Source organism: Silene latifolia, chromosome 11 (assembly GCF_048544455.1).
Source record: "Silene latifolia isolate original U9 population chromosome 11, ASM4854445v1, whole genome shotgun sequence".
In the NCBI taxonomy this organism is placed as follows: domain Eukaryota; kingdom Viridiplantae; phylum Streptophyta; class Magnoliopsida; order Caryophyllales; family Caryophyllaceae; genus Silene; species Silene latifolia.
In genome coordinates, this window is record NC_133536.1 from 20,565,973 (window position 1) to 20,710,151 (window position 144,179).

The 144,179-nt window shown below is 39.4% G+C and overlaps 3 protein-coding genes across 7 annotated transcripts; all 3 read right to left on the reverse strand.

Annotated features, from left to right (window-relative positions):
* Window positions 1–29,899: 29,899 nt before the first annotated feature.
* On the reverse strand, window positions 29,900–39,811 carry LOC141611329 (putative late blight resistance protein homolog R1B-23). Of its 2 annotated transcripts, none has more exons than XM_074429846.1 (4): window positions 39,641–39,811; window positions 39,452–39,531; window positions 31,593–34,762; window positions 29,900–31,305 (listed from the first exon to the last, which is right to left on the reverse strand). In XM_074429846.1, exons 3-4 carry the CDS (start codon window positions 34,706–34,708, stop codon window positions 30,177–30,179), a joined length of 4,245 nt encoding a protein of 1,414 aa, XP_074285947.1. In that variant the 5' UTR covers window positions 34,709–34,762; window positions 39,452–39,531; window positions 39,641–39,811; the 3' UTR covers window positions 29,900–30,176. The 2 variants fall into 2 exon arrangements, with proteins under 2 accessions (XP_074285947.1, XP_074285946.1); XM_074429845.1 differs by having other exon boundaries at window positions 39,452–39,534.
* Window positions 39,812–49,184: 9,373 nt separating this feature from the next.
* Window positions 49,185–51,869, reverse strand: LOC141613066 (putative late blight resistance protein homolog R1B-16). Its single transcript, XM_074431802.1, has 2 exons — window positions 50,572–51,869; window positions 49,185–50,292 (listed from the first exon to the last, which is right to left on the reverse strand). Exons 1-2 carry the CDS (start codon window positions 51,867–51,869, stop codon window positions 49,185–49,187), a joined length of 2,406 nt encoding a protein of 801 aa, XP_074287903.1.
* Window positions 51,870–62,878: 11,009 nt separating this feature from the next.
* LOC141611331 (putative late blight resistance protein homolog R1B-23) lies at window positions 62,879–94,087 on the reverse strand. 4 transcript variants are annotated; one of them, XM_074429849.1, is made up of 5 exons: window positions 93,809–94,087; window positions 93,518–93,587; window positions 77,820–77,902; window positions 69,399–72,568; window positions 62,879–64,332 (listed from the first exon to the last, which is right to left on the reverse strand). In XM_074429849.1, the coding sequence occupies exons 4-5, from the start codon at window positions 72,512–72,514 to the stop codon at window positions 63,207–63,209; spliced, it is 4,242 nt and encodes a 1,413-aa protein (XP_074285950.1). In that variant the 5' UTR covers window positions 72,515–72,568; window positions 77,820–77,902; window positions 93,518–93,587; window positions 93,809–94,087; the 3' UTR covers window positions 62,879–63,206. The 4 variants fall into 4 exon arrangements, with proteins under 4 accessions (XP_074285950.1, XP_074285949.1, XP_074285948.1 ...); XM_074429848.1 differs by having other exon boundaries at window positions 93,518–93,603; XM_074429847.1 differs by having other exon boundaries at window positions 93,518–93,608.
* Between the last annotated feature and the right edge of the window lie 50,092 nt (window positions 94,088–144,179).

The following is a 144,179-nucleotide window of genomic DNA, read 5'->3' on the forward strand; positions in this document are numbered from 1 at the left end:
GGTCGGCTTTATGTAGTTTCAAGAACGTCATCCAAGAGATTAAGGTTCTACATAGATGATATATAGAGACCAAATGTATCAAGGTCACAAGGACGTTGTTTACAAACAAGTTTTCATAATTTACCAAATTAAGATATATTATTATATATTTTGCATGGATTTTTCAAGGATAAGTAGTCAAAGACTATTTTGGTAAAAAATAGATGGTGCTAAGAAAATAAGAACGGTAACTCTATAATCCAACTATATCTCTGAATGTTAGTATACAACTGATATAGTTAAATACCAAAATGCCAGAACGCTTTCATTGCGTTTTTGGTTATAGTAAATGATGATTAATCTGTCCTCATCTAAATCAACCCCCGAATTTTTGTTTGCTTCCGTTTTTAGCATAATTTTACTTTTGTTAAATTTAATAGTTTTCTATTACTCGACCATGGTAACGTAAAATAACGTTTTCAGCGGTGCCATAAAATATATACTACTAACTGACATTATTATACTAACTTGGTAACCCAACTATTTTGAAAAATGAGATAAACTACTAGCTGATATTGTCACAGATAATACTACTAGGTGCCCGTGCATTTTATGTAATATAATCAGAGATATTGCGAGATGTCTATAAGGTGCAAATACTCTTAATTGTAAATAGTCAAGGTAAAATTATGCTGTAAGAGATATAACATTTTCTCTCAACGCAATAAATATATATAATTATGATATCTGCTGTTTTTTGTAACATCATTCAGTTGTACGTAGTTCTAAAATAATTCAGAATTAGACTAGCTTTGTCTGGAATATACCCAAGCACTCTAATATCCTGGATTACTATGAATGGAGGGCTGAATGTCAAAGAAAAATTGTTCAAGATTGGTTGTTGTACTGATGATTTATGATGTCTTTGCAACATGACTACTCAGACCACTGATCATCTGTTTCTGTACTGTGACTGTGAGTATAGCCGCAGGGTCAGAAAGGAAGTTGAAAAATGGATTGGCGGGTCTATCCCTTCTGTCAGTGTACTACTAAATGGAACTAGGAAGTCTGCTCAGTGGAAAATATTGGTTGCTATTCTGAATGTTGTTTACTACAACATTTGGATGCAGAGAAATAGTGCTCGAATTAATGCCATGATGATGAGGCCTCAATTTGTAGTCAAGCAAATCGAAACTGAGGTCAGGAGGAGGATTAAGTTCAAGGCTGCCCAGAACATTGATCAATTTGCATTAGGGTGGATAAGAAATTTATGAGTGTAATGCTTTCCTTTTTTTTTCTCTCTTTGAAGTGTCTTGTTTGGCTCTTTGGTTGTAATTAACATTTTGTTTACCTGTTGATATATATTTGTACTCACATTTCACCAAAAAAAAAATCAAAACTGTGGACAGCGGGGGCCCAAGGGGGCGCGTGGGAGGAAGAGAACAAGCGTTTGCATTTGTTGGAGTCGCCACCAATTTTTATGAGAAATTGGAACCGTTCGAATACCTCGTGTCATGTCAAGACACAAAGTAGAGACATGAACACTAAGCAATCGTTACCCTTAGCATTCTATGTCTAGAATGACTCTCGTGGATGCCAATGAACACGGATGTTCACAGAGATCTGGAGTAAGGGGTGAGGGTATGTATTAGGAAGATCTTTTGATCGAACACCTAATCCCGCCCGCCTCGATAGCGGCCTCTACTAATGATTAGGGAAAATTGTCTATACTTGATATATCGTCGATTATATGCATGCAATGCAACATCCAAGTTTTAATCCTAGCATGTGAAGATTAGACTAAGTCGGCGAACACGCAATTTAGCATACAATTGGGTCGAAGTAGGATTTAATGCTCAATTACATATGAAGGCATGCAAATTAATCATACAAACGCAATAAACAATACAATAATAGAAAATTACAATAATTATAATGGGTTGAGCGATTTATGTCGAAAATACCTTTAAAACGGATAGTTTGAAAACAAAAGAATAAAAATGAATTAACGAACAGATCAGTAGGCGATAATACGGATAATAACTAATTATACGTAAGATAATTAAACTAGGTCAAGCAACAACGGAGTTTAGAGACATAAATCAACCTGGAAGAGGCGCAGCAGGACTGCGCCCTTTGGAAGAGGCGCAACAGATGCTGCGTCTGTTCCAAAGGTGAGTTTTGGCTGTGAAGCCGGAACTGCAAATCGTTAATGTTAATTGGTCAATTTAAAGATTGATTATGATATATTTACTCGGATAAAAGTGATTAATAAGTTATTTACATGTGATTTATGGTCATAAAAGCAACAAAACATGGATGAGACGGAATTAAACGGATTAATTAGATGAATGAATGATTGATTAGTGACATGGGTGAACAAAATAGGTTAAAGATGACGAATTAACGACAAATTAATGATGAAAACGAAAATAGACAGATGAAAATATATCAAAGGATCGAATTCCAGAAACCCGATATGAACATATCAAAGGTTTTGAACACAGTTTTAGAAATCGGTTTTAATGATGTTTTCGACATAAACCTTACATTAGTGATGATACGAAAATAAATAACAATAATAAAAAAGGAGATTTACACCCTCAGACTTACATGTTTGACGAAACGAGAAGAACTAAGTTATCGATTAGTGATGCTCGACTCGAATGTAGACGAAAGTGCCCTCGTAAGAGGAAAACGATTAGATTAATTAAGTTGATTGATATGGAGTTGGTCAAATTGGTCGGTCATGCAAACGAGGCTGTTACTCAGAAGGATCCGAGCTTACGTGGTCAAATGTTCAAGCACGTAGACGCCAAAAAGTAAGAAAAAAGGTCTAGAATGCAAAGGGAGAAGAGAAGGGCGGACACTCGCGTGAGAAATATGAGGAGCGAAGGCTCCTATTTATACTAATCACGTGGAGGAATTAGGGTTTCGGAGAGTCTTTGGAAGTGAATCTCGGAAAGATATAAAAAAGATACGAGAAATACGCAGAAAAGGACCTGGGAAGAGGTGCAGCAGTCACTGCATCTCTTGGAAGAGGCGCAGCACCTGCTGCATCTGTTCCCAAGTGGTTTCCTCCTGCGGAAGAAAGATTTCCGTGTGTAAGTTATGGTAGGACGGAATAATTTGGTTTTCCTTAATATCTTGTATGAATATTACGGGAAATTGTTTACCAAAGGATAAAGATTGTGAAATATTTGTAAAAATATGGAATAGAAATATCCGGAACATTCCAGAACATTCTGACTCGGGATTTAACGGTTATCGGAAAATGAAGACGGTTTTAGGCCCGGACTCCAAATGTACTCTAATTACTGCCAAAACGACCGTATCAGCACGTAGATGACAACTAAGAGGTAGACATCAGTGTTTGAGCAATCACTTGATGGTAAACTTACGAACTGTCATAAATCGTTCCGTGTACCAAACATGCGGCCCAATCATCATCGGGTGGTTTGCGGGAGGTGCAGAAATGAGATATCTACAGAGCCCCCACTTTGACTGAGGCTTGGACAAGGCGAAAGTCAAAAGTATAGCCATTAGGTCAATCGAAGATTACAACCTGACGACTATGGCGACGCGAGGCGGTTCAAGGGGTCTGAACCAAGGACCTGTCGTCGGGAACATTTTAGAGTCTGTCGACTATCGGGGAGGGTCGTTTAAAGTCCATTAGACTATGTAAGGAGGCTTGCCAGCCATAAGAAGAGATCATACCTGAGACTTCTTCTCGAGATGCTTCCGGAGGTACATAGGAGCTAAAGGTAAGCGTAAGAGCTAAGGGTAAGCGTAGGAGCTAAGGGTAAGACCTAAAAGATATATAAAGATTGGTGCTAGGGTGTGGGGCCCTAAAGGAAAGCATCTATGGGAAAGAGGCCCGAATATAAGTTCAAATTAAAGGGTAACTAAAGCTGGAGTGTAGGAACTCTATCGGTTTGGGAACTTCTGGAGAATGACACCTTTGTCGCACTCCGAGGGGAAACAAGAAATAATGTGAGTAGCAGGACACGGGCGGGAACTGCTGGGAGAAATCTGTTCGTGTTCAGCTTCAAACAAACTTCGGAAGAAATAGGGGCTGATGTTGATCTCCATGTCTCGAGAGGAAGTGACTGTCGGTCGTGAACTCTCGTTGGGGAACATAATCGGGAACAAATCTCCATGTCTCGAGAGGGAATGTCTATCCGCTTACTCTCGTTGGGGAAATATGATGAAGGCGTGTCGAAACACCTGTGAAGGAATATCTGCTCGTTGTGACAAGCAAAGTCTTGGAAGCGATAAATAACGTATAATAGTCTGTTGTTGGCTTAGAAATGCGGGCCGGAACAAAAGATAATCGTCAAACGGACCAAAAAGGATAAAATAGCATCGAGGAAGAGGCGCACCAAAGATGGGCCCACTAATAACGAACTCATAACGAATTTTTGAAAACTCGTAAGGAGGGAACACCAGGAAGAGGCGCAGCAAGAGCTGCGTCTCTTGGCAGAGGCGCAGCACCTGCTGCGTCTGTTCCTGAGTGTGGCTTTCTGCGTAAAAACGCGATAATCAGAGGGATTGTTTCATTTGTTTCGAAACATAAATCATAATACTCTCTCAAATCTTAACCATTTCCGCCAAAGTTTGATCCAAAAGCTTGCATTAATCATGACTAATCGAGGTATGTGTCTTATTCTTGCATTAATCTTCTGTATTTGCTCAATTTGGATCGAAAAAATTAGGGTTTTCAACCCAATTATCTCGAAAATTTGGGGATTTTCCCCCAAATGGATTTGCCTTGTAAAATTGGTCTTAGAAATGGATAATTAGTAGTATAAGGAACACAACCATGCATTTGTTTCGAGTTTTCGTTGAGTTTTGAGCATTTGAGTGAATTTGAGACGGTTTCACAACTAGACCGTAAATTGCTTCGAAAATAGCCTTAGGATTGCCCATTTGCGATGAAACCTTATATTTGGGATCCTTGGATGATGGGTAAACTTCCTACCATCTCGGAATTTTGGTTTGTGACGGCTTTTTCAGGACACTTTCTGGGGAATAATCGTCGTTATGACGAAATGCTGTCGAAATTTCGACTCGAACCCAGAACTAGGCTTCAAATTAGGCTTGACTTGACCCTAATTACCACATGAGTGATTGGGTTTATGAGAATATAGCCAAAGATGGTGAGAAAAGAGCGATTTCAGGGCTTCCGAAGGCTCGAAAATCCCTTAACCAAGGCTCGTCGTCACGTGACGCGGCCTAAATTACCCTAATGTTGCAGGTGATGAGGCTTCTACTTCTGGGAGAGCTCCAAGCTCCCATGGAGATAGACGCTGCTGTGATCGAGGAGGCTTTGGAGCAGGCTTTCACCGCCACGGTGATGGCTGCTGGGGACGAGGTCCATGAGGAGGAGGTTGTTGAGGAGGAGGAGGCCTCGAGGCGGGCCAACGTCGGATGAGGAGGTCGTCAGCTGAGGGGAGCACCCGCGTGGGCTGAGACCTGGGCGAGTAGGCACTTGCTTTGGGTTGTAGAGCGTCGCCTGTCCTACAGGACGGTGAAGAGTTTGGTAATCTTGAATTCATTACTCATCACCCACCTTTTCTCATTCATTTCATTTGCTCATGTCTTTTCCAATTTTCATTCAAAACTAAAGATATTTTTTGTTTCAAATCACAATAGGAGGCCGGGAACATCAGCTCATGTCCTTGGTGCAGGCCTGGAGGGATATCGCGAAGAGGAAGCTGCGGGCTAACCTTAGCCTGGTCCGCGCTTTCTTAGACCGATTCTGGGACACGACTTCCACGTTTCACATGCCTTTTGGTGAGGTGGGAGTCACTCTGGAGGACTACGGCATGATTTCTGGTCTGCCGTGTAGGGACTGAGGCTGTGGAGTGGCCGGAGACTGCCATGAGGGTGGACTCGGCCGAGGCTAGGAGGTTGATCGGCTGGAACTTGTCGCCGAAGGCTATTACAGTGCCGGGCTTGGTGCCCAGCTCCTACGTTCGAGACTACTTCGCGGGAAAGATCCCGGCACTGGTGACGATCGACGGGAGGGAGACGGCTTCTCCTCCTTGTACAGCTGAGCAGAGGGCTCGTTTGTGGCTTTGGTGGTTTCTGTCGTCGGTCTACCTCGGAGACAAGGGAGAGAGGCTGTCGACGAAGCTCCTTCCCTTCCTTTCTGACCTGAGCTCCCTAGGGCGTTGGGACTGGGTCTCTGGTGGTTTTGCGGTCCTCATCCGCTTCATGAGGGCCATGGTTCGTCCGGAGTTGATGGAGAAGGGGACTTCTCCTGGTGCTGTCGGACCTGGACTACTTCTGGAGGTATGAACCTTCATTTAGACTAAAATCAATTCCTTTCTTTATCAAATTACGGAAGACCGTTATTGACCATCTCGCTTTACAGGCGTGGGTGTACTCCTACTTTCCGAGCCTCTCGCCCAAGAGGACGGAGCCGCTGGAGAGAGTCTATCCCATGGTGAGGGATTGGGTGATGTGCAGGACGAGGAGCAAGCGTTCCTCTCACGGTGTCTACCGGCGGGACGTGAACGCCCTTCAGCTGGATAGCGTAAGCATCTCACTTATATTCATTTTGCTTCTATATTGCTTTTAATTGATCATAAGAATGATTCCTTGTTTGTCTTGTCCCAGTGGGTGCCCAGACCTTGGGTGGAGTACGCAGGAGCGCCTCCTTTTGTGGTTGAGGTCCTTCGTCCTAGGAGCTTGAGCCGGCTGCTGTTGAGGACGTCGATGGGTCCTGTGTGGTACTTGGGCGAGCGCTTGGCTCGTTAGTGCTCTTGGGACGTGTTGACGGTTCCCATCGATCCTCCTAGGACGATGTTCAGGGAGCCTTCTGAGGCAGAGAGGGAGGCTGACTTGGCTGGCGTCGGTGGTGACGCCCTCCTTCTTCCTGGCGAGGACTACTCGGCGTTCCTCTACGGGAGGTTGACGTACTGGCCGGTTGTGGTGAGCATTTTTTTACTCCTTCTTTACTTGATTTTGAGCATATGATGAAAGATCATCGGTTAATGGGAAACATTTGACTTTGCAGGAGGTTGAGGCGGCGGGCATCGAGCCCCCAGAGTACCCCGAGACCCTCGAGTACACTGACGCGACCGGGAGGACGACGATCTTCGAGCTGCGTGACTTTGACATGGCTGTGACGGATGCTGGCCTAGATGACTGGCAGCATCTGATTCGGAGGGTGAGCCTCTAATTTGCATATTTTTTGCGTAAGAACACATTTGGTTGAACTTATTCAATTGTTGAGAATTTCTCTTTGAAAATGCAGGTTGCGCCATCTCAGTTCGTGGCATTATGGAGGGTGGCCAACCGGCTGCGAGCCACTGTCGTCGAGGCACTTGTCGGCGGTCGAGGTCGTCAGGTATGAACCTTGTGCCTGTTTTATTTTTGAATTTTGATTTTCCATCTTTTCTCGTAATTGCTTGAAATAATTGACATGAGCCAATTTGTTGTTTACAGGGGGACCGTGAGCTGGAGCGAGAGTTGGCCCAGTCTCGGGAGGAGACAGCTTGCTTGTTGAGGGAGCTCGAGGTTCGTGACGCCGAGATTGCTGATCTCGCGGCAAGAGTTGCGGAGCTGGAGGGCGACCAGCAGTAGCTTTGTTTTGTTGTTGTTTGTTTCTTGCACATTTGTACATTTTGGACCTTCATTTTGAACGTTTTGGACTTTGTTTGGGGCTCGAGCCCCCAGTTTGTTGTACATTTCCCTTTTTGACTGTATATATGACGGCCTGAGTGCCTTTGCTGCTGGGTTGCGTTGCTTGTACCTGCAGGTTAGCTTTGAACAGGTTTGGTAGATGACGGTTTACGCCGTCATGCTGCCGAAATTTACATAGAAATCACGCAAAACATACATTTGTATATACACATGGCCTGGATTAGCGCTAGAGGTGGCAATCGGGTGGGTCGAGTCGGATTCGAATCGAGTTAAATCAGGTTCGGGTTATCGTGATGTCGGATTGATTCGAGTCGCGTACGTTTGTGAGTCGGATCGGGTTTAGTCGGATTATTTCGGGTTATGACTTACCTCGGGTATCGGGTCGGAATGTGGAACACTTGGTCGGGTAACGGTTGTTACGGATCGGGTCAGTTCGACTGAAAATCATGTAGCAGTTCATATCGAGTCAAAAAAATTCAATACTAAATCTTATCGGGTTATAACAGGTCACAACTTGTCCAATTTTAATTCATTCTTTAATACTAATTATACAATAGTATACATAGATAGTTACTTAGTATAAGACATTGTAGTCAAATTTTTAATTTAAGACTAATTAGCATTTGATGATTGATTATGAATTTATAAACTTAGCATCTCATTTATATAATATTTGAATGTGAAATACCAATAACAATAAATATTTAATTAATTTTATGTTACCAATTTTTGGACATACGACTTACGATAAAATTTGAACCAAATATATAAAAATCAAAAATAGGTAGGTAAAAAAAGAACGTATGAGAAATATATTTTGACTCGATTGTGAAATCACCGGAACATAAATTCACTCAAATTCGAATTAACCTAACTGTAATAAACCAAACTCGAATTGACCTGAACCTGAAAATGTAGTTTATAAGTTAGTTAAGTTTATTTAAGTTAACTTTTAAAAAATGAAGTTACTTTAGTTAACTTAAACATAATTAGCTTAAGTTAACTAAGTTTCCTATCTTAACTTAATTAAAGTAAAGTTTACATTTATGTCAAATTCAAGTTAAAATATGTTTAGTTAAGTTAAATGCAAATTTAAATTTACTTAAGTTAAATTAGTTCAATGTGGCTCAATTAAGTTTAGTTTAGTTTATTTCAGTTGAATTTAGATCAATTCAGTGCATTCCAACTATATTTAATTCAGTTTAAATCAATTAAGTTCAATTGAGCTACAATCAGTTCAATATAGTTCGATTTAGCTCAATTAAATTAAGTTAAGTTTAATTTAGCTCAATTAAGTTCAATTCAATTCAGTCCAACTACATTGAGTTCATTTTAGAACAATTAAGTCCACTTCAGCTACAATCAGATCAATTTAGCTCAAATTAAGTTCAGTCTAGTTCAATTTAGCTCAATCAAATTCAATTCAATTCAGCCCAATTACATTTAGTTAAGTTTAGCTCAATTAAGTTCAATTTAATCTGTTCAATTTAGCTCGATTTAGCTCAATTAAGTTCAATTCAGTTCAATTTAACTCAATTAAGTGCAATTTAATTCAGTCCATTTACATTTAGTTTGGTTTAACGCAATTAAGTTCAGTTCAGCTACAATCAGTTTAATTCAATTTTGCTCAATTAGCTTCAGGTAAATCTTGCTCAGCTCGGATTCGTTTCGGTCTATATGTATTAAAAGAACTCGTTTTAAAATAAATTTGTATAAAACCGTCTTACTCAAATATCTATGATTTTCGATCGCCCAATATTCTTACTAAAAACGTGGGAAATACCAAAAATTGTCACTTAAGAGTGGTTTATAATGGGTTTGTCACGTAAGAGTGGTGGCTTTGCTCCACAAAGACACGTTCTATGATAAGTTTTGTTTGCCATATATTTTTCATTTATGTTCATTTGAAAAATTTTGCCAACTCAAAAGTTTGCAGTTTTTGAATATGAAGAATAAATGGCTAAATTAACCTAATCTCAACTATGTTTTGGTAAATCGACAAAAAACTTACATTAATCTATCATATACAATAAAAAAAGTATATATGCACAATTAAAATAGAACGATAAATTTATTCAAACACATAGATTTAAGAGTTAAAATAAACTAAGGGTTAACACTTGTATAATTCTAGTGTACTCTTATATTTCACATTGACATTCGCATGACAAACTAAATAAAAGTACAAAAAAAAACTCTTAATTTATAAATTTAACATTAGTTGTAGTCTTATAGACAGAGTCTTATTCAGGTTTGCATCGGTTAGTCGAGTCTTACTCGGGTCGGGTTTTTTCATTGTCGGGTTTAACCGGCTTCGGTGTCATGAGGTTCGGGTTATATTGGTTATCGGATGATATTAAAAATCGGGTTATGTCAGATCGGACTGGGTCGGTTTCAGTATATGATTTTTTTTTGTATTTTCGGGTGCCGGACGGGTTCGATATCGGGCGGTTCGGATCGGTTTTGTCGAGTCGGGTCGGGTTTTGCCAGGTCTAATTAGCGCAAAACGAATTGACTCAAGAAAATGCAAAAATGCAAAAAATTTTGCCAGAAATGATCGGACGGTAGGGAGGGTTACCCCTTAAAAAAAGAAAAAAAATAGAAACCTATAAGTTAGAGATGAAAAGAGATGAAAGAAATGTATAAATTTTGAAATTAATTAAATTATAATGAAAATTATTTCCTACAAAAGAATTATATAAAAAAATGAAAATTATTTCCTAAAATGAAAATGTACAAGTGTGATAAAATGATGAAAATGTCGATATCGCCTCGAAATGCGTGCCCGCGGAATTAGGAAACACGAAATATGGTAACTTCCACGTTTTTACCAAAACAATAACCCGTAGGAATGGGAAATTATTCGTCAAGGGATTTAGGAAAGATCCAACGCGGAAAATCACAGAAACCTAGCTGAGGAAGAGGCGCAAAGATGAGTCGTCCTTTTGAAGAGGCGCGACAAGTCTTTGCTGTTCCCAGTGTTTTCCGTTACGACGGATTTTAGGAAACAGAATTTAGTATAAATAGAGACGTCGATAGAGCTTTTATTCACACAATTCTTCCGTCTCTTCTTCGTCTTATTACATAAAATTCTCAAAAGAATCACTCATCATGAATACTTTGGAGATTCGCCTAAAAGAATGGACCAACGAATTTTCCAACGTGGAGAAGTACGATATGGGCGCATATAATCTTGGATCTTTGTTGAGTTTGAAGCTCATCAAGGTTGTCAAACCGTTCTTGGATGCTTGTCTTGATTACTGGGACCCGAATTATCATGTTTTTGCTTTCCCTGGAGGCGACATTTGCCCATTTTCTGAAGAAATTGCTGCGATTGGTGGGTGGGATCCTGAACACTTGTCTGCTATTCCTTCTACTTCGCAAGGGTACAAGAGCAAATTTAGAGACTTGCTTGGATTAACTAGACTTGAGGTGGACCTTCTAGTGACCTCGAAAGGAGTGCGAATGTTGGACTTTATTGACCGATTCATTAATAGGGCCGACCCCACCGTTTCCTATGTTGCTAGGCGAAGGGCTTTTGTATTTTGCTTGTTGCATGTATATGTCTTCCAAGGGCATGTTGATGAAAACTTGAGAGGTGATCCCCGTCTTTTGGGCTTAGTTGAGCAAATGGAGCTGCGCAGAAGCCCAGCTTGTTTATGTCTAGGAGAGATCCTGTTGGGCTTGGATAATAGGAAAGCCAATCGCGACCTACCGTATTTGGGAAGTCCCGTCATTTTGCAGGTAAAAGAACATTTTCTTCTTCTTTTTTTTCGTTTTTTTTTTCGTTTTTTTTTCTTCTTTTTTTGATGTCTAATACCTGCTTTTGGTAGGTTTGGCTTATGGAACGGCTTCGATTGATCGAGCCCCCAGTTCATGTTCCTTCTTATCATGCTCGTTCGATTGCAATGAGGACCAGGTTGTACATGGTGGACTTCACTCGAGTCTGCGATTAATGGAAGAATAAACTGCAGAGTGATGATGGCCCCTTGATTAGGTGGATTGTACCATGGTGGCACCTCAAATCTGTCATTGGAATGTCTTTTTTGGATCCTACTCGATCTGTGCGCATTCCTGGCTTGGAATTCATGATGTGCATCTTCCCGGAAAGGCTGATGAGACAGGTTGGGCTAAAGCAGACGATCCCGAAGCTTGATACCGTCCCGCAGACCGCTGTGGCGGTTACTACAGAGAGCCGAAGGGAGTGGGCCATTAAATGGGCCCAAAGAAACGTGTGGTTCTTGAGCTCTTCTGCTAATGCCTTGTGGGTGTCGGATTCTTATCTGCGATGGAGGAAAGATACTACTCCGGAAGAGCGCGAGAGATTGAGGAAGCGCGAGCCCGTTGACTACAAGGTGCGCGAGGTGGAAAAGGAGAAAGAGAAGCATCTGACCGAGGGAGAGGAAGAAGCTGGGTTTCGAGTTTTCATCCTTCGAAGAAACCGAAGACTTCTCCTGTCGTAGAGATGGTGATGGGCAAGAACGGTAAGGCTAGGCCTCGAGAAAGACCATTGGTGATTAGGTCCGAAGTGGCGCAAGAGCGTCCGGCTCGAGGTCGTGACAAGAAGTATGACAAGAATGACAAGGGCAAAGGGAAGATGGAGGAATAGCCCAAGTCTTTATTATTAATTATTATTATTATTAAGGTGGGGTTTTTAGAATCCTAGCCTACTTTTATTTTTATTATGTAGCTTATTATTATTAGAAAATGAATGAAATAAAAAGGTTAAATGGTTATGAAACCGTTGTGATTTTCTATTTATTATTCTTGTCGAATTCCAGATGCAATGCAAATGTCCTTCTATTTACATTTAAAAATAATGGGTTGTATCCTGTGAAGGATTGCCTACGTATTCATTTTTAGAAAAATGAAATCAAACCCTTGCGCGTAGTTCGAATAAATGTAAAAGAATAATTGTTCTAAGCAAGAGCTTGTAATGAACTTAGAAAATAAGTATGAGCTTTTGCTTACTCTGAAGGTGCAGTTTAGTTTACTTGATGATATGAGGATGACAAAATTGTCAAAATGCAAGAGCAAAGTGACCTTAGTTTATTTCAGCTTGACCAGGGGCCGTTTATTTAGTGCCACAAGAGCGACACGTGAGGTTACATGAGGCGCGTTTTTGATCCTATTCTAGGCATAATACCGTTTTAGTTGGTCGAGGTTTATCGGGTTGGAAAACTCATTCCCATCTAGGTATGTGATTCTAACCGCACCCCCTGAAAGTATGGATTTGACTAGAAATGGCCCGGCCCAATTAGGTTTGAATTTTCCCCGTGGGTCAACAGGTAAAAGAGCTCTAACCGATTTGAGTACTAAGTCTCCTTCTTTGATGTTCCTTGGCCTAACCCTTTTGTTGAAAGCACGTTTGATACGTGCTTGATATGTTTGGACATTATGCAAGGCGCGTAGCCTACGTTCATCCATGAGGATGAGTTCTTCATATCTATCCCTCTTCCAATCGGCTTCTGGGATTTGACTTTCGAGTAAGATGCGCAAGAATGGTATCTCTAGCTCGACTGGTTGTACAGCTTCCATGCCGTAGGTCAAATAGAAAGGAGTAGCCCCAGTGGGCGTTCTAACAGATGTGCGATATCCCCACAAAGCGAAGGGTATCTTGTTTGGCCAATCTCGATAGTTGTCAATCATTTTCTTGAGAATTGTGACAACGTTCTTGTTTGCCGCCTCTACCGCGCCATTAGTCTGTGGTCTTTAAGGCGAAGAGTGGTGATGCCTAATTTTGTACTTGGCTAGCAGTTGTTCAGTCTCAGCTTGGAAATGTGATCCATTATCACTAATGATCTCATGTGGGCAACCGTATCGACAGATGATGTTGTTTTGTATGAACTTCGCCACGTTTTTAGCCGTGAGACTAGTGTAGGAAGCCGCTTCTACCCATTTGGTGAAATAGTCGATTGCCACTAGGATGAAATAGTGGCCTCCTGTTCCGGCTGGAGTTATCTTCCCAATGATGTCAATTCCCCAGGCAGAAAATGGCCAAGGAGATGTCATTGTGTAGAGCAATGAAGGGGGGACATGTTGTACATTCCCGAAGATTTGGCAATTGTGGCAATGTCGTACGTATTTGATGCAATCGGATTCTATTGTGGTCCAATAATACCCCAAACATGTGATTTTCTTTGCCATCACGGGCCCACTCATGTGAGGACCGCATTCTCCATCGTGGACTTCTTCCATCACTTTCCGTGCCTGTGAATGATCAAGGCAACGTAGGATTACACCAAGAGGTGTTATTTTGTACAACTCTCCTTGCATGAGAACGTATTGGGAAGCTAGCAGGCGTATAGCACGTTGTCCCCTTTTGTCCATATCCGGTGGATAGGTACCGTTGAGCTTGAAATTCAGGATTGCTTGGAACCAGGGTTCCTGTGCGATTTCCTCTTCATCGGTGATTTGATGGACATAAGCCGGCTCTGACCGTCGTTTGATACATAAATGCATTTCCACCACGTCATCTGGCATATTAATCAAAGATGCGAGTTTTGCAAGAGCATCCGCAAATTGATTTTCTTCCCGAGGTAGGTGTAGATAGGTCACATGATCAAAGAATTGGGCAACTTGGTCTATTCTGGCTTGATAAGGTGCTAAGCTTTCGCTTCGGATTTTCCAAGATCCCGTAACTTGATTGATGATGAGGGATGAGTCCCCATGTACTCGGAGGTTTTTAATGCCTAAGCTCACTGCCGCTTGTAGTCCAATGAGACAAGCTTCGTATTCTGCAGCGTTATTTGTCACCTCGAAGTCGAGTTTGACAGAGATTGGTGTATGTTCGCCTTCAGGAGAAATGAGCAACACTCATATTCCGAATCCTCTTAAGTTCGATGCCCCATCAAAGTAAAGGTCCCAGGAGTCTACGTCAGTTTGGAGTATATCCTCGTCTGGAAATGACCAAGTGTCTATGGTTTGTGCATCATTGATGGGATTCTCTGCGAAGAATTCGGCAACGGCGCGACCTTTTATAACTTTTAGAGGTACGTACTTGAGATCGAACTTCGAGAGCATCAAGGTCCATCTTGCTAGACGTCCGTTGAGGACGGGTTTCTCGAAGAGGTATTTGACTGGATCCATTTTGGAGTATATTTTGACGGAGTAGCTAAGCATGTAATGGCGTAGCTTCTTCGTCGCCCACACAAGAGCGAGGCATGTCTATTCGAGTTGTGAGTATTTGCACTCATACTCCAAGAACTTCTTACTAAGGTAGTAGATAGCCCTTTCTTCACTTCCCACGGTTTGAGCTAACATGGCACCCATGGCGGTTTCGGTTACTTTGAGATATAAACCAAGAGGTTGATCTCGTTGAGGTGGCATGAGCACTGGTGGTTTAGCTAATATCTCCTTGATTCGGTCAAATGCCTTTTGACAATCTTCATCCCACATGGTGTGATTCGTTTTCTTGAGCTTCTTGAAGATAGGCTCACAAATCATGGTGAGTTTCGATATGAATCGACTTATATATTGCACTTTCCCTAGGAATCCTCTGACTTCTTTTTCTGTTTGAGGTTGTGGCATTTCGATCAGAGCCTTGATCTTGGAAGGGTCTATTTCTATACCTCGTTGGCTAACGACGTATCCCAGGAGTTTACCAGATGTTACTCCGAATGCGCACTTCTGAGGATTGAGCCTCATGTTATACTTTCGTAGCCTTGCGAAAAATTTGCGAAGGTTCGCAATATGCCCTTCTCTATCTTTGGACTTGACAATCATGTCGTATACGTATACCTCAACTTCTTTGTGCATCATGTCATGTAAGAGTGTAGTTGCGGTGCGTTGATATGTAGCTCCGGCGTTGATTAACCCAAACGGCATTACCGTATAGCAATAGGTTCCCCATTGAGTGACAAAGGCGGTCTTATGCATGTCTTCTATGGCCATCTTGATTTGGTTATAACCCGCATACCCATCCATGAAGGATAGTAATGCGTGGTCTGCAGTATTGTCCACCAATATGTCGATATGTGGTAGAGGGAAGTCATCCTTGGGACTTGCTTTGTTTAAGTCCCTAAAATCCACACAAACACAGATTCTCCCATCCTTTTTGGGTACAGGTACTATGTTGGCTATCCAGTCAGAATACTCGGAAACTTTGATGAACCCGGCTTTGAATTGCTTATCGACTTCTTCCTTGATCTTGAGAGCCCATTCCGTTCTCATTCGACGAAGCTTCTGTTTTACAGGTTTGAAACCTGGCTTAATCAGAATTCTATGTTCGGCGATATCCCTGTCGATCCCTGGCATGTCTTTGTAGGACCAAGCGAAAACGTCTTTGAATTCGTGTAGGAGATCTATGAAGTCGGCCCTTTCGATAGAGCTCAAGGTAGTCCTTATCCTAAGTTAATGGGGTTCTAGTTCGATTCCTACATTGATGGGTTCGGTGTCCTCTATTACTGGTCCCCCTTCCCCTTCCTGTAGTATTTTTTTGGCTATGTAGGGAGGTATCTCGATTGAGTCTGGGTCTTGGTCATCCTCAGTATCATTGTAAACAGAATTGCACTTAAGATAACACGAAGAGTAAGCAGAACCAGATTTATTCATATTAAAGTTTGAGAAAAGTTGAAACAAAGAAGCCATCTGATCTGTGGTCAGTGGCGGCAAAGGGACAGTGGTTGGGACATTTCCCGAACTACTGTTACTACTCGAGGATAAGCTAGGAGAGACAAAGGGAATGGGGATGGCGACAGGAGGAGACTCCTTAGAGACTTCTCTAGACTCTGACTCTGACTCCGACTCCGACTCTGACTCGAACTCATCGTCTTCTGGTTCTCCTTTGAACATCTCTCCTTCTCCAGTGGTGAGCTTGAAGAGTCTTCCTTGATTGTTGGTCCACTTGATTGATTTTCTCCATCCTTTCTGCTGACTTGCGTTTGTTTCTGTGATTAACGCCGTAGGTTTGAAGCGATCGTCTTGAAATATCATGGTAATGATCTCATCCTGCGCGGCTCTAACAAATCGATCCTCTCCAAACAATAGACTAACAGCTTGTTCGTCTAAGTAAGGTGCTTGACGGGTTTTGACGGTAGGAACCGTTTCTGGAGGGATGAAGTAGCAATCGTGAAAGATCTCGATTCCTGCTAGCTTCCTCTCGAGATAATGCCAAGGTTCGGGAAAACCGTGAAAGCGTTCTAGGCTTCCTTCCTTAAAAAAGTACCCATTAAGGGTAGGGAGATAGGGTCGCATTTGGACTCCTACGTACTTACGGTTTTGAACTTGAGCAAGCATCTCGAGAACTTCCTCTTTAGAGGGTTTGTACCCTAGTCCAAGTGGTATCCTTTTTGAGTTGCCTTCCTTGTATGGAGCGAAGGTGTTTCTTCGGATAGGGTTTAAAGGCATTCCAGGGAAGTATCCCTGGGTTTTGAGTATGTGGTTGACCACCAAGTTGGAGTAGGGATCGTAGTATAAGGGTGCCAATTCACTTTCTATGACATTTATGCTTTGGAAGCCCCCAAGCTCATATACTGGATCTGCAAGGACTTGATTGTTTGACTTCTTTTCGATTATTGCCTTCATGGGTGACGAAGTGATCGTCACCACTTTGCCGTTTAGTGGGATCTTGATCTTTTGATGAAGGGTGGATGTCACCGCTTTTGAAGCGTGAATCCAAGGTCTTCCTAGGAGTATGTTGAAGGAAGCTTCAATGTCAACTATCTGGAAGTTAAACTTTCGCTCAATTGGCCCTGTGGCTATGGTTAGGTTAACGAGTCCTACTACCTTTCGTCATGTACCATCGTATGCGCGAACACCTTGATTGGTAGAGGTCCAATCCGATTCTTTCATGCCTAATTTGTATGCCGTTTTGAGGGGTATGACGTTGACCGCGGAGCCATCATCTACCAAGGTCATTGGCACATTCTTCTTTAGACAAATGACAGTAATGTAAAGAGCCAAGTTGTGACTAGCGCCAAAAGGCGGCAAATCTTCGTCTGAGAAAGTAATAGGATTACTTGGCTTCGGTGATTCTTGGAAGACCAAGTTGACTACATCTTCGGGCGTGGAGTTATGTGCTACATTTAGTTTGGCCAAAGCTTGCAGTAAAGCTTGGCGATGTGGGAATGAGCTCGCTACCAATTGCCAGACTGAAAGATCAGCCTTGGTCTTCTGTAATTGCTTGAGCAAATTAGTAGTGGAGTCATCTTTGTTATCATTTGGTGTGACAACGTTGGTTGGACCATTTTGAGTAATGTTTTGATACGGACGCCCTGAACGAGTTAGGTGGTCCACATCTTGGTCTTCTCCATTTTGGACTATTTCTTTAACCAGGGAATTTTCAATGAGATACTCGTCCTCATCGTCGTCGACCCATACTCCGTTGATTGTGGCTAGTCTCCTCATTCTCATGATTTCATCTTCTATATGCGTGATTTGGTCGACTAGTTTATCAACCACGGCGATTATTTCTTGCATAGTAGCGTTTTGAGAGAAGATTAGTGGCACATGCTCCTTGGGTGTCGCGTTGGGGTCATGTAAAGTTTTCACCACATTTTCTATTCTCAAACTTGCCTATCCACACTCCTTGCCCATGCGATGAAGTCGGAAATGGTAGGAGAGATAGTGGAGTAGAATCCATCACTCTCGATCGCGTGGATCTCATCTTCAATTGGAGAAATGAGGTGTGAACAATCTAAGGTAGACTCTTCACTTGTAATCACTAGAATCCCAAGAGGGTTCTGAGTGTTGTTGGGTTTACCTCCCGGCGGTATTGGTAGTCGTTCATCTTCAATCATGTCTTGAAGCACATTTTTCAATTTGTAGCATTTTTCTATGTCATGCCCCTTGCCCCTATGGTATTCACAGTACGAGTTCTCATCCCATAACTTGGATTTATTTTCAGGTTCGGAAGTAGGTCCTATGGGTTGGAGTTTGCCTTGCTTCATCAACCTCTTTAGAGCGTTGGAGTAAGTGTCCCCAAGGTTTGTGAATTTCCTTGGTGGGGTGCTTTTCTTGGATGGCTCGAGAAGGTTAACTTCATCGGTCTTGCTAGTGGAGCCGTAAGAACGGCTTGTTGAGCCTTGATATCCTCGACCTACCGTTTTGGACAAGAGCCCTTTACGGATGTCATCTTCAATCCTTGTTCCTAGTACGGTCAAGTCCTTGAAAGTTTTGATGTTTTGGTATCTCAAATGGTTGGCATAGATGGGTTTAAGATTGTCCACGAACTTCTCTACAAGGGTAGCCTCATCCGGGCGTTCAACTAGTTGGGTACTAGTCTTCCTCCACCTACTTAGGAAGTCGGTTAATCCTTCTTTGCCATTTTGGGTAAGAACCTCTAGAGTACGCATGTTAACTTGGATCTCGGCATTATCCGCATATTGCTTAACAAATTCGATCGCGGCATCTTCCCAAGTAGCGATCTTCTTGTGTTCTAAGGAGTAGAACCATTGCTTTGGGATGGTGTCAAGAGATGAAGGAAAGATCCTTAAGAACATCTCGGGTTTGATGCCTTTGATAGACATGTAATCCTTGAAGGCACAGATGTGGTTCAAAGGGTTTTCATGCCCCTTGAATTTAGGGATATCCGTCATATTGAAGTTAGTTGGAAATTTGGAATTGACGGCCTCATACTTGCGGTTGTTCTCCCTATAAATGTCATCTCCTTTAAGGTACATCAATTGCTCCTCTAAGTATTGGAGCCTTTTCTCGGTTACAGTCATTCCCATGGGAGGATTTTCGTCCTTGGATTCACTCGCGAAGTCACCCACTACTTCACTTTCGTGAGGAGGCAATCTCCCCTCTACGGCATAGATCCGACCCTCGATAGTGTCAAGGCGATAATACACTTGGTCTTAAGTAACTTGGATTTGAGCTAGTGCGGCTAGGATTCGATCATTACCATCTTGAAGTTGGTGGAGGTTCGTGTCACTGGTTCCAGGCATCTTGAAAACTGGATAAGAGATCGATGACGAATCAAAACACGCTCGACCATTCTAACACACTTGCAAAGAGAAGAAATGTTTTGACTCTTGAAGTGGGTGTGTGCCACTTGTGTTGAGTGAGTTTTGAAGAAAAGAAAAAGTTTTGAAAATGTGTATCCTAGTCAACTATAGTGTAGTTGTAGGAGTGGACTCGAAGTGAGGTTTTGAAATGGGCTTGGGCCCAGATTTTGACTTGACGAACGGACAGAGTTTTGACTGGGTTTTGCGCTAATCTAGGCCTTTTTCGAAATTTTCATTTGAAAATGGGTTTTGATTTTTACAAAAATCGCCATGGTTTCGTTTAGAAATGGTGATCACATAAGGTACAAGCATTTTATACAAGCATTATAACGGGATGCTGAGTGCATTTAAAAGGGTTTTGGTTTAAAGGGTGGGTCGCCATACCGAACCATCAAACCCGAAGTCTGTGGAGAGGCTCGTACCAAACAAGAGTAAGGCCGATTCCTAGTCCATTTCCTCAAGTAGTGAAGGCCCTTGATACAAACAAGAGTAAGCATCATGGTATGGATGACGTCAATCGCTATCCATCCTTAGGCCCAAATAAGAATTAGGACCGTTTAGATGGGACGATTGGTCGAATGGGTTGGGTTGGGCCTAGGAAGGCCGAATAAAACGGTCTAGGAAGACCGAGTTATGAAAACCGACAATTGTCTTGTACAAACTGTTCCCTAACCTTGTTCAAGTTTCACCCTTAGCTACACGTAAGTGTATTATCCCCAGCGGAGTCGCCAAACTGTGGACAGCGGGGGCCCACGGGGGTGCTTGGGAGGAAGAGAACAAGCGTTTGCATTTGTTGGAGTCGCCACCAATTTTTATGGGAAATTGGAACCGTTCGAATACCTCGTGTCATGTCAAGACACAAAATAGAGACATGAACACTAAGCAATCGTTACCCTTAGCATTCTATGTCTAGAATGACTCTCGTGGATGCCAATGAACACGGATGTTCACAGAGATCTGGAGTAAGGGGTGAGGGTACGTATTAGGAAGCTCTTTTGATCGAACACCTAATACCGCCCGCCTCGATAGCGGCCTCTACTAATGATTAGGGAAAATTGTCTATACTTGATATATCGTCGATTATATGCATGCAATGCAACATCCAAGTTTTAATCCTAGCATGTGAAGATTAGACTAAGTCGGCGAACACGCAATTTAGCATACAATTGGGTCGAAGTAGGATTTAATGCTCAATTACATATGAAGGCATGCAAATAAATCATACAAACGCAATAAACAATACAATAATAGAAAATTACAATAATTACAATGGGTTGAGCGATTTATGTCGAAAATACCTTTAAAACGGATAGTTTGAGAAAAAAAAGAATAAAAATGAATTAACGAACAGATCAGTAGGCGATAATACGGATAATAATTAATTATATGTAAGCTAATTAAACTAGGTCAAGCAACAACGGAGTTCAGAGACAGAAATCAACCTGGAACAGGCGCAGCAGGACTGCGCCCTTTGGAAGAGGCGCAGCAGATGCTGCGTCTGTTCCAAGGGTGAGTTCTGGCTGTGAAGCCGGAACTGCAAATCGTTAATGTTAATTGGTCAATTTAAAGATTGATTATGATATATTTACTCGGATAAAAGTGATTAATAAGTTATTTACATGTGATTTATGGTCATAAAAGCAACAAAACATGGATGAGACGGAATTAAACGGATTAATTACATGAATGAATGATTGATTAGTGACATGGGTGAACAAAATAGGTTAAATATGACGAATTAACGACAAATTAATGACGAAAACGACAATAGACAGATGAAAATATATCAAAGGATCGAATTCCAGAAACCCGATATGAACAAATCGAATTTCTACAACCCGGATTGAATTTAATGACGAAAACCCGCAAATATGAGATTATAAGGGATTTAAGTCGGATTTAATGATGAATTAAACGTGTGAATGAATGATAAACAATATACATGAAATTATTAGACTATTGTATCGAAGAATTAAAGAGAACAAACGAAACAAAACAAAGCTTTGACGAATTACAGAGGACGAAGGAAGAAGAAAGGAAGCAGGAACTGCGACAGCCTCACGAAGAGGCGCAGCAGGAACTGCGCTCCTTCGAAGAGGCGCAGCAGTTGCTGCGTCCTTTCTCGACGGCCTATCTTCTGGAAATCCGCAAAAAGAGGTTTTGAACACAGTTTTAGAAATCGGTTTTAATGATGTTTTCGACATAAACCTTACATTAGTGATGATACGAAAATAAATAACAATAATAAAAAAAGGAGATTTACACCCTCAGACTTACATGTTTGACGAAACGAGAGGAACTAAGTTATCGATTAGTGATGCTCGACTCGAATGTAGACGAAAGTGCCCTCGTAAGAGGAAAACGATGTTGTTACTCAGAAGGATCCGAGCTTACGTGGTCAAATGTTCAAGCACGTAGACGCCAAAAAGTAAGAACAAAGGTCTAGAATGCAAAGGGAGAAGAGAAGGGCGGACACTCGCGTGAGAAATATGAGGAGCGAAGGCTCCTATTTATACTAATCACGTGGAGGAATTAGGGTTTCGGAGAGTCTTTGGAAGTGAATCTCGGAAAGATATAAAAAAGATACGAAAATACGCGAGAAAGGACTGGGAAGAGGCGCAGCAGTCACTGCGTCTCTAGGAAGAGGCGCAGCACCTGCTGCGTCTGTTCCCAAGTGGTTTCCTCCTGCGGAAGAAAGATTTCCGTGTTTAAGTTAGGGTAGGACGGAATAATTTGGTTTTCCTTAATATCTTGTATGAATATTACGGGAAATTGTTTACCAAAGGATAAATATTGTGAAATACTTGTAAAAATATGGAATAGAAATATCCGGAACATTCCAGAACATTCTGACTCGGGATTTAACGGTTATCAGAAAATGAAGACGGTTTTAGGCCCGGACTCCAAATGTACTCTAATTACTGCCAAAACGACCGTATCGGCACGTAGATGACAACTAAGAGGTAGACATCAGTGTTTGAGCAATCACTTGACGATAAACTTACGAACTGTCACAAATCGTTCCGCGTACCAAACATGCGGTCCAATCATCACCGGGTGGTTTGCGGGAGATGCAGAAATGAGGTATCTACAAAAACTCTTAAAGATATAACTCTGTTATTAAGGGTTTATATTGGTGAGCTCCACCATGTTTATAAAGAAAGCGTTTTATATTTAATTAAAAACCGGTTGTGCCTGTAACAATGAAAAAGCTAGCGAGATACTATAATTATGTCACTTGATATTATACTAATTGATGGCAAAACTTTTATGCTAAAAGCATCAATTAATAATTCATCGGTTATCATCTATACCAATCACAGATTTTTTTTCCATCAATGACAACATAGTAGGACTTTATTTATCAACTTAAGAATATAATTTTACAGATAATCCTAAGGGAGCCCTGTGCATCGCACGGGCTTTCCAACTAGTTTCTAAATTAATACTAAATATAGAAAGGGTACTACATGTTTAAATACAACTCACATATCATTTCCCTATTTTAATTAAGAAAGATTATTTTGTAAAATTAATTATTTACTCCATAATAGGGAGTATGGACTGTTATTTCAAATGAACCTTTATTTTAGGGTATACGTTTTCCGTTCTATTGAGTTTCTTACGTTTACTTTTTTCCGTAAATATTAAGAAAGTACAAATAAGTGGGGTATCTAATCTTTTCATAACTTGGATTACCAAATTAACAACCGTAGTGTCACAATCACTAAAAAGGAGTAAGAATAGGGAAAGTTTAGTCATTTATTAGATTAAAGGATGTCCGTATAAGGAAACGTAAACAATGAAATGGAACGACCCAAAACAGAATACGTAAAAAACTCAATGGAATGGATAAAGTATAATAATATTAATATGAGTATGACTTGGGCCCTGTTTGATAAACAACATATTAATTTCAGCATCAGTAAATTGCAAAAACAGATTATAAATGACAGATTTTATGAGAAGGTTTGACTAGCATAATAGTAGAATTAATTTGAGTGTTTAGTAATTGGCAGATTACGATTACTAGATTGTTAGTTTTCTTTGTTAGATGGAGAAAATTTTCCTATTTTACAATATGTTAACCAATATGCTGGGGTAAGTAGCATATTGACCCCAAATATGCTGTTTCAGTAGGTTGTTTACCAAACACTAAAATTAGCATATTGATTGGTCAAACATTTTAAAACCCTTGATTATGCTAAAAATTGGTCAATATGCCGTTTACCAAACAACGCCTTGGTACTTGATATTTCAGATAATTTTGTGTCACTTCAAGTCATTTCAAATCAAGTCAATTACAGGTCGGGTCATTTTTGGTTGGCTCAACATTGTTATTTTTGTCAACCAAGCTTTAGGTCTGGTCTGGGTTAGGTCAATCTGATTTTGGGTCATATTCGGGTAAGCAAGTTCAACTCACTTTGATTCTGGATCAGTTTTGAAAGGTCGGGGAGTGACTGTAATTCTACGGTTTTCTATGTTTTTGGGTACTCTATCGAGTAGGGCTTAAGTTTATGGTTGCGTTGTGGTGTCGTGGTTGGGAGTTTTTGTTTTGAGTCAGTTTGAGTTGTGGTTGGGAGTTTTGTTTTGAGTTTTTGGTTGCGTTGTGGTGTCATGGTTAAGTTAATATGTTTTGTTTTTTAGTATGAGTTGAACTTCGGGGACGAAATTCTTTTTAAGGAGGGAAGACTGTAATACTACGGTTTTCTAGGTCTTTGGGTACTCTATCAAGTGAGGCTTACTTTGTCGAGTAAGTATGTTTGGTTTACGAAACAGTGTTCTGCTGATGGGTACTCGATCGAGTAAGTTGGGGACTCGATCGAGTAAGGGTCACTCGATCGAGTAAGTTACTTACTCGATCGAGTAAGTTTGTTTTACGGGTTGTTTTGATGGGTTTTGAGAAATATATATAATCTTAATCCGTTAGTTTCTTTTCATTTTTATTTCTTTTCTAAACTTCGCAAAGACAAAACAAAGTTACGTTTCTTCTCTCTCATTGCTATCAAATCTTAAGAGCTAGAGTCGTCGGATCGTTGTGTTTTTTACGCCGTTGAGACCGTCGTATTATGGGTAAGATCCTAGTATAGTTTTTATGTTGTTTCATTGATTTTGGTTGAAACCCTAATTGGGTAAATTGGGGGTTTTGGAAGTATTGTGTTTATTAGAATGTGATGGTATGATTGTATGTTTGATAGGAGGTGATATCATTGAAGAAAGACTTTGATTAGCTGATTGTGACGATCTTGGTAATTGCTTTTCAAGGTAGGGTTTCCCTACTCAATTATTGTATAAATGGTTATAAGATGGTTGTTTGGTTGATTGGCATGATGATTATATCATAATTGTTATTGGCATTGTTTTACATTGATATAGTGATTGGTTGTTGTTGATTGTCTGTGATTCTCGAAGTGCGCCCTCGGCTGAGTGGAGTCACTTGCGGGAGTGACTTCACGCCCTTGATTCGCCCTCTGTAGAACCCACTATAGAGGGGATGTGCACATTAAGGAACATGGGTTATTCGCTCGGTGGAGATGAGCGGGGCTTAGGTGGGAACGGTTGCGGTCCCCCACTGGCGGTGAGGAATATCTGTTGCGATGGATATTCTGGCAGGGCTACACACTTTAGTGTGTAGTCAGATGATTGGTAATGCGACGGTGGTGGAGATTGTGATTGTGTATCTATTGTTATTTATCTTACTATATTGTTTATGCAGTAACTGACCCCGTTTAAATGTTTTAAAAACTGTGGTGATCCATTCGGGGGTGGTGAGCAGTTGTCTAGCAGGTATACTATGGATGCGCGCGGGATTATCTGGGGATGGAGTTGCCACGAGTCTGATAGTTGTCTTCCGCTGTGTTGTCATAATACTTTTGTTACTTTAGTTGTAGTTTGGTTTTAGAGAACATTGTACTTTACTTTACAGTTGGTTTTGTTATGTAATCACTTAAACTTATCTATTATAGTACGTTCTTTTATGGTCTATTTGATATACATTGCCTCGGGTAACCGAGATGGTAGCATTTTCATGCATTAGGTGGTCTTGGTAAGGCACATTGGTGTATGGAGGTGTTACAGGGACGGTCTTCATTAATTTTGAGGTTATCTTTTTTTTTTCTCAAATCAAAATACAATTCAATGAGTTGATGAGAATTGTGTTGACTTGTCTAATTCATACAATTACCATTATAATACACTTTGTATGACATTTCTTAAAATAAAATCTATCTACCAAATTATGTGATACATTCAATACTGCTCATTGCTACTAATGTTACATGCCTAATTCATACGGATACTATGCTCATTGCTACTAATGTTACTTGCCTAATTCATACGGAGTACATTGTGGATTACATTCATGTCCCGGATGCCGGATGGCTACCACATTAGTTTTGGGATCAAGCCGCTTGCATTTTTCCTTTTTCTTTTTATCTGAAAGCGATAAGATGTTAACTGCTTTAATTGATACCATGGTCATCTCATAAACCAAAACTCTTTGGGTTCTGGCTTCTGATTTATGCTTAGAAACACTTCAAGGCGACCTATGCTTCAAATTCTTCGTATGTTTTTTGTAAAGTGGGATAGACTATTTTATTTTGCGATAAAACAATGGTCGAAGTTTACAATACAAAAACATAATTCAATTCGAAAATAAATTGAAATTTTGTTGACATGAAGCAGTCACGTTCCCAACCGGTGGGCTGGCTGGCTGGGAGTCCTTTGCATTTTTCCTTCAAGTTCTTGGTGTGCACAGTCGGTGGGCCGGTGGCCCACCCGGCCGGGAGTCCCCTGCTTCTTTTCTTCTATTTTCTTCCCTGGCTCGTTGGGGTGGATGCCCAGCCGGTAGAACAGCTTCCGACTGGCTGGGAGGCTCTTCTCAGCTTCTTATCCTCTTCTTTCCTATGCAATCTTCAAAACTACCTAGCTTGCTCCCATTTCTTCCCTTTCGTCTCAAATCCTACAACATGAGACGCAAAATCACAGAACGAGAAATAGGGAAACAAAATGCAAGTAATAGGCATAAAAACCGTCTCAAAATTGGCCAAAATGCATAAAAAATAAGGGAGAATTACGACCAAATAAGTATATATTCAGAGGCACATAAAAGCCTTTTCTGTTCTTCCTTTTATTCAAAACCCAGTCCCTTGCTCAGTTGCAGAGTAGTCAATTAAATTTGCCTTATTCTATGCAATTGCTTCGGTTTCTCTCACAATGGTTTTGGACGGATGCATGTTAGGACGTATTTTATTCCATCATTGGCGTCAAATATATAATCTGCAATATAGAGATGACACAAGTTAGTGAAAAATAAATAAATAAACTAATAATAATATAAATCTAACTATGATCATGATAATCCAATGGAAAAAAGAAAACGCTAAATTTCACATTGAACTTAAGTTAACAAACGAAGCACAAATCATAATAAAAAAAAGTATTATTATTTTATTTGGGTGACAATGATGCCAGGAACAAAATCTGAGATATATATACCACTGTAGAAGCTTAGTGTTTCAGTTGTACTGAAATTGATATTCAGGTAAAATAGCATAAGCACAACGATACTATTTATCATGTTTCCTTTTTTTTTTGTTTTTTTTCCTCAATCTTTCTTTTCATTATTGTCCCTTTCATTGATGATTTCAAATGATAATTCAGGTTAAACGCCGCCAAATCAATTTGGGATCAAAGCTCTTTTGTTGTTGATGTTGTTGAGGAGTTTTGCTTGCACAGTTGATAGTGTTCGGAGAATGGCATGATCAACTGATGTTGCATGCATATATCCAGGGGCAGACCCAGGCCCATTCTACTAGGGCTATAGCCCGAGATTTCCAGAGAAAAAAATTACATATACATAATCAATCCATCTCATTAAAAACGAACACTATCCCTCTATAACTATAGATTGATAGTATCTCTCTCACAAATTAAAGTGGGTAGTGCAAGTGGGGGTATCCATTTCCCACCCACTTGCACTACCTACTTTAATTTGTGAGATATGCATTGTCCATCTATAGCAATAGAGGGATAATGTCCGTCTATAATAAGAATTTGTGATACATAATAGAATAGTAAAGAATCAACTAATCTTCTTTGTCAGTGGTGTTGCTTTCAGTTTCCAGAGGCAAGACATAAGTTCAATTCTTTATGTGGGGGTTTTGTTTGGCGTTATTGTTATTATCTTTAAAGTTTCCTTAAATATGTTACATTGATTTTGTAGTTTCTCCATCTCCAACTAAATAGTATTTTTGTTGTCAAAAACTAAATTTTTGCATTAAGCTTATTATGCCTTTATTTTTCTTTAGTTTTCGTTTTCATCTTATATGAACATGCATTTGAGCAATTAATTTTTTGTCTATTTTAGCTAGAGCTGTTTAAATGCGGATATGGGTCGGGCTGTGAAGGAAAAAGTTGCTCTTTAAGACCTTAGTGGGCGGGACGGGCCTTAATTATGGGTCAATTATCCTTGCCCTTGTCCGCCCTTTAGTCAAAAGTCAGGCGGCCCATGGGCTAATGAGCCGTAACAAGAAACTTCAATTTAGATGTTTTATTAATTAAAATATATAAAAGTACCCAATATATAAATATTTTCGTTATATTTTAACCTTTATAGTTTACGTATTATTTTATTGTTCCACATCCATATAAAATTGATACAATTTTCTTTGAAAATGTTGTTTTTAAGAGTAAAAGTAAAGGATTTAAATAGCAAACGGGCCTAATGGGCCGGCCCACGAGATTTTCTTGTTTTCCATACCCACCCATTTAACTTGGCGGGCTGGGCTTGGCCCGCCATCTTAATATTTTGGGTCAAAAATACTTGTCAAAGCCCACGTAATAAACGGGCTGGACGGGCGGGTCTAATGGGCGGGATGACCCATGAACAGCTATAATTTTAGCCCATGAAACCGGCGTATTGGATCTTGTTTTCTTTTGTGGAGATATAAGCATCAATTTTAACTCTCCAACTCGTTTTAACGTACAAATATATTATTTCAGATCTAACAAGTGAGTTACCGGCAAGTAAGAAAACAAATTATATGTGCATCACTGAAAATGAGGTTCACTAATATGGTCGACGTCTTACAAACTCAATTTAAGTGGTTAGTCACTACAATTACTTAAATAATTATAAAATAGTTTATTTAGTATACGACTTACGAGTAATCGAGTATTGAAAAGTCGATAAGATACCAACTTAAAACACGAAATTTGTCATGTATTGATAAAACATCACGAAAATGCCACATAAAATATACTTCATAATAATCGAGTATATTTCGACCTTGAAAAAAAAAAGGTTCGTAGGATTCCTGGTTCCGCACTTACATACATCCATTGTCGTTATAGCTTCAATGAATGACCCACTCAATCTCTTGAGATGTATTCGAGTGTTGCTGGTGCGACTTGTGTATTTGACCCAAATAATGAAATTGACTTGGGATGTAATTTCACTTGATCCAGATAATGAATTGGAAGTTTATGTGAACAGTGAACCGATCCAAATGAACAAATCGAAATGCCAAGGGTTACAACTTACGGCAACATTACCTTGTTACAATAATGACACTCCCATATGTTGCAAGGCCAGTGGTCTGATATATACAACCTCAAGTCCTCAACTCAAAGCATTCTCATATGTTACTATCAAACATCTTAACCATTCTTCCTTTTTCCCCCCTCGTCTCCGCAATTTACTACCGGGTAGAAAGGTGTTGGAGATATTACGGTATATTATAATATACCGTAATCGGAATAATATTAATATTAAGAATAATTATACTATTATATTGCGATATTAGTTGATACGATTTATATACTTTGAGTACTATAAATTTGGTACCATTATAATCATTCAAACAACGAACGAACAATCAATAATACTACGATTACGATTAACTTTATGCAATTCTCCCCTCATGATTTTAATAAAAGGTATACTCCTAAATCATCATAAATTCCTTAGTATATTTTTCTAGTTAATCTGCTAATCTGAGGTTTCAAGTTCAGGGATTGTGTTTTTAAACTCTTCTTGATATTCATTATGGAGAAGATTTCACTATGACAATCATGGGAGGACGCAATGATTCGAGCAACTTTCCGAAACAAATACGGACTACCCATATTTGATCCGGTAAGCTCTTGCAACAAATTGTGGATTACCTTAATGTCCCTGATGGCTGCCATTTAGTTTCGGCATCAAGTCGATTGCATTTTTCTCTCTCTCTTTTTTTTTTTTTTTTTTTTTTTTTTTTTTTTTTCCTTTTTATCTGAAATTGATAACTGCATTAAGCAGTACCATGGCCACATCATATACCATAACTCTTTGTTAACCAAATACATTATGAGTTCAAGATTAACAATCAATGCCTCAAATTCTTCCTCTGTTTCCGTAAACTGGGAAAGACTATAGTATATTGTCATAAAACAATGGTCAAAGTTTACAATTCAAAAACATAGATTACATCCGAAAATAATTTGAAATACCCGCAAACCCCAACGCACAAAGTTCCTGTTCAGAATCCGTCAACTCATCAGTTTGTTTCTTTAATGTTACTCATTCCTTCAGAAAACAGGGTAACAGGGAGTTACCTACTCACTGAGCTCTTCATCATCGCTAATGTCGAGCACAGTGGGATATATTATGGCCTCAAACTTCATGTTCCCTCCATCAATCTGCTCCCTCTTGATCTTTAGAACCGACTTCCCGAGAGAGGCCTCACACCAGTGCGCTTCAATTCCCATTAACTCTCCCATGTTTCCGAATTCTTCCGGAATTTTATCAAGCGACTTGCATCGACGCACAACTAATCGCTCTAGCCTAGGAAAGTTATCATCTGATGCTTCCCATTCTTTAATATTAAGCCCCTCCATTCTCAAGTATTTCAGGTTTTCGAACGTCGTGGTTGTGCTCCATTTTTCCCCTTCAAAGGCCCTGAACAGTAACTTGAGGATCTCAAGCCGAGGCAGCAAAGCAGCAATCTTTTCTATTTCTAACCAGGGTAACTGAAATCCAGAAAGTGTCAGTTTGTAAAGGTTCGAGGGAAAGCTAAGCTTGCCACAAAATGGATTCAAGCTTTGATACAAAACTTTCAAAGATTCAAGGTGACCAAGGCGATCAAGAATTGACAAGTCGAACGACTTTTCCAATAGTATGCATCTTAGCTTTCGAAGATTTGGCAACCTTGCAATTATCTGATCAGCAATACTCCCTGAAAGAACTGGGGTAGAGAAGTTTTGAAGACTACTTAAACAGTTGTCATTACTCGGATGGACATCCATTCTTGCACGTTTATCCACCAGGAGATCTCTTAATTTGCTCAAACTGAAAATTGTGTGAGGAACCTCAACTTCACCGCGGGTTCCTCTCACAATGAGCGTTTCAAGGTTCACGAGACGACTTATTGATGATGGGATACTTTTCATATAACCCCTTACGGACAAGTACCTCAACAATGTCAGTTCTCCTACACTAGCAGAAAAGTTTTCGTCGATTTCATGTTTTTCCAAATCCAGCAAACTAAGTGATTTGAAATTCTCAAACACAAACACGGAGGTTTGCCATGCTTCACGTAACTTCGAAGAGCAAATCAAGGAACGCGGTTTTAGCAGTGTTATTCCATCAAAATTGAAATCCTTGTGCTGATGACAATTCACAGAATCGTTAGTTGAGTGAAAGCATAGGCGACCACGCTGTTGACAATTCACAGAATCATCTGACCTGGAATGTAGAACACACAAGCAATGCAAACAGTATAAAGTACAAATATGAGAGGGTAACAGTCGAGTGTATATTTCACTGCTGTGATTTGTGAGCACTACGGTTTCTTTTCATTTTGTCATAGCCATGGACGAGCTAATTAATATCAATCTCATATTGAGGATAAACTATAATTCATGCCATTAAATCAGATCATAGTGGCTTTGTTATTGTTGAAGCAAAACTTCCCAAAGGTAAGTTGGAGAGACATGTAAAGCAATGAAAACGAGTGAATAACTAACTCATACCTGTCCAATGTGAACAAAAACTTCTCCGCTTTTGCTTTTTGTATGCAAAAATCTAGCAGCAAATCGTGGATCCTGCAAGTTTGAATTCGATTATCAGAACCTCTTTTTGCAACCATTAGCAAACTTCTGTCCACTAAGTCGCGCAAGTACTTCTCTGCAGTGCTTTCCAAGCTTTCTTGATCACATGAAGTCTCTACGAATCTTTCTGCAAGCCATAATCGTATCAGTTTCGACCTAGGGATTTCTGTACCTTTAGAGAATGCTGCGCAATATAGAAAGCATTGTTTCATGCCAACTGATAGATGTCTGTAGCTTAGTTCTAGCGTACTAGAACCCGCATTTAAGAGGTGAGTCAGGTGACCATCTAGGCTCCGTTCAATTTCTTTCCATCCATCTTCCGTCTCATTTTTATTTTTAAGAACTCCAGCTATCATAACAATTGAAAGTGGCAGTCCTCCACATTTCTCTGCGATTCCTTTCCCAATTTCACCTAATTTTTTAGGATAACTCCTTGTGCCAAATACTTTCTTCTGCAATAAATGCCAACTTTTGTCTGGAGTTAGGAGTTTGAGTTTTATAACATTTCTATCACCACAAATTTTCTCTCCGACGAGTTTTATAACAATTGAAAGTGGCAGTCCTCCATTGTCGCAGGTTGGAAAACATTTCCAAAGAGCATCCCAAGCATCAACCTCCCATACATCATCTAAGACTATGAGATAGTTCTTTTTTTGAAGTAGACATTGCTTCAAGAGCTTAGCTAAATCTTCCACCCCCATGACATTGATTTCACTGCTGGGTCGCTCACTAATCTGACCTATGATGTTTTGGAGAAGCTCTTTCTTTCGAAACTCTTGCCCAACATAACACCAAGCATGAGCATGGAAAGACTTGGCACAATCTTTATATAGACTCATGGCTAAAGTTGTTTTGCCTAAACCAGGCATACCAACTATCGATATTTTCTCCAAACTCCTTGACCATGTGGTAAGTTGCACCCTTAGCCTATCTTCCTCTTCAAAACAGTCTTCATCTTTGGAATGGTCTGTCGCGTGGCCTTTTTCCATATGGTTTTCAGCGCGTGCACCTGAGCCCTCAACTTCTGTCTTGGATGTGTCCCTGCTGGAAAATTTCGACAAATTTTCTTTGTTGAGCTTAACCTCTTCTGACACATAAAAAGCTCGTAATTTATTATACCAAGTAGGAAACTCCTCAAATGTGTCTATCATATTGTTCACTTTGCGACCCAGTTTTGTAAACCGAGTCCATAGCAGATTAACTTCCTCTGGGTTGTCGTGCCTCATTGTATAAGGTCGAAGAAAAGAAAAGCAAATAGATAAATCATCATGGAGTACTCCGATTTGATCTGGATTATAAGTAGCGCTTTCCTTAAACTCTGTCAGATTCACTTGCAAATCAAAGAACTCTAATTCTGACATGGGCAGCTCCATGCTTGAAAACTTGATATATTCACCATAAGCGTGCCTGAGCGATGCATTGAAGCCTTTGACTCCTTCCTTCAGACTAGATTGATCATCATTTTTAAATTCCCTGAAAAATAAGATATAATTGTGTGCTGCTTCAGTAACCTCAACCTCAACATCACCTACTCCTTCCGTCGTGAAAGTTTTCACTAGATTTTTCTCAAGGGAGTAAACTAACTTTACAAATAGGTTTTCAGCTTCCGCCGGGACAATAGATCCGCGAAGAACATGCAAAAGGTCATTAGCATTAGGCATCTGGACTAAATATTCGATAAAGTCCAGTAATAAATCACCCTGTTGCAGCATGTTTGCTGTAATATCTTTGAAGATGTCAAGAGAAAGAGTAAGAAATTCCTTTTTACTCTTTGGTTCTCTTAAGCAGACTGACCAGAGTTGCATCCAAGCGTTATGGAAGATTAGTTGAATTTGGTTATACTTATCCTGGAGCTTCATATTTCCGGTGTCCTTGATAAATGTGTGGAGTAAGCTGAGCTCCCTTACATATCTGGTAGCTAGAGTATTACTTAACACCACATCCTCCAATATCAGCCTCGCACATCTGAAGAACTTGTCAACACAACTGGGAATTTTTTCATATTTTCTGTGTATCTTCCAGGCAGCTTGCCTAACGCGAGCAATCCTCTTTCGAATATAAAAATTATTATCATGTGTGTTGAGAACTGAAATTTTATATGCCTCCTCAGCGAAGCAATGTATATCTCTTGTAATGGCATATGATATGCCACTCTCCACAAATATTTTAACCCATATAGGACTAAGTGCACATCGAATATCCTCCATTTTATTTCCAATGCGTCTAATCTCCGATGCCATCTGGGAAGGAAGATTCTCCAGTAGTGTGTTCAGAAGGTATTGGAGATCATCACTGATGCAAACAAGAGTTTCATACTCGGGTTCAGATGGCCGAGTTGGAACTACCAAGATTAGTTTCAGGGGTCTTTCGTTCCTAATTTTCCGCCAGTAACTAACATAATTTGCTATCTCCTCCGCCAATGTAGAAATGTCGCTCTTTCCATCTACGTTGAGCAATGGCAGTAGCTTAAAGATGCGCATAGCTCTTTGGGCATAATCTTTCATACGCATAGACAAATCATTTATCAGTGGGGTAGTAATTTCTTCCCACTCTTCTGAGATCCAATTCTCCACCGACTTATGACAACATAGCAAGAGGCCAAGACCTTGTTTAATTTTTCTGAACTCATTCGACATTGAAAGAGTTACTTCCTCAACATGCTGAACAGATTCCAGAGTTTCCAGCACTTCCTCTACGCATTTCACCCAGTCATTTTCCTCGTCTTCAGGGCAGCTACATGAGTAAAAGTAATCGGCCGTGTGCCAGAGACACTCACCTCCTTCACACGAGGACCCGGTGCTGCAGTCCACTTTTCGCAACCAATAACCAATGAATTCATCCCCATCCTTAAAATCGTCTAGTTGTCTAAGAGAATATGTCGCCCCCAGACGCGAATCCCAATATGGTATGATGTACATCAACCCATGCCTGAGTGACTCGATTCTACTTTCGAGATTGTGCGTTGAAGATCCACAAAATCTCTCCACATCTGTTTCTATTATGTCTAAGTCCTGCAATATTCTCCTGTATAAGCTCATTTCTCCTTATCTCTTATGTCAGGCAGCATCAGAGACTACATCCAGGCATATCACCTGCGTATGGATAAGAAAACATAGTTTAGTCACGTTTAATTTGACGAAATATATAGCTTCATATGGAGAATTAAATTTCTTTGTACGGATAAAGTGCTATGCTTATATTGAATTTCAGAATCGTCATAATATTTAGCAATTGTCTGTTATACACCCCAAGTTAAAAAGTAGGATGCCCATTTATCTCATGATGGTAACTGCAAGAGTAAATTCAGTCTTTGATCAAAGGAAAGGTTCGGAATGCTATGATCCTAATGACAAGTATCATGTATTAAGAAATGTGGTATTTGATGAAGCATCATCATGTCGGTCACCATAAGCTCTGTTACTACCCGACTCAAAGGAGACTCAAATGAGATTGAGGAGAAACTCAAGGATAAGATGGATGAGGAAAATGATTAGTTGCCAGAGTGATGGTGAATATAATAAAGTGACGAATCTCAACCTTCACCAACAAAAGAGAATGAGAAGTCTTTGGAGAACAGGAGTACCCCACAAAACTCTTGAAAAAGTAAGACCGAGTCAAGTTGAAGATGTCCTTATCAAGGATAAGAATACTAAACACTTGAGGAGAACTAGTCGGCCTTATAAGCCAAATCGTAAATATGCAAATGCAGCAATACCGTGAAAGAACCAAGTAGTTACGATGAGGCCTCTTGGAGCAAAGATTGGAGGAAGGCTATGGAAGAGGAAATCCAAGCACTCAATCAAAGTGAAACTTGGAGTTAGTGCCAAAGCCAAGTGATGTTAAAACCATTTTATGCTAGTGGGTATACAAAGTAAAGACCAAGCCAGATGATTCTATTAAAAGGTACAAGGCACGACTCGTAACTCGAGGATTCTCTCAGCAATATGGGCTAGATTATGATGAAACATTCAACCTGGTTGTGATTACCAATGTAGCTATTAACTTATGGAAATTGTGGTAGATGGACGTGAAGAATGCATTTCTTCATGGCTAGCTTGATAGAGACATATACCTGGATCAACCAAAAGAGTTTGAGAGTTCCATTCAACATTATGTAATGTTTGTAAGTTGAAGAAAGCTCTTTATCGACTTAAGCATGGTATAGTAAGATGGTATTGTAAGATAGCTGAATTATTACTACACAGTGGTTATTCAGTTGCTGCAGATTCGAGCTTGTTTGTGAAAGCTCGCTCGTGAAAGCTCAGAATGGAATGATGTTATCAGTGATCCTCGTTTATGTGGATGATCTTTTCATCACTGAAGATGATGAAAGTAAAGAGAGATTCATCAAATAAGGTCAAATCTTTCAATAAGATTTCATATGAAAGAGCTTGGAGAGCTAAAGCATTTTCTTGGTCTAAAGGTAGAAATAACCAAATGTGGGTTATTTCTTTGTCAACAAAAATACGGCCAGAATATTTTGGAGAGGTTTTAAATGCTCGATTGCGATCAATGCTAGATTGTGTTCTGTAGAGGGAAAAAGATTTAGAGGATGTGACAATGTATAGACAACTCGTGGGAAGTCTTATATATCTGACTCGACCTGATGTCGTGATGTCGCTTACGCTGTAAGTGTGCTTAGTCGGTTCATGCAAAATCCAAAGAAGTCTCGTTTGGAAGCAATTACGACGTATATTGAGATATATTAAAGGAACAATTGACTATGGAATACTCTACCCAAGTTGGAATTGTCTGAAATTCACTCATTTCACGGGTACTTTGATGCTCATTATGCCAGCGATCATGACATATACTACTGGTTATATGTTCAGGTTCGGGTGCTCGGGTGCTCAGCCTTGGTCCGGGTGCTATTTCGTGGTTTAGTAAGAGGCAACCTAGTGACCTACTGTATCATTGTACTGAGTACTGAGCCAAAGTGTAGACTATAGAGCCGATGGCAACATAAGAGTTTGTGTGGTTAACACTAACTCTTGAAAGATCTTTACCAACCAGTTGATTCTTGTCAGCTATAGCAGAAAAATCCAGTTTTTCATGCTAGGACAAAACATGTTGAAGTACATTACCATTTTGTACGAGAGAAGGCTCTAAGAAGTGAGATTCATCTGGACCTTTCAAGACCGATGGTCAAGTGGCAGATATCTTTTTACCAAAGGTTTGAGAAATTCTGAATGCAACTTGGTATGATTTCTCGACTAGCTCTAATATAAGAGTAGTCGTTGAGGGGGTATGTTAAAACTATACAACTTCTACTACTCTAGCTTAGCTCCCACCGTCCTTGGCAATCAATAAAACAACAAAAGAAGTGAATAGCCATGCATCTATGACTCTACGTTAACTCCTACAACTACTCTAGCTTAGCTCCCACCGTCCTTCGGGCACACGGTAGAAAAACCCTTTATTAATTAAACGATAAAAGTGAAATAACTCATCCTCCTAAAATTTTTCGCCTCCTAAGCTCAATTCCTGGCTCCGCCACTGTTTGGTTGTTTGAAATTAATAACTTACAGAGCTATGGGTCAAAAAAAAGAAATTGTGTTGTAATTATCACTCAATAATAGTATTTGGCAAATTCTTATTCAAGACAGGTAAATCCAATTTAAGGTAAATCCAATTTAAGGTTTAGACGGATAAATATGTTCATGTGAGATGAATAAGACAAAAGTATAGTGCATAGGAAAAAGTAAAAGATTTGACTTATATGCACATGTGAGATGTTATTTGACCCGTTTTAATATTAAGACGGATACCCCCATCATAGTAAGATTAGCTGGAACCCAAAATTAGTCAACTCATAACCCGCTCTCATCAATTTTTACTGAAAGTTGATGGAGTTGCAGGCTTAAAGCATACTATTAATTATACTACAGTATTAATTATGGATATTGCTCTTTCATGTACATGATTTACTCAACTATGTACATGATTTACCATTTTATCCTCCTCATTTTATCTTCCCTCTTTTCAATTTTATATCCATTTGAAATCTTTCCTTCTCAACTCCATCCCACCACCTCCCAACAACCACCATTCCTACACTGCACTGCCACCCTTCCACCACCGACACCTTCACCAACAATGATTGTAGCCTTGTAGGGCTTCTTAAAGCACCATTGAAATTATACGCATATTTTCATCACAAATGAATGAAGGCCTTCTTAAATTGATTCACATTTTTGTTCCTTAAAATTAGAAAGAACTGCAATTTGTAAATGGTCAACCCTCTAAATGCCATGTTATGCTTAATTGAACAACAATGTAGATCATTTATACGCATCCTTCAATCAACAAATGAATGAAGGCTCTAATTGTTTGCAGTGGCGTTATATAACCCTAATTGTATAAATTACTCTAATTTAGTTTGTATGTAATCAATTTGATACTATAAATGAATGCGTAATTGATGAAAATAAAATTATTAATGTATTACTCAATCAATGTGAGAATTCAGATGTATAATTGCTGAATTTGCTATAGATTTGATTAATTTCTTAGAAGAGGATAAAAGAAGAAAACTATTTTTTGCTTTTAGAGAAAAGGGTAATTAATGGAAAAATTATGAAAAAGAGTGAGTAAAAGTTATACATGAAAGAGCAACTAATATTGGAAGATGACAAAATGTGGAACCACTAGGACCACAACGGCTCAATTAGTTTGGTATTTTTCTAAAACATGCAATAGGTGCTACAAAATGGTAGGATACAACTCATACAAGTCGCTAGGAACATTAGCCACTTCACATAAAAACTGAAAAATAAAATAAAAGTGATGATGTGGATCATTGGGTCAAAATAGTTTGAAATGGACCCAGAGCACCCACATTGAAGAGGATGGACCATCCTCTTAGACGAGAGAGAGTGCTAAGAGGATGTCCTCTTCAATGTGGGTACATACTCTTAGCATCCTCTTTGAAGAAGAAGAGGTTGACATCCTCTATAAATAGAGGATGTTCTTGTCTTGGCCCTTGTGCCAAATAAGAGATAAAATTATACTTAAATGGTGAAAGAGGAGAGGAAGGTAGCATCCTCTTTGATATGGACACAAAAAGAGAAAGAGGAAGGAGATAGTGGAAAGTGGGGTAAATGAAAGAGAGTATGATGTGTCAAAAATATAGAATGAAAGAGAAAAAATAAGAGGATGAAACCATACTCTTCAATGTACATGCTCTTAGACCATCCATAATAGAGAGGAGCTTATCTTCCTCTTATTTTACCTCACTCCCTCTAATTTTTGGACACCTCATTTTCTCTTTTATTCACTTTATTTTTCACCATCTTCATCCTTTTTCTTTTATTTTCTCACACAATAGAGAGGATCCTCATATGTTCCTCTCTTACTTAAATTACTTTATCAATTTTTATTAAAGAATAAAGTAAAAGAATTATTGTCCATATGGCAAAAAGTGGTTGATTAGTAGGCACAAGGGCCAAAGTTAGCTTTCCTCTAAAATCCTCTAAAAGTAGAGGAAGTGACTACCTTCCTCTTGTTAAGAGGACACTTAACATAAGTTCCACAATAGTGAGGATGTCCTCTTAAAAGAGAGAGGGTACTAAGAGGCTGTTCAATCCTCTCTATTATGGATGCTCTTAATCTCTAATTAGTTTGCTAAATAACCCTATTATTCAAAAAATTCAGAGACCATGCCCATATGTGAATTTAACAAAACAACTGCTGTATATATTTTAGAAACAAATATTCCCATGAACACGATGAAGTAGATAAAAACAAGAATTTGCAGAGAGTAGAGTATGGATGCGACTAACCTGAGAAAGATATGGAACCTTGAGCGGATCAAGAGCTTGGTATCGAATTTGAAGTACCAAATTTCATATGCATAGTACAACTGCTACACATTAATTAAAAAGAGAACAAAATATAAAGATGTATTGTGGTTGTGAGAGAGTGGTATCGAAACTCAAAACTTAATAACAACGAAATACAAAATGAAATACCTGAGGACTTATCTTGAGGATCCAAGAGATGTAAGCTGATTGTAATAATGGAGGAATAGAGGAATGGAGTATATTATAGTCATCCAACTTTAATTTGCTGAGGATTAATTCTTAAAATAAGACTTTCAATTAATTGCAAATATTATTATACTGATTTAATAAAATAAAAACGACCACAAGCCCTTTTCGCGATTCACGTCAGGCGTTGACTTTAGATCACACGTTATAACATTACTTGTTCGGTGGAGCTGTGACGGGACAGGTGGCACATCGCACATGATTCAATTTCTTGTCTGGTATGACTCTCATCTTTTCGGGTTTACTACTCTCTCCGCGTCCCGGTTAATTGTTATTTATTTTTATTTTGGGTGTATTACTAATTTGTTATCTATTCTTACTTTTGATAAATTTAAGCAAATGGATAAGTGGGGTATGTAACATGGCCAAGTGAACATGTGAGATAACTCCTTTATTTATCATTAATTAATAGATAACAAATGACCGAGACGAAAAGAGTATATATTTTGCTTTATATTGGGCTATTTTGATATCGGGTTAATTTTGAGATTAGTATACTAAGAACTTGTTTGGTTGTACTAGGACAAATCTAGGGAAGTAGAAATTACCATGAATTACAAAACAAATAAGAGTTATTTGGTTGCCCTTTGTTTTTTTTAAAATGGAGGAAGTTGTACGTCTATGAGATTCCTACAAAAATATTGGAGGTTTGGTAAATTGAAGTCTCCATGGAAGTGAATTTTCACGTTGGCAACCAAATAACAAACAAACCTTCCATGGAAGAAATTTACCCGAGAAGGTTTGCACCCTAACACTCCCGTTAGGTGGGGCACCGGCCTAGGTATTCTGGGTAGAATCTATTATAAAGATATCACAAGCTTCATATTTTCCCGATGTAGATAATTAAATCTCATTGGGTGTTACAAACTCCGAAGAAGAATCCTCCCGCTAGATGGGGGACCTAGGTACTCCTGACGCCCACTAACATCAAAGGACATGGCCTTGTTTCTAAGTGGTGAGTACAATTCTCCCCTACTAGGTGGGTGACCTAAGTACTCCTGACCATAAGATCACCATACGATCGCAGAGTTGCTCAAATATTATTTATAACAACCCCGCCCACCACCATCGTAATGGGATGTCCGCCTTTGGGCTCGTTTTGTCCTTATTTACACCAAAAACACAAGCGTTGTTTCTAAGTGGTGGGTGAAATCGAGAAAAAGGAACATACATTGGATGTACTACCTCCAACTTTTTTGTTTTTTGAGCATATTTGTATTTTTTCGAGCATATTAAACTTTATAAGTTAGATTTTAATATTTTTTCCGTCAAAACTCAAATTTAACTAAACTTATAGTAATGTTTTTGAGTTTTATTGCAATTTTTTAGAGCTTAATTTTTAACTGAATAAACTCAGAAACTTCATAGTAAAACTCAGAAATTTTAAAATAAAACTCAAAAACTTTATTAGAATGCTCATAAATTATAAAATTGGAGGTTGTACATCAGATGTATAATCCTCTTACGAAATAGGATCATATGAGTTTGGTTTTTTTGATGAGTTACCCCTCTTAATCTGAACCACTAATCTAATCTAAGATGGATGGCTGAGATTAAATCTTGCTTGAGTTATAAATAATCATTTTCTCTCCATATCCCTCATTATTAGTAAAATCACACTCTCTCTCCTCTTTTTCCCCCTAAAAAGTCAGAACAAAAAAAAAAAAAACGACGACATCGTTCAACTGTGTCAAATTCAATCTTCATCAAATTTCTTCAAACTAGATTTCATGCCCGGCCGTTGGCCGGGTCATGTCGAAATAATGATAAATTTTTGGAGCGATTATTTACCTATGTTTTGCTCACTTTGTGTGCATGGTTGTTATGAAAAAAGACTAAGGTGCTTATTGTTCTTTTCAGATAAACCGCTTTAATTTGAGTTATGATTGATGTTAATATAATTTTCAATAATTCTTTCTAAGGGAGCCAAGTTAACAAAATAAAGAAGAGTCGAGTGCGTTTAAATGCGAAAAAGTGGGTACAACTTGTATTTACACACATTTTGGTACTACTAATATGGACGGTCTTTTTTTAATCAAGTTTAGAATTTATAAGGTATTTAATAAAGGACAACGTATGATCTGGAAGTGTATTTATATATACTTCTATTACTTCATAATTTCACAATCCTTAACGTAATCAAAAAGAAAGGTTAGAGACATAAAGTTATAACTTATCAATATTGATGTATATATATATATATATAAGTTGAACATAAATATCTATATGTTAATCTTACAATATTACTTTCTCCATAACTCATAGATAAATTGCAGTCTAATATTACTCAGACTTCTAAGTTCATTAGGTAACAATAATTTGTATTATCTCATAATTAAATTTTCTAGATTTATTGTTTGTCCGTACATACATATTTTTTAGCTATTTCTATACCATATAGGGTTCTACTATGTACAACCAAGTAAGATAGTATGAAGTATGAGCGAAACACGAAACACAAATCTATTGTTATAAAATAAAATAGTGAAAGTTAAATTTTGTACCCCGTAGTTCGTTTTCTAACCAAAGTTGTTAAATTATGTAATTTATATAATTTCAAATCAACCGTATTCAAAAATTACATTAAATTCACTATTATGTGATTTAGGTGTAATTTGGTTGTCATTACGGAATTAATCTCCCATTTGTTTCAAAAAGCCGTGAATTGGAGAAATCACATAAATTGCTTAAAACTCGTTTGTTTGACATGACGGAATTGAATAGATATAGGAGTTTCTAATTACATACCTAGGGGGCTAGGTAATTAAACTCCTCCATTATGACAGAGTTGAGAACTCCTAGGAAATAGGAAATTATGGGATTTTGGGTAACCAAACAACTTTTGCTAACTGATCATGGAATTTAATGATTCTCAATTCAAGATTTGATCCAATCCAATAATATTGTACTTAGTATCTTATTAGATTTATTTAATTGTTAAATTCATTGTCATATTTCAACCAAATTTTCTAAAATATTTCAATTTTAAGTACTTTAGCGATAAAGACTCTCATAAGTCACGTCATACGATTCCCACAATTTCGCCACCAATCTACCATACTCCCTCCTATTCTAAATAACTCTCCCTATTTCCTTTTTTGTCTATTCACAATACTATCCCCATTTTCTTATTTGGTAAACTTTTATACTACAATACTTATTTTAATCACATAATACCTTCCCTCTGTTCAATCTCCTACCCCACTACAATACTTTACCATATAATACTCCCCTCCCTTAAATCCCATGCCCTCCATGAAAGGGGAGGGTTATTAAAAATAGGAGTGAGTATAACCTTTCGTATACCTTACTCATATGATCAAATCCATTATTTCCTCCAATCTAATTTTATTATTCTCTCTACCTAAAAGAATTGCCCCGAAATAATTAACCCTAAAATTAGTAGGGAAAAGTTTGTAAACTATGCCTACTTATTAACTATTCCAGTCTTTTGATCACACCCCCAATTCTATCAATTCTTAGCGACTATATATTTTAAAATTTTCAAAGTTGTGCTGTTTGTGTATGCAGGCTTACGTAAGAAATTTGAGAACACTACAATTCCATAAATAGCCCTTGCCTATTCTTTTACGTTCCTGTAAAAAAATTGATTCATTCGTAAAATAAAAAACCTAAATCAAACGCTAAGAATATTTAAAGAACAACAATTCTTGTATAGAATGGATGTACACAATTGATATTGTAAAACCAAATCTTATTTTACCTAAATGACCCTAACGAATAATGGTACATACACACTGACACATCTTCCATATATACATAGGGATAGTTGATCTGGCGTAATCAGATGTACGTCTCAACACATAAGGAGCTCGAAAATTCCGAAGGCCGAGTTTTTTAGTCATTGTACTTCTATCCGAGGCAAACTTAAGTGTACTGAAAAGAAAAGACAACAAAGTTTAACGGTTTTATAATTATTTTAATCTTATACCCACCAAACGACGCCACTCATACAAAATCTATGAACTATAAAATCACCGTATAACATCAACTATATGATGATCGAATGAGAGGTGTAAACAATGAAATTAGAAGGATGTGACATACACTATACTCAAAAATTCTCTGATAAAAAAAAATACTCCATTTAATATGAGAATTAGTGTATTACCTTAGTCCATATTCCAATTTCTGTAGTTCAAATAGTTTGGGCAAAACAATTGTTTTTGTCCGATTAACGTGCTTCCCTGAAATGTTACAAACAAATATTTTTATTAATATTATATCACATCACGAAGGCCAAAAAGTACAATAACATTAAGCATTCAAAAGTCACAAAAGGCTACTAAGTTCACAGTGACATAAGAAAGCTTGAAAATAAATCAAGATAATATATTGAAGACAGCCAAACAAATTAAAGTTAATGGAAATTATCAACCCTAGAATTGAGCACATGAAACCGTAAATAATAAGAGTACAAAAACCATACAAAACCATAAATAATAAAACCACAAGTCTAAAATTCATATTCATTTACAAACTAAAAAAAACAATGAAATTAGGAGGATGTGACATACACTATACTCAAAAATTCTCTGATAAAAAAAAAATACTCCATTTAATATGAGAATTAGTGTATTACCTTAGTCCATATTCCAATTTCCGTAGTTCAAATAGTTTGGGCAAAACAATTGTTTTTGTCCGATTAACGTGCTTCCCTGAAATGTTACAAACAAATATTTTTATTACTATTATATCACATCACGAAGGCCAAAAAGTAAAATAACATTAAGCATTCAAAAGTCACAAAAGGCTACTAAGTTCACAGTGACATAAGAAAGGCTGAAAATAAATCAAGATAATATATTGAAGACAGCGAAACAAATTAAAGTTAATGGAAATTATCAACCCTAGAATTGAGCACATAAAACCCTAAATAATAAGAGTTCAAAAACCATACAAAACCATAAATAATAAAAGCACAAGTCTAAAATTCATATTCATATACAAACTAAAAAACTATGTATAAACTTAGTAACGTGGAATTTCATGTATCAAGAGAGATGATGTTTGATCTATTTATATTGAGGGTAATTATATATGAATTGAATTCTCTCTATTCTACTCGTGGTAAAACTCTTCTTAGTTTACAATTAATTAAATGATTAAATAATTAAATATTTGTTCAACTTTAATATTTTTCTATTTAAGTATTTCTAACTATATATTTATTGAACAAAAGAAATAACCAATGAAATCGCTTCAAAAGTTTCTCTTTTAAGTATATATATTGATATTGATTGGAGGCTACAAACTCAATCTCCATCCTCAATCTTCATGATCCTTGTTCAAATTTGTCATCAATTAAGGAGATTCGTTGTCGCTTTCGCTTCATCTTAGTATTTCTCTTCAATTTCACTATATGTAAGTACTAATTTTGTTTTCTAGATCTGATTGGTGCGTTTTCATTATCGTTCTAATCTAATATCTTTTTCATTTTTGTTGATTCGTTGTATGTCCGTCTGCACTTATGTTTTGTTGTTAAATTGCTTGTTTTCTCATTATTTTCCCAATAATATATAGGGTTTTGAGTTTAATATGAGAATTCTAAACGATCTTGTGCATTTTCATGTTGTTTGTAAGCTGTTTCCTAAGTTTTTTCTTATTCAGTTGTGTTATTTTGTATCTTTGATAATTTTTAGGATTTTTGATTTAGATGTGTTACCACCACGAACTTTGTCTGCTGGTGTTAGTTATTGTATTGCTTTAACCGAATTATTGTATTATTCAAACTCAGTTATTGTATTTTGTAGTTATTTCTTGTTTATTGTGTTCATATGTAAATAACAGTTATTGTATTACTTTAACCGAGTTATTGTATTATTCTAATTCAGTTATTGTATTTTGCAGGTAACTCTTTTCTTTTTTTGTAATGATTTTTTTCGGTTGAATGTGTTCAATTTTTCTTCTCCTTCATCTTCTCTATCTTCACAGTTTCTCAATTTTTTTCCGATTGAATGTTTTCAATTTCGCATTTCATCTTCTTCTTCTTTTTTTTGAATTTATGTGTGTAATCTTCAATTTATTCAGTTATCTTCATTATGTTGTTCAATTTATTTTATTTGTGTTGTTAAATGACATTGTGTTTCGTTTTCGAATAATTTTAGGGTTTTGCAATTGTATTTTGCGTTTTTGCACCTGATTTTTGAATTGGACGTTGTTGTTTCTGGTTGTTCAATCAAACTATTATGAATGTAGATAGGTGGCAGAACAATGAGGTTGTTTAGAGTATCTTATATTAACAATGGTGCGTTTTGATGTAGTTGAGTTTTTTTGGTACATTATTATTTCTCTGAAATAACCAGTTATTGTATTGTGTTGTTTCAGTTATTTCAATGCATTAGTTGGATTATTGTATTTCATTTTGCTTAGTTACTTCATTCTGACAAAATATGCTTTTATTTCTCTAAAAGATCCAATTATTTTAGAGTGTTTTTATGGTTATTTCAATACTTATGGGTCGTTATTGTATTTCAGTTGCATAGTAATTTTCAACTCACGCCCTTCTTTGTTTTTATTTCTTTCAGCGAGCTTTCACTTTTTGCTAGTTCAACCCTCATCAGCTAGACATGGTTCTCATTGGGAAGAATGGGGAAAAGACACCATCAAGACAACTTCTTGTTAATGTTTAACTTCAGGGATGAAGTATGAGACAAAGTACACAATAGTTCAATCATGGCCGATTATTGTAAAGTTCAATCACAGTTATTGTAAAGTTCAGTCACGGTTATTGTAATAATTTACGGAAATTATTATACGACGCTGATGTAATTACTCTATTTTTATGTTGTAAAAAAGTGTTGCTTATGTCAAATTCAGATTGCAATTCATCTTCTTTCGCTTTTTATCATCCAACTTCTTATTCATCTTCCTCGCTTTCTTCTTCTAAAGCACGCTCAACAAATCGGGAAGGGCTATATTAACTTCGTTATTGTATTGACCAATCTCAATCATTTCGTTGAAAAAAATCAATTATTCTATTGAAAATAGTCAGTTTTTCAATTAAACAATATGAAATATATAAACAAAAGATAAAAAATTGTCTATATTTAAGTTCCAGCTCAATACAATAACATGATTTATTCATTACAATAACTGAGTTTATACATTAGAATAACTATCAATACCAGAGAATATTATTCTCAGTAAACAACTGGGTTAACTATAAAATAACTATGTTTCTTTATTACAATAATTGAGCTTCTACATAGAAATAACTATACATACCAGAAAATATAATTCTCGGTAAAAAAAGTAATTTTATTACACTAACGTAGATATTCTATCATACAACATCAGCTATTATATTACACGGCGTCAATTATTCCATTGAGCATCAACTATCCTTTTTCAACATCATTCCACCTGCAAATCACCAAAAAAATAATGTAATCTTATCGGATTTTATTGTAATCAACCCTCACTAAATCTCAATCATTTCATTGAAGAAAATCAATTATTCTATTGCAAATAGTCAATTTTTCAATTAAACAAGATGAAAATATATAAACAAAAGATAACAAAACTGGCTATATTTGAGTTTCAACTCAATACAATAACATGAGTTATTCATTAAAATAACTGAGTTTATACATTAGAATAACTATAAATACAAGAGAACATTTTTCTCAGCAAACAACTGAGTTAACTATAAAATAACTATGTTTATTCATTACAATAACTGAGAATCTACATTAAAATAACCATACATATCAGAGAACTTTATTGTCAGCAAAGAAGTTATTTTATTATAGTAACGTAGTTATTCTATCATACAACGTCAGTTATTCTATTACACGACGTTAACTATTCAATTAGCATCAATTATCCCTTTTCAACTTCATTCCACTTGCAAATTACCCAGAAATAATGAAATCTTCTTATAATTTGTTGTAATTAATGACGAATAACATAACTAAAGTAATCAGCATAATGAAAAACGAGATTGTTCATCTGAATTACACATATTTGCACCTGAATTCATCGCCGTTTTGATGAGAAAGAGATTGATCATCAGAATTCATCATTCGATCATCATAATTCATCACTCTCTTGAAAATCACATAAATCTGATTAGAATTGGTATTTAATTTCAATAGCTACGAGAAAATCACTGAAGTAATTCGATTATTAGCTAAGAAATCGTATATAATATTCATACCTTCGTTTGATTTGACGCGTTAGGGTTTTCAGAAATTTGACTATTAATTAAAGAAAATCTGATATTTTCAATTGAAATACTTGAAACTGTGAATGAATTTGTTGTAATCGTATGGAATTCCAAAAAAACTGAGAAAAATTTGATGAAATTGTTGATGATCATGGAAGATTTTGATTGATTTTTCATGTTTTTTTATGAGTAGTTGGTATTTTGGTGAGAAAGGAGAGAGAGAGGGGAAGGAAGAAAGAGAAAGAGAGATGCGTTGTTTTTTTATGGATGGATTTTTTTGTTCAATTGGTTTTGTTAGGTCAATTGTATATATATACACGGGGTAACTCACGAAAAGTGGCAAACTCACCAGATCTTGCTTCATCCTCTTACTCGGTAAAATCTCTTATAAAGAAATCACAAGCTTCATATTTCCCAGATAAGGGACAATTAAATCTCATGGGGTGTTACAATCGTCACTGTATTAACTACCTTGCGGATACCTAAAATATTAAATTGATACTCTCCCTTTTCTTCAAGTATTCTTCCCTTTTTTTTCCTCAAATCTTTCTTTTCATTATTTTCCCTTTCATTGACGATTTGATTCAGGTTGATCAACACCAAGTCAATTTGTGTTAGAATCGCATATGGGTCTGAGCCGCACCCGTTGAGGAGGAGAGAGTGTTCGATTTACAAGTTTAAGGAGGTTTCATCCCAAAATCAATTGGCCATGGGAGGAGTAGCTCCTTGGGTTATAAGCTGGATCACTCTTCTCTATTTCTCCAATGTGGAAAACTTACATGTGATTCTTCACAATTTGGGAACAAGACTCTTTTATTGTTGATGTTGGTGAAGAGTTTTGCTTGCACCAGCTGAGAGTTTCGAAGAAATGCATAGTCAACCATTGTTGCATGCATACATCCATAGTCTTTGCATCTAAGAGTAACAGAAGCATGTTGATTTCACACAGAAGCATCCAATAATGGCTCCTATGTAGGAAGGCAGGCAGTCGGATATATACAAACTTATGTCTCTGCAAATTACAGCCATAGAAAGTTATCTTCGTAAATCGTCATGAATTTCGTACAATGTTTTTCTCCCTTTTATCTGGCTAATCTGAGGTTTCAAGTTGAAAATCTGTTGACGTGAATCACTCATGTGAAAGTAAAACGCTGAGTCATACCATAAGGGAAAAAAATGACAGATACCAATAGGACCCTTACAGCAATATACTCCGTATAATACTCGTGTTTGATTGTAATGACAGATACCAATAGGACCCTTACAGGGAGTTATCTACTCACTAAGCTCTTCATCATCGCTAAGGTCGAGCACAGTAGGATGTATTATGGCCTCGAACTTCATGTTCCCTCCATCAATCTGATTCCTCTTGATCTTGAGAATTGATTTCACTAGAGAGGTATGACACCAATGTGCTTCAATGCCCATTAACTCTCCTATGTATCCGAATTCTTCCGGAATTTTATCAAGCGACCTGCATCTACGCACAACTAATCGCTCTAGCATAGGAAAGTTATCATCTGATGCTTCCCATGCTTTGATATTAAGTTCCTCCATTCTCAAGTATTTTAGATTTTTGAAGGTCCCGGTTGTGTTCCATTGTTCCCCTTCAAAGGCTCTGAACAGTAACTTGAGGATCTCAAGCCGAGGCAGTAAAGCAGCAATCTTTTCTATTTCCAACCAGGGTAACTTAAATCTAGAAAGTGTCAGTTTGTACAGGTTCGAGGGAAAGCTAAGCTTGCCACAAAATGGATTCAAGCTTTGATAGAGCACTCTCAAAGATTCAAGGTAACAAAGGCGATCAAGAATAGACAAGTCAAATGACTTTTCCAATATTATGCATCTTAGCTTTCGAAGTTTTGGCAACCTTACAATTATTTGATCAGAAATGCCCCTTGAAAGAACTGGGGTAGAGAAGCTTTGAAGACTACTTGAAGAGTTGTCATTACTCGGATGCACACAAACTCTTGCACGTTTATCCACCACGAGATCTCTTAATTTGCTCAGACTGAAAATTGTGTGTGGTACCTCAATTGCACTTTCGGTTCCTCTCACAATGAGCGTTTCAAGGTTCAAGAGACGACTAATTGATGATGGGATGCTTTTCATATGACCTCGCATGGACAAGTACCTCAACAATGTCAGTTTTCTTACAATTGCAGAAAAGCCCGCATTGATACGAATTCCTTCCAAGTCCAGCAAAGTAAGTGATTTGAAATTCTCAAACACAGACAAAAACGGATCCCGTGGGAAAAAACACGATGGAGTGCAAATCAAGGAGCGCGGTTTTAGCTGTAGTGATCCCTTACAATTTTCTTCCACTAAATAATCGTTATTTGTGCATAGGCGGGCACGATTTTGACGACTTGCAGGATCGTCCCACCTGGAATGTAAAACAAATAAAGTACATGTATAAGAGAGTAAACACTAGTATTCTTCAATCTTCACTGCTGTGTTTTCGGAGCATTACGGCTCAGTTTAACTTTATTTAGAACAATTGTTTCGATCAAGATTCAACATCCCCCGTTTTAAACCACCCATCATTTTTCTGGTTTTGATATTTTCAGGTTTAGCTCATATTTGAGGACAACCTATAATTCATTGTGAAGAGGCATGAAATTATGTGTACAGTTATGAAAGCAGGGGAATAACTAGCTCATACCTGTTCATTGTGATCAGAAACTTCTCCGCTTTTGCTTTTTGTATGCAAAAATCAAACACCAAATCGTGGATCCTGCAGGTCTGAATTCGATGATTAGAACCTCTTTTTGCAACCATTAGCAAACTTCTGTCCACTAGGTCATGCAAGTACTTCTCTGCAGCGCTTTCCAAGCTTTCCTGCTCATAAGAAGTCTTTACGAATCTTTCTGCAAGCCATAGTCGTATCAGTTTTGACCTAGGGATTCCTGTACCTTTAGAGAATGCTGCGCAATATAGAAAGCATTGTTTCATGCCAACTGATAGATGTATGTAACTTAGTTCTAGCGTACTAGAACCCACATTTAAGAGGTGAACATCCAGGCTCCGTTCAATTTCCTTCCAACTATTTTCCGTCTCATTTTTATTTTTAAGAACTCCAGCAATCGTAACAATTGAAAGTGGCAGTCCTCCACATTTCCCTGCGATTCTTTTCCCGACTTGACATAATCTTTTAGGATAACTCCTCGTCCCAAATACTTTCTTCTGCAATAGATGCCAACTTTTGTCTGCAGTTAAGAGGTTGAGTTTTAGAACATTTCTATCACCACAAACTTTCTCTCCAACGATGCTGTACCTACTTGTTATTAGTATTCTGCTTCCATTGTTGTTAGGTGGAAAACATATCCGAAGAGCCTCCCAGGCATCAACATCCCATACATCATCTAAGACTATGAGATAGTTCCTTTTTTGAAGTAGACACTGCTTCAAGAGTGTAGCTAAATCTTCGTCCTTCATGACATTGATTTCACTGCGAGGTCGCTCACTAATCTGACCTACGATGTTTTGGAGAATCTCTCTCCTTCGAAACTTTTGCCCGACATAACACCAGACATGAGTATTGAAAGACTTGGCACAATCTCTATATAGACTCATGGCTAAGGTTGTCTTGCCTAAACCAGGCATACCAACTATCGATATTTTCTCTAAACTCCGTGACCCTGTGGTAAGTTGTGTCCTCAGTCTATCTTCCTCCTCAAAACTGACTTCATCTTTGGAATGCTCTGTCGCGTGGCCTTTTCCCATTTGGTTTTCAGCATGTATATCTGGATCCTCAACTTCAATCATGGATATGTCCCTGCTGCAAATTTTCGACAAATCTTCTTTTATAAGCTTAACCTCTTCTGAGACATAAAAAACTCGTAATTTGTTATACCATGTAGGAAATTCCTCAAATGTGTCTATCATATTGTCCACTTTGGAACCCAGTTTCATAATCTGAGTCCATAGCTGCTTGACTTCCTCTGGTTTGTCGTGCCTCATTGTATAAGGTTGAAGAAAAGAAAAGCAAGTACTCCGATTTGATCTGAATTATAAGTATCACTTTCGTTGAACTCTGTCAGATGCACTAGCATATCAAAGAACTCTAATTCGGACATGGGCAGCTCCATGCTTGGAAACTTAATATAGTCATCATAAGTGCGTGTGAGCGCTGCAATGAAGCCCTCGACTCCTTCCTTTAGACACCGTATCATCTATGATCAACCGTATGTGTTAGAATGTGACATGAAGTCTTATTGTAAGATATACATAAGACGAGGAGCTTATTTCTTATTTTGTAGCTGTAATTCTGTAAATCTACTAAATGTAAAAAGTAAGACTGTCCCAATTGAAACGGTATAAAAAGAAAAAGGGATTCTATGATTATAAATGGGCAGTACTTTATATGGCTCCAATTTTACTAACTTCGCCTAAATTATGACAGGTCCAATTCTTATCCCTTCTAAAAATTAAACATGCAAAGGACAATTTTAGATATCAATATGTCACAACTATCTCCTTTTTCAAATCCATACGCATAATTTACGAGCGACTAAAAGAATAAACTAAAACATGCAAAGGCAATTTTAGAGTCTGTAATTTCATTCTGAACATAACGAAAGTGTTTTTGCATGTTCAGTTTTGACGCGATTAATTTAACGAAATATACAGTTTCATAGTTCTTCTGTCCCAGTCATTTGTATACCATGATAACCATAACGCTTAGATATTTAATGCCACCTTGGCCTATTCGTGCTACTAAGACGATACCACCATATGGGTGTTTCGTTTGTGGCACACGACACCACCATAGCCAGTTCGTTTAGCGTTCAAGAGACGTCCTTCTTCCTCAAGCAGCACGCACAATAAGGCTATGACCACCACGTCAATAGCACAAGAACACCCCTCCCCCGCTCGTCATTTTTTCCAAAAAAAAAAATCAACCTCGACAAAGCATTTGTTCAACATTAATTTCGCATACTTTATCACTAATCAACCAATTTTGGAGAAATTTAAAATTGAATACACTATTTCATTGTGTCCAGAAAAACCTAATTACCAATTACGATAAATAAACCAAATGAATTGGAAAATCGAAGAAAGGGAGCGAATGATTGCAAAGTGTAAATTCTAATTGTAATAATTAGAGTGAATTAACAATTTTCCTTTAAGATACCACTTTTCTAAAAAAAAAACTCCATTTTATACATATAATTTTTAAATTACTCCCCTAAAATGTGGGCAGGTCAAATTTAATTTTGCATCTCTTTACACCTTCAGGCGACATTTTTCGTCAAAATTCAGATTTTCAGTTTAAAAGTCTAATTTTATGACGAAACTACCCTTATTTATGTTGTTATATACTCCCACTTAAGTCTTCCCTCACCAATTCACCATTATACATCTCCCTCCTTCAATCCATTTCAATCTCCTCTTTCTAACTCCCTCCTATTTTAGATAAGTGTTCCATTGTAGGGATAATACGGAAATTAAGAAAATGAGTTAAATAATAATGTTGTATTGTGGTGGGGTGGGATAATTGGAGAGAGAGGATGTATTGTGGGGGTATTATTGTGAGTGAAAGGATTAAAATAAGTATTGTATTGGGTTGAGGTGGGGTATTGTTGTCGGGTTAAAGTGATTAAAATAAATATAAAATTTTACCAAAAATAGACAATGAAACATTATTGTAAATAGACGGAAATGGACAATGGGACACTTATATAGAATAAAAGGGAGTATTTTTTTTCCCAACTAAGGTAGTGTTTAAACGCATAAATTTTTAAGCTAAACTTAAGATTTTCATCCTCCATTTCCAAACTCACTTTCTCTCTTTCATCACCATTTCCACCAACTACTACTTCATCATCTGTTTGATTCGCTATTGCTGCTACTTCTATTTGTTTCACCTCTGCCATTTCAATTCAATTCCAGAACCCATTAATGTGGGTTATGAACCCAGAAATTAGGGTTTAAAACCCATAAATTATTCTTCAAGCAAGGTTGATTCAATAGAAGTAAATTAGGGTAAAATTTTGGGGAAATTTTTGGGGTTAAAAGTTGAATGTGGTAGAATTAGGAATAGAATTAAAAGTGAAATGAGGGATGTCTAAGTATTGAACAGGGGTAATTTCGTCATATTAAAAGATTTTTCACCTGAAAGTGAAAGTGAAAATGAGTGCAAAATTTGACTTGAGCACATGGAGTAATTTAAAGAAAAAAGTATAAACGGAACTTTTTTTAGAAAAATGATATGTAAAAGCAAGTAATTGTTAATTCACAATTTAATCGTTGTTGTAAATTGTTAATGTGAAGTGAAATAACACAGAAGTGTCGTGGGAGGGAATGCAATGCAATTGAAGGACACTTCAAATTAAAATTAAGTTTGATTAATGTAAGAGGAGTAATTTGGTTCTCTATTCGGACAAAATAATGCTATAAGTATAACTCAACAATATTTTGACCCGTACCCAACTCAGAATCGTATACTCCAAATCTGAAGTCTACTTGACCCGCACTCTAGCCGAACCTGAAATTAGTCAACTCGTAACCTGGTTGCCTGACCTATTATACAGATCTAGCTACAAATAATTCATTAAAGGAAGATACGCGATTTTTTTTTTTTTTCCTGGATCCATCACTAAAAACACGTAGACGATAGTGGTGTTATCTCATTTTTCAAAACAGGAAACACACTGTTTAGTTCAATTTAGTTTCATTCAGCTCTACTCCATATAATTCAATTCAGCTCTATTCACTCTAGCTGGGCTCCATTCAATTTTAGTTCAATTCAGCTCTACTCCACTTAATTCAATTAAACTCGTTTCAACCGCAGCTGAAAAGATTAGCGCCTTAGTATTATTGCCTAATGAAACACCGTCAGGCAAAATGTCGTGTTTCTTTTGAGCGCCGCTTCACTAAATACGTTTTAACAAATCCCCCAAATCCTTTAGGGGGTGTTTGGTTCGCGCGTGGGTATGGGTTTGGAATCAGGAATCATACCCGGGTGGTATGGGTTTGGAACTTGATTCCTCATACCATGTGTTTGTTTCAATTTCGGGTGGAATGAGATCGAACTTCATCAAAGTTAAAAAAATCTAAAATACAACATTGAAAATAATTATTTTTGATACTAAAAAATCATGAAAATGAAGAGTTAATCAAATAAATGTAAAAAAAATTTATTTAACATGTTCCATTTAAGTTTTTTTTCATGTTTTTTGGTTTTATTACTTGATACCTATGGGTATCAATCTCATACCCACCTCTCCCCTTGGGTATGAGAAACCCATACCTCATGGGTTTGAGGTATGGGTATGAAACCACTATTTTTGCCAAACAAACACTTGGTATAGGTTTGGCTCATTCCAAACTCATACCTCATACCTTTATGAGTTGAACCAAACACCCCCTTATTGACTTTTGGTTGGATGAAACTTGAAAGTATGAAACAAGCGTATATAATGCGGCTAACCTGAGAAAGATATGGAACCTTTAGCGGATCAAAAGCTTGGTATCGAACTTGAAGTACCAAATTTCACATGCAGAATAAAGTCCTGCACATTAAAAAGAGAGAGCAAAACGTCTCATTTATTTATTTACCTTTGACATCTCATAATGAATATAAAAGGTAAGCAATGATCGAGAGGAAGGGAGTATTTTAGACGGTGTATTGAAACTCAAAACATAATAAAAGCGAAATACAATTTTAATTTATTTTTGTGCTATAAGCGAAATACAATATGAAATACCTTTTTAAGAGCAGCTAATCTTGAGGAAGGGAGTATTTTAGGAGTAATTTTGAGGATCCAAGAGATGTAAGCTGCTTGTAATAATGGAGCAATTGAAGATCCATTTATTAATTATTAAACTAGTTCTATTGCCCGTGAAATTCACGGATCGTTTTTGATTCGTGGCATTGTTAGTGCCGTGAGTGTTGTTAAACAATTAACACCATAATAACAAATATGTGCGTTAATCCTATTGAATTTACCCTAACCAAGACAACTCAATGATTTTATCTCATTTTTGGTCCTTCATTGTTAGGAATGATAGCGTCCTATGTGCTTATGAACTCTTCTTGTGAGTCACCAAATCGGTTCGCAATAGAAGTAAGAAATAATGAAAATTTACAATCTTATGCGAGCTCCTAAATTTCTCCGCCCACTTGTTTTGTTTACATACATTTCTTTTAATCTAACAAAGTAGTCCTCCACCTACAAGAAAGGCTTTAGATCTGAGATCATACCAATCCCATTTATAGTATTACTCCGTAGTCTCTAAATTTATTTTTGTAAGGGTTACCACAATAGAGTCATTTTCTACTTATGCAATTAATTAATTTTCCACTAACAAATTCCCTGATGAGTTTTCTTTTTTCGAGACTTAAGACGTATATACCCGTCTTAAATAAGAATTTTTGTTGTTCTAATGGCGACCATCGACCAGTGGGGAGTTTCTGATGTTAACCGACTTCAAATTGAGGCAGTACTCCCAAGCGAATCCGTAATCCATCGTTCTCGTTTCCTAGATCCTTATCCATAACTGTAATTTCGGCCTCATTCTTACTATAAAGGTCTTCCCACGGGATCGTGCTTAACAACATAAGACAACGCTTCGAAACACTAGCACATGTACTCCTCTCTTCGTTACCGGGTAAGCACCTAATTAACGACTCATGTAGGCACTCATCTAGGAGAGAATTGGCCCGCTTTCTCAACTCCACAATCTCTTCCCTAGCGACCAAAGGGTCATTGACTCGAGCCCTCTTACAAGCGAGTAAAACATCCACAGGATTGTCACCGAGGGACAAAAAGCTACCAGCTTCCTTAGGATTCGAGTATATCGATCCCCCACGGTAAAGTTCATCTTCTCCTGAAAAATCCAAATAGACCAAGGTTGTACTCATCTATAGTTTAACATAACTCATATATATCACTGGAAATCTAGTGACAGTTAACATATACGGAGTAATATATGGCCCTAAGTTATAAAAATTGTCAGGTAAACTCGGTAAATAAATTGACTTGATTTATCCTTCTTTCAGCAGGAATTCGAAGAATATACACAAAATAACCCAAATTGTTTAACAAAATCACCTTGTAACATGGAAATAATGTTAGTAATCCCTTTAGTTAGTCAATCCATAAAACAAAATCACTCATTTACAATATGGGTGGTACGTACTACAACCAACAAACCATAACAGCTATCATCCAATAAAAAAAGGGCTACTCTAATCGATCATTCAATAACAGAAATTAAGCAAGTTAATTATCAGAATAAAACTATAGCAGCTATCATCATATAGTAACGTATAAACATAACATAGTGTATAAAAAACAACAAAATAAATAACATACCAAACTACCACTGGAAGCAAAGATCGAAGACATGCTGCAAAGTAAAGAAAAATCTCAAAGAGGTAAAAAACTTGAAAACTTGTTGAGTAAAAGCCAACATACCTTTTATTTTGTGTGTTATATGCTAATTGGATTGCTGTTCAATACATATAATGAATTGGTAATGAAGATGTAATAATGGGGTAATTAATTGAGGCATTTAATTATGAACTTCGGTTATTTTTGTGTGGAAGCTCTACGGTGAGCCAGCAAGGAAGACGAATGAGTGTAGAAGTTATGTCTGCCGTTTTTAAGGGACTTAGTGTTACTGTAAGTTGTAAAAGATATGCCGGCAGCAAATGGTAATTTTTTAAATTAATTAACAGGCGATAGGTGGCAGGCATTTTAGGCGTGACACGTGGCATTTTAATGGAGGCTCAAGAAGCCTTTTTATGTTATTATATAGATTATTAAAATACGTTTAAGAGCAGCTATGATTTAACAATAACCACCAGCCTTTTCGAGATTCACGTTACTCGTTGACTTCAGATCCGACGTTATTTACTTGTTCGGTGCCTCGGTGGCACATGATTCAATCGGGTCTACTATAATAATACTACTTCTATGACCTATTTCGAATTTGGATTCAAAAAATCTCATTATAGACGGCATATATCAATCTATAATTAAAGACGGGTCAAATACAATACCACATTCTTAATAGGACAAGCAACAAGTGAGGTGATAGGGGCAAACAATGTCTTAACTTTCAAGCTATTTAACCCGTCTTTAGCTATACACGGATATATCCGTTTATAGCAAGACTAGCTGTTTGGATCATGTCAGATCGGGTTAATTTTTATTTTTATTTAGTACGAGTCATTTTGTCTACATATACCTTTGGGTTAATGTTAAACACTTTATTTAGTACTATTTTAATTTAAAACATTATTTTGAAAAATTATTATGACTTTTGTACATGTCGTTTTGGATAATTTTATGTCACTCCAACTCATTTTGAACCAAGTCAATTACGGGTTGGGTCGTTTCTGGTCGCCTCAAAGTTGGTATTTGGATCTATATAAAGATTTGGGTCAGGTCTCGGTCGGGTCAATTCTGAATTTGGGTCATATTTAGGCAAGTAAGTTCAGCTCATTTTCGAGTCTTGGGTCACGATATTTGAACGGGTCAGTTTTACAAGATTAGGGAAGGCACGGTCTCCGTCAATTCTTTACATGTACTCCGTATTTTTTAAGATGTGTCTATTATCAATTTTCTACATTTTCCCCCTCTACTTAACTACTTATGTATGTACTCTAAATGGTAGTCTACTAATCTCCTCCTTATTATGTACTCGTATATATTTATCCATTTCTAAATTAAGTAAGTGGGATATGGACTTTATGATATTCGTTGAAATTTAGGGTAGGATAGGATACTACGAGTAAGTTTATCATCGTCACCATGTTAACTACCGCGCGGAATTGCGGATACCTAAAATGTTAAATTGATATTTATTATTAATTATTAATTTAAAATAAAAAGAAAATGAGTATTGTTGAATATTTGTGTTCCAGAACTTACAATTTGATATAACATACTCCCTCCTATTCTAGATAACCGTCCCATTGTGAAGATGGCACAAGAATTAAGAAAGTGAGTTTAGACCACACAAAACGGACAATGGGACAGTTATGTGAATAGACGGAAATAGAATTAAATTTGGACCACACAACACTTACCAAAAATGGACAATGGGACATTATTGTGAATAGACGGAAATGGACAATGGGACGGTTAACTGGAATAGGAGGGAGTATTTATTTATATTTGATTTTACATTATTTATGAATCGGAATTTGAACATCGTTGGGGCGTCCCCTCAGAAGCGACGCGCTGCACTTCTTAGACCCGGGTGTAGTGATAAGTATGTGAGGGTTGCTAGGTCGTCGCCCGGAAGCGACGCGCCATCTTTACATCTGGGGGTGGTGTCAAATAGGCAAGGGTGCGCTACATCTTCTAGATCCGGGTGTAGTGAAAAATATGCAAGGGTTGTTAGGTCGTCGCCCAAAAGCGGCGCGCCACCTCGAAGTATGGGTGTGGTGTCAAATAGGTTTGGATCTAGGAAGCATGGTCAAGAGCGGGTAAAGAAATCGGGACATGACTTTATGAAGGGTAGTAGGTTACGTTTTGGTACTTGGAATGTTGGCTCTTTGACAGGGAGATTAGCTGAGGTAGGGGAGGTTATGAAAAGGAGGAGAGTGCATATAATGTGTCTACAAGAGACAAAGTGGTTCGGAGATAAAGCAAGGGTGATAGCGCCTTGGGGTTATAAGCTTTGGTATACGTGTAAAGACAAAAGTCGTAATGGAGTGGGTATTGTCATTGATAAAGATTACATCGATGATGTGGTAGAAGTATCAAGAAAGAGTGATAGGATTATGAGCATTAAGCTTGTAGTTGGGGATGAGGTGGTGAATGTTATAAGTGCTTACGCACCTCAAGTAGGTTTGGATGCTTCTTTTCGACGAGCCTTTTGGGAAGATTTGGAAGAGGTTGTAGAACGAGTCCCTATTGGAGAGAAATTGATCATTGGTGGTGACCTCAATGGGCATGTGGGTACTAGTCGAGTTGGTTTCGAGAACATTCATGGGGGTTTTGGGTTCGGGGAGAGAAATGAAGCAGGAAGTGACATATTAGATTTTGCTTTGGCATATGACTTGGGTGTAATGAACACTTGGTTCGAGAAAAGACATTCTCATCTGGTGACTTATAGAAGCGGAGGAAATGCTAGTTAAATTGACTTCCTTTTGGTAAGGAATGTGTGGAGGAAAGAGTACACCGATTGCAAGGTCGTACCCGGGGAAAGTGCCGCAACACAACATAGACTAGTGGTGCTTGATTTTCGGGGTAGGAGAGACTTGAGGAAGAGAAATATAATCGATGAGGCACGTATCAAGTGGTTGAAGCTACAAGGGGGAAACCAACAAGCGTTTTTGGATAAGGTTGGAAGTAGCGATATTTGGTCGGATTGCGAGGAGAAAGATATTGATGCAACGTGGGATAAATTGGAGTATGTTGTAAAGGATTTGGCGAGGGAAGTGTTAGGGGAATCTAAAGGGAATAGATCATCAAGTAAGGACACATCTTGGTGGAACGATGAGGTGAGACAAGCGATAAAGACTAAACGTGAATGCTATAAGGTTTTGGGGAAATGCATGAGTGATGAGAACTTTGAAAAGTACAAGGAGGCTAGACGAGCCGCTAAAAAGGCCGTACGGGATGCGAGGGAAAAAGTTAACCAAGAAGTGTATGCCAGGTTGGACACGAGAGAAGGAGAGAAGGATATCTATAAACTGGCTCGCATAAGAGACCGAAAGACGAGAGATATTGGGAGAGTTAGGTGTGTGAAAGATATGGACGACAAGGTTCTGGTTCGGGATAACGAAATAAAGGCTAGATGGAGTTCTTACTTTGATACTTTATTCAATGGACATCAGGAACAAGGTTTTGGGGATGTAGAGGTAACACCAAACATGGTTAATCGGGAATTTGTGCGTAGAATACAAAAGAGTGAAGTTAGAAATGCGTTAAGGAAGATGGGGTCAAAGAAAGCAGAGGGACCGGATGGTATACCCATAGAAGTTTGGAGGTGCTTCGAGGAGAAAGGGATCGAATGGGTAACCATACTCTTCAACAAGATTTGGAGGAGCAACAAGATGCCATCAGCTTGGAGGAGAAGCACTCTTATCTCTTTGTACAAGAACAAAGGTGATGTTCAAGAGTGTTCCAATTATCGGGGAATTAAACTTATGAATCATACGATGAAGTTATGGGAGCGGATAATCGAGCAAAGGTTTAGGAGATGTGTAGACATCTCAGATAACCAATTTGGATTTATGCCCGGAAGATCGACTATGGATGCGATTTTTATCATGAGACAGTTGATGGAACACCATCGGGACAAGAAGAAGGACTTGCATATGGTTTTTATTGACTTGGAAAAGGTATATGATAGGGTACCAAGAGAAGTACTTCTGTGGGCTTTGGCGAGAAAAGGTGTGTCTCGAAAATATATTGACCTCATAAAGGACATGTATGAGGGGGCTACTGCAAGTGTTCGCACTAATGTTGGGAGAACGGAAGAATTTCTCATTACTATCGGGGTGCATCAAGGTTCCGCACTTAGTCATTTTCTCTTTGCTATAGTTATGGATGAGTTGACAAGGGATATTCAGGACGACATCCCTTGGTGTATGATGTTTGCTGATGATATTGTGTTGATTGATGAGACGAAACAGGGGGTGGAGAGAAAGTTGGAATTGTGGAGGCAGGCTTTAGAGACTTGCGGGTTTAGGCTGAGCAGGAGTAAGACCGAGTATTTGAGATGTGAGTTCACTAAAGTGGCGGGGTTGAGATCGACAGAGGCGGGGAGTATTATTTTCGATGGGAATGTTGTTGAGGGATCGGATTTCTTCAGATATCTAGGATCTATTATTCAAAAAGATGGGGAGTTAGACGGAGATGTGGCTCACAGAATTAAAGCGGGATGGTTGAAATGGAAGAGTGCTTCAAGGTTTCTTTGCGATAAAGATATGCCCCAAAGATTAAAGGGAAAATTTTATCGCACGACAATTAGGCCTGCCTTACTTTACGGTTACGAGTGTTGGGCCGTGAAACATTGTCACATTTAAAAGATGAGTGTGGCGGAGATGCGTATGTTGAGGTGGATGTGCGGACATACAAGGAAAGATCGGTTAAGGAATGAGGTGATTAGGGAAAAGGTAAAAGTGGCGCCAGTAGAGGACAAGATGATGGAAAACCGACTAAGATGGTTTGACCATGTGAGAAGAAGACCTATGGACGCACCAGTTAGGAGGTTGGAGACTTGGAAAACAGAAAAGGTCCCTAGAGGTAGAGGAAGACCGAGACAGACATGGTTGAGAGTGATAGAGCACGATATGAGATTTCTGGGGCTTGAGGAGAGTATGGTGACGGAGAGGGCACAATGGAGAGAAAGGATACATGTGGGTTTTAGTATTTGATGTTTTTTTTTACATATTTAGTGTTTTTATTTAATTTAAAGAAATTAAATTATTTATTCTTCTCTCATTTATTACACCTTTTTACCAACCACTTTCTTATAGATTTTACTTGATTTACTTTTAAGGCATTCCAGATCCTTAATTCTATTTCGGTTTTTAAAATCGTTTTAATCTTTTCTCTCAATTTAAATTTTAAGTTTTTATAAAAGAAATCCGGAATTCGATTTTAAAACCCCTAAGTTTACACTTTTCATTACTTTTTCGTTCTTTCTTTTTGTTTTTCATTTTCCCTTTTTTATTCGCATTTTGAGGCGTGCGTTCACCCATGGACGGTTCGAAAGGATGATTCATGTCAGCCGACCCCAAATCATTTTGGGATTAAGGCTCTGATGTTGTTGTGTCTCTATCTCTTGTACTTTGATTTATTATAATTGGTTTGATTTGATTTAAATATTAATTAAATATTTTGCGGTATAGAGTTTTATTGATTATGCATTTTGAAAGTGAAAATATTCTATTGATTATGCATTTCATCCGCTTCATCCTGCAATATGAGTGCCGGCCGCGCCGGCCGGCTGGGTGAGTTATGGTTGAAGGATGGATATAAATGCAAATGATACAAGAGTAAAATGAAAAGGCATGTGACAATTGTATATTGCGATAAAACAATGGTCAAAATTTACAAAACAAATAAATAATTAATTCCAAAAATAATTTGAAAATCTGTTGACATGAATCACTTATGTGAAAGTGCAGCACTGAAGTCATACAATAAGGGGAAAAATGACAGAATGGAAAACTTACAACAATATATAATACTCGTAAACCAAAATCGCACCAAGTTCCTGCTCGGAATCCTTCAACTCATCAGCTTGATTGTAATGTTTGTTTCTTTAATGTTTGTTCCTTTAATGTTACCGATTCCTTCAGAAAACGGGGTAACACGGAGTTATCTACTCACCGAGCTCTTCATCATCACTAAGGTCGAGCACAGTGGGATAAATTGTGGCCTCGAACTTCCTGTTTCCATCATCAATCTGCTTCCTCTTGATCTTGAGAACCGACTTCACGAGCGAGGTATCACACCAGTGTGCTTCAATTCCCATTAGATATTCTAGGTTTTCGAATTCTTCCGGAATTTTATCAAGTGACTTGCATCTGCGCACAACTAATCGCTCTAGACTTGGAAAGTTCTCATCCGATGCTTCCCATGCTTTGATATTAAGCCCCTCCATTCTCAAGTACTTTAGATTTTTGAAGGTCGCGGTTGTGCTCCATTGTTCTCCTTCAAAAGCTCGGAAAAGTAACTTGAGGATCTCAAGCCGAGGCAGCATAACGGCAATTATATCCATGTCCAACCAGGGTAACTGAAATCCTGATAGCGTCAGTTTGTACAGGTTTGACGGAAATTTAAGCTTGCCAACAAATGGATTCAGACTTTGATAGAAAACTCTCAAAGATTCAAGGTGACAAAGGCGTTCAAGGATAGACCAGCCGAATGGCTCTCCCGATAGTATGCATCTTAGCTTTCGAAGATTTGGTAATCTTACAATTATCTGATCAGCAATGCTGCCTGAAAAAATTGGGGTAGAGAAGCTTTGAAGACTACTTAAGGAGTTGTCGTTACTCGAATGAACAACAACTCTTGCACGTGTATTCACCTGGAGATGTCTTAATTTGCTCAGACTGAATATTGTGTCAGGAACCTTAACTTCTCCGCGGGTTCCTCTCACAATGAGCGTTTCAAGGTTCAAGAGACGACTTATTGATGATGGGATATTGTCCGTATAACTCCTTAGGGACAAGTACCTCAGCAATGTCAGTTCTCCTACACCTTTAGAAAAGTAGCTGCCCGTTTCTTGTTTTTCCAAATCCAGCAAAGTAAGTGATTTGAAATCCTCAAACACAAACACGTTGTTTTTCCATGGTTCATCATCTAAGTAATCTGACCCCGAAGAGCAAATTAAGGAACGCGGTTTTAGCTGTGCTAGTCCATCAAATTTGAATTTCTCAAGCTGATCGCTACATGAGTGAAAGCATATTCGACCATGCTGTTGAGCAATCACAGGATCATCCCACCTGGAGCGAAATTCACGTTGGTACATCACAGATCATATCGACTTAGTTATTGTTGGAGCGAAATTTCCCAAAAGTAGCTGTTAGAATTAGCTAGACGGTTCTAGAAGATATTAGTCGAGATTTGGTAAATAATATGATATGGAAAATAATGTATTATATGTAAAGTAGATATTTAGTTACCTAAATATTTAGGAAAGTTAGGAGTCTGGTTGTAGCTATATATGCTTGTAATTGTCATTGATGGTGATATGAGAAATTACCTTTAACCTAATATACCCGTCTTCATATTTTCACATGGTATCGTGAGCATTATCGATCCAATTCTTTCGAAATCAGTTTTTTTTTTTCCTTTTGAACGATGACAGTAGACAATAAACAAAAGGGCACTGGTCCAAAGACCATACCCATGTCTTCCCCTCTTTACCTTCATCCCTCTGACAGCCCTAGTTTAAATCTCACACAAATAATTTTCGATGGAAGCAATTTTGATATGTGGGCAGAGGCCGTCAAAAACGGATTTGATGCGAAGAACAAATTAGCCTTTCTTGAAGGTAAGGTCGAGAAGCCCGAGAGCAACAGTGAAGAAGACACGATTGAAGTCGTGGCATGGAGGCAATGCAATGCTATGTTAAAAGCATGGCTTCGGAATGTGATCGATCCGAAGTTACACCCCAGTATCTCCTTTTCTCATACCATTGATGAGATTTGGAAAGAACTTGCGGATAGATATTCAGCGGGAAACGCGCCCCGTGTTCATCAACTCAAAAACGAGTTGAATGAATGCAAGCAAGGAGGAGACTCTGTCGTGGAATACTATACTCGTCTAAAGACGATATGGGATGAATTACAGCAAAGTTAAAGAATGCACTTGTGGAGCGGCGGCTTCGTTGCTAAAAGAAAAGGAGGAAGAGAAAGTCCATCAGTTTTTGATGGGGTTAGACTCGAGACTATATGGCAACATTCGGTCTAATCTCCTCATGAAAGACCCAATCACCACGCTTACTCGTGCATACGCTTTAATTCTAAGAGAAGAAAGACATGCTTCTTTAACCAAAGTTAAAGAAGAGAGGAATGATGCAGCCATGGTGGTGAAAGAATTTGGTGGCAGAGGAGGATATACCAAGGCCGAAGGTGATGATGAAAAGCCACCACAATGCACGTACTATGGTCGTTACTATCACAAGGAGGAAGATTGCTATGAAAAACATGGCTATGAAGAGGTACAGGCTCGAAACAGAGGACGAGGAAGGCGTGGAGGAAACCGGGGTCGAGGCACGACTGGACGTGGTAGAGGTCGTGGCCGGTATAATTACCAGGCTAACGCTGCAAGTACTAGCTCGGGAGCGAAGGAAGAAGAAGCAGCGAAACAGAGTCAGCCGTTCTCGACACAAGAAATTGATAAAATTCGAAGTCTGATCATGGCAAGTCCTGATGGGGATGAGAAATTGAAAGGTATGAATGTTCATATTAATATAGACCGGTTGATAGATAGCGGTGCATCCCATCATATGACTGGCCGGAAAGAATTATTAGACAAGACGTGGACAGGGAGTGTGTCCACGGTCAGCATGGCAGACGGAAGACAGGTTGCAGCGAGTATTCATGGGGAAGTGAAATTGAATAAAGATTTTATTTTGAAAGACGTGTTGTTTGTTCCTTCTCTTACTTGCGATTTGATCTCCGTCAAACAATTAATCTCTGAAAATAATTGTGTGGTAACATTTTTTAATGACTATTGTGAATTGCAGGACCGGAATACGAGGACGATGATTGGACGAGGTGAGCATCGAGAAGGAGTCTATTATCTTCGAAGTTCGGGTAAGTTGTTAGCCGAGCATGTCACGGTTTCGAAGGAGGCACGGCTATGGCATAGGCGATTAGGACATCCTTCCAAGAACATTTTTTCTCGTTTTTCGGATTTAATTGGTTGCAATTTACATTGGACTTCCGATGAGGTTTGTGATTCGTGTTGTAGGGCAAAACAATCTCGCAATTTATTTAAGCTTAATAATAAGAGGTGTGTTGAATTATTTGGTTTGATACATTGTGATATCTGGGGGCCTTATCGTATTGCAAGTTTAACACGCGCACACTATTTTTTGACTATAGTAGATGACCATAGTCGAGGGGTGTGGGTATATCTCATGAAAGAAAAGAGTGAGGCGGGAGAGTATCTCAAGACTTTTTGTCAAATGGTTAAAACGCAATTTGATAAGTGTGTCAAGATAATTCAAAGTGATAATGGAACAGAGTTATTATCTGGAGTTATGATTGATTATTATAAGGTGAATGGTATTTTATTTCAGACAAGTAATGTCGACACACCGCAACAAAATGGTAGAGTCGAGAGAAAACACCGTCATATTCTGGAAAAGGCGAGAGCCCTGCGTTTTCAAGGGAATTTACCATTGCAATTTTGGGGGGAGTGTATAATGACCGCTGCGTATTTAATAAATCGAACCCCAACACCTTTATTGGATGATAAAACACCCTATGAAATTTTGTATCGGAAGAAACCCAATTTTGATAATTTGAAAATTTTTGGTTGCTTATGCTATGCTCATAATAAAGATAAACCTCGAGATAAATTTGGCGAACGGGGTAAACGGTGTATATTCATTGGTTACCCTCATAGTAAGAAAGGTTGGAAAATGTATGACTTAAAGGAACGACGAGTTTTTGTTTCTCGAGACGTTATTTTTTATGAGCATGTATATCCTTATTTGACCTCCAATACCGAGGAGAATTCACACCATGGGGATACAGCCGGTTCACAGCAGTTACCCGACTCCACCATGGTAGATGACATACCCCATGTTGTGAGGGGGAGTGATGAGTTTGGAGGTGGTGAAAGGAATGGTGAAACAGAGGCAGAAAACGAAACAGAGGCAGAAAACGGTGTTGATGCGCCGAGAGAACAGAGTGAGCAGGACGAGCCTAGTGAAGAGGGAGCTGCTAGTAGCCCTGTGCGAAATGAGGAAGCCATTAATGTCGAGGAGAGATTAGGAAGAGGTGCAAGGGAGAAATTCGAGCCAGCTTGGAAAAAGAATTATCATTGCACATCAATAAAGATAATAGACTCCCGAAGCGAAGCTCATCCCGTGCAAACGCCGTCTTCAAGTTCAGGTACTCGACATCCATTAGTTAATTATGTTATTACCAATTGTTTCTCTAAGGCACACAGGGAATTTCAGGCAAGTATTGATGACAATTATGAGCCACGAAATTATTATGAAGCAGCGAAAAGTTCGAAATGGCGAGAAGCAATGGCGAACGAAGTTGAGGCCTTGGAGAAGAATGGGACTTGGAAACTAGTTGTTTTGCCACAAGGAAAGAAAGCTATAGGATGCAAGTGGGTATACAAAGTTAAGTACAAAGCAGATGAGACGGTGGAACGATACAAGGCAAGGCTTGTGGCACAGGGTTTCACTCAAGTAGAAGGCATTGATTTTCATGAGACGTATGCTCCGGTGGCAAAAATGACTAGCGTTCGTTGTATGTTGGCAGTAGCTGTAATTAAAGGATGGCATATTGAGCAGTTGGATGTCAACAATGCTTTTCTACATGGAGATTTGAATGAAGAGGTGTTCATGAAAATACCACAAGGATTTGAGAAAAGTGGTGACAATAAGGTATGTAAGTTAATGAAATCGATTTATGGTTTAAAGCAAGCATCGAGGAATTGGTTTGCAAAATTGATTGATTCATTGAAGAGTTATGGCTTCACTCAATCACTTGCGGATTATTCGTTATTTACTATGAACCGAGATGGTGTTTTTATTGGAGTATTGGTCTATGTCGATGATATGGTCTTAGTAAGTAACGATAAAAAGGCTTGTGCACGGTTAAAACGATTTCTTGATAATAGCTTTGGCATTAAAGACTTGGGTAAGCTCAAGTATTTTCTTGGGATAGAAGTAGAACATCGCAAAGATGGATTATTTTTGAATCAAAGAAAATATGCATTGAGCATCATTGAGGAGTCGGGAATGAGTGGAGCGAAGACAGCATACACGCCGATTCAGCAGCGCCACAATTTGGCATTAGCGAAAGGTGATATTTTGAAGGATAATATGAAGTACAGGCGCCTGGTTGGTAGGTTGGTGTATTTGACGATAACACGGCCAGACCTTGTGTATGCAGTACATATACTTTCGCAATTTGTGAGCGAGCCAAGGAAAGAGCATTGGAAGGCGGCACTTCGAGTTGTGCGTTATATTAAGCGAAATCCGAGTAAAGGAATATCCTACAAGAAGAATTCGACATTGGAGCTGAAAGGTTTTTGTGACTCGGATTATGCTAGCTGCCCGATAACGCGAAGGTCTTTGAGTGGATATTTTGTGTCTTTGGGTACATCGCCTATATCGTGGAGGGCGAAGAAGCAGGTGACAGTGGCCAAGTCGACGGCGGAGGCCGAATATCGGGCAATGAGCGTGGTGACAAGTGAGTTGATCTGGGTAAAAGCTTTCCTAGCATCACTAGGAGTATTTCATGAAAAACCGATGCATTTGTATTGTGACAATCAAGCCGCTATCCATATAGCAAAGAATCCCGTGTTTCATGATCGTACTAAACATATAGAAGTGGATTGTCATTTTGTGCGACAACATTTGGTCACGAGTAATATCAGTATGTTTCATGTGAGAAGTAAAGAACAAATCGCTGATCTTTTTACGAAGGCATTAGGCGGAGAAATATTTGATCATTTGCAGTTCAAGTTGGGACTCGGACTACCAAGTGCTCCAACTTGAGGGGGAGTGTTAGAATTAGCAAGACGGTTCTAGAAGATATTAGTCGAGATTTGGTAAATAATATGATATGGAAAATAATGTATTATATGTAAAGTAGATATTTAGTTACCTAAATATTTAGGAAAGTTAGGAGTCTGGTTGTAGCTATATATGCTTGTAATTGTCATTGATGGTGATATGAGAAATTACCTTTAACCTAATATACCCGTCTTCATATTTTCACAGTAGCTTTTGTGTTTTTTTTATCCAATGACATACTGACTGTGGCTGGTAAGGTGAGTAGGAAAGACATTGTGTACAGAAACTAACTCATACCTGTCCATTGTGTACAGAAACTTCTCCGCATTTGCTTTTTGTATGCAAAAATCTAGCAGCAAATCATGGACCCTGCAGGTCTGAATTCGATTATCAGAACCTCTTTTTGCAACCATCAGCAAATTTCTGTCCACTAGATCGCTCAAGTACTTCTCTGCAACACTTTTTTCCTGCTCATACGAAGTCTCTACAAATCTTTCTGCCAGCCATAGTCGTATCAGTTTCGACCTAGGGATTTCTTTACCTTTAGAGAATGCTCCGCAATATAGAAAACATTGCTTCATGCGAACTGGTAGATGTCTGTAACTTAGTTCTACGGTACTAGAACCCGCAGTTAAGAGGTGACCATCCAAGCTCCGTTCAATTTCCGTCCAATCATCTTCCGTCTCATTTTTATTTTTAAGAACTCCAGCTATCATAACAATTGAAAGTGGCAGCCCTCCACATTTCTCTGCGATTCTTTTCCCAATTTCACCTAAATTTTTAGGATAATTCCTTGTGTCAAATACTTTCTTCTGCAATAGATGCCAACTATTGTTGGGAGTTAGGAGGTTGAGTTTTGTAACATTTATATCACCACAAATTTTTTCTCCGACGATGTTGGACCTGCTTGTTATTAGTATTTTACCTGTTATTGGAAAACTATCGCAAAGAGCATCCCAAGCATTAACACCCCATACATCATCTAAGACTATGAGATAGTTCCTTTTTTGAAGTAGACACTGCTTCAAGAGGTGAGCTAAATCTTCCACCCTCATGGCATTGATTTCACTGCTAGGTCGCTCACTAATCTGACCTATGATATTTTGGAGAAGCTCTTTCCGTCGAAACTCTTGCCCAACATAACACCAAGCACGAGCATGGAAAGACTTGGCACAATATTTATATAGACTCATGGCTAAGGTTGTCTTGCCTAAACCAGGCATACCAACTATCGATACTTTCTCCAAACTCCTTGACCCTGTGGTAAGTTGTGTCCTCAGTCTATCTTCCTCCTCAAAACGAACTTCATCATTGGAATGCTCCCTCGCGTGGCCTTTTCCAATTTGGTTTTCAGCATGTATAGCTGAGTCCTCGACTTCAGTCGTGGATATGTCCCTGCTGGAAATTTTCGACAAATCTTCTTTGACAAGCTTAACCTCTTCTGAGACATAAAAAACTCGTAATTTGTTATACCATGTAGGAAACTCCTCAAATGTGTCTGTCATATTGTCCACTTTGCGACCGAGTTTCATAATTTGAGTCCATAGCCGTTTGACTTCCTCTGGTTTGTCGTGCCTCATTGTATAAGGTTGAAGAAAAGAAAAGCAAGTAGATAAATCATCATGGAGTACTCCAATTTGATCTGAATTACAAGTATCATTTTCCTTGGACTCCGTCAGATGCAGTAGCATATCAAAAAACTCTAACTCAGACATGGACAGCTCCATGCTTGGCAAATTGACATATTCATCATAAGCGTGTCTGAGAGATGCTTTGAAGCCCTCGACTCCTTCCTTCAAACCAGAGCGAGCATCATTTTTAAATTCCCTGAAGAATAAGATATAATTTTGTGCTGCTTCAATAACCTCCACCTCAACATCTTCAACCACATCGCCTACTCTCTCCGTCGCGAGAGTTTTCACTAGATTTTTCTCGAGGGAGTAAACTAACTTTACAAATAGGTTGTCAGTTTCCGCTGGGACAAGAGATCGACGAAGATCATGCAAAAGCTCATCAGCTTTAGGCATCTGGACTAAATACTCGATCAAGTCCAGTAATAGATCACCCGGTTTCAGTATGTCTGCTGTAAAATCTTTAAAGATGTCAAAAGATAGAGTAAGAAATTCCTTTCTACTCTTTGGTTCTCTCAAGCAGAGTGACCAGAGTTGCTTCCAAGCGTTACGGATGATTTGATGAATATGGGCATACTTATCCCACAGCTTTATACTTACTTGTAACATATTTTCGGTATCCTTGATAAATGTATGGAGTACGATGAGCTCCCTTACATGTCTGGTAGCTGGAGTATTACTTAACACAACCTCCTCCAATATCAGCTTCGCCCATCTGAAGAAATTGTCGATACAGCTGGTACTTTTATTATGTCCCATGTGTATCATCCAGGTGTCAGATCTAATGATAGAAATCTTCGATCGGATATGAATAATTTTACTATCATTTGTGTTGAGGTCTGAAATTATATTATTCGCCTCATCAGCCGAGGTACATATATCTTTTCCGATGAAAGTGGATATGCGACTCTCCACAAATATTTTAATCCATGTAGGACTAAGTGCACAATGAATATCGTCCATTTGATCTACAATGCGTCTAATGTCTGATACCATCTGTGAAGGAAGATCATCCAGTAGTGTGATCAGAACGTATTGCAGATCATCAGTTAAGCAAACAAGACTTTCATAGTCGGGTCCCCATTCGTCATACACGGTTAGATTCACGTCTCTGCTGTTCCTAACATTCCGCCAGTAACTTACATAATTTATTATCTCCTCCGCCAATGTAGAAATGTCGCTTGTCTCGTCTACGCTGGTCAATGGCAATAGCTTAAAGATGCGCATAGCTCTCTGGGCATAATCTTTCATATGCCTAGACATATCATCTGTCAGTGACTCAACTTCTCCCCAGGTTTCTCTGTCCCAAGTCGCCACCGACTTATGAAAACATAGTAAGAGTCCAAGTCCTTGTTTAATGGTTCTAAACTTATCTGACATTGAAAGAGTTACTTCCTCATCATGCTGAACAGATTCCAGACTTTCCAGGACTCCCTCTACGCATTTCACCCAATCATTTTCCCAGTCTTTGAGGTTGCTAGATGCGTAAAAGTAATCCGCCGTGTGCCAAAGACACTCATCTCCTTCACACGAGGACCCGGTGTAGCAGTCCAATTTTCGCAACCAATAATCAATGAATTCATTCCCATCCTTAAAATCGTCTAGTTGTCTAAGAGAGTATTCCCCCCCAAGACGCGAATCCCAATATGGTATGATGTACATCAACCCACGCCTGAGCGACTCGATTCTACTTTCGAGATTGTGTGTTGAAGATCCACAAAATCTTTCGACATCTGTTTCTATTATGCGTAAGTCCTGCAATATTCTCCTGTATAAGCTCATTTTCCCTTATCCCATAGGTCAGGCAGGATCATAGATTACATCCAGGCATATAACCTGCGTATGGATAAGAAAACATAGTTACCTCCAGCAAATACGGAGTATTATCTATCGTACGGATAAATGTGTAAAGTTCTGTCATGCTTAATTTGTCAAAATATATAGTTTCTGATGTAAAACTACTCATTTAAGACTGAACAGTACGTTGGACTGTTCTATAATAATGTTGCAGAGGAGATTTACTCGTTTTTGTTTGATTTTTATGTTTATGATGAACGAAAATAACACTCAACCTCGCAAGCTCTCAAATTGTGTGAATAAACTTGATTACAAACAAGCTCTCTATTTATACTAAAATATAGTCCTAAACTAACTAGGAAATAATAAGATAACAACCACCTTATTCATAGTTGGAGTTGGAATGTGGGAGCAATTGGAAAGTTAGTCTGATGGATTTACGCTAAACCTGATAGCTTGTGGGTAAAGTGGGTCAACCATGTTTATATAAAAGTGGCCAACTGGGAGACATATATACCTAAGACTGATACAAGTTGGGGATGGAAGACAGTCTGTAAGGTGAGAAGCAAGTTTGATGCTGGATACAGGAATGGGAATTGAATCATTGAGCCAAATGGGTATACTGTTGCTGGGGCTTACGAGTGGATGAGACCTAAGCACCAGGTGGTTACTTGGCATGATCAAGTATGGAATAAATGGAACACATCCAAGCATTCGTTCAATAATTGGCTTATTGCAAGGCAGGCTTTGCAAATGAAGTCTAAACTGTTTATCTGGGCATTTGTACTAACACGGATTGCTGGTTATGTGGTGCTGATTGTGAAACTCGTCAACATCTGTTTCAGCAATGCTCCTTTAGTGTGCAGATTATTGATGGGATAGCCAAGCTCCTTAACATCCAAGTACCTCATGACAATATTATGAATTGGATCAAAGCACGACCTCGGTAAGGTCTAAACTGAGGAAATATATCATAGCTAGTGTGTATGGCTGTGAACTATCACATTTGGATTCAACGCAAAAAGCACGAGTTGAGGGCAGTATTCTCAGACCTCAAACTGCTGTAAAAATGAGGGTTTTCTCATGTTTGGATATTGATGTACCCAGGTGTGAGGATGTGTGGACTAAAGCTTTGGGTTGTATACTTGTATGTAATATGTGTGTGTGTCTTAATCCTCTTGTAAGGGTGATGTAAAATGTGTAGGTTGTAAATTTGTAATAGCCTTGTTTGATATTAATGTTATTCTAACCTTTCACCAAAGAAAAAAAAAAACTACCTAATTCAGGATTAGGAAAGTAAATAAACTCTCCTACACTAATTAGGAAAATAATAAACTAACTTGAATTAGAAAACTAAAAATAAGACTCGATTTAGGGAAATAAATTTGAGAACAATTCCAACCAGAGAAATTCTTGTGTACTCCGGGAGTACGGTACTCCTTACACTCAAGCTATTAAAATATTCTATTTTGTGAATTGTTTTTGAGTGTAAGGAGTACCGTACTCCCGGAGTACACAAGTATTTTTCTTCCAACCAAGCTTCCATCTTACAAACATGTTGAAATTAATTCGCCAAATTTGCGTCACCCGCGTAGAATTTGGACAACTCCACTTAAAACGGCCATATCGATCTCCTTTATTACTTAACCAAATAAAGAGTGTGGCCACTTGTTGAAAAGCTAAGGCTCCGTTTGGCACGACAATTCAGGTAGCTTATTTGACCAAAATTTCAGCTACCTGATTGTTTTGCAAGTGTTTGACAAATAGCGTATTTGGTCAAATAAGGTACCTCAAATGAAATACTACCTTAGGTAACATTTGAGAAAACAGGTACATGAAATGACTTATTTTCCATTTTTCACCCCTTTATTCTATAATATTAAATAATTTTCATATCCTTTTACGTCATTTTACCAAAATCAGCTACCTTTTCGGCTAATTTGTCAAACACATTTTTATATAATCAGTTACCTTATCAACTTCTAATATTCACCTACCTTATCAGTTATCTTTTCAGCTACCTTTTCAGGTTTCAGCTACCTTTTCAGGTGCCTAAGATCATTTACTTTCATTTAACACATAAATCAGATCAAAATCAATACATATATAAAGCGGAAATTTTTCGAGCGCTAGTAGAGATTATAGCTTTTTTAGAATTCCTTTAAAATAAAAATAATATTATTTATGAAGTAGTTTTCTTATGAATTGGACTCCAACTTATAATGTAAATTTGATTAAGAATTGGTAATTAACTCGTAATGATTGTGTAAAAATAATGTGTTCATTTTTTACCATTGTGCTTTCTTTATGCTTATAATTTCATTTATATTCTGTTCATATATTTTAACATATTTTTTTATAACACACTTTTTAACATATTATTCTTATAAAACAAATAATTGTAAGAAAATAATAAATATAATTTGTTTAGATTGTTTAAGAATAAGTAAACTCCTACAGTGAGCGAGTGCTAAGTCTTAAAAGTAGTGTACACCGTAGTTTATAACTTGGTTTCTTACATCTAGGACTTTATAGCTTACTTCGCCTAGTGGAATGATCAAAGATTAAGCTTGAAACACTAAAAAATTTCACCCACTTAGAGCATACACATTGAAGAGTATGCCATCTTCCTCTTATTTCCTCTCTTTCCTTCTATATTTTTGACACCTCATTTCCCACTATCTCCATCCTCCTCCTAAGTTTTCTTCTATTTTTTTCCCACATTAAAGAGGATCCTCTTATTTATCCTCTCTTGAATTTTTAATGACCAAAAAATAAAAAATAAACAAATTATATGCCACATGGTGGAAATGCATGACTAATTGGCACAATGGCCTAGGTTGTACTTCCTCTAAAAATAGAGGAAGTCTTCCTCTTCCTCTTTCAAAGAGGATGTCTAAATTAATCCCACATTGAAGAGGACATCCTCTTAGATGAGAGAAGGTGCTAAGAGGATGCACCATCCTCTTCAATGTGGATGCTCTTACTCTTTTTCCCCTCCCTTGTTGCTAGACATTGGGGACAATGTCAAATTTAAATATAGGGAGGTCTGTTATTATTGTTGGTTAGATGGAGTAGCTATGGTTGGATTGTGTGTATTGGTGGTGTTGGTCCCTTATGACAATTTTTGTGAAGTTGGAGTGTTGATATATTTGGTGGTGTCTTGTTGTTGTGTGTTTTATAGTCTAGTTTATGTTTATTGTTTTAGTAACATCTTGTTTAGCTTTATTTGTGTTTCTTATGCCTATATTTTGAAAAAAAAACCTAAGAATTTGAAAATTTTCAAATATTCAAAAATAAGATTTACATTTTCTAGTAATTTAATCGATTTTTTAGTTTCCAACTCTAATGAAAAAAATGGTTTGCGAACACTTTTTGTTTCATATTAGTATTGTGTAATCAATTAATCTTTTCCTTATTAGTCGTTTAGGGTGATGTTTCTGTTGTTCAACCTGTTCTATGGTGACCTCAAAAATTTCAAGCCCACAAAAACTTTCCAAATAAATGAGAAATTTTTGTTTCATATTAGTATTGTGTAATCAATTAATCTTTTCCTTATTAGTCGTTTAGGGTGATGTTTCTGTTGTTCAACCTGTTCTATGGTGACCTCAAAAATTTCAAGCCCACAAAAACTTTCCAAATAAATGAGAAATTTCAAGGAAAAAAAAAAGAAATGAAAAGTAGTTCATTAGCTTAGATTTGTTATCAAGTGACAAAAACAAAGAAAAAGGTCACTTCCCATATTTAAATAATTTTTAAGTATTCAAAATCCAAAAAAAGGGTATATCTCAAAAAGAAAAGAAAAAAAGTAAGAAAAGAAAAGCAAAGAAAAAAAGGTGGTTGTCTAAATAAGTGAGCATGTTTATCTATCATCTACTTAACATCCCTATTCGGAAAAAGGAACATACATCGGATTTACTACCTCCAACTTTACTTTTTTGTTTTTTTGAGCATATATGTATTTTTTTTGAGCTTATTTACTCAAACTTTATTTGTTTTTGAGCATATTTGTATTTTTTCGAGCATATTGAGTAAAATTTATAAGTTAGATTTTAATATTTTTTCCGTCCAAACTCAAATTTAACTAAATTTATAGTAATGTTTTTGAGTTTTATTACAATTTTTTAGAGTTTGATGTTTAAGTGAATAAACTCAGAAACTTCATAGTAAAACTCAGAAATTTTAAAATAAAACTCAAAAACTTTATTAGATGCTCATAAACTATAAAATTGGAGGTAGTACATCAGATGTATAATCCTCTTACTGTATTCTCAAATAATTTAGCCTCTTCTTCGTTACCAAGTTGGGAAAGGGACGATCCGAACCTTCACTTTGTGTGTTGTAATTTCTGTTTTATATATTTGTATAAATTAGGTGGATCATGCGACACACCTTTGCTCACATCAAGGAAATAATGCAACCAATAAAGAGACTCACGTTAGTGAGGGATTTGATAGATGAACCATCAACTATAAGCCCCCTCACTCGAATGCCCATTGGGGTTGAAGAGTGGTTAGTGCACAGCTCCCCCCATACCATGTGCTGAAATTCCCACTTTGTAAGATTTGAATCCGTGACCTTTGGTCACATTCGCTCTGATACAACGATAGATGAACCATCTCAACCAAAACCAAAAACAAAACCTACCCTATCCTACCTGAGACCCAACTATTATATTTATTTCTATTAGGATTGTCCACTAGCATGCTTATCGGGTTCGGGCATGGTGTGTGTCGAAACCCTAGTCACGTTTATCAAAACGACACACAAAGGCAGGTAACACTATTATTAAAAGCAAGGAACAAGCATTAACAAACTTAAACGTAGGAAGCCGTTATCATTTACTAAAATTCCCTAAAGAGGATTATTTGATACTCCCTCTAATCTTTTTTGGACGTTTTAGGGCCTAGCACATAGATTAAGAAATTGTTTAGCATTAATGAGAGGGTATTAATCACCCTGAAAATTGTAAAAGCAAACTGGACATTCTAGATTTTTATTTAAAAACCTCGTGCAATGGTGGTTCTTAATCTTGAGTTTATCATTAAGAACTTTAAAAAAAAAAAATATATTGTGGGTACATCGAGTTTGTCAAAATTTTATTTAAGAACCAAGTTTTCTTATTGTTTCAAGAAAGTAAAATAACGTGATGGAGAGAAGAAGATTAGTAGTGTGTCCAACTAAGAATAAAGTAAAAGTTCTTCCATTATAGCAGTTCTTCTTAAACTTAGAGTTTGGCGAAAAATGATTTGATATAGAATTTGCAGAGTAAAGGATGGATGCGGCTAACCTATGAAAGATATGGAACCTTCGGTGGATCAAGAGCTTGGTATCGAATTTGAAGTACCAAATTTCACATGCAGAGTATAGGTCCTACACATTAAAAAGACAACAAAATATGAGATGTATCATGTACTAGGCCCTTCATCACTAATACTACAACACAGCTAAAAAAATATGGAAAAAGAATTTTCTCGGTCGCTCATGACTAATCAAAAATATACATCAATATATAATCCATCGTTTTCTTAGTGATTATGTAAGCTAGACAAGTAGACGATCTCAAGTTATTTTGGGACTAAGGTTAAGGTTTGTGCTTTATAACGACCAAATTTTGCTAATATAGTAATATAGCCCAATTAAGATAAAAATTTCTAAATCAAACCCTTGTTATGTATATTTCTCTTAGTAATATCTCAGAGCTATGAACTATTGATAATTGTTTTTAAAATCACAAATACCAGTATAGTTTTCTCAACCAAACCCTTTATGAATATCTTCATGAGATAGATTGGTTACAAAACATCATATAACATGAAAATGCTAAGATAATGTACACCATACCACATCGATATTGAAGAATGTGAGGAGAATCAGACACGAAGATGAATGATTGAGATTGGAAAAAAGAGAGTCGAGCTTATATGGAGAACGACTGTAACCAACCACGCGAGACCTCGTTTTGCCATTTCCAGTCAGGCTACTCTGGTGAGGGCACTATCCTTTGGCCTGCTACCGTTGTCGGAGCATCCATGGTGTAACGAGCCGCTAAAACACCGCACAATCCCTAAAAATTGCGCGCGTCATCTGTTCACTTCGAGCCCTTAGATTTTATGTTTCTACTTGTGTATTTTCGTTTCTATTTTTTTTGTCATGTAGTACTCAAGATTACTTCCTGCGTGTCGAACCTTAGAGCTAGCTTTTTAATTTAAGATACGTTTTTATGCGTTTAAAAACGTATCGCTATTCTGCACCGTCAATGTTTGTTTCCTTCCTGCTACCAGGCTTGTAATATCAAATTTCCCTCTTTGGGGAGTACTAGTCAATGAATCTGCTTCGCACTCAATTGCCTTCTTATTACCCAATCGCCTTCTTATTGCTTGTTGCTTGCATTCTTATGAACGACTCTCTCCTTCATAACTTACTAACAAGCATGTGCGTATCTACCGTTGATGATCCAGACTAGGATCCCGACACACGCAAACCGAGACCGATTACGAATGCACTAGTGCTTGACGAACACTAGTGTTTGACGCTCTTGTTAGCATTCTCGTCGTGAGTTTAGACAAGGGTGCGCTCCACGACCCGGCTCAAACAAAAGTGAACAAAAATTCGGACCGCGAACAAAAGTGAACATCAGGTTTTTACTTACGCCGGGCTGCTTCATAAATTCCATCTTTAGAGGCTCTCCTTGTGAGTTTGGGGAATACTCACCACACCTTAGACGAGACGATAAAAGGGCATAAGGCCCGCTTTAGAATCGTAGACGAGATCATAAAGAGGCACGAGGCGCGCTTTATGACTGTTGAAAAGGCGATTCCGAAAGAATCGAGGAGGTGGGCTACCTCCACGAAAAACTCGCTAACTTGAGAACATGTGTAACACCTTGATGAAATTGGAGGCGGGAGTTTTGGTGAAGCTCCGAAGGTAAAGCCGCCTACAACTCAGAAGTATAGTGGGCGAGAGACTCGAATGAGGTCGATAACTTCCTCTTCGACATGGAAGAGTACTTCCGAGTGAGTGTGCTCGACGAGCTGCGAGTATGTATTTAATGGATGATGTCAAACAATGGTGACGCTCGAAATACGCCGAGATCGAGGTGACGCTCGAAATACGCCGAGATCGAGGTGACGCCCGTTGTGCTAGAGTCATGGGATGACTTCAAACGACTCTTCAAGGAGAAATTCTACCCGGAGAACACCAATTATCTAGCTCGAAGGAAATTAAAGAGCTTGAAACATACATGCTCGATTCGTTATTACGTGAAAGCTTACTCGGCGTGTATGCTGGAGATTGCCGACATAACCGAGAAGGACCGGGTGTTCCAGTTTTGGCTTGAAAGAGTGGCTCAACGAGAGATCTCTTGGCTGCGATGACACCGTCCGAAAGACTCGTCAATTACTACACGGAGCGTGAAGCCGCCAAAAGAAAGAATTCTCTCTAGCGGGCGGAAGTAACCCAAAATTTGGAGAAACGACTCCACAAGCTGTACGCAAAACAGTCGGTTCCGTCAGGGGAAACACTCCCATGGAAGGTGGGGTACGAACAATTCTACTCCAACCTCTTCAGCCCACTACTAGAAAGCCAAAGCCGTTTGCCCGTTTCTTTTGTTAAGGGCCACACCGAATGTCCGAGTTCTCACACGAGGGAGAGTTCCAACACTCTCAAGAAGAATTTGTCTAAGATGTCGGTGGAATGAAACCCCGAGAGGACAAACCACGACGTAGAGGGGTGTGATGATGACGAGGACAGTGAGCAAGGGGAAATGGCTCGGATGGGCGCGGTGCATACGATGTGTTCAATGGACAAAGGTGTCCAGCGCTCCGAGACCAAGTCCACGGAACTGATGTACGTGGAACTAAACATCAATGGGAAGTCCACTCGAGCCATGAGCCACGATAGATACGGGGCCTCCCATAACTTTGTGACCCCCGATGAGGCGAAGAGACTTGGGATGAAGTTGAACCTAGGAGGTAGCATGAAAGCCGTCAATTCAAGTGCCAAGCCGATTCACGGTGGCCCAGGGTGTGGCGAGAGAGGTAGCGATAAGATGGACGATTGGAAAGATGAGCAATTGGACTATTGCACTGGAAAGCTCGATTACACCAGCGGCCCGATGGATGACTTCAAGATCGTCCTCGGAATGGATTTCTTGAAGTGAACCCCTTGCACCCCACAATGGGTCTCTAATGATGGATGGATCAAAACCATGTCTTGTGGTCGGATCAAAATCATGTCTTGTGAAAGCCGTAGAAGCATAATGATGGTCGAATCAAAACCATGTCTTGTGAAAGCCGTAGAAGGCGAGAGAAAGCTAAGGGACCACTCCTCTAATCGATGAAATTGAAGAGGGGACTCTAAAAGGGAGAATCGGTGTACTTAACTTGTGTACCGTGTCCATAAAAGAGGACACTTCCGCTGAATCCGTGGAACCAGAAGTGCGAGGAAGTGCTAGATCAGTTGCATATGAGTCTACCGCCACGGCGGTTGGTGGACCATCAAATTGAGTTAATTCAAAACCCCAGAGGAGTTAGCTAAACTACGAAAACATCGCTTAGGGTTGATTCGACCTTCTAAAACTCCATATGAAGCTCCCGTGCTCTTTCAAAAGAAAGAGGACGTTAGTCTGAGATTGTGTATCGACTATCGGGCCTTGAACAAGCCGATGGTGAGAAACCCCTATCCCATCCCATCCCTTCCCTTTGGTAGCTGACTTGTTCGAATCGCCGAAGATAAGCCAAATACTGCTTGTGTGATGAGATATGGGTGATTTGAATGGTTGGTTATGCTTTTTGGCTATGCAAACGCACCTGCGACGTTTTGCACGTTGATGAATCATGTGTTTCACGAGTACTTGGACAGTGGTGTACCTTTGACAATATCGTTGTGTATAGCCGCTCATTGACCGAACACAAGACAACCACTTATTTGTCAAAAAAGAAAAGTGTGAATTTGCCGAACCCGAAGTCATCGTGGGAAAAGGGAGACTTATAATGGATCCGAAGAAGATTACAACCATCAAGAACGGGGGAACTCCAAGAAACAACGTGTCTCTTGGGGCTAGCGAACTATTATCGGAGATTCATTCGAGAGTATTCAAAAATTGCCGCTCCACTAATCAATAATCGATTTTCTGAAGAAAGATGTGAAGTGGGAGTGGTCTATCGACAGGAGAAGAGCCTTTGAGAGGCTCAAGGAAGCAGTGGTATAAGAACGAGATATCACGAAACCTTTCTAAGTCGAGACAGATGCGTCTGACTTTGCCCTTGGAGGGATACTCCTCTAAGAGGGTCAACCCGGGGTCTTTGAGAGCAGAAAGTTGAAGGGGGCCGAGACTCGCTATGCTGTCCAAGAGAAGGAACTCATAGCCATTATTCATTGCCGCATCCCACTTTTTAACTTAGCCCAGGCTAAATAGCCGACAAGCCAGATGGCAGGAATTGTTGGCCGAGTTTGATGTGCAATTTGCTTACCGACCAAAGCGTCAAATAGGGTCGCTGATACCTTAAGTCGAAGGTGCGACCTGTCTACGTTCCACACGATTGCCCATTTTTCTACCACCACGGTGGCCACAAATTAGGCGAAAGAGCACCTCGATCAAGACCCACTAGCAAGGACTCTAAAATAATTGGTCGTCGAAGAGAAGACTCGCAAGTTCTGGATGGAGGATGGACTTCTACTTACGAAGGGACATCAGATTTTTGTTCCAAAGCCGATAGGATTGCGGAAGATTCTCCTAAGAGTGTCATGATACCTTGTGGGCGGGTCATCCGCGATGGTAAAGAACCTTATGCCTACTGAAGCGGAGCTACTACTAGCCACCGATGAAGGATGATGTAATAGAGTACACTAAGACCTGCCTTATTTGCCAACAAGATAAAGGAGAGAAACAGAAGCCGGGAGAGTGCCGACGACGACCCGACCATATGGGAGAACATCTCGAAGGACTTCATATCTGGGTTGCCGAAGGTGGGGATGGACTTCATATCTGGGTTGCCGAAGGTGGGGGCGTTAAGTGTAATCCTTATCATTGTGGACCGAATTCTCGAAGTATGTAACCATCATTCCTCTTCCGAAGGGTGGTAGCGCTAACGTGAAGTATTGGGGCTACCTCAAAGTATAGTCATTAACCACGACTCTCGCTTCACGGGACTATTTTCGGGAAAGTTGTTCAAGCTCTTAGGTTAAGTCTCCGAATGTCATCAAGTTACCATCCCCAAACACATGGCCAAACCGAAGGGTTTAACAGTATGTTAAAAGAATAGTATGTTAAAAGAATACCTACGCTGGGAGCTACTCAAATGTAGTAGGAAATGGAGTGGGCATGAACCGTCGATGTTGCCCAATTCTGCTTGCTTTAATGTTCAGACAAGCTCCTCTTCCAATAAGAGCCCATTTGAACTTGTTAGAGGTCAACAACCATTATTGCCTCCCACAATTGCAGATGTCTATGGCGGTCGCACAAAGAAAGCTCACGAGTTCACCAAAGAATGGAATGCGAATAGAGAGATTGCTCGGCTCGAGCTTATCTAGAGAAGGCGTCACGCCGCATGAAAAAATGGGCAGATGAGAACCGAAGACCAAGGGAGTTCAAAGTAGGCGACATGGTAATGTTGAAGTTGAATAAAGAACAGATGAGATTCCTCAAGGGACGAGACAAGCGTTGGTTCGAAAGTATAAAGGCCTCATCCAAATGATCAAGCGGATTGGGGAAGTGGCATACAAGCTCGAGCGCCCTACCTGGATCAAGTGTCACGTGGTGTTCCATGTGAGTTGCTTGAAGTCGTACCATCGAGATCCAGAAGATCCTACCCGCAACAAAAGCAAGTGTGCAAACATCCGTTCCAACCAACTTCCAGCAGCATCAGCCAGTCACCTTGAAGACTTCCAGCGTTGCCGAGAACGGCAACATATTAAGTATATTAGGTGGGGGAGTGTAACGAGGTGTTTTGACGGCAACATATTAGGTGGGGGAGAGTGTAACGAGCCGCTAAAACACCGCACAATCCCTAAAAAGTGCGGGCGTGATCCGTTCACTTCGAGCCCTTAGATTTTATGTTTCTACTTATGTATTTTCGTTTTGTTTGTTTTTTAGTCATGTAGAACTCCAAAATTACTTCCAGCTAGCTTTTTAGTTTAAGATACGTTTTTAGGCGTTTAGAAAACGTGAAAACGTGTCGCTATTCTGCACAATATCAAATTTCCCTCTTTGGGGAGTATTAGTCAATGAATCTACTTCCTACCCAATTGCCTTCTTATTGCTTGTTGCTTGCATTCTTATGAACGACTCTTGCCTTCATAACTTACTAACAAGCATGTGTGTGTCGACCGTTGATGATCGAAACTAGGGTCCGACACACGCCACGCAAACCGAGACCGATTACGAATGCACTACTGCTTGACAAACACTAGTGCTTGACGCTCTCGCTAGCATTTTTGTCGTGAGTTTAGACAAGGGTGCGCTCCATGACCCGACTCAAAACCGTGGCACATGGCCTCATCAGTCATCACCATGGTCATAATTTCAGAGGTGAGAAATGTATTGGATATTTAATGCCACAAACGAATCTCCAATGGCTCCGTCTTGCACGAGACCACCATGGGTGGTTCTTTTGTGGGACATGACTCTTCATTTAGGTTCACGAACTCATTTAGGTTCACGAACGCCATGGCCATCATGTCAATGGCACAAGAACATCCCTCCCCGCTCTCGTTTCCAAAAAAATTAACATCAACAAAGCAATGGTTCAAACACTAATTTCCCATACTTTGCCAGTAATCAACCAAATTGACCTACATTATTTCCTTGATTTCAGAAAAATCTAATTACCAATTATGATCATTAAATCAAACGAATTGAAAATCGAAGAAAGGGAAGTGAATGATTGAGAAGTGTAAATTGTAAATATAATAATTACACCAATTACACACTTCACTATATTCGTTGATTCACCATCGTCGTAAATTATTAATGTTTATGCAATTTTCTAAAAGATGAAAGCGAAATAACTAACGTGAAGTGTTGTGGGAAGGAAGGCAATTAAAGGACTCTTCAAATTTAATTAGGTTGAACCATATTTGTACCGAAGAGTTCTGAGCCTCAACCTGGTTGTTCTGGTTGTTCAGAATGAGGTATCGTGGTAATAGGCCACGAGTTTGAATCCCACTCCCCCTATATTGCGGGAATGTACCAAACTAGTTTTATACCCGTGCAAAAAATGCATGGGTCGTAATAGCTGGCGCTATTATTAGATACATGAACATATAATTGAGCGTGATTAAATGTTTAATACCGTGACAATATAAATAGTCCATATTTGGAGATTCGAATATTTGATAAATATTAGATTTGAATATCAGATAATATAATATACAACCGTATTTTATTAGAATTATATTAAAGGTATTTGACATGTTAGACCCATTGAATGTATGTAAATTGGAACATTTTATAGAAATTGTGACATTTTAACTTATATTTTAACATAAGTAATTAAAATAGGAATAAGAGATAGGAATAGAAATTGTGTTAAGAAAAGAGGGTAATTAAATAGAATAGAAAACATGGGGTACCCACATGTAGAAACTCAGCGGCCAATCATAAGTCAAGAAAAGACTTGGCTTTTATATTATGTAGATAAGCCCATACGTTTACTATTATGTGCAAATCACCTCCATAACTTTCAATACGTGCAAATTTAACCCCATAACTCTATGTTTTGGTGCAATTCAATTCTATTATTAAACTTTTGTAATTTAAAACATAAAAATTGAATTAACATGATTAATTAATATTAAAATTTCACATATAATAATAATAATATTACTAAAATTTGTGAAAACCCAAATTTACTCTTTTTTTTATCACCACACCACCTCACCCCCTCTTCTCCCTCCGACCACCTAAAAACCTAAGTTTAGCTCAAAATCACCTTCAACCACCAAGCAAGTTTGTCGTACTCTATGTCCGATCGCCTCACCACTACGACATTATCCCATTCTCATCAAAACCGACCTCAACCACACAAAACACCACCCCTCACCCTTGAATCCACTTAATCGAACCGTGAATCTCCCCCTGTCAACGAATATAATGTCGACGGTGTCAGATGACATGTGTGTTCAGGGGCGAAGCCAGGCGGTGGCAAAGGGTAGCCGCCGCTACCCCAAGCAAAAAAATAATAATTGAGAAATCGATTTCCTGCTACCCCAACTGTCATAATAATAGGATAATTACAAAGAACAGCGCAATAATAACAATAAAGTGCGTGTGTTCCAGTGGTAAGGTTAAGAAATTCTCAAGCAGCAAGTAGCGTGTTCGAAACCCACATCCATCCTTTTTTTTTTCATTGTTTTCGACTTTTTCTCACCACTCTCATTAAATGTTTCTTAATTGATTGGAAATCTCAAACAAATTCATTAAAATCCATTTTTAAGATAATAATTTTATACCTGATTTATAATTATTTTATACTTGCCTTTTTTTTCTTTAATTGATTATTATTTTTCTAAAATTTTCTAATTATTGATGTTTTGTACTAGATTCTTCTTTTTTCTCTATTGAATCACTTGAATTTTTTTTTGGCCTTGGTAGTTTTCTAAGAAGATAAAAATTTGAATGATTGATCTTAGCAATAAAAAAAAGTCACGAATTATAGATAAGATTGTATTATACCGTGATAAGACGGTGTATTTTATATACAAAAAAAAATTCATTTAATGTTAATAATTGAGCAATAGGTCTCACTTGTGACGGGTCAAGTATCACCCACATGGGTAGAGAATACAAAAAGTAGAATGCATAAGGAATCACAAAATCACAAATGACTTGTCTTTATCCTCCCATGTGAGTTTTATTTGACCCGTCACAAGCTTATGACGGATATCAGCCGTCACAAATGAGAATTTATGATAATTGAGTTGTATTTTATATAATGGGACCCTCTCATTCAGTTACTACTAAAACGAGATAAAAAATATGAGAAAATTGAATATAAGGTTTTTGTCGCGGTTTATTGTTTGTTTCTTTCGTGTTAGGTTGTCATAATTAGAAATCATCTTAAATTTATTCTCTCGCGCCATGAATTTTACTTTATTTTACGATTATGATGTATATTTTTTCGCTACCCCATATTTAGAATTCTGGCTCCGCCCCTGTGTGTGTTAGATCGGCGTAATGCGGGTTAGGGTGGTGCACCAGTGTTTAGTGTTTAGTGTTTAGTGTTTAGTGTTTAGTGTTTAGTGTTTAGTGTTTAGTAGATTGTAGAGGGTGTCGTCATATTTGGTGCTGGAGTTTCATGAGGTGGTGCCATGGTGGTATTGTGGTCAAGGGTGAAGTCGGAGGAGGTCACGAGATAATGGAGTTGTGGGACATACGGAGTGTATGAGAAGGGGAAATTCTTCCGTCCTCCCTACTCACACATGAGGAGGATACAATATTTAATTCCCATTTTTGTCCTCCTCATGTGTGAGTGGGAGGACATCCTCCGGGTGGATGGAAGAATTTCTCATGAGAAGAATATGAATTTGGGTTTTTAACAATAAACAAAGGGTGGTAGGGTAGGGGTAGATTGGTTCATTGATCAAATTTCTTTTAAAAATGAGGGAAACTAAAAGGGAATAAATAAGAGAAGGGATAAAATATCCTCTATTTACTAAAAGAATAGGTAATCTCACAATTTTCCCCTCCAAAAAGCATCTTTTTAAATAAGGAAGTTAATTACAATTAATTACATTTATTACTAAGTAAGGAAAATAATAATTATATTATCTTTTATTAATTAGTTTATTATCGTTTCATTAAAGTTAATATTTTCATCAAATTATATTATTTTTACTAAACTCTAAACTAGAATCTTTTAATTAAAATATAATTAAACTTATATAAAACTATTAACTGTTAAAATCTTTTATTGATGCTATTATTTGAGAATGACTTAACTCATATTACGTATAAAACATAACTGTAAATCGCTATTACTACTTTTGTGACATAAAAATTAAGAGAATTTTAAAATTGAAATCATTAGCTTTGTGTTATAAACAAATATTTTGTTTAAAATACATTTCAGCACATTACTCAATTTTCTTGATTAATTGTCAGTTACAACTATTTTTTTCAAAGCATTTTCAAAGCAAGATACAGGGACGAAAAATATGAATTAATGAGATACCATTAATATATAAGTAATTTATTAAAATAAAAAAATACTTTATATAGCGTGCATTTATTGCACGAGGTCTAAACTAGTTGAATATCAACTAAATTAATTAAATGAAGGGCAATTTACACCAAATGCTAAACACACGAGATTAATTTAAACGTATTGAAAATTGTGGGGGTGATTTGCACATAGTGTAAATGATTGAATCCCTGACGGTTTCCTTTCATTAGGTTAGAATATATACTCGAGTACATAGCTTTCGGTTACAGTGTGAACAAGATATAGAATATCTACAAGATATACTAAACTAACTATACATAAAATATTTACGGAATATTTTGTTGACTAATACACCCCCGCAGTCGAAGCGGGAGGAGAGCGGACGCAAAGACTGGCTCTAAACTGTGTAAACAGCTGGCGTGGAAGCCCCTTCGTGAAGATGTCAGCGTACTGGTAAGCGGAAGGGACATGGAGGACACGCACGTTGTCAAGCTGCACTTGCTCACGAACAAAATGTATATCAATTTCAATATGTTTCGTGCGCTGGTGCTGAACAGGGTTGGCAGAGAGATAGAGAGATAGACGGCTGAAACATTATCACAATAAACGAGAGTGGCATGGCGAATGGGCATATTAAGCTCAAGAAGTAAATTACGCAGCCAACTCGTCTCAGCAACGGCATTAGCAACCCCGCGATATTCGGTTTCGGCACTTGACTTCGAAACCGTAGCCTGGCGTTTGGAAGACCAGGAAATGAGATTATCACCTAAAAACACGCAATAGCCTGAGGTTGATCGGCGAGAGTCAGGACAACCGGCACAGTCGGCATCAGAATAAGCAGTTAAGTTGTGCGACTTGGAGACGGACATAGTAAGGCCGAAATCAATAGTGCCCTTAACATAACGGAGAACCCGTTTCATAACGGAGAACCCGTTTCATAAAGTGTAAGTGGCTTTCCCTCGGGTCATGCATAAATAAGCACAGCTCTTGAACGGCGTAGGTGATATCTGGTCGAGTGATAGTAAGATATTGTAACGCACCTGCGAGGCTCCGATAAAGGGCTGGGTCGGCCACGGAAGGACCAGCGCTGGAGGACGTATCAACGGGAGTAGCAGTGGCATTACACCCGGTCATGGAGGCACGAGCGAGAATTGTCTTGGCATACTGGCTTTGGGAAAGAAATAAGCCATGGGAGGAGCGATTGACCGTGATGCCAAGGAAGTGATGGAGCTTGCCTAAATCTGTCATGGCAAACTCACTCGACAAGGTAGTAATAATGTTGTGGAGAAGGGACGTGCTAGAAGCTGTAATAACAATGTCATCGACGTACAACAAAAGGTAAGCAATATGAGGACCATTATTATAAATAAATAAAGACGCATCACATTTGCTACCGCGAAATCCCTGCGACAAAATAAAATTAGCAAATCGTTGATACCCGGCGCGGGGAGCTTGTTTTAGCCCATAAAGAGATTTTTTAAGGCGGCACACATGGGACGGATTATTACCATTGACGAATCCAGGAGGTTGGTGCATATACACCGTTTCAAGTAAGTCACCGTGTAAGAATGCATTTTTGACGTCGAGCTGATGTATGGGCCAAGCACGTGAGACGGCCAAGCTGAGGACCGTACGAATAGTAGCAGGTTTAACAACAGGACTAAAAGTCTCATCACAATCAATACCGACCTGTTGTGTTTTACCATTAACAACGAGTCGCGCTTTATAGCGCTCAAGACGGCCATCGGAGCGAAATTTGTGACGGAACAGCCACATACACCTAATCACATGAGCGTTAGACGGCCTAGGTACAAGTTCCCAAGTATTGTTATCAATAAGAGCTTTATATTCGGCATTCATGGCAGCAGCCCAGTTCGGATCTTTAAGTGCCTCGGTAGGGGATTTGGGAATGGGTGAGAGGCGTGAGGGAGCTTGGGCGAGAAGGTTGGTTCGGTTAATAGGCTTGGTTATCCCGTGTTGGAGACGGGTGGCCATTGTATGGGTTCGTGGAGGAGGAGGGGGAGGGGGAGGGGGAGGTGGTGGAGTTGGTGTGGGGGAACGGGCTGGTGAAGGAGGGGAGTCTGGTGTAAGTGGGGATGTGGGCTCGGTGCTGGCAGTAGGGGGAGAGCTTGGACTGGCTGGGGTGGGTGTAGGGTCGTGGTTATTTGGTGTGGCAGTAGGGGTAGCTGGTGTGGCAGTAGGGGTATTGGGCGTGGGGTTAGGGTAGGAGAAGTGGTGAGTAGGAACAGGGGAATCGTGGTCAAGAAATGAATAGGAGGATGGTTGGGGTTGGAATGTCGAGGCAAAGGGAAAAACAAATTCATCAAAGGTGACATGCCGAGACAAAATGATTTTACCTGTAGCAATATCAAGGCACCGGTATCCCCGATAATTTTGTGGGTAGCCTAGGAAGACGCATTTGAAGGAGCGAGGTTGAAGTTTGTGGGCTCGAGTTGCGGACAAGTTCAGGTAACATAGACACCCGAAGACACGAAGATGATCATAGGTAGGTTGACGAAGAAAGAGAGCGGAAGCAGGGGAGTTATATCGGAGTAAATTGGAGGGAAGGATGTTGTGGAGATAGGTGGCAGTGTGGAGAGCATCAACCCAATATTGAGGTGGGAGAGATGCGTGTGCAAGGAGGGCGAGAATAATTTCATTGAGGCGACGGATCATTCGCTCGGCCTTGCCATTTTGAGAGGACGTATGTGGACACGAAAAACGTAGAGAGAGGCCATGTTGGGTCGAGAAATTGTGGAAGGAAGAGTTATCAAATTCACGGCCCATATCGCATTGAAAGCTCTTAATTTCTTTGCCAAATTGTGTACGAACATAATTTCGAAATTGCAAGAATTTAGAGAAAACTTCGGACTTAAACTTAAGCGGATAAACCCAAACATATTGAGCATAATTATCAATTAAAACCATATAATACTTAAATCCACTTTTGCATAAAACTGGAGATGTCCACAAGTCACAGTGTATAATGTCAAAGGGCGATAAAGAAACAGAATGAGAAATAGAAAAAGGTAAACGCTTATGCTTGCCAATTTGACACGCATGACAGAGTTTGGAGCGACGCTCTTTATTGCAGGAAATAAAAGTTCTAGTTCAAAGATTATCAATAATATTAAGACCCGGATGACCAAGGCGAGAGTGCCATAGGTCGGAGGACGACTCAGCAAGACAGACTTGGGGCGGCTCATTTGTTGACGTAGCTGACACGGGATAGAAAGTACCGGTGCTATTGCTCCTCATTAGTATTTTCCCAGTCCATATATCCTTCACAGAAAAACCATTAGGATCAAATTCGACAGTCACATTATTATCTTTGGTGAATTGCCGGACAGAAATCAAATTTTTAATTATCTGTGGGGTATATAGGACGTTTTTAAGAGTAAAGTTATGGGTAGGGGTGGTTAAGGTTGTATTTCCTGAGCCACGAACCGAAATGGACTTACCATTACCGACATAAATAGACCGAATATTACTCTTATTGAAAGGAGGGGAAAGTATACCTGACTCGGACGTCAAATGTGATGATGTGATGAAGCGCCTGTGTCCATATAGAAATTGTTGTCCTCGGGTTGATATAATTGCATTGCTTGAAAAGCTTGTCCAATCTTGGATGGTTCGAAGGCGTCATTGGCGACATACGCCTGACCAGTGGTGGGCTGCATAGAAGAGAATCGGGATTGGAGCGGCTCCATTCCACGCGGCTGAGGCTGCCACGGGCTAACCCAACCTTGCTGGGCTGGGTATGGGCAAGGAGGCATGGTCCACGACGTCGGCCAGAACTATGGCGGTCCAGTAGCAACCCACGTTTGCACAGAGGCTTGTCGGCCACCCCCTGCGTTGCCACCCCCGCGGTTGTAGCTGTTCCCGCCGTTGTTACCACCTTTGCCTTTCCCTTTATAATTCCCTTTGTTCTTGTTCCATGTACCACCACCAGAATTGTTACGACTTGATTGGCCACTAGTAGTATTACCCGACCCGTCACCCCACCCGGAGTTAGTTGGAGACGAAACAGCCGGTGCAGCGAGGGCAGCCGCAGGTGTGCTGTCCGGGCGTGCTGACTGGCGGTGTTCCTCCAATTGAAGCATGCTACGAGCCGTTTCGAACGTGGGAAGGGTTTGATTAATATAGGCACCAACCGTATCGTATTCCTTGGGAAGACCTCGAACCAATTGAAGGACCAATCTCTGATCGTCAACGGCACTCCCGACATCAGTGAGTTGGGAGCCAATGTCCTTCAATTTTTGACAGTATTCATCAAGCGAAGAGCATTTCGAAAGCGACATATTAGTGAATTCGTGCTCCAACGCCGCTGCTCGAGCCCCTTTGTTGTTGTGGAAATGATTTTTGAGACGAGTCCAGGCCGCGTAGGTTGTGGAATCCGTTTCAAGAACACGGAGAAGAAGATCCTCGGAGATGGAGCCGTAGATCCATTGGAGGACATGTGCATCAATCTCGCACCACTCAGCATAATTGGGGTCGGCAGGAGCGGGAGGACGGGTGCCATCGATGTGATGGGACACCTTATAGCCCTTGGCATGAAGGGTGAATAATTTCACCCAAGCCGAATAGGTGATTTTGACACCATCAAGCATTCGCACTTTATTGAGAATGTTGGTAACGGAATAGACGGGGTGCAAAGTGGACTTGCCGCTTTGAGCACCAGAAGTAGCCGCGGATTCTGCTTCGCTCACCATGGCCGTGGCTCTAGAGGGAAGGGAGAACGAAGAAGACGCGGTGATATTGAGTTTTTTTGTAAAAAACCCAAGACACTGATACCATGTAAATGATTGAATCCCTGACGGTTTCCTTTCATTAGGTTAGAATATGTACTCGAGTACATAGCTTTCGGTTACAGTGTGAACAAGATATAGAATATCTACAAGATATACTAAACTAACTATACACAAAATATTTACGGAATATTTTGTTGACTAATACATAGGACTAAACGTATGGGCTTATTTGCCATTTCCCCGCCCTATATTGTACTGACCTTGCGCTGCGCCTAAACTTGGCAAAACTGACCAAATCCGAATGACCCGGCTCGATAAGGCCGACCTGAGACCCGAAAGTGAACGGAAATGTATCACCGGAAGTGACATGATAGATCCGAAAGTGACTCGATTGACCCGAAATAACTTAATTAAGTCAAAATCATGACCCGATTCGAACTAACCCGCCCGAACCGGCCCAAATGACCCATTTTCAAGTCGATGTTGCACCTCATTTGCCACCATAGAATTTACTCCATAATTAGAGGACTAATTAAGGTATACAATACACAAATAAATCAATAATTACGTGAGATTAGATATGCCGACCAAGATTATGTAATGTATCTTTAACAGTAATTTGGTCCTTTATTCGGATGAAATTAGTAACTTATTATGGGTTAAAAAGAAAATGTGATCTCTAGTCACCAAACAAAACAAAACCTGAAATTAGTCAACTCAATAACCCGCTCCCCTAACCTATTAAACCGATCTAGCTACAAATAATTCATTAAACGAAGGGACACAGGAAAAACAATTCCTATATCCATCACTAGAAATACGGTATCAATAATTCACTAGTAGTTATCTCATTTTTCAAAAACAGAAAACACTTAAATTGCTAACTTTTGGTGGATGAAAGTGTGAAACAAGCGTATATAATGTTTTTCCTATACAGCTGGAATAAAAAGGTTGAAGGTTGGTTATTCACTTATTCACTAATCACTAATCACTATACCAAAAAAAAAAAAAAAAAAAAACAAAACAAAACAAAACAAAACAACCGTATATATTATAATTATAATGCGGCTAACCTGTGAAAGATATGGAACCTTGAGCGGATCAAGATCAGCTTGGTATCCAATTTGAAGTATCAAATTTCACCTGGAGAGTATAAATCCTACACTTTAATTAAAAAGAGAACAAAATATGAGATGTATCAATTATAATGTACAAGTTCCGTCTTATTCATTTGTTTAATTTTGATTAAAATATCTTTAATAATAAATATAAAAGGTAAATACATGATTAACACGAAAAGAGTATGTTAGATGATGATATCAAAACTTAAAAACTTAATAAAAGCAAAATACAAAATGAAATACCTGAGGACTAATCTTGAGGATCCAAGAGATGTAAGGTGCTTGAAATAATGGGGCAAGAGAAGAAACCATTTATGGAGTATATTATAGGCATCCATCTTTAATTTGCTGAGGTTTAATTATTAAAATAAGACTTTCAATTGCAAATATTATGATTTAATAAAAACGACCACCAGCCCTTTTCGAGATTCACGTTAGCCGTTGACTTCAGATCCGACGTTGTAAAATTACTTATTCGGGGGAGCTGTGGAGGTAGAGGTGGCACATCGCACATGATTCAATTACATGTCTGCTATGACTCACATCTTTTCAGGTTTAATATATACACAAACTAGATTTTGTGCTTATAATATTGATTCGTCTCTAATTGTATCTTCGCAATTGAGAAGCTATGTTTACTTTCTTAACATTAGTTTTCTCGTGAGCATGTGAGTATATACAAATACATTGAAATATTTTTTTAAGAATATGGGTATATACAAATAAATTAACATTTTTTTTTATGATCTTGTTGTTCTCTGTCGCAAATAATGTTGTAACTAAATAATGTAATCACGACTGTTGTTTGTGTGGTATTCTACCCAAGATTAATGTTCTGATCAACTAATTCCAAATTTATTATATATTTTATTATGTTCTAGTTTTAACTTAATTAAGAATCTTATTCAAATAATAGTACTTCTATAATAGTTTAAGATTGTCGTATATTAATTCATGTGGCATTTCGATATGTCGTAATAGCGAGAAATAAACCGCATATAGAACAACGTCGAAAAGTGAAATTAGCTATTACACTTTATGAGATATAATCAATGGAATTAGTAGCCTGTCTTTAAAGTTAATTCTAAGCTTTTTTTATGCAAGTAGTTCGCACTAAGCTATTTAAGTTCAGACTCTAATATCTGGTATTTTTCATAAATAATTATACTTTTGTCCAATTCGGTTATTATCCTTTATATTTTAAAAGTCAATTAAAAATCGTCTTACGCTAAGATAACATAAAACATATTCTATAACTTACTAAAAATTCGTAAGAAGAAAAATGTTATACATGAAATTAAGAAAATAACTATCCTTATCCCTCGAACTTCCTCCTGCACAAAATACATGAAATTTAGTATCCATCTTACTGTTTTACTTATCTCTTTCCCCTAAAACAAAGAGAATGCAATCGCAGTTGCAGTCGCACTCGCACACGCTACACCCTCTTCAAAAGCGCCTCTGCCAATTTATATTAGAGTTATTGACACATTACGGAGTGTTAAACTTAAAAACCACAAATTTAAAACAAATTATCAAGGTCATTGTAGAACGTGTAACGACATATATATAATGTTTGTCGCTGTAACGCATAGAAATAATGGTGTTATCATATTGTAAAAAAGTGTTGATATACACTACCATTTTTTGGTCTTAGGTGTCCTAATTTTGGCCTAACTCAAGTAACCATCTAAATCTATCGTATATCTAATGTATATTAATCGGGTGATACTTCCATATTTATCTTTTGATATGTAATTATTATTTTAATCAACTTGTTAAGTATATATTTGAAACCAGTTGTATGTATACCTAATGAATTGCATGTCCCTAACACTTTGGTTAAATTAAGAAGTCATGAGCATGTTAACTTTGTTTCAGCTATGTCTGGTTAATTATGGTGGGAAACAAAAGCTGTGTAAAAATGGAGGGAGTCATTAGCATCTTCATTATCAAATTATCCCTCTTAATTATAACACCATTTCTCTTATAATCTTCACAAATACTATCTTACAACCAATTGTATATTAGCATTGTACAACCGCCTCAAAGTTGTTGAGTTCTTTACACAAAGTTGTCGAGCTATTTTATAAGTTATTGAGCTAGTTTAAAAAGTTATTGAGTTTAATAATTATTCCTCTTAAGCTCAATAACTTTGTATTGTAACTCGACAATTTTGTTAGTAAAGCTCGACAACTTTATAACAAAACTCGACAACATTAAAAAGGTTGTACATAAACTACATACAACCAGTTGTATAATCTACTAATTGTATAATCTTACCCCCTATCTTTAACATTTCATTGTTTAACAATATTCCTTAATTTTTATGCCCTCCTCCTAATGGGACATTTATTAAGAATAGGAGGGAGTATATCTTGTGAAATTTCAATGTTAATTTTAATTTGAAATGTTTCCAAAAAAACTGGAGTTCTCTCGTTCCTCAAAATGTGCATCTTTTATATTTCTTTCTTTACAAATAATCATGTAAAAACATGCGTGGTCGTAGACATTAGAAAGGAAAAAAAGTCCAAATAAACATCATTAATGGAAGCAAATGAGTATAACAAAAAGCTTTGAGTAGTAAGACAAAGGTTATCTATGTAATCAGTATTAATATCAACTGTAATGCTATATACTCCTTATAAAACAATGCAGAAAAGGAAATACAAAAAGACGACCTTAATACAAAAATAACGGAGACACAATACAATAGTTATCGGTCATTTAGTGTGAACATGAAAGAAAGATGATACACAACCTACCCAATTCGTGGGTCAATTAAGTGTGGAAAATATACACGTGAATAATTCGACGCCTACCGAAAAATCCACAACAAAAAATAGTTAGTAAGCACATATGGCTTTAATAATGACAAAGATCGTAATATAAACACAACTAAGTGAAATAATAGCACATTTATTGAATGACGAAACTGCGTTTAATGATTCTGGGGGTAAATCTATTTATATATAGCATTGGAATTTGGAAGTAGGTGAAATTATATTGTTAATAAAACATATACTCCGTATTTAATTTAAATAAGACTTCTTTAACACTATCCTCCGAAGCATTCTTAATTTTGACGTTTATTGTTGGCTAAGAAACTCTATCTGTTGGCTAAGAAACTCTATCTTTTAGTCTCAGAGGTGTTTTACGAAAATTGGAGTCTATTAGAGTGCCTGAAAAAAGCCTCTTTTATATATATACTAGATTTAATGCCCGTGCGATACTCGGGCCTACTGGTAATGTTCTACCATGTATAATGTATAAAGTAGTATCCGGCAAATAAAAGCATCAAACTTATAGTAGCCAATCTCCACTGTTGTTGCATCAAACGCATGGGGATAAGGATAGCAAGGCGTATGGGGATTACGTCGATCGTCCTTAAATCTTACTCGCCAATGCTATCTTGATAACGTGGTTAATTAAAGAGAGTTTTTTTTTGTTAGGAAAGCCGAAATGAACTGAATGGAGCTGAAAACTAAACTAAACTGAATGGCGGTGAACTGGAATGATCTGAAGTAAGAGTTAATTTGTGAAGATATTAAATACCCGTACAACCGGCATGTTCGGCGCTTGGGCTTATTTATAGTGTTTTATTGTATATAATTTGGTCATTGCTTACAAAATGTTATTCAACTATTCTTTTTTTGTTTTCCGTGTATAAAACATGGAGTTTAATCTATTAAAGAAGCAGTAATGATCAATTTTGTATAAGAATATTAGTGTATAATATTAAGTCATTTAATTTTTCACCTATAAATATTATAGGTCTTTGTAGCTTTGGTTTCGATATAAATATGTAAAGGTCAAATAATTAAGCCATATGTATTTTAGTACTTTTTTGGGTTATAAGGAGGGTTTAAACTTCCAAAAGATAAGTGCATGCCATATGTATTACGGAGGGTTTAAACTTGGAAGCTTTTTCCGGGCAGTATCTATCTATATTAATAAAGGATACTGCCCGGGCCAATTTGTAATATCGTATGATTATGATGTAATAATACTCTACTGTCCTGTTCGTGGGCTTAATTTTGTTGAACTGAACATATAGAAGTTGAACTGAACTTGAAGAAGCTTAACTTTTTATGAACTAAACTAAATTTAAGAGCTTAACTTGTAGAAAAATGGGTATGAATTGAGTTTTAACTTTTCTGAACTGAACTTGTAAGAGTTGAACTAACATAACTGAGTCTAACTTTTCTGAACTGAATTTATAGGAGCCTAACTTTTCTCAACCGATCTTATAAGAGCTGAACTAAACTTAAAAAGAGTGGCTTTAAATCCAAAAAACATGGCCTAACTACTAAGTTGAATCTAACTCTGATCGCAAGTGATCAAATAGGATAACTTAAGTTAACCTAAAACTTGGAGTTCAAACTTATTGGACGATGATAACATTAAAGTAGAGAGTAGAGACCTCTTACTCATAGCGCAAACAACTCAAGTCAAAACACTTGTTATCGTCAATTTGTAACTTAAAAGTTTTGTTGATTGTTTTGGGATAAAGTGGAATGGACTGGGTCCATTCTATTCTACTATTACTAATTCTCCTATAAAACAGGTCTCTCAATCAGTCTCTTAATCAGGTTAATGCGAGACATCTTACTTATTTTTTTTTTTATAATAGATTATTAAATGACTTTTATAATAGTTTGATAGTGTCATAGACTAATAAAAGTGTAGCACGCGAAAATGTCATTTTGTTTTGTCTCAATAAGTAATTGATAAAACTGGCATATACAATAAAAATGATGAAAAATGAAATTAATTATCTCATGTTGCCTATTATTTTTTCGTTCTAGTAAATAGTTTACACTTGTTTTCTGTTCCGGGTGTAATTCCAGAGCAGATTTGTTACCACGTAAGCTTGTAGAATGATGACTTTGCTTGACTCTTCCTTTCGGCCTCTCCTGAAACAATGAACAAACTGAGGGCTCGGCTTGGTACCGAGCGGACTCACTCCGACGCTCAAGTCAGTAAACTTAATGGGATTAAGTTGTGTGTTACTTGGCAAAGTATATTGTAGAGAGATAAGGGAGTTTATACCAGATTAATTGTGGGTTATTAGCTTATTTTGGGATCCTCTCCTCAATGAGGTTTGAGGAGTATTTATAGACTTTCACCTTTTGTCACATAGTGGCCAAGTGGCAGAGCAGGTGGAAAGACTGTTCTACCCTCGGCCGAGGGACCCATGGCAGGCCGGCGTGCCCTGTTGACTCCATGCCGAGGGGTCTTGGATGTGAGTACGCGGATGTGTGTCCCGGCTGGCTAGTTGCCTAGCCGAGACCCAAGTGACAGTGACCCGGGTCGCTGCGTCGGTTAGGGGCATGTCTAAGACGTTGACTTCTTTGTGGATATCTTTGACCTTGCTCAATATGTTGACTCGGTCAGCGGGTGCAGAATATGCCCCATCAATTTGCCCCCAGCGTAGTCTATGCCGTGGTATGGACCTTCGATGAGTGTTGAGCGTATTCTGCGTAAGTTCAAATTTCTTCCCCGGCTTCTTCTTCCTCGGCTTGGTTCTGCTCAGGCCGTACCGTATCCCCCTCCACATGGATGTGTAAAGGGCATCAAATGTGGGAAAGAAAATGGCGCTGGCCGAGACCGAGGTTGCGAGTGCCGTGTGCTTTTGATTGCCCCCAGCCGGTGCTGCCAAGCTCGGTTGAACAAATGGCGGCCGTTTGGCAAGTAGATACCAAGGGTTGTTTTGAAGAAGATACGTCGATTGGCATTCTGTCAAGGAGCGTGTCGAAGAAGTTTTATAACTGTTTGTCGATTGACATTCCATGGCTGCATGCTTGACACGTGGCTCGGCGTTGATTGGTTGACGCTTCATGGGCTTTGCTCTGATTGGTCGGATTGAGTGGGCTTTGCTCTATAAATAGGGCAGTTACCCCCTCATTTTGGCCTTCCAAATTTCATTTCTCAAAAATTTCCTCTTGTTTCGTTTTTCTTTCGCAGAGTTCCTTTCTCTTTCTAATTTCTCGAAGCGTTTACTCGGTGTAACATTTCCTTCCAAGGTAATCAAACAAATTCTTCAATCTTTTTTCTTGTTAAATATTCGTTGTCATGTCTTCTGTTGATGCCGGACCTAGTAATCCTGCGCCGGGGGGTTCCCCGTCGCGCCCGATGAAGAGGAGGCACGCCGCCATCCCGATAAGGTCGGGGCCCTAGGTCTCCTTCTCCCGAGGTTGATGATCGCATTTGGATGGTTTCTCGGATGATGATGATGATGTTGATGATGACGGTGATGGTGTTGATGATGACGATGATGATGAGGAAAGGACTCATTCCGGTGAGGAGAGGCCGCATCTCCTGGATCACGGCGACGCCTGTAAGATCGGCCCTGATCGTGCTTGGACCAACAAGTTCGCCACTGCTCAGTCCCGAATTTTTCGAACATCATTTCTCCTTCGGCAGGGAGTATAGGATTGTTATTCCTAAAGAGGGTCAGGCCGTCTGTTGCCCTCCCCCGGGTTGTATCGGCGTATACATAAGACACCTAGAGTATGGGCTCCGGTTTCCTCTGAATGCATACGTTGCTGCCATAATTAAAGCAATGAACGTCGCTGTGGCACAGCTGCATCCGTTGGCCATTAGGACGATTGTTGGCTTTGTGTGGCTATGCCGCTTTAAGGGGAGGCCCCAACGGTGAACCTATTCCGCCGGCTTCATCACCTTCGACCAATGTCCAAGGTGGCAAGGGGTGGTATAGCATACGACATCGAGCCAGGTTATATCACCGTCTCTAAGCTTACTTCCCCGCAAGGACCGGAAGGCACGGTGGGTATATGTTTAGGTTCCAGGGGATTATCCACTGCCCCGGTCCTTCCAAAGCCGCGTCAATTTGCGGTGTGAGAGTCGGGGGGAGCGTGAGAAATATGTCTCCCGGAATAAGCTTAAGATGGACGCCTTTAGGGTCCATCTCAATGAGGACGAAAGGCGGGCGATGAAGCTGTTTGAGGCTGAGAAGGATGGGACGCCGAAGGGATGGATGCCCCCGACGCAGATCATTCTTCGGGATGAGCCGCTCACCCACGTCGGCCTCATACCGGCCCTCGAAAGGGGTGAGTGGGGTCGGTGTGAGGCCCATCTCTGCTTTTAATGTTTCTGTACCTTGGCCTTGGTTTATCTTCTTTCGTTTAACTTTTGCCTCGTTTCTTTTACAGACCGTTTTGGCCCGGATGTAACGCCCCGTAATTTCGGACCGTTAAAATATTTCGAAAGTAATTTATTAATCAAGTAAAATTTGATATTAATGTATTTGAAGTAAAAATAATTCAAAGAAATATAATTTTATTATATTTTGAGGTAAAGTATTTATTTTGATAGTTTTGAAACGTTTAAAAATAGTTTAAACCGTGTAAAAATCTTTTAATTCGAAATAAGGGCATATCGGGGAAAAATGACAACTCTTTTGAAAATTGGGTAAACGATTTTGGAAATGGGTCGTATGAGTATTCAATTTTCTTGTAATCTCGTGTTTAAGAACTTTGGTCTTGCCGGAATTTGCATTTGACAAGCGGTTCTAATTATTATCGAAACGAACCAAAACCGACTCGTAAAATCCCGACTAAAACCCGCTCCCTTCTTTTCCTCCTTTCCTTTCCCGCGGACACCCCCTTCCCCTTCCTTTTTTCTGATTTTTCTTGTCTATCTTCACCTTCCTTCATCTTCTAAAACCTTCCAACAACACAAAACACCATTTTTCTACAAAATTCAAGCTAAAATCGCCATAACTTCCTCATTTCTTATCGGATTTTCATAAAATTTATATTTCCGGAATCCTCTCTTCGAGATCTACAACCTAGTATGTTTTAATTTCAGTTTTCATTAAGTTGTTTTAAGACGATTTTGGGTAATTTCGGTTTTTTATACTTATTATTGTGTTTTTATTGTTTTTTTAGGTGAAGAATTGGAGGACGAGTTTGGGAACTCGTATATTGTCGAAGATAGTGGCTAGTTGCTTGTTAGGGTTTGGTTTTCAAGGTGCTAATTGCTCATTTTCTAGCTTAAGGTAACATATTTCGAGTTACTCGACGAATAATCGTCACATTCTTTACTTTTTGTATGTTTTTGTGATTTTTGTTTGAGTAGTTAATTTTCATATGATAAATGGGTTGCATGCATGTCTTTTGTTAGTTTTAGTACTCATATTAGTATAGAAATGGAATGGGAACGATTAAGTAATGCTTAAAACGGAATTAAAATGAACAAAAACGGAAAAATGGAGGATTGGGGATGGCGGCCAGCAGGCCCAGCAGGCCCGGCAGGCCCACGGCTGGCCCATGGCTGGCCCGGGTCAGCCCGTTGCTTGTTTCGCGGTTTTTCATGTAATATTGGTCGTTTCGGGTTAATTAATGTTATAGTTAGTATAAGCCACATATGAGTACACTTTTGAATTGAATTATATTAGTAGTAAAAATTATGATAATGGTAAAAATTATGTTTATATTGGTAGTTGCACATGTTAGTATAGGTTATAAAATGAAATTGTAATGAATAGGCTCAAAATGAATTATATAGCGATAATTGTAATGTTTTGATGATTGTGCCGAAAACTGAGCCTTAGTCCCTTTGACTGATTCGATGTCAGTTAATTGAGTGATTGGTCAGCCGCAATTTATCCCGTACTGTCGCGCAGATCGGGGTTGCGGGTAAAAATTCGATTGGATGAAATTTTATATGAATTGGATAATCGGCCTTTTTCTTGTTTTAGGCCATTTATCAAGTTTTTAGTTCACATGTATAGTTGGTTGAATTTAATAGTTTCTTATATTGTAGAAACGGCCCTAGATTCCCTGAAGCCTTTAATATTGTTAATATTGCTAGAATTGGTATTGAATACTTCTTGCAGGTTGTTGTGTTTGTCATAGATAGGTCTTTATAGTCTCCGACGAGTATATGTTCACCGCTTAATAGCTGTGTTCCCGACTTGGTGGGTTTATATCCAAGTTGGGGCATGACCTCGTTACTTATTTTGATAGTAAGTGGTCAGCTTAAGTACTAGCCAACCCTTTGGTGGACTCCTTAGGGTACTCACTTTGTTTTAGAAAAATTGTGGGTCTTGGGTGCGGTGGTGTGTATCCGCATGTCTAGGTCTGCGTAGATTTTAGGCTAGGGTTGTGTTGTGTCTTGGCCATGTTTTGATAGAACCTTTGAGCCAAGATACCGGTTCGATTACCTTCCCTACCTCGTGGTATAGACTCGAGTTACAGAGTGACTATTGACGGGACTAAGAACTTATGCCTGTCTTTGATATATTGCCCTTTCTTGTATGGTGATTTTATGAATTGTAATAGGTGAGATGTAAGCCGGTTACAATTGATAAAGTTTGGATTACTACTTGTTATATGTTTCACATGATAGTTTAATTTGGTCAGTTTAGTACTCATATGTTAGGATACTTGGTAATTAGATTATTTATCATGTTGTTTACATGTTACATTACATGTTACATTAAATATGACGTTTCGTGGCTGGAAGGACTCGAAGTTACTCCCCACTGAATTGTGGCTTTCGTGTTTGTATAAAATGCGATTGACAGGTTGATGATGCTTAGTTGGGGTTCACGGACGAGCTAGTGAGCAAAAGAACCTTGGACCTAGTTTGGCTATTTTGTAGAAACCTTTAAACTTTTGGTTTTGTATATATTTTGAAGGGACATATGTCTCCCTCTTTGATTTTGGTTTGTATCATTATATTTTCTTATCGTTAGCTATGGCATGTAAATTAGTTTATTAGCTTTTGCAGGTTTTTGGCACTCTTAAGTTGGAGATGTTTGTGAATGGTTTAGGAAAATTTTAAAAATTACAGGTTTTGTCTAGTTGAACCAATTACAAACATATCCTGTCAGTTTTTCTGTAGAATTTACGGGTTTATTTAAGGCTAAAATTTGAGGGTGTCACAGTTGGTATCAGAGCTTGTTGCTCCCGACGCACGTTTGTGCACCCCACTTAAAATCACTTGACCTTTAAATAATAAACTTGAGAGATGGGTAGGATGGGTAGATTTAGGATTTTATGTGGTAGTCTGTTTGTGATTGCTAATTGATAGGTACTAATTAATTTTCTCTTTTGTAAGATGGCTCCGCCAAGAAGAATTGATGATGCTCTTTTATTAGTTCTTACTCAAATTCTCCAAAACCAACAAAATCAGCAGAATCAACAAGCTCCTCCTCCGCCTCCTGAGGGTACTCCAGGCACCTATACTTGGGTGGCTAATCAATTAACCCGAATCAACACTCCCACTTATGGTGGAGAGATTGATCCAGCTGCTCTTACAGGGTGGTTTCGGGAGTTGGAGAAAAGCTTTACGTTGTATGATGTTAAGAATGAACATAAGGTGAAGCTGGCATCTCACTTCCTAGTACGAGAAGCAGATCGATGGTGGTCCATGACTGGGCCTACCGTTTCATCTGAACCAGGATTTGACTGGGAACGTTTCAAGGAATTAGTGGAGGCCCGATTCTATCCGCAAGAACTTAAGCAGCAGAAGTTGAAGGGATTCATGGAATTAAAGCAAGGAAGCCTTCCTGTTCAGGCCTTCACCGATAAATTCAACGAGTTGGCTCATTATGCAACTAGATTGGTGAAGGATGACAATGAAAAAGCCTTCTTTTATCTTGAAAAGCTCTCTCCTAAAATCAAAAGTATGGTCCGTCGGGATTCCACCAGCTTTGTTTCAATTTACAACGATGCTTTGTGGGTTGAGAATTCATTGAAAGAGATTGAAAATGAAGCTCGTGCAACCAGTTCCAATCTTGGCAAGAGGCCTTTATATCCGTCTTCTAGGCCTTATACTCCTTCACCCAGGTTTATCTCTTCTCCCTCTGACTCAAACAAGAGGAGATTTGTTTCTAATGTGCAAGTTAACCGGGGTGGTCAATCTTCAGCTCTTAACGACAATAAAGGTACTAAAGACCGAGTGTGCTATAACTGCAAGAAACCAGCACATCCTGGTAAATGCTTTGTTGATCCTATCATATGCTTTTCTTGCAACAAACCGGGCCACAAGGCTAATGTTTGCCTGGAGAAGAAGGTGACGGCTCCTACTACTCCTGCCGCCCCAGTGAGGCCAGCGAGGCCGAAGGGTCGGATTTTTGTCATGAGTCGAGCAGAAGCTGAGGCACATCCTGATATCATTACTGGTACATTTTCTATTTTTGATGTTCCTTGTATGGTACTATTTGATACGGGTGCCTCTTTATCTTTTATTTCAATGAAACTCTCCGATAAGTTATCACTTGAATCATCACAAGAAGAAAGCACATCTATATCCTTACCCTCTGGTGATGTCTTTTCCTGTTCTAAAATCTATCCGGAAGTCCCTATTTCTATTGTGGGATCTATATTTCCAGCAAATCTTTTCCAATTTCCGCTTGAAGAATTTGATGTCATTTTGGGCATGGATTGGTTACATACTTATCATGCTCGATTTGAATGTCGAGATCAGAAAATAATTCTTACAAGCCCTTCAGGTCATCGTGTGTCTTATCAAATGGTTAAAAGACAAACCGGTACTAAATTAATTTCTGCTATGAAGTTTATCAATGCGATGAAAAAGGGTCATCAAGCCTTCTTGTGTATGGTGACTACTTCTGATTCTTCCTCTCTACCTCCTAAAGAGAATATTCCTGTAGTATGTGAATTTCCCGATGTTTTTCCTGATGAGCTACCGGGAATTCCTCCTGAAAAGGGAAGTTGAATTTGCTATTGATCTTATTCCTGGTACCGGCCCTATTGCTAAATCTCCTTATAGGCTGGCACCGTCTGAAATGAAAGAGTTGAAGACTCAGTTGGATGATTTGATTGCCAAAGGTTTTATCCGACCTAGCTCTTCACCTTGGGGTGCTCCTGTTCTCTTTGTAAGAAAGAAGGATGGATCTATGCGATTATGCATAGATTATCGTGAACTTAACCGGGTTACTATTAAGAATAAATATCCTCTTCCTAGAATTGATGATCTTTTTGACCAACTCCGAGGTGCTTCTACTTTTTCTAAAATTGATCTTTGTTCGGGCTATCATCAAATTCCAGTCCGAGAAGCTGACATTCCTAAAACCGCCTTCAGTACGAGATATGGTCATTTCGAGTTTACGGTGATGCCATTTGGTTTGACCAATGCTCCAGCAGTATTCATGGATCAGATGAACCGTACTTTCAGAGAACACCTTGACAAATGCGTTGTAGTGTTCATTGATGACATCCTGATCTATTCTAAATCTGAAGAAGAACATGTCCAACACCTTCGTGTTATTTTAGAGATTCTGCGCCGTGAAAAATGGTATGCTAAATTCTCCAAATGTGAATTCTGGTTACCTAAAGTGACCTTCCTTGGGCATGTCATTTCAAAAGAGGGCGTTATGGTAGATCCTGCCAAAATTGAAGCCGTTGTTGATTGGAAAAGTCCAACCAATGTTTCTGAAATCCGTAGTTTCCTTGGCTTGGCGGGTTACTATCGGCGATTTGTGAAGGATTTTTCAAAGATTGCTAGGCCGATGACTCAGTTGCTGAAGAAAGAGTCTAAGTTTGTGTGGTCTGATGAGTGTGAAAATGCCTTCCAAGAATTGAAAAAGAGGTTGACTACCGCTCCGGTGTTGACCTTACCTGAAGAAGGAGTGGACTTTGATGTTTACTGTGATGCTTCTAAGCATGGTATAGGTTGTGTCTTGATGCAAAAAGGGAAAGTTATTGCGTATGCCTCTCGACAGCTTAGAGTTCATGAAGTTAACTACCCGACTCATGATCTTGAATTAGCTGCAGTGGTGCATGCTTTAAAGATTTGGAGACACTACCTCATTGGAGTCCATTGCAACATCTACACCGACCACAAAAGCCTGAAATATCTCTTTACCCAAAAAGAGCTGAACATGAGACAAAGAAGATGGTTAGAATTGGTGAATGACTATGATGCCGATCTAATTTATCACGAAGGAAAAGCTAATGTGGTGGCTGATGCTCTTAGCAGAAAATCCTGTCATTCTTTGAATTCTTTTCAGGAATTACCTCCTGAACTTGCTTTAGAACTTCGAAAATTAGGAGTAAGCCTTGTAAAAAGGGGCTCTCATCATCTTGATGCCATGTCAGCCGAACCTGACTTCTACCGTGAGATCCGTGCTTGCCTTCCCGATGATCCTACTTTCAAATCCATTCGAGTTAAAATTCAACTTGGGCAAGCTAAGGATTGTAAGATTGATGATGATGGGTATCTTCGTTATCATGGTAGAATCTATGTTCCGAGTGCAGCTGATTTGAGAAAAAGAATTCTTGATGAAGCACACCTCTCTCCTTACTCCGTTCATCCGGGAGGTACCAAAATGTACAAAGATTTGAGATTACAATTCTGGTGGCCTAGGATGAAGATTGAAGTTATGGAGTATGTCAGTAAATGCCTCACCTGCCAGAGAGTAAAGATAGAGCATCAAAAGCCCGGGGGTTTGCTTCAACCCTTGGATGTTCCTCTTTGGAAATGGGAGTCTATATCCATGGATTTTGTGATGGCTTTACCCAGGACTTCCACTGGGAAGAATGCTGTTTGGGTGGTTGTGGACCAATTGACTAAGTGTGCTCGGTTTATTCCCATTAGAGAGACCTGGGGTTTAGAAGTTCTAGCTGGTGCCTATGTGAATGAAGTAGTGCGCTATCATGGGGTTCCTAAAGATATAGTTTCAGATCGAGACCCTCGATTTTGTTCTCGTTCGGACTGCATTACAGAGAGCCTTGGGTAGTAAACTACGATGAGCACTTTGCTTTTCACGCCGCCACTGATGGTCAAACTGAGAGGACAATTCAAACTTTAGAGGATCTTCTTCGTGCCTGTGCCTTAGATTTCCAAACTTCCTGGGAGAGATGTTTACCTCTGGTTGAATTCTCTTACAACAACAGCTATCAAGCCTCCATTAAAATGGCACCATATGAAGCTCTGTATGGTAGAAAATGCTGTACTCCAGTCTGTTGGGATCAAACCCAAAATGTTCCAATGTTAAGACCTGATTTGGTGACCGAGTCCGTTGAACAAGTTAAGATCATTCGGGAGCGGATGAAAGCCGCTCAGGACCGTCAAAAATCATATGCTGATGTTCGTCGTCGACCACTTTCTTTTGAGGTTGATGATCAAGTATTCCTTAAAGTGTCACCTATAAAAGGGGTGAAACGGTTTGGCGTTAAAGGGAAGCTGAGCCCTAAATATATTGGACCTTTCCGGGTGATTGAAAAGATTGGTCCTGCTGCTTACCGTTTAGAATTGCCCCCAAATCTGAGCAAGGTTCACAATGTCTTCCATGTTTCTCAGTTGAGGAAGTACATTAGTGACCCTAGCCATATCATCCAAGAAGAGATTCTTGAATTGGAGCCTAACTTGGTGGTTGAAGAAAGGCCAATTCGGATTCTTGAAAGAGCCAATAAGCAACTTAGGAGCAAAGTTGTACCTCTAGTCCGTGTTCTTTGGCGTTGTGGAAATGTCGAAGAAGAGACTTGGGAGACTGAAGCTTCTATGTTAGCTAAATATCCTGAATTATTCTCGTAAGGTATTCCTTTTCTTACTCTTTTTCCGAGTTACTAAGCCGTGTTTAATCATAATTAGTAAAGATATTATTCTTATTATAGAACTTTAAACTAAAATTTTGAAAATGCTTTTATGATTTTTAATGGTTTTAACATTAGTGAATGTTAAATCTCGTTGTTGGTGACGTCCCAATAATGGGTTTTCTCATTTATTGGTGTAGAAATATTTTTATATCTTGATATGAATGTGGATGTTCTTGTCTGATCAACGAGAGTATCACCGTTTCATTGAAAAGATACCTATATTTTTCTTATGATTATATTATTAAGATGTTGTATACTATAATTTCTCCTTCTAAGTTTCGAGGACGAAACTTTTTAAAAGGAGGGGTGATTGTAACGCCCCGTAATTTCGGACCGTTAAAATATTTCGAAAGTAATTTATTAATCAAGTAAAATTTGATATTAATGTATTTGAAGTAAAAATAATTCAAAGAAATATAATTTTATTATATTTTGAGGTAAAGTATTTATTTTGATAGTTTTGAAACGTTTAAAAATAGTTTAAACCGTGTAAAAATCTTTTAATTCGAAATAAGGGCATATCGGGGAAAAATGACAACTCTTTTGAAAATTGGGTAAACGATTTTGGAAATGGGTCGTATGAGTATTCAATTTTCTTGTAATCTCGTGTTTAAGAACTTTGGTCTTGCCGGAATTTGCATTTGACAAGCGGTTCTAATTATTATCGAAACGAACCAAAACCGACTCGTAAAATCCCGACTAAAACCCGCTCCCTTCTTTTCCTCCTTTCCTTTCCCGCGGACACCCCCTTCCCCTTCCTTTTTTCTGATTTTTCTTGTCTATCTTCACCTTCCTTCATCTTCTAAAACCTTCCAACAACACAAAACACCATTTTTCTACAAAATTCAAGCTAAAATCGCCATAACTTCCTCATTTCTTATCGGATTTTCATAAAATTTATATTTCCGGAATCCTCTCTTCGAGATCTACAACCTAGTATGTTTTAATTTCAGTTTTCATTAAGTTGTTTTAAGACGATTTTGGGTAATTTCGGTTTTTTATACTTATTATTGTGTTTTTATTGTTTTTTTAGGTGAAGAATTGGAGGACGAGTTTGGGAACTCGTATATTGTCGAAGATAGTGGCTAGTTGCTTGTTAGGGTTTGGTTTTCAAGGTGCTAATTGCTCATTTTCTAGCTTAAGGTAACATATTTCGAGTTACTCGACGAATAATCGTCACATTCTTTACTTTTTGTATGTTTTTGTGATTTTTGTTTGAGTAGTTAATTTTCATATGATAAATGGGTTGCATGCATGTCTTTTGTTAGTTTTAGTACTCATATTAGTATAGAAATGGAATGGGAACGATTAAGTAATGCTTAAAACGGAATTAAAATGAACAAAAACGGAAAAATGGAGGATTGGGGATGGCGGCCAGCCAGGCCCAAAGAAAGCCGCGGGGCCACGGCTGGTCCATGGCTGGCCCGGGTCAGCCCGTTGCTTGTTTCGCGGTTTTTCATGTAATATTGGTCGTTTCGGGTTAATTAATGTTATAGTTAGTATAAGCCACATATGAGTACACTTTTGAATTGAATTATATTAGTAGTAAAAATTATGATAATGGTAAAAATTATGTTTATATTGGTAGTTGCACATGTTAGTATAGGTTATAAAATGAAATTGTAATGAATAGGCTCAAAATGAATTATATAGCGATAATTGTAATGTTTTGATGATTGTGCCGAAAACTGAGCCTTAGTCCCTTTGATCGATTCGATGTCGATTAATTGAGTGATTGGTCACCGCAATTTAACCCGTACTGTCGCAGATCGGGGTTGCGGGTAAAAATTCGGTTGGATGAAATTTTATATGAATTGGATAATCGGCCTTTTTCTTGTTTTAGGCCATTTATCAAGTTTTTAGTTCACATGTATAGTTGGTTGAATTTAATAGTTTCTTATATTGTAGAAACGGCCCTAGATTCCCTGAAGCCTTTAATATTGTTAATATTGCTAGAATTGGTATTGAATACTTCTTGCAGGTTGTTGTGTTTGTCATAGATAGGTCTTTATAGTCTCTGACGAGTATATGTACACTGCTTAATAGTCTTTGTGTTCCTGACTTGGTGGGTTTATATCCAAGTTGGGGCATGACCTCGTTACTTATTTTGATAGTAAGTGGTCAGCTTAAGTACTAGCCAACCCTTTGGTGGACTCCTTAGGGTACTCACTTTGTTTTAGAAAAATTGTGGGTCTTGGGTGCGGTGGTGTGTATCCGCATGTCTAGGTCTGCGTAGATTTTAGGCTAGGGTTGTGTTGTGTCTTGGCCATGTTTTGATAAAACCTCTGAGCCAAGATACCGGTTCGATTACCTTCCCTACCTCGTGGTATAGACTCGAGTTACAGAGTGACTATTGACGGGACTAAGAACTTATGCCTGTCTTTGATATATTGCCCTTTCTTGTATGGTGATTTTATGAATTGTAATAGGTGAGATGTAAGCCGGTTACAATTGATAAAGTTTGGATTACTACTTGTTATATGTTTCACATGATAGTTTAATTTGGTCAGTTTAGTACTCATATGTTAGGATACTTGGTAATTAGATTATTTATCATGTTGTTTACATGTTACATTAAATATGACGTTTCGTGGCTGGGAGGACTCGAAGTTACTCCCCACTGAATTGTGGCTTTCGTGTTTGTATAAAATGCGATTGACAGGTAGATGATGCTTAGTTGGGGTTCACAGACGAGCTAGTGAGCAAAAGAACCTTGGACCTAGTTTGGCTATTTTGTAGAAACCTTTAAACTTTTGGTTTTGTATATATTTTGAAGGGACATATGTCTCCCTCTTTGATTTTGGTTTGTATCATTATATTTTCTTATCGTTAGCTATGGCATGTAAATTAGTTTATTAGCTTTTGCAGGTTTTTGGCACTCTTAAGTTGGAGATGTTTGTGAATGGTTTAGGAAAATTTTAAAAATTACAGGTTTTGTCTAGTTGAACCAATTACAAACATATCCTGTCAGTTTTTCTGTAGAATTTACGGGTTTATTTAAGGCTAAAATTTGAGGGTGTCACACCGGATCTGTCTGCGGATATCCTCAAGAGGATGGGACTTGACAAGGACAAGAAAGTTGTTGATTTGCATCCTAAGGCCCAGACACGTGATCGCAGACCGGCGCCAAACGACCTCATGGATCAGCAGTTGAAGGCCCTAGATGTGACGGCGGCCCAGGCGAAGGTTGTCAGTAAAGTGCCGCGCCGTAAACCAAAGGCAACATCTATGGCGGCGACGGCGTCAACTCCGGCTCCGTCTTCGATCCCTGCGGTCCAAAAGGAGAAGGTGGTGGTCGTCGACATTACCGATGAGGAGGTCACCGTTGCCGAGGAATCTCCTCTTTTACGTAAGAGGAAGGAGACAGCGTCTGCTGCTGCCGCTGCTACTGCTACCGAGGCCGGCAAAGAAATGGGTCCTCCAACCAAGAAGGCCAAGCCTGGTACAGATCTAACCTGTGGCTCAGATTTAGCTGGTTCATTAGGCGTTCCCGATGACAGCTCTCGCATGTCAATGAACGTTGACATGGATGCTTTGTCCGAATTTTTGTAGATCAACCGCCGCCGTCTACCGGTCCCTCGAACGGCGTATTGAGAAGCGACACAACGCAGACGGGTGATAAAGATGCCGCCGTCGTCTCCTCCTCCCCTGAAGTCTTCCCCCGCCCGATTAGGAAGATGCTTTGGCGCAGGTGGGCGATATGGCGGTGCTCATATTATGGAGCAAGAAAAGGTCATGGCCGAAGCGCCCCACGCCTTGAGCGGCTCGGCTTGAGCTCGGCTTGCTGCGAAGAAGGAAGCCGAGAGGGCCAAGGTCGAGGCTGAAAAGGCGGTCCTTGCTGAGCAAAAACTTAGGGAGGACGCTGAAAAGCGGTCCTTCTTGAGAGAGCCAAGGTTGAGGCTGCGGAGGCCGATGCCGCTAAGGCTGCCGGAGGAGCGTGACAAGCTTCAGTGCCTTCGACTTCACCGTTAAGAAGAGGGAGGAATGGAAGTCCCCGTATACGGCCCAGCGAAGTCACACAGAACACAAAGGCAATCCTCACCCGGGGAGGAGGACATTGAGACGCTCCAAAGCGTCGTCCTCCCTAACATGTGCGCCCAATACCGGGACCTGGCCGAAGAAGCCGCCAGGGAAGTGATCGGAGAGCTCTTTCCTGAAGGCTCCTTCCCGTGGCAAAAATTTGACGAGCTGTTTGATGATAAGCTTGATGCTAAGGCGAAGGCCGCGGAGGCGAAGGTGCGGAGGAGGCGAGAGGTGAAGAAGGAGAAAGAGGAGGCCGCGGAGAAGGCGGCCCATCTTTGAAAAGGTGAAGGCGGCCGGGAGGAAGCCGAGAGGGAAAAGGCGGTGGCCGGAAGCGCCAAGTCGGCTTCTAGGTCGCCCACCAAAGATGATCTTTGCTGATGTCGCCGGTGGCGAGCAAAGAACAGAGCATAGGGAGACGGGCGGTCGTCACCGGATTCACCCGGCATCTCGGATAGCTTCAGCTGTTCGGGGGCCAATTATTAAGCCTTTCCTCCCTGCCATCTTTTGGCACTTCATGTCTTATGTCTGTACCCTTTTGCTGTTCCTTCTTTTTTGTAAACTTTGGTAGGTAGTGTTTAGGCTATCCCTATGGAGACGGCCGTCGACTTCTTCCTTGTATTACCTGTAAACATTTTTAATAAGAGTTTGTTTATTTTGTCTCTGGCTTGGCCGAGGTCTTTTTTTCATTTTTGTCTGAGTTGTCTTCCTTCGTTATTAATTGAGCGCTTTTTATTTCGTTTCTACCTTCGGCTTTGGTCGAGGCAGTTAGAATGCGTATCTCAACTGTACTTAACGTTTTTAAACATGTTGGCGTGTCGGTCGCTTCCTCCACCGCCCCAGGCAGTCAGATTTGCGTTTCCCAACCGCCGTTCTGAACATGTTAGCGTATCGGTCGTTGTGTCCCCGTCACTCTCGGTCTGGCCGAGGCAATCGGGGTTACGGCGCGCCAGCGTTCGTATCTGTAGACGTGTTGATCGCTTCCTCTTTCACTCTCGGTCTAGCCGAGGCGTCCGATTTGCGTTTCTCAACCGTACTTATACGTTCCTAAGCATGTTGGTCGTTGTGGCGAGTAACAACTGCTGTGGGGCAAGTCGTGTTTCCCTCGTCACTCCCGTCTTTGTCCGAGATGAACGAGTTTACGTTTTGACTGCTGTTGTAAATATCTTGGTATGACTATGGGAGGGACATTTCACTTTGATAGAAAACTTGGAACATTCTTCATTAGATATAATCAAGCGTTGGGGTGCCTACAACGGTCTCGGTCACCTCCGCCGCTATACAAAGTATTTTCTAAGGTTGTCGGTGTTCCAGTGGCTCATTAGAGGCACTCCCCCCATGTCTGTCAGCCGGTATGTACCCGGCCTCATTTCTTCAACCACTTTGTAGGGTCCTTCCCAGTTGGCCGTCATTTTGCCATGGATGTTTCCTTTGTTGGTGGCGGCTGACTTTCTTAGGACTAGATCTCCTACTCTTAAGTCTCTTTTGTGGACCCTACGGTTGTATGCTCTTCTCATTCGATTTTGATATCTTTGCGCAAGTTAAGCCGTGCCGTGTCTCGGCTTTATTCGACCAGTCTAGGAGACTCTCGGACCTTCCTCATTCTCGATCGGGGTCAAAGGTTTGCCTTCTGAATGTTGGCACCGATGCTTCAATTGGCAGGACGGCTTCAGACCCATAGACTAGGTGGAATGGACTGTACCCCGTTGCTTCTTTCTCCGTGGTTCTAAGGGACCATAGGACGCCGGGTAGTTCATCAGCCCACCTTCCCTTTAGATCTTCAACCTTCTTTTTCAACCCGTTTAGGATTGTTTTATTAGCTGCTTCCGCCTGCCGTTGCTCGAGAGGGTGGCAGACGGAGGAGTATGCAAACTTGATACCGAGCTCTTCTAGCCAGTTCATCACCGTGTCACTCCAAAACTCTCGGCCGTGGTCAAATACCATGACTTGGGGTAACCCAAAACGAGTTATGACGTTCTCCCAAATCACCTTTCTTACGGCCGCCGTGGTTTTGGCCGGTACTGCGACAGCTTCAACCCATTTGGTGAAGTAGTCAACGGCGACGATCAGGTACTTCCTTCCTCCGGAGGCCGTCGGAAATGGCCCTAATAGATCCATCCCCCACTATGCAAATGGTAGGGGGCTAAGTACTGACTGCAAGTCTCGGGAAGGTGCATGTATCACCGGAGCATGCATCTGACAATTCTTTCACTTCTTGGTCTTAGTTCTGGAATCTTCAAGCATGGTAGGCCAGAAGTAGCCGGCTCGGAGAGCTTTGTGGGCTAGTGTTCTTGCCCCCATGTGATGTCCACAGATGCCTTCGTGAATCTCTGTCAGTATGAGCTTTGCGTCGGCTGGGCCGACACATTTCAGAAGTGGCCTTATTACGGACCTTCTATACAATTCTCCTTCAAACACCAAGTACCTTGAGGCGATCCTTGTTATCTTCTGGGAGAGACTGCGGTCCTCCGGTAACTCATTTGTTAGCTTGTATTTCATTATCGAAGTCATCCACGTCGTCTCGGCTTCTATGTCGCCCACCATGCCGACGGTCTCAGTGATGCTTTTAGCATTCCTGATATCTACCAGCACGGTTCGGCTGACATTCTTGATGGTTGAACTGGCAAGTTTTGAGAGAGCGTCGGCTCGGTTGTTCTCGGACCTGGGGATACATTGTATTTGGAAAGATTTCAATTTTGCAGTGTCAGCTTTTACCCTTTCCAGGTATCTCACCATTCCGTCGTCTCGAGCCTCAAACTCTCCTTTGATTTGATTGGTCACTAGGAGTGAATCTGTCTTCAACACTATGTGTTCCGCCCCGGCAGCTCTAGCTAGCTCGACTCCAGTTATCACCGCCTCGTATTCGGATTCGTTGTTTGAGGCCGAGAAGGTAAACTTCAAGGCATACTCAAACTCGTCCCCGTTTGGGCTGATGATAAGGATGCCGGCTCCTGAGCTGTTTGCCGTAGAGGACCCGTCGGTGTATACTTCCCATACACCGGGATGTGACTCTTCTTGGTATGTGCACTCGGCTAGGAAGTCTGCAAGTGCTTGCCCCTTTATCGAGGGCCTCGGCTTGTATTGAATGCCGAAGCCGGATAGCTCTACTGCCCATTTGATGAGCCTGCCGGATTGTTCAAATTTTTCCAATGCTTTCTCTAATGGTTGGTTGGTTAAGACCGTCACGGGATGTGCGTCGAAGTAAGGTTTCAGTTTCCTTGCGGCAACGACGACAGCAAAGGCTGCTTTTTCAATCAGCGGGTAATTTCTTTCGGCGGGCAACAGTGTATGGCTGACAAAGTAGATTGGGTGTTGCTGCTTGTCTTCTTCTCGATGATTACGATCGACCGTGGCCGAGGTAATCGCTATGTATAGATATAGCGTCTCCCCAAAGATCGGCCAGGACGGGGGTCGGGAGAGTTTGAAGATGAGCTTTCGATTTGCACGAAAGCCGTGCTCGTTCCTCCCCCACCAAGTCTTTATTCCCCTTCAACACTTTGAAGAATGGGGTGCTTTTGTCGGCTGACCGAGAGATGAAACGGGCGAGAGCCGCCATTCTCCCGGTCAACATCATAACCTCTTTTCGATTCCTCGGCTCCGGTAGGTCCAGTATTGCTTGGACTTTCTCTGGATTGGCATCAATTCCCCTGGCGCTGACAAGTACGCCGAGGAACTTACCTGCCCGGAAACCGAAGTTGTATTTCATTGGGTTAAGTTTCATCTTGTATTTTCTAAGTGAACAAAATGTTTCGCTCAAGTCGGCCAAGTGCTCGCTGTCAGACTTGCTTTTTACAATAGCATCGTCGACGTAAGCCTCGATGTTTCGCCCTTTTTGATCTTGAAACACTTTGTCCACCAGCCTAGTGTAAGTTGCGCCAACGTTTTTCAAACCGAACGGCATCATTTTATACATGTATGTGCCGTGTATGGTGATGAATGCGCACTTAGGCATGTCTTCTTCGGCCATGAATACCTGATGGTACCCTGAAAAGGCGTCGAGCAGGCTCAGCATAGTGTAACCTGCCGTTGCGTCTATTAAGCTATCTATTCGAGGCAAGGGATAACAATCTTTAGGGCATGCTTTATTAAGATTTGTAAAATCAACACACATCCTCCACCCCCCTGATGACTTCTTTACCATTACAACGTTTGCTAGCCACTCAGGGTAAGTACAAGGCATGATAAAGCCCGCCTCTAACAGTTTGTCTACCTCGGCCTTGATGGCCTCATCTTTCTCGGCCGAGGAGTTCCTCCTCTTCTGCTTGACAGGGCGAGCGTTGGAGAGTACGTTCAGCTTGTGAACGATCACCTCTCGGCTCACGCCTGGCATCTCGGCGGGCCGAGTACGCGAAGACGTCTTTGTTCTTTCTCGGCAGTCCAGGAGGTCGGCTCTAAACTTTGGCTCCGCACCGACACCGATTCTTCTGGTGCGCCCTGGGTCAATTTCTATTTGTTCGGTCTCGGCCCCCTCGACCACACTGACGTTGTTGGTGCTCATCGGATCACCCTCCTGTCGTAAGGATGGGTTCTTCCCCTTCTCTGATTTCTTCGCCACTTTGAGGGATTTCATGTTACACCCTCTGGCAGATATTTGGACATTGACAGTTTCGTCTCTTTCGTCCTTTGAGACGAGCTTTTGCGCTTCCCCCCGGTCCGAGACATACATCAATGTCGGGGCCGGATGGACATCACAAAGATCGGCCTCACTCAAGGTGACTCGACCTATGAGGACGTTGTAGGCGGACGAACCGTCAATGACCACGAACTCAGAAAAAACATTCTTGGCCGCATCGTCTTGGCCAAACATCACCGGCAGTCTAATAGACCCCAGGGGTACTAGGCCGCCCCGGAGAAGTGTCACGGTGGGTTGGTGCGGGGGCTCGGGTCCTCAATCTTCGAGGCGAGATTGAGAAAGCATTCCCTGAACATGATGTTTGTATAGGCGCCTGTATCAATTAGGCACCTCTTGACCAAGTGGTTGGCTATGTCTAGGTGGACTACCAACGGGTCGCTGTGCGGGGCTACGACTCCTTCGTAGTCCTTCTTTCCGATGGTTATATCGGGGACGGTGTGAGCGGGGATCGCTGTGGTGGGCACTGTAACAGCCCAAGGTAACCTGCTAGCGTGATATTGTCCGCTCTGGGAGACACAACCCCCTCACGGCTTTAAAACGCGTCACACTAGGAAGAGGTAGCCACATGATTATAAACCATGCTTCGTTCCCCTCTTCTACCGATGTGGGAAGGTCACCTTCCCTCCTCCCCAGAGGAGAAGGCAGCGTCCTCGCTGCCCACCGGCACAGGCCCCGGCTCTGATACCATTTGTAATGTGACCAAGGTAACTGCTAGCGTGATACTTTTGTCCGCTCTGGGAGACACAACCCCCTCACGGCTTTAAAACGCGTCACACTAGGAAGAGGTAGCCACATGATTATAAACCATGCTTCGTTCCCCTCTTCTACCGATGTGGGAAGGTCACCTTCCCTCCTCCCCAGAGGAGAAGGCAGCGTCCTCGCTGCCCACCGGCACAGGCCCCGGCTCTGATACCATTTGTAACAGCCCAAGGTAACCTGCTAGCGTGATATTGTCCGCTCTGGGAGACACAACCCCCTCACGGCTTTAAAACGCGTCACACTAGGAAGAGGTAGCCACATGATTATAAACCATGCTTCGTTCCCCTCTTCTACCGATGTGGGAAGGTCACCTTCCCTTTGTAACACCCCGTATTTTAATAAGTTGGATAAAATTCTTTTAATTGCTACTTTATATTTAATTTCGTTGGTTAACAATTTATATATTTATTTTCTCAGCTAATTAATTAATTTCATTATAATTCGTTACGTTAAATTTAATAATCATTAATAAGTTTATTTAAAGTTAGTTCGAATTTATTGAAGTTAGTTCGGGTTTATTTATTTAATAATTTCCGTTTCTTTACGAGTCCTTATGAAAGTTGTTTTAAGTAAACCCGAGATGGATTTTGGGAACAAAACCGCCCAATTAGCTATTTTGAGCTTATTTCACTAAAATAGCAATTTTTATTAATATCCGTTAGTTTCGTAAAAATCGCTAATAATTCCGGTTCAAGCTGATAGCGTATTATTTCCGTTAACTAGCAGAGTTTATTTTATTTTCACTCATTAAATTTATTTATTATTAATTCCGTTTTATTAATGAAACTTTTACTAAAAACCGATTTTATTAACTCGAGACGGTTTTAAAAACGAGCGAAATTACTTAACGATGAAGAAACGTACGTATAATTAGAAGCTAGCAAGCTAGCTGGTGTATCATTATTATTATTATTATTATTATTATTATTATTATTATTATTATTATTATTATTATTGTTGTTGTTGATGTACCGTCACTTTCCCCCTTCCATTTTTTTTTTTTTTTTTTTTCTGTCATTCGCTCAACAGCAGCAACAACAAGCAACAGCTCCATCACCTATTTTCCGATCATTCAAACCCCAGATCCCGCCTCCATTCTCAACCAAATTCCGTAATTTTTGTACCATTCTCTTCCCCTTTCCTTCCTCCTCCTTTTAAGGTAAGAAAGTCTTCTTTTTGTAGTGGTTTCGTCTTTCGCCGTCTTATAAAAGTGTCGTCTTTTAGCTTCTTTATTCCGTTTTCTTGCCCTTTTATGAAGGATTCGAAGACCCGGGGTGAGGCTCGTGCCTTGTGGACCATTTATTCGAAGAATAAGGAGCGTTTAAGGTAACTATTTTGAGGCCGTGTACTCGTGTAGTAGCAAATTGATATTTATAATGATGAGAGCAGCCATGAGGTTTGATTATTAGTACTTGAATTTGACATATTATATGGCTAATGGTGTCATAAGGTGGTTTTTAAGATGAAACTGGATTGTGAAGGGTAATACACGGCTGGATTGTTTAGTACAAATCATGAATTGGAAAAAGTTAATGGTGATTGTTCTTCTTAGCTACGTGGGTTATGAATTTTGCAATAAGAAATTACTAATCTACATTATATTATTATTTGGAATTGTTACCGAGATCATTGAGCATGGGATATCGAAAGTTGGCTTTTTGTTTGGTATGTTGTGCAGAGATTGGAATATGGTTTGTTAAGTGAAAGAAGGTGATTTGATATTCGTCTATACAAAGGACTTTGATTTGGTAGCTATTAGGGAAGGTGACCTTCCCACATCGGTAGAAGAGGGGAACGAAGCATGGTTTATAATCATGTGGCTACCTCTTCCTAGTGTGACGCGTTTTAAAGCCGTGAGGGGGTTGTGTCTCCCAGAGCGGACAATATCACGCTAGCAGGTTACCTTGGGCTGTTACAAATGGTATCAGAGCCGGGGCCTGTGCCGGTGGGCAGCGAGGACGCTGCCTTCTCCTCTGGGGAGGAGGGAAGGTGACCTTCCCACATCGGTAGAAGAGGGGAACGAAGCATGGTTTATAATCATGTGGCTACCTCTTCCTAGTGTGACGCGTTTTAAAGCCGTGAGGGGGTTGTGTCTCCCAGAGCGGACAATATCACGCTAGCAGGTTACCTTGGGCTGTTACAGGCACAAAGTTAATGGCTTGGCACAGCTAATTTAGGTGTCGTTTGTGCCCATTAGCAGATCCGCCGTTCTCGTTTCCTCTGATTACAACCTGGATCACTCCCATTCTCTGGAATACTGATTTCCTGTTCGCCCCGTCGGAGCTGGATTCTGGGTTCCCAGCTACGTACTTGTTGAGGGCCCCCTTCCGGATCAGCTCCTCGATGGCGTTCTTCAGATGCCGACAGTCGTCGGTCTTATGGCCGGGCTGGCCGTGGTAATCGCAGAATTGGCTTGCGTCGCCCTCCGCCCTCGTCTTGGGGGGTCTTGGCCATTTCTGCCCTTCACTCTTGCTCAGGGCAAAGACCTCGGCCGGTGATTTGACCAAGGGGGTGAGACCGTGGTACCGCTTCTGGGTGTATGGTCCCGAACTCCCCCCGGCGCCCGCCGAGCTCTGTTTCCTGTTAGATTTTTCAGGCCGTGACCGATTACTGTCACGGCGACCTTCATCTTCGTTGTCTCGACGGCTCCTTCTCTCTGGGTGCCCAGCTTCGCTGTGGCCTAACCAGGTCTTGTGGTAATCCTCCACCTTTATGGCTTGGTCGGCCATCCTTCTGGCGGAGTCCAGGTTGAGGTCCCCGCACTTGATTAGCTCGTTTTTGAGCTCGCCTTTCGGCAGGCCTTTCATCAGTGCGAAGGCCGCCAATTCACTGTTTAGCTCACGGATCTGCTGAGCTTTTGCGTCGAATCTCTTCACGTAGCTCCGGAGGGACTCGTCTTCCCCCTGTCGGATAGTGAGGAGATCGGATGTCTCCACGGCCCTCCTCTTGTTGCAAGAATACTGGGCTACGAAGTTGTCTCTTAGGTCGGCATAGCAGTATACCTGTAACACCCCCATACTCCAAGTGCCTTACCAGGACCACTCAGGTATGAAGACATTACCATCTCGGTTACCCGAGGCAATGATAATCAAATAAACAATGAAGAAACAACGTTTAAAATATAAATACTTAGTGAAGAGTTACAATTATCAAAACCAAACCAAACGTGTAGTACATGTCCTCAAACTGACTGTTCTAACTGAAATGTAAATAACTAATAAGCTACAGCGGAAGACTCTTATCATCATGTCGTGGCAATCCCAGCTATCCCATACGCATCACATCATACCTGCTCAATAACTGCTCACCACCCCCGAATGGATCACCACAGTTTTTAAAACATTTAAACGGGGTCAGTACTAATCACACAACTCAATATATATATACCAACAATAAGATAAACAGACAGCTTAACTGTCATACACACACAATCACGCCAAATCCAACCATCTCAATCACTGACTGTCCACTGGACCAGCCCTGCCAGTGGGAGACCGCAGCCGTACCCACCAAATCCCCGCTCCACATAGTGAGCGATAACCCTGTCCATTAATGTGCATATCCCTTCTGTGGCGGGTTCCACAGAAGGCGAAACTAGGGTGTGAAGCCACTCCCGCAAGTGACCCCACTCAGTCGAGGACACGCCTCGAGAACCACAGACAGCAATCACAATCACAATCACAATTACAATTACAATTACAATTACAATTACAACCGTCACAATACAATTACCAAATATCTCGTATCGTGCCAATACTCCACCAACTTCTTACTCCCTTAATTCCTCGAAACTCATTATCAATCATGTTGTCCTGAAACTCCTATATAACCTTTAGCTAACATCCTCGTGATACTATCACACACTTCGATGATTCCTTACCTTTATATCACATAGCTCCGGTGAACATTTTCCTCAGCTTACTTTTATCCTTCTTTTCTCTTTATACTCAATAATACCAATTAATAGTTCAACTCCTTATTCCTTCTAGCTAACTCTTTAGAAATCCGGTTACCCCTTCGTTGCTCCAAAACTCGAATTCCATTATTTTCTACCGACATCATCTCACTCTTTCTTACCATGGATCTTCTCTTATTATGCTATCACATACTTGCCACTAATCTATCCATAGAACCAACGTTTAATGTTCAAACAATTGCATCTCCCTTTTTACATCTCTAGAAATCAGAATTCATTTAATACCGTTAATTACCCAAGGAAATCACACAGTAGTTTCATCTTTTAATAAACCAAACCTCCCAAACTCACTCACTGTCTACAAATACACCTCGCGACATGTCTCCACAAAGTTCACTATATATTACTCTTCTCAACCCCTTTAAACGAACTTTCACTACATAAATTCATAACCCACACGACTCCTAACCATTTCCCTCCATAATTCTTTACACATCTCAAGCTGCCACTATCCACATTCTTACTTTCAATCTTTTAATTCTCACGTTCATTATACTCACATCATCCCTTGCCCATATACACTTACTTTTACATTACCCAGCACACAATCACATCACTCATCCCGTCTCGCAAAACGTGCGCCATGCCTCAATAAACTATACCAATCTTCCTTTTCTTTTTCCACCATCTATCATAATCACATATGACTCATGTCCACCCCACCGAACTCATACTCATCATAGTGCCACTCTTTACATCATAAGATTGGGTAACTTACGCTTCAGGACCAACACATACGTAAAACAATGCATAAAGAAGTAATACAACACCTTTGAATTAAACATAATATGCAACGAATGTCAAAAGATAAACATATGACCCGAAACACGCATATGACCTGCACAAACCCCACTCGATCGAGCACCATAACCTACTCGATCGAGTGCCCAACATGCTCGATCGAGTGCCCCGACTCCAGAACCCAAACAGACCTTCTGATCTCTGACTTACTCGACCAAGTAGCCCGGCTACTCGATCGAGTGACCCCATACTCGATCGAGTGCCCGAGGTACTCGATCGAGTGCCCAAAAACACGATTCTGGTCAAAATAACGACAAATACCCACTCGATCGAATCAAACCCACTCGATCGCGTCATGCAGACTCGTGAATACTACCCGAATGTTATCTCACATACCCTAACGTACTATGCATTCATTATTATTTCAACATTATGATTACAACAACGCATTCAAATCTGCGCGACTCCTCATACAATCAACAAAATAATCTACTTCGTGTTATCAAGTGCCACGTTATAAACAACCATCATGCTTTTCATCCAATTCGTTATATAAAACACATATCATTGAACCTCTATTCTTCATGTTACTACTTACCAAAAGCCAAACATTACCATCTATCATGCTCATATAACATTCAACTTTCAATCACGTATTACCCGCATGTTTTAAATTTTCATAACTTTTCATAACACAAACCACACCCATACACTACAAATCCTATTCCCATGTTGCTAATACAACAACATTACAAATCCACTTCATTACATAGACACTTTCATAATCAAGAAATTCATATCCTTACGAAATTGCCACTTCATCTTTTCCAATCAATTCATCTAGTTCAATCACATACTTCATCTAACAAGCGCATATGATACGATATTAGACAATTATACGAACTTAATATATAGCTTTACGCAAACAAAACTACGAAAACAAATCTTATCACACCCCCTAACCACATGTTATTAGGATTGCCTCATTATAAATCATTCGTCCTGCAACATCATTATTCATCACACATCATCATATACGAACTAATTTCTTTTTCTACCATATCATTCATCATTCTCATATACTTTTCCAACGATTCCAACCAACATGTAAACCAACTATCATGCAACATGCTTTCAACAAACCATATACAACACAATTAACATACACGTCGCACATATACACACGGACTCCACGTTCCCATACCATGTGACTGGCTTAAGTATCATGGGGCCAAGATTTTGAAGTGAGGGCGCCTACTCACCCAAAACCTAGCATCAGCTGGGGCTCCCATTACACATACACCAGGTTCATTTTATTAGACTCCCTATGTTCATTATGTTCATTTGTTACAGGTTCCAAAATCGTCGCTCTGATACCATTTATAACACCCCCATACTCCAAGTGCCTTACCAGGACCACTCAGGTATGAAGACATTACCATCTCGGTTACCCGAGGCAATGATAATCAAATAAACAATGAAGAAACAACGTTTAAAATATAAATACTTAGTGAAGAGTTACAATTATCAAAACCAAACCAAACGTGTAGTACATGTCCTCAAACTGACTGTTCTAACTGAAATGTAAATAAATAATAAGCTACAGCGGAAGACTCCTATCATCATGTCGTGGCAATCCCAGCTATCCCATACGCATCACATCATACCTGCTCAATAACTGCTCACCACCCCCTAATGGATCACCACAGTTTTTAAAACATTTAAACGGGGTCAGTACTAATCACACAACTCAATATATATATACCAACAATAAGATAAATGATGACTTAACAATCATACACACACAATCACGCCAAATCCAACCATCTCAATCATCGATCGTCCACTGGACCACCACGCCCGATGGGGGACCGCAGCCGTACCCACCAAATCCCCGCTCCACATAGTGAGCGATAACCCGGTCCATTAATGTGCACATCCCTTCTGTGGCGGGTTCCACAGAAGGCGAAACTAGGGCGTGAAGCCACTCCCGCAAGTGACCCCACTCAGCCGAGGACACGCCTCGAGAACCACAGACAGCAATCACAATCACAATCACAATTACAATTACAACCGTCACAATACAATTACTATATTATTCAATCAACCACAACACCTCAACAATCATCCCATTATGGGACTAATACTGAGTAGGAAATCCTACCTGGTAAGCACACAATCAGACGGTCTCTACTGCTGAATCAAAAAGCTTCCTCTATGAACCCTCCTTCTATCATACAACATATAAAGGCTACCAAATCACATACTACACATAAACCCTCAAATCTCTAAATTAGGGTTTAACCAAAACAAAGGAAAGACAATAAAAAGGGTACATAGATCTTACCCTCGACGCAAGGAACTCAACGGTATAACCAACGACGAGAACTGACCTTCCAGACTCCGGGGATTGCTAATTATGCGATTAGGATGAAGAACTTGCTTGCTTTCTCTCTTAAACAGTAATTTAGGTTTTGCAAAAGTGATTTAGAATAATGACGACAAAGCTTATATACCTTAATCGCATAATTAATAAAACCCGAGAAAACTCCCCAGTAAACCTAAGCTACTCGATCGAGTACCCGAGGTACTCGATCGAGTACCCCCTTACTCGATCGAGTATCCTAGCTACTCGATCGAGTACCCAACAGGTCAGAAACTTTTCTAAAACGCAACTTACCCTTACTCGACAGAGTAAGGCCTACTCGATAGAGTACCCAAAGACTCATAAATACGAAGTATTACAATACCGAATCATTAGGCAGCCCTTTGTACCAACTCTGGGCCATTCCATGAAGGGTTGTTGGGAAGACTCGGCACCAGACCTCATCAGGCTGCTCCCATACCGACATGTAAGACTCGAAAGCCTCGGCGTGGTCGGTTGGGTCACTGTCCCCTTTGTATGATAGGGGCGGCAGCTTTAGTTTGGTCGGCACGGAGACTTCGAGGACATAGGCACTGAGGGGCTGTCTGACCACGCGCCGAATGGCACGCGGCGATCGGCTCCTCGCAATCCTAGTCCGGCTCCTCTCCCCGTGGCGGGAAGGGCTTCTTGTTGTCCGACTTTGGAGAGTCGGACTTCTTTATTCATTTCTTCGGGGGTGGCCTCGTTGTTGCCACGGCGACGCTGTCCTCCTGCGAGTGGGGGAAGGACTTTGGTCTGCCACTGACACCACGGGCACCGCCGGCGTCCTTGCATGCTCAGCTCCTTGTATTGCTCCGGTCAAGTTGATCAGAGTCACTTTATGGGCCCTGGTCACCTGTGGGTGTGCTGCCGTCACCGTCGTTGCGGCGGGGGTGATCGGCGTGTTACCCATCAGGTCCAGGAATAGCTTCAGTTTGGCTGCATCGACCACATGTCCCATGACAAGATGACGTGGCGTGGCGCGGTGTTTCTGGTAGTATTGGCATCCCGTACGCCGGTTGAATTACTCGGCCGGTGGGGGACTGCCCAATATCAGAATTATGGACTGTGTCATCCTGATAGAATGCAGTTTCGTCGGTCACAATTATTTCTTGTTGCTTTGACATCTTCTTAGCTTGCTGAGTGAGTTTTTGTTTTGTGTTTTTTTTTGTAAGGGATTTGACTAGCTTCTAGTGTCTTTCCTCACAGACGGCGCCAATGGATACGGTACGGCCTGAGCAGAACCAAGACGAGGAAGAAGAAGCCGGGGAAGAAATTTGAACTTACGCAGAATACGCTCAACACTCATCGAAGGTCCATACCACGGCATAGACTACGCTGGGGGCAAATTGATGAGGCATATTCTGCACCCACTGACCGAGTCAACATATTGAGCAAGGTCAAAGATATCCACAGCAAGTCAACGTCTTAGACAGCCTAACCGACGCAGCCAGTCGGCCTGTCACTTGGGTCTCGGCTAGGCAACTAGCCAGCCGGGACACACATCCGCGTACTCACATCCAAGACCCCTCGGCATGGAGTCAACAGGGCACGCCGACCTGCCATGGGTCCCTCGGCCGAGGGTAGAACAGTCTTTCCACCTGCTCTGCCACTTGGCCACTTGGCAACTACGTGACAAAAGGTGAAAGTCTATAAATACTCCTCAAACCTCATTGAGGAGAGGATCCCAAAATAAGCTAATAACCCACAATTAATCTGGTATAAACTCCCTTATCTCTCTACAATATACTTTGCCAAGTAACACACAACTTAATCCCATTAAGTTTACTGACTTGAGCGTCGGAGTGAGTCCGCTCGGTACCAAGCCGAGCCCTCAGTTTGTTCATTGTTTCAGGAGAGGCCGAAAGGAAGAGTCAAGCAAAGTCATCATTCTACAAGCTTACGTGGTAACAAATCTGCTCTGGAATTACACCCGGAACATTTTCTTTTCCCCTAACAAAATAAAGTAAATGTAAACTATTCAATTCAGTTGAACAAAGGGAGTATAATTACTGTAATTATTATTAAGAGTCAAATATGAGATTTTTTAGTACGTAATAAAAAATGCATATCCACTTTTTTTATGAATTATGTTCACTATATATATATTGATTGCATGAGTTGTAGGCGGATTAAAATAAAATCACGTGATATACTGCCCGCTCGTTCAACTTTTATTCAAGGGCTCACAAGTTAAAATGAACATATATAATCAAATGCTCACCTACGTATATGATCGTTTATATTACTCCGTAGTTGTTTGTTGACCTTATAATAATTGAGGTACTTCTCATTAGTCATTACGGGATTCTCTCTATTGAGCATAATATTTCTGTTAACTATAATCTAATTTGATAAGAAGATAGTAGAGCAAAATATCAGAATAAAAGTTGCCAAAAAAGTAAATCAAACAATTCTAATTTGTAATTTTACAATAATAGAAAAATGTAACTTAAAGATTATCAAATACGGAGTACTCCGTACCCAATAGGACTATGAGTCTATGAGTTTGGCCGTAAAACTACTTTGTCATTGACATTGTAATGCATTTTACTATTACATTGCTACAAATCTACAAAAATTGTCGCACTTATCTTCTTATTTAGCAAATGCGAGAGAGCTTTCATGAGCATGTATATTCATATTCTACCCGCTACTTCGCCTTTTTTTATGTATAATAATGTTAATTTTAAGACTCCTTAACGAACAATTTTAATCATAATGGGACTCTAATAACTAATAGCGCATCTTGTAAGAGGATCGTGACAAAGAGAGTATTTGATAAGTCATACGTTTTATCATTGATATGTTAGTCAATGATTGGAATAAGATCTTAAAAACAGTTTGGGAAATTATGAGTGTAAATGTGTAATACTGAAATAATCTCTCTTCTGAAACGTTAATATGTGAGATTTTTCTTTGTCCATTAAAAAGCTACACTTTGTTCTTCCATTCAATGTTTCTAATTTGTATCATCACGTAATAAAAGATTGTAATTGACTTAAAAGTAGCAGAAAATCAATACCATTTTTTTGGTTAATAATACGGTAAGAGACGCATACATAGATAGATTCAAAAATCTCAATGCATACATATACCTTGAATACTGAAAGAATCCCAGTCAATAATTTACACTTGTTTTATTTTCCCGTTACAAAATAAATCAAGTGTAAACATTATTCAATGAAACTGAGAGATTATGAATTAAAAATACTAATACCATATGAAGTTTAAGTAGTACGTTTATACCATGAATTTTGTATCTCTATATATGATCAGCAATTCAGCATACTTAACACAATTTCACTCAAGCTTTGCATACAATATCTGCAAGAAATTAATTAAAGTTAGTGATCATATTATATTAGTACAACAGAAACAAAGAGATTAAAAAATCTTTACTACGAAAATCTAAAGGAAGCAATCTGAACCAATATCATACACAATCAACAACAAAAGTAATAAAAATAATAAACTAAACATAGAATAGAATAGATATGTATGACAACAAAAAGAGAGAAAGAAATTTTCTTTTATAGACAATTGAGGTGATCAATTTCACCTCAAATACTATCAACAAAGTTGATCACGTTGAACAGTTGGAATTCTATTACAATTCCTACTCATAAGTTAAGTCAAATTCATATATTAGTGTCCTGTCTTTTATCATTTACCAATATTTAGTTAGCTTAATAATTATCTTTAAGTTATTTTATTAACAAAAATTTAAAAAGTGTTTTGAAAAAATTAGACTCTCTATAATCGCTCGGAAAAAGCTTCCTTTATTAATATAGATAGATAGATATTGATTCTTCTTATTTTGGTTTCAAGCTAATTAGGAATGATATGTTGCCGTGTTATTTTTAATTTGACTTACGGTGAATCGGTTCACTTTTGGGTATGAGTCATTTGTCTCGGTTTACTTTCGGTTAATGTTATTTTTGACGGTGGGAAATAATCTTACATTCTAGTAATATAGCTCTCAAAGCCATACTTAAGTACTATAATGTAAAATCGAATAAGAAACAACATAGAGTAATAAAGTAGTTTCCTAATAAAGAACAATAACTAGAAAACGATTTTCATAGGGTATCTGAAACTTGATGATAGAGAACAATGGTTTACTCGCGAGCATCTTCACCCAAAACATCAGCCCAACTAACATTTCTCCCGAAGAGACTGGATCAGTTGAGATGTCATGAGTCTAGAACGAGGTGCACTTACACCACAGAGCGTATAAATTTAATGGGAAAAGTAAGCCACGAAGGCTTACATCCAGTGGAGATGGCTCTCCTACTGTAATACCCGGATTCTTCAGGTCTCGGGTCGGTTGCTTTTGTCAGGTCTATGTACACTACACCAAGTGAGACTTAGACTTGACCGAGTAGAACCTCCAATGGACCGAGCAGAGCTTCTAGTGGACCGAGTAGGTTCCACTCGGCCGAGTACGGTACTCGACCGAGTGCAACTGTGCAGTACCCGGTAAGGCTTAATTTCGGGATTTCACCTTATCTTATCCAAATCATCATTTCCTTCTCCTTCCTTCTTACTGTAAACTCTCTCCCTTCTCTCTAAAACCCTCACAAACACATTCTCATGGGATTCAAGCTTGATTTGGTGGATTATTCATCTTCCTTCTTCCTTCCTCTTACTTTGTAAGTTAAGATCTACCCTTCTCTAATTAGTATAAACCCTAATTTTTGGGATTTCATTATGGGTAATTAATTAGTAATTAGTGTGTATAATATGGGAAATTAATGAGTGATAATAAGGGGTTTTGTGGTGTATGAAAGTGTGATATTATTGTGTGGTTCGTATAGGATGATACAGTTTCATGAGACGGAATCGGGTCGGATTCGAGTAGCTTTTGAAGATATGCTAAAAGATAGGTTAATCCTACCCGATTTCAATAATATGTGTGCATATTTGTGTCTTGTACATCATTTGCATATTATGAGTTGTATTGCATCACATGGTACTGTTTGAGGATCTTGGTGAGTCTCTTACGTTGTTGAAAATGAATTATAATATGATATTGGTTCATGAGGACTCAAGGAGTCTGAATAATTGGGTAATAGATGTCCATGGCATGTTGAAGAGTGTATTTCATAATTGGTCTTACTTTGATGTGTGGTGTTGCATATTATATCGTTGTTGTTGTTGTATATGTTGAGGATATGGTTGTTGTTGTGGAGACGTAAGGCGGTTGAGAGACCGTCTTACGCTTGATTCGCCTCTTGGAGCTTTCCACTTCAAGCAAGAGCGATGTGCACATTAATTACTTGAGTACGAAGGTACTCGTGTCCTTGCGGCACGACGTATGGCAGAGGATCTGGTTGGCTTCCGGTCCCGGTACGTCTGAGCGTGCTCCGGTACCTATTTGTGAGGTGTGGTGTCGTGAGCGTATCCCTGGCGCCGGTGGTTGTGGGTACGTCTGGGCGTGTCCCGGTACCGGTGTGGTGATTGTATGATCCGGGTCTCATTCATATCATTGGCATGTTGCATATTTACTTACCATGTTGTGTCTTATGTTTGTTTATTGAAATTGACGTGTGTGTGTCTGTGTAATTTGTCACCTATTTCCGGGGTGGCCTGTGTCGGTCCATATGATATTTTCGATCATATGGAGAGCAGGTTAAGTACAAGTTGTTTTGATGACACGCGGGAGACGAGATGAGCTTTGGACTTGGAGTCGAGTAGTTAGATATGTGACTGAGATGGTAGACAAGTTGCATAATGTCTAACTCACATTTATTTTTCATTTATTCATTCATTTGTAAATCACTAAACTTGTTATCAATTTAAGTAGTTTCTTAATTGCAACATCGATTCACCGCCTTGGAAAACCGAGATGGTAACATCCTCTCATGATCTTGGCCGGGTAAGAAGGGGGTGTTACATCTACACCACGTAGAACAATCACTACTGTCTACGAACCAACAACTAAAGACAAAAAGCGAGCTGACAAGTCGGGAAAAGGGAAGCTCCACAACCAATCCCAATCCCATGGCCAAATTCACCCAGCTACAAACATTAACAGAAGAGGAACAGGACATCCTCTCACCCAATCCCACTTAAAACCAATATCGGTTGTAACCAACATGAACCCAAGAGCACTGCATCGCTGACAAGGCTAAAGTCGTATTACCTAAATCAAATTAAACCTACAATACTACTAACAAATATCTAGCGGTAAGACAGGTATCGAATCCACATGGAGGCGGTAATTATTCAGTTTGTTAATATTTAAAATGTCTTAATGGTTAGAGTTTCTTGAAGGTTTGTTTGTTTGATTTTTATAAACTAATTGCGATGTAAAATAAAGGTAAATTCAAATATATTAAAAGAGTAGGGATCAGGTTCACTAGGTCAGTTATCCAGGGGTGTGATTTAATTAATTTAGAGAGCAATTATGTTGTTTAAGGTCATATGATAGGTCGACTCAAATATGCCCTTTAGATCTAAACTTAACATGCGGTCTCTATAAATAAGTTAGTCTATTCAATTGTCACAACTTTTATTAGTCTTAATCCGGTCGGCAATAATTCTAATTCGCAAGACTAGTTAACTAATTCTGGCCAAAAATAATCAACTAGATTCAAGACAACAATTGAATAACTAAAAGCAATTTAACAATTAATTCATTAAGGTAAACCCCTTTCTAACAACCTAGATCCCTTTTCACCCTAGATGAATAATTTAGCTACTCATACTAATAACAATAACAATAATAAAATAAAGGGAGAACATAATTAAAAGCATGTAAAAGATGAACAAGAATCAATTATGAAACTAGAACTTGAATTAATAATAATCGAAGAAAGATTAATAAAGTACCGTAATTAGAGAGCGTAGATCCGAAAGCAATGCATAAAACAAACTAAGTATGAAACTTTCTAAGAGTTCTACACGAAATAAGGCGTAACCTAATAATAATTTACGAACTTCCTATTTATATTACAAAACAAACCGACTTAAGGAAGTTTCGTGGAAAGCATGAAATAGTAAACACTCGATCGAGTAAAGCAACACTCGATCGATTGTCCAAGTCATCAAGACTCGATCGAGTAAACCAACACTCGATCAAGTGACTTCAGCTTCAACTTTTTTTCGTGTCTTCTCTTCACATTTTCTTCTCGATTCTCGTGCTATTCTTTTTGTGCCCCCGTCTTTCCGACTCCGTGGTGCTCCATATTATCAAATTGCTATACAAATGCATTCAATCTGCACCAAAACACCAAAAGGCGGACGTATCGACATTTCAAATATAAACGACGTATAATCAACATAATATAGCGCAAAACCGTCTCAAAACAACTAAAGGTGAGGCATAAATGTATATATAATATGACTCATCAATCGATACCCACATCAAAACCATTTATTCAACAAATACAACAGAGACTCCTGTAAGAGGCGATTATTAGGACAAACATGCTAGCTAGTAAAAGAAAATGAGACGGCATAATATTAAGGAAAAAGACCACCACCTCTAATCAAACCATCCACGCCGAAAAGGCCATCATACAAATGCTCATAAACTCCTAAATCCCAAAACACAATACACCCAGTAAAGCAACTACTAAAGACCGAACAGAGAAAATCCGACTAAAATCCCCTTGATTCAACAAAAGACCAGACAACATGAACGACACTTACAAGAGCCGCCATTAGCACCCCCCCCCCCCCGACAATCCGCGACACAGACCGAAAACGACCGGGAAAACATACATGCATGCACTAAGACGGGAGACAGACCAACACATAACTAAGATCGAGACAACAATCCAATTGGCGGGGGGAGATTGGGGAAAAGGGGAACGTCGTATCGGACGATTAGACCATAAAAACAAACAAAGGACTTCAGCACGGTCGGATGGCGAAGCCCAGAGAGGTGGGGGAGGTAGGGCGTGCACCTCCCTAGTTGCATGAACGGAGAAAAGATATTCAGAAAGACGATATGTCCCAAGATGCATGCATTATGGATGGTGATTCACGAAGACGGGAACAATGTTGAGTGAAAAGAAGGCAGGCTCACATCTCAATTAAACCTTAAACTATATTACTTGTTCATCTTTTTGTAGATACCTCATTTCTACACCTTCCGCCAACCACCCAGTGATGATTGGGCCGTATGTTTGGTACGTGGAACGATTTATGACAGTCCGTAAGTTTATCGTCAAGTGATAGCTCAAACACTTATGTCTACCCCTTGGTCGTCATCTACGCGCCGATACGGTCATTTTGACAGTAATTAGAGTTCAGTTGGAGTCCGGGTCAAAAATCGCTTCATTTTCTAAGAAAATCGTTTAAAATGCCGAGTCAGAATGTCCTAAAATATTCCGGATATTTATTCCATAATTTAGTTTTATATCTTTTGCTAAAATATATCCCATAATACTTTTAAGACCGTCTCATGCATACACTTCGTTTCATTATAACTTGTTATTTAGACCACCATAGGACTTGCTTTAATTTGACCGTGACTGTGACCGTGGACCACTAGGGAGTAGCCGGACCTCCGTTTGACCACCAATGACCGGCGGGGAAGGGGTGTTTTTATGGGTTTTCGTGTAGGTGTTTGAGGGTGTTCGTACCGTAGGTTATATGAGTTTTTGACCTTTGTTGAGTGTGACCCAGACCTGACCGAGACTAGGGTTGAGATCAGGGGTGAGAGTCGACCATTGTGGGGGCTGTTGAGGGTGGTTTGTGGCGGTGAGGGCTGGAAACACGTGAGCAGGGGAACATGGGACTTCGACCCCAACTCGAACCCTAAACTGGATGCGGCTTGATCTGGGTATGGTGGGAATGAGACCGAGTGTTTGGGTCGACCAGGGTGGAGGTGTCAGGGAGGTTGAAAATGGTGGTTTGTGGTGGTGGTGGTCGGAATAACGCGAAACAGGGGAAGTGCAGGGGTTTTGTTGTGATCATATTTAGAGAACTGCCTTGGCCGGTGTAGTGACGGTGAAGGGAAGATAGACCCACCACTGGAACCACCGTGGGTCAGAGGTGATAATGGTGGTGGCCAGAGGTGGTGTCGTGCGCTATGGTGGCCGTGGTTATGAGTAGTTGTGGGCTGGTTGTGTTATGTGTATTATGGCTTATTGTTGTTGTTGTAGGTCGTGGGTGTTAGGGCTGGTGTGTGAGGGTGTGGCTGGGTTGTTGGCAGATGGGGCTCTCGGTGGGGTAGGTGACAGATGTAGTTGTGTCGGGTTTGGGTGTGTTACAAGGGTTGTTTGAGGTGTATGTGTGGGTGTTTGTGACGGGTTTTACATGGGTTAGTTGTTGAGTTTTATTTAATTATTAAGACGAGTTTTACGTAATAATTCGTACGGGAAATAATTAATATAATTAAATTATAATTGAATAAATTAATAGGGTATTTCTAAAAAACAAAAAAGGAAAGAAATTATAATTAAATTATAATTGAACTCTACAGCATCGGTTTTTGATAGACCCCTTTGTGATAGATTGGTGGATGCCTTTCTCGAAACTGGATTTGCAGAAAAAGCTGTGTTATAACGGATGTAAGAAAGATAAATAAAGAACGTGAAAAAGACAACAGATTTACGTGGTTTACTAACAATTTGTTAGCTACGTCCACCGGCAGAAGGGAAAAATATTATTGATCTTGAGGATTACAGATTTCAGAGTATACTCGTTAGAGTATTCAGATTTCAGACGACTCAGATTTTTGACAGATTTCTGAAATGAATAAAATAGACGGCTTATGAGAGTTTATATAGTACTCTCATAACAGATATTTTCCTTAACAGAATTAGGAAACCCTAACAATTTCCTAAACAGACAAGGAAACTAAATAATAGTTTCCTAAACAGATAAGGAAACTAAATCAGATGCGGAATTCAGAACAGATTCAAGGCATATTCTAACAAATCTCCACCTTGACTTGAATCCTCTCACAATCAGACAGATGTACCAGATGCACCATAACGGTGTCAGATGTACCAGACGCACTAAACTAGTGCCAGATAATTCTCTCCCTCCTGCCTCAGATATTGCCCACCATGGGGCAATCAGATACTTCTAACATTTAGCAAGTCCAAACAGTATGGAACTTGCTATGCGAAATGCAAAATGTTAACCGACAAACAGTAGAACCTTGAAAACAATACAAGGTATCACACTTAACACCTTTAAGAATCCCATTCGAACCCTTGTAGACTTTCAGAACTCCACCTTCACCATGAAAACTGAAACCTTTATTGTCTAACACACTTAAGGAAATCAGATTCTTCGTCATCAGCGGAACATGTCTAACCTCGTTCAATGTGCAGAATTTACCATCTTGTGTCCGTTGTTTAATCGAGCCAATTCCAACTGTCTTACAAATAGAACCATTAGCCATAGAAATATCACCACCATCTATTTGCTTGTAGGTTGTAAACCACTCCCGACGCGGACATATGTGATAGGTTGCTCCCGAATCCAGGATCCACGCATCATTAGGATGCGTGTATTTTTCAGCAACTAGAGCATAATCACCTTCAGAATTGGTATCTGCTATTGCAGCTGTGTCTGGTGCTTTGTCCTGTTTATTTTTCTTGGGACAATCAACTTTCCAATGCCCCTTTCCTTTACAGTAGTTACAAATATCAGTAGATTTAGGACCCTTAAAATCAGATGTACCAGAGGTACCAGTAGAATTAGAAGAACCAGAATAAGACAGCTTCTTATAATTTTTCTTCCCAGAATTTCCCTGTCCATAACCCCCGCTAGGTATTAAACCCGCGGCCTGATTATATGTAACCGTACCAGCCGCCTTATGGCGCAATTCTCTAGTATGAAGAGACGATCTAACATCTTCTAGAGACACAGTATCTTTACCAACAATAAACGACTGAACAAAATTCTCAAATGATAACGGTAAAGAAACCAACAGAATTAATGCGGCATCCTCATCCTCAACTTTAACATCAATATTACGCAATTCTAATAAAATTGTGTTTAACCGATCTAAGTGATCTCGGAGAGAAGTACCTTCCTGCATTTTTAGACTGAACAGACGTTGCTTCAAAAGTAACTTATTGGTTAAAGACTTCGTCATATAAAGACTCTCAAGCTTTGACCACAGACCCTGTGCAGATTGCTCCTCCGCGATTTCAATAATAACATCATCAGCAAGACACAACATAATTGTTGAATGTGCCTTCTCCTCCAGAACAGCCATCTCAGCGGTGACGGGTTCTGCCGCCTTCTTCACAAGCGGCGCCCACAACCCTTGTTGTTTCAACAAAGTCCGCATCTTGATTTGCCATAGACTAAAACTATTCCTCCAGGTGAATTTATCAATCTTCACGCTCATCCCAGACATCTTTCTTACCAATTCAGGAGCCCAGATAAATCTGGCTCTGATACCAGTTTGTTATAACGGATGTAAGAAAGATAAATAAAGAACGTGAAAAAGACAACAGATTTACGTGGTTCACTAACAATTTGTTAGCTACGTCCACCGGCAGAAGGGAAAAATATTACTGATCTTGAGGATTACAGATTTCAGAGTATACTCGTTAGAGTATTCAGATTTCAGACGACTCAGATTTTTGACAGATTTCTGAAATGAATAAAATAGACGGCTTATGAGAGTTTATATAGTACTCTCATAACAGATATTTTCCTTAACAGAATTAGGAAACCCTAACAATTTCCTAAACAGACAAGGAAACTAAATAATAGTTTCCTAAACAGATAAGGAAACTAAATCAGATGCGGAATTCAGAACAGATTCAAGACATATTCTAACAAGCTGAAACATTTGTCTACTTTTGGATCGACTCCATTGATGAATCCTCAAAATCAAAACTGAGTATATGATTTGGTGGAGTTGGTAAAGTGTTTTCTATTTATTTGTGATGACTTTCTTAGCTTTATATGTAAATAGAGTATGACTATTTATAACGTTTTCCGTTTTTTTCCCTCAAATCTTTCTTTTCATTATTTTCCCTTTCATTGACGATTTGATTCAGGATGATCAAGACTCTTTTATTGTTGATGTTGGTGAAGAGTTTTGCTTGCACCAGCTGAGAGTTTCGAAGAAATGCATAGTCAGCCATTGTTGCATGCATGCATACACATACATGATACATGGTCTTTACATCTAAGAGCAACAGAAGCATGTTGATTTCACACAGAAGCATCCAATAATGTTTTACTTGGGGAGCAAAATCTGCAAATGCTTCAACTCTGCAAATTACAGCCATAGAAAGTTATCTTCGTAAATCGTCATGAATTTGGTAAATCAATATCTGAGGTTTCAAGTTCAGATATTATGGGTTCTGACTTCAAATTCTTCAAGGAGATATATGCTTCAAATTTTTTGTATGTTTCCGTAAACTGTGATAAACTAATGTATATTGCGATAAAACAATGGTCGAAGTTTACAATACAAAAACATACAGTAATTTAATCCGAAAACAAGTTGAAAATCTGTTGACATGAATCACTCCTGTGAAAATAAAACGCTGAGTCATACAATACGGGAAAAAAATGACAGATTCCTTCAGAAAACCAGGGAATTATCTACTCACTGAGCTCTTCATCATCACTAAGGTCGAGCACACTGGGATATATTTTGGCCTCGAACTTCATGTTTCCATCATCAATCTGCTTCCTCTTGATCTTTAGAACCGACTTCACGAGCGAGGTCTCACACCAGTGTGCTTCAATTCCCATTAGATATTCTAGGTTTCCGAATTCTTCTGGAATTTTATGAAGCGACTTGCATCGGCGGACAACTAATCGCTCTAGCTTAGGAAAGTTATCATCTGATGCTACCCATTCTTTAATATTAAGCCCCTCCATTATTAAGTATTTCAGATTTTTGAAGGTCGCTGTTGTATTCCACTGTTCTCCTTCAAAGGCTCTCAACAATAACTTGAGGATCTCAAGCCGAGGCAGCATATCAGCAATCTTTTCTATGTGCAACCAGGGTAACCGAAATCCAGAAAGTGTCAGCTTGTGCAGGTTCGAAGGAAATCTAAGCTTGCCAGGATAGGGACTCCAGCTTTGATAGAACACTCTCAAAGATTCAAGGTGACAAAGACGATCAAGAATAGACCAGTTGAATGACTTTTCCACTACTATACATTTTAGCTTTCGAAGATTTGGTAACCTTACAATTATCTGATCAGCAATACTCCCTGAAAGAACTGGGGTAGAGAAGTTTTGAAGACTACTTAAACAGTTGTCGTTACTCGGACGGACACCAATTCTTGCACGTTTATCCACCAGGAGATCTCTTAATTTGCTCAGACTGAAAATTGTGTGTGGAACCTCAACTTCACCGCGGGTTCCTCTCACAATGAGCGTTTGGTTCAAGAGACGACTAATTGATGATGGGATACTTTTCATATAACCCCTTACGGACAAGTACCTCAACAATGTCAGTTCTCCTACACTAGCAGAAAAGTGTTCGTCCATTTCATGTTTTTCCAAATCCAGCAAACTAAGTGATTTGAAATTCTCAAACACAAATTGTTGCCATCCCAATGGACCTTGTACCCTTGAAGAGTAAATCAAGGAACGCAGTTTTAGCGGTGGTAATCCATCAAATGTAAATTTCTCGAACGGATAGCTAATTGAGCGCAAGTATACGCGACCACGCTGTTGACAACTCGCAAGATCATCACACCTGGAATGTAAAACACATAAGCAATGAAAGACTGAACAGTATATTTCACTGCTGTGATTTGTGAGCACTACGGCTTCTTTTGATTTTGTTATAGCCATGGACAAAAGTAGCAGCTTTGTTATTGTTGAAGGATAAACTATAATTCATGTCAGTAAATCAGATCATAGCAGCTTTGTTATTCCCAAAAGTAGCTATTGTGTTTTTCGTATACAGTCAGTAGGATAAACTATAATTCATGTCAGTAGGTGACAGATGTGGTAAGGTAAGTTGGAGAGACATGTAAAGTAATGAAAGCAAGGGAACAGTTAACTCATACCTGTCCAATGTGAACAAGAACTTCTCCGCTTTTGCTTTTTGTGTTGTGCGGAAGCGATACGGAGTAGATGCAAAAATAAAAGACACAAAGAATTTAACGTGGTTCACTATCAATGCGATAGCTACATCCACCAGGGCGAGGGAGAATAATTCACTATGTCGGGAGAATTACAGATTACAAAAGATGAGCACAGAGTTTTTCTAGATCTGCCTCTTAAAACTCTTAATGTGTTTGCCTCACAAATCTCTCCTTAAAAGAATAACTAGGTTAAGGTAGTGTTTATATATTAAACTACCCTAACAAAGATTATCCTAATTAAGAAATAATTAATTAATACAAAACATAATTCCTAACTAACTAAGGAAAACAAGGTGACGTCAACTTCTAATCAATAAAGTCAACGCAAAGCTTGTTGTGCAACAATCACTAATCTCACGAAATTTACCAGAAATTCCCGCGACCCGCTGTGTGTCACACGTCTGTCTGCCCTTTTTTTCCTTAGTCTAATTTATCTCACCGTAATCAAACTCCGACATATTCCGTAAGTGACATACGAGTCACATACTAACAATTCTCCACCTTGACTCGGACAGTCACATTTAGCAAACGACTTCCAAACCACTCGTCCACTATACAAGTCACTCCCAAGTAAACTTGTATCTGCCATGTTCTAGAAAATTGAGCTCTCACACTAGAACACCATAGACTCCACCTTGAGTCTACAACCGTCCAATATACCCTGGACTGGGTCTGCCGTCCAATAAGCCCTGGACTAGGCCTGCGTCCATTTAGCCCTGGACCGGGCCACTTAAGGATGCTCCACCTTAAGCTCAGCACCCCGAAGGGTCAGGGACTTCTTTTGTTTTATGAACACTCTTGCTAAATTTAAAACTGTGTTTCTTACCAAACACACGCTGCTCATTAAACTCAAGGTTACTCACCTTGACACCATCAAGAAGATCCCTCTTGCACAATTGTTGTATCCCTCTATCACCAATACGACCAAGCCGCTTATGCCAAACCTTAGTCTTCTTCTTGTGATTTACGGATGCACAACTTGCAAAATTAGTCAGTGTTTCACCTTGCAACACATACAAGGAATTTTGTTTGACACCTTTCAGCACCAAACTAGAACCCTTCGTGACAGACAAAATCTCCCCTTTACTCTGGAACTCATATCCTAAATCACTTAATGAACCAAGTGACATAAGATTCTTCCCTAAAGCTGGAACATGTCTCACATTAGTCAAAGTACACTTCTTACCCTCAGCAGTCTTCACCTTGATTGACCCAATACCCACTACCTCACAAGTAGCATTGTTACCAACAACAACGCGACCCTCATTAAAGGACTCATAAGTATTAAACCAATGCTTGTGTGGACACATATGATAAGAACACCCCGAATCTAGAATCCAACGATCAATAGGACGAACCGAATCAACCACAAGTGCATAGTCCGCCTCAGAATCGTACTCCAAATTCTTACTTTGAACTACAGCCGCATTAGACTTAGCTTTCAACTTAGGACAACTAGGTCTTTTATGCCCGGGTTCCTTACATAGATAACAGATAACAGAATTATCAGCAGTATTGGTGTCTGGAATATTAGACTTAGCCTTTTTCTTCCGAACTCCACCTTTTTTAGTATTATCAACAACTAAACCTGCCCCTGATCCGTTTTCTAAGTCAACAGTTGCTTTTTGTCGCAACTCCCTAGTGCAAAGTGCTGACTTCACTTCCTCTAGGGTCAATGTTTCTTTACCAAGAACAAAAGAATCCACAAAATTCCCATACGACGCAGTAAAGAAACCAAAGCGAATTAAAGCAAAGATCTTCATCCTCAATCTTAACATCTATATTACGCAGATCTAGTAATATAGTATTATATTTGTCTAGATGATCACGAAGTGACATACCTATCTGCATCTTGAAAGAGAACAGACGTTGTTTCAACAACAACTTATTGGTGAGCGACTTTGTCATGTACAAACTCTCCAATTTCAGCCATAATCCCATTGCAGTCGACTCATCGGCTACCTCAGTTAGGACATCGTCTGACAAACTCAACAAGATCGATGAATGAGCCCTCTCCTCCATTGTTAATAAGGCAGGATCTTCCGTCTCAGTCACCCTAGATTCAGCACCTGCAGCCGAAGCTTCAGTCTTCGTCACCTTCGTGGAGAAACCCGGCGTCAAGGGTTTCCAGATGCACCGCTCCTTTAGCAAAGCCCTCATCTTTATCTGCCATAGTGCAAAACTATTCCTCCCATCGAACTTTTCAATCCTTATAGTGTCAGTTGCCATCTTCTCCTCCCTGGATCCAAAAACCTAAGCTCTGGTGCCAATTGTTGTGCGGAAGCGATACGGAGTAGATGCAAAAATAAAAGACACAAAGAATTTAACGTGGTTCACTATCAATGCGATAGCTACATCCACCAGGGCGAGGGAGAATAATTCACTATGTCGGGAGAATTACAGATTACAAAAGATGAGCACAGAGTTTTTCTAGATCTGCCTCTTAAAACTCTTAATGTGTTTGCCTCACAAATCTCTCCTTAAAAGAATAATTAGGTTAAGGTAGTGTTTATATATTAAACTACCCTAACAAAGATTATCCTAATTAAGAAATAATTAATTAATACAAAACATAATTCCTAACTAACTAAGGAAAACAAGGTGACGTCAACTTCTAATCAATAAAGTCAACGCAAAGCTTGTTGTGCAACAATCACTAATCTCACGAAATTTACCAGAAATTCCCGCGACCCGCTGTGTGTCACACGTCTGTCTGCCCTTTTTTTCCTTAGTCTAATTTATCTCACCGTAATCAAACTCCGACATATTCCGTAAGTGACATACGAGTCACATACTAACAATTGTTAGGGTGCAAACCCATGTCCCACATCGGTAGAATAGAGATGGAAGATTATCTTTATAAGTATCCACGAAATATAATAGTACGAGGCCTTTTGGGAAGGAGCCCAAGAGTAAATCCGTGAGGGCTTGGCCCAAAGCGGACAATATCGTACTATTATGGACAGTGGACACAGATGCAGCAGAGGCCCAACACGAGGTATTCACGCTTCCGCACAACAAGTGGTATCAGAGCCCAAGGTTCAACTTGGGCTAGACACGGAGATTCATCAGGACCAAGACTTGAAGGTGGACGTACACTATAAGGCGTGAAACTCCTATAGCTCGAGGGAGAGCTAATATGTTCGCGAGAAGCGACATGGTCTCACGGCGTTGAGACGGCAGGCCGTCCAAGAGAAGATCGTCAGCGACCCGACGAGGTGGGCTGAGGCGGAGAGCTAATATGTTCGCGAGAAGCGACATGGTCTCACGGCGTTGAGACGGCAGGCCGTCCAAGAGAAGATCGTCAGCGACCCGACGAGGTGGGCTGAGGCTTAATGGAGGCAATCAAAGCGATTCATGGTAAGTCCGAAGGCGGTCCGGTGTGACGCGCTGAGGCAGTGGATTCGGACCAGTCCAGGGTATATTGGATGCAGAGGAGTTTGGTACGCAAGTGTAGCACAAGCCCCGTGAGACACATGGTGTGTCGTTTAAGGGGAGGTTATCAAGACTTGGTGATGCGAGTGTCTAGAAGTTGGGGCTGTATGGTGTGGGGAGTCCTCCATGGAGGTTAAGGTCCGAGTCAAGATGATGGTCCTTGGTTTGAGGGGAGGATTGTTAGGGTGCAAACCCATGTCCCACATCGGTAGAATAGAGATGGAAGATTATCTTTATAAGTATCCACGAAATATAATAGTACGAGGCCTTTTGGGAAGGAGCCCAAGAGTAAATCCGTGAGGGCTTGGCCCAAAGCGGACAATATCGTACTATTATGGACAGTGGACACAGATGCAGCAGAGGCCCAACACGAGGTATTCACGCTTCCGCACAACATTTTGTATGCAAAAATCTAGCAGCAAATCGTGGATCCTGCAAGTTTGAATTCGATTATCAGAACCTCTTTTTGCAACCATTAGCAAACTTCTGTCCACTAAGTCGCGCAAGTACTTCTCTGCAGTGCTTTCCAAGCTTTCTTGATCACATGAAGTCTCTACGAATCTTTCTGCAAGCCATAATCGTATCAGTTTTGACCTAGGGATTTCTGTACCTTTAGAGAATGCTGCGCAATATAGAAAGCATTGTTTCATGCCAACTGATAGATGTGTGTAGCTCAGTTCAAGCGTACTAGAACCCGCATTTAAGAGGTGAATATCCAGGCTTCGTTCAATTTCCTTCCATCCATCTTCCGTCTCATTTTTATTTTTTAAGAACTCCAGCTATCATAACAATTGAAAGCGGCAGCCCTCCACATTTCTCTGCGATTCCTTTCCCAATTTCACACAATTTTTTAGGATAACTCCTTGTGCCAAATACTTTCTTCTCCAATAGATGCCAACTTTTGTCTGGAGTTAGGAGGTTGAGTTTTATAACATTTTTTTCACCACAAATTTTCTCTCCGACGTTGTTGGACCTGCTTGTTATTAGTATTTTACTTCCATAGTCGCAGGTTGGAAAACTTTTGCAAAGAGCATTCCAAGCAGCAACATCCCATACATCATCTAAGACTATGAGATAGTTCCTTTTTTGAAGTAGACACTTCTTCAAGAGGTGAGCTAAATCTTCGTCCTTCATGGCATTGATTTCACTGCTAGGTCGCTCACTAATCTGACCTATGATATTTTGGAGAACCTCTTTCTTTCGACACTCTTGCCCAACATAACACCAAGCATGAGCATGGAAATACTTGGTACAATCTTTATATAGACTCATGGCTAAGCTTGTCTTTCCTAAACCAGGCATACCAACTATCGATATTTTCTCCAGACTCCTTGACCCAGTGGTAAGTTGCTCCCTCAGTCTTTCTTCCTCCTCAAAACGGACTTCATCTTTGGAATGCTCTGTCCCTTGGCCTTTTCCCATTTGGGTTTCAGCATGTATATCTGAATCCTCAACTTTAGTCGTGGATATATCCCTGCTGGAAATATTCGATAAATGTTCTTTGATAAGCTTAACCTCTTCCGAGACATAAAAAACTCGTAATTTGTTATACCATGAAGGAAACTCCTCAAATGTGTCTATCATATTGTCCACTTTAAAACCCAATTTCATAATCTGTGTCCATAGCTGCTTAACTTCCTCCGGTTTGTCGTGCCTCATTGTATAAGGTTGAAGAAAAGAAAAGCAAGTAGATAAATCATCATGGAGTACTCCAATTTGATCTGAATTATAAGTATCACTTTCCTTAAACTCTGTCAGATTCACTTTCATATCACAGAACTGTAATTCAGACATGGGCAGCTCCATGCTTAGAAACTTGATATATTCGCCATAAGCATGCCTGAGCGATGCATTGAAGCCTTTGACTCCTTCCTTCAGATTAGATTGATCATCGTTTTTGAATTCCCTGAAAAATATGATATAATTGTGTGCTGCTTCAATGACCTCAACCTCAACATCTTCAACCACATCACCTACTCCCTCCGTCGTGAGAGTTTTCAATAGATT

Excerpts from the sequence above, each read along its gene's own strand:
- LOC141611329 (XM_074429846.1), bottom strand. The coding sequence starts at position 34,708 with ATGAGCTTATACAGGAGAATATTGCAGGACTTAGACATAATAGAAACA. Across the intron at positions 31,306-31,592 it reads TTTTTGTTCACATTGGACAG|GTCAGATGATTCTGTGAATT; the intron begins GTATGAGTTAGT and ends TCTACATTCCAG.
- LOC141613066 (XM_074431802.1), bottom strand. The coding sequence starts at position 51,869 with ATGAGGCACGACAAACCAGAGGAAGTCAAGCAGCTATGGACTCAGATT. Across the intron at positions 50,293-50,571 it reads TTTCTGATCACAATGAACAG|GTGGGACGATCCTGCAAGTC; the intron begins GTATGAGCTAGT and ends TTTACATTCCAG.
- LOC141611331 (XM_074429849.1), bottom strand. The coding sequence starts at position 72,514 with ATGAGCTTATACAGGAGAATATTGCAGGACTTACGCATAATAGAAACA. Across the intron at positions 64,333-69,398 it reads TTTCTGTACACAATGGACAG|GTGGGATGATCCTGTGATTG; the intron begins GTATGAGTTAGT and ends ATTTCGCTCCAG.